Source organism: Physella acuta, unplaced genomic scaffold (assembly GCF_028476545.2).
Source record: "Physella acuta isolate Inbredline_101_S28 unplaced genomic scaffold, ASM2847654v3 ptg000466l, whole genome shotgun sequence".
In the NCBI taxonomy this organism is placed as follows: domain Eukaryota; kingdom Metazoa; phylum Mollusca; class Gastropoda; family Physidae; genus Physella; species Physella acuta.
This window is the reverse complement of record NW_026731985.1, coordinates 1,217,810-1,339,705: the sequence shown is the minus strand read 5'-3', so window position 1 is coordinate 1,339,705 and position 121,896 is coordinate 1,217,810. Positions and strand designations below refer to the sequence as shown.

The 121,896-nt window shown below is 38.4% G+C and overlaps 6 protein-coding genes and 1 pseudogene across 7 annotated transcripts; 4 read left to right on the top strand and 3 right to left on the bottom strand.

The window, feature by feature from the left end:
- Positions 1 to 237: 237 nt before the first annotated feature.
- LOC131943753 (COMM domain-containing protein 10) lies at positions 238 to 10,510 on the top strand. Its single transcript, XM_059304009.1, has 8 exons — positions 238 to 348; positions 3,345 to 3,435; positions 3,818 to 3,928; positions 4,225 to 4,296; positions 5,202 to 5,285; positions 8,051 to 8,161; positions 8,560 to 8,619; positions 10,354 to 10,510. Exons 1-8 carry the CDS (start codon positions 320 to 322, stop codon positions 10,390 to 10,392), a joined length of 597 nt encoding a protein of 198 aa, XP_059159992.1. The 5' UTR covers positions 238 to 319; the 3' UTR covers positions 10,393 to 10,510.
- Positions 10,511 to 12,703: 2,193 nt separating this feature from the next.
- Positions 12,704 to 46,260, bottom strand: LOC131943744 (semaphorin-1A). Its single transcript, XM_059303992.1, has 20 exons — positions 45,809 to 46,260; positions 44,900 to 45,097; positions 36,106 to 36,202; positions 35,796 to 35,841; positions 35,576 to 35,632; positions 28,499 to 28,606; positions 28,116 to 28,239; positions 26,663 to 26,812; positions 26,337 to 26,425; positions 25,708 to 25,852; positions 24,769 to 24,862; positions 24,511 to 24,658; positions 24,259 to 24,383; positions 19,650 to 19,732; positions 18,948 to 19,167; positions 18,670 to 18,744; positions 18,380 to 18,423; positions 17,787 to 17,888; positions 16,525 to 16,593; positions 12,704 to 16,132 (listed from the first exon to the last, which is right to left on the bottom strand). The coding sequence occupies exons 2-20, from the start codon at positions 45,009 to 45,011 to the stop codon at positions 15,777 to 15,779; spliced, it is 2,244 nt and encodes a 747-aa protein (XP_059159975.1). The 5' UTR covers positions 45,012 to 45,097; positions 45,809 to 46,260; the 3' UTR covers positions 12,704 to 15,776.
- Positions 46,261 to 68,856: 22,596 nt separating this feature from the next.
- LOC131943804 (vacuolar protein sorting-associated protein 28 homolog) lies at positions 68,857 to 69,692 on the bottom strand (annotated as a pseudogene).
- A 25,986-nt stretch (positions 69,693 to 95,678) lies between these two features.
- On the top strand, positions 95,679 to 100,880 carry LOC131943747 (basigin). The gene is made up of 7 exons (XM_059303996.1): positions 95,679 to 95,844; positions 98,019 to 98,312; positions 98,633 to 98,815; positions 98,921 to 98,998; positions 99,130 to 99,426; positions 99,609 to 99,738; positions 99,874 to 100,880. The coding sequence occupies exons 1-7, from the start codon at positions 95,778 to 95,780 to the stop codon at positions 99,944 to 99,946; spliced, it is 1,122 nt and encodes a 373-aa protein (XP_059159979.1). The 5' UTR covers positions 95,679 to 95,777; the 3' UTR covers positions 99,947 to 100,880.
- A 161-nt stretch (positions 100,881 to 101,041) lies between these two features.
- Positions 101,042 to 105,194, bottom strand: LOC131943748 (sorting nexin-24). Of its 2 annotated transcripts, none has more exons than XM_059303997.1 (7): positions 105,074 to 105,194; positions 104,887 to 104,958; positions 103,013 to 103,096; positions 102,563 to 102,667; positions 101,816 to 101,892; positions 101,602 to 101,690; positions 101,042 to 101,384 (listed from the first exon to the last, which is right to left on the bottom strand). In XM_059303997.1, exons 2-7 carry the CDS (start codon positions 104,947 to 104,949, stop codon positions 101,311 to 101,313), a joined length of 492 nt encoding a protein of 163 aa, XP_059159980.1. In that variant the 5' UTR covers positions 104,950 to 104,958; positions 105,074 to 105,194; the 3' UTR covers positions 101,042 to 101,310. The 2 variants fall into 2 exon arrangements, with proteins under 2 accessions (XP_059159980.1, XP_059159981.1); XM_059303998.1 differs by having other exon boundaries at positions 105,115 to 105,191.
- Positions 105,195 to 105,432: 238 nt separating this feature from the next.
- On the top strand, positions 105,433 to 114,314 carry LOC131943731 (serine/threonine-protein kinase Nek9). Its single transcript, XM_059303953.1, has 19 exons — positions 105,433 to 105,543; positions 107,858 to 108,035; positions 108,198 to 108,250; positions 108,338 to 108,408; positions 108,503 to 108,608; positions 108,809 to 108,858; positions 109,131 to 109,212; positions 109,462 to 109,566; positions 110,643 to 110,816; positions 111,003 to 111,077; positions 111,170 to 111,232; positions 111,410 to 111,554; positions 111,783 to 111,980; positions 112,428 to 112,474; positions 112,789 to 112,950; positions 113,349 to 113,454; positions 113,636 to 113,797; positions 113,894 to 114,067; positions 114,205 to 114,314. Exons 1-19 carry the CDS (start codon positions 105,433 to 105,435, stop codon positions 114,261 to 114,263), a joined length of 2,121 nt encoding a protein of 706 aa, XP_059159936.1. The 3' UTR covers positions 114,264 to 114,314.
- Positions 114,315 to 116,713: 2,399 nt separating this feature from the next.
- On the top strand, positions 116,714 to 119,408 carry LOC131943788 (serine/threonine-protein kinase Nek9-like). The gene is made up of 5 exons (XM_059304066.1): positions 116,714 to 116,917; positions 117,377 to 117,412; positions 118,445 to 118,588; positions 118,700 to 118,759; positions 119,019 to 119,408. The coding sequence occupies exons 1-5, from the start codon at positions 116,714 to 116,716 to the stop codon at positions 119,079 to 119,081; spliced, it is 507 nt and encodes a 168-aa protein (XP_059160049.1). The 3' UTR covers positions 119,082 to 119,408.
- Positions 119,409 to 121,896: the final 2,488 nt, after the last annotated feature.

The window sequence follows — 121,896 nt, the reverse complement described above, 5'->3', positions numbered from 1 at the left end:
GCGTTATAAAAAGCAATTTGTTTGACATTACTTTACTTTTTGAAGTTTTTCGCCTTAGTTTAAGGCACCCGCAAAGTTATATCACCATATTAACGAATGTAATAAAAACTAAAGTGGAAATGGGAGCATGACACCTTTAGTTGCTATTTTTTAACAAAATAAATAAAAGAACCATATCATAATTGACATAATCATCTAAGAATTTAATTAAAAATTTCCTAATTCTTGGTCTAAGGGCGACCACCACCGTATTAAGGGGCGTGGCAAAACGTCGATCTTTAGTCACTAAAGTTTAGACATAGTTTAAATTGTCAACAAAATGGCTTCAATGTTTACTGCATCAACTAGGTAAATAACAAAATATTAGACCTAGCCCTAATATAAATAATAAATAGTGTTTTAATGTTTTCTTTTCTTTAACAGTTTTTTTTCAATTCAGCAAATCGCTGAAAACACTAATCCCCTTTCACCCACTCTATCTACTATCTAGAATCTAGATTTATAATTTAAAAATTAAAATTCAGTTCAATTCACTGTCGTCAGTGATTCACAACACAAATCACAAATGAATCACTGAATTATATTTAAGTTGTAACTGTTTTTTTGAAAAAGAAACTTCAGATGTAAAATAAGCTTTTAATTGCAAGACAACAGGATTTAATAACATTTCAACCATATAGAACAGGGGTCTCCAAACTTTTCAGCCCGAGGGCTGCATTAACTATCAAATATCAGTTCGGGGGCCAGAGTTTCTTTAACTTTAAGGCATCTCTTCAGGGTCGTGGTGCCCCCCCCCCCCCACAAAGAACGTCTACCGCCCCTCCCCCCCAACAAAAAATAATTTATATAGTAATATATACAAAATTCAAGTGTCCACAGCCCCCCCCCCTCCCCACCCGAGGTCTACGTTTGCTCTCAAATTGTTATTCACGTATTTCATTCTTGAAAATGCTTGTTCACACATGTATATTGTTCGAAAATTTGAAAGGTACTTTGATGCAAACGTTTTAATATTAGAAAAGTCTTCCTTGTGCAAAAACGTATGAAAACCCATCCGCTCTTCTTTGAACATTTCTCTAAGGAAGTCATTTTCTCACAATTGAATGACCTCAAGCTGCAGTTCATCTTTGCAATTGACCACATTAGCTTCAAATGGGCTTTGAAACAGTCTCACTTCTTCTGCCTTTGAATCCATGTCAGAAAACCGCTACTGAAACTGCAGCTGGAGGTCTTTAATGATCTCGTATGCAAATGAGGTGGGGAACTCTGTGGTTGCTTCAGCCGTAAAGACCTTGCCTGCTGAAAGTGTGTCAAGTTGTTAGCCTGTACGTGTTCAAAAACCAGAACAAGTTTTGTATCTAAAGGCCTTTAGGTGGGTGAATAGATCAGACACAAGATTTCACTCTCTTGCCGTTTTTGCAGCGGGCCGTAGTTTGGAGACCCCTGATATAGATAAATAGTACTCTTATTTTAAGGGTTTTTAAGCATCGGTGAATGAGGGGTAGCTCGAAAAAATTTGTAGGATGAGGTATGAAAAAGTCAGCATAATTTCATTATGGAGGCCAAGTTACGAGATATTAATAGAAAGTTTTTTATTAGCTGTTTGTTTTTAAATGGACTATTACAATAAAATGGGCTTAAAATAAATATAGTGTAAATCTAAATTATTAAAATAAAATTGCAAGAATGGAATTAATTGCTGTCTAAATTATCAAATTTTAAATTAGCCAGATTTTTATTAACCTTTTTAATACCAGGTTAACTAGATCAAACATACTAGAATTAATGAATTATAGATAAGATAGGATTTCTGGGCAGATAAATAGATTATAAAGGGATTTTCAAGTAAATAATTTATTGCAAACATTTTTTTTTAAAAATTGAATGGAAATGGAAATGAAAACACTAAAATAATATTGGGTCTAGAGATATGTAAAATAAAAAAAAAACTATCAGTCCTAAATGTAAAAAATGTATAAAGCCCATTTTTATAAGCTGCAGTCTATACAGTTTTAGTTATAGGCAACTATAATGGAAAGAAAAGTTCAACTCAAACTGTAATTAATGTGAAATTTAAGAATTTATCAAAGGATATGTCAACTTCATTAAACATTTTATAAATAAGAATACTGCCAAAAGTCAATCTTTGAGTTTAGCACATCTAAACACTTTGCTTCAGAAACACTACAAGAACCAAAATTTTCTAAGTTAATAATAACATTCTTACCAAGTCATACCACTGACACAAATGCAAAGTTCAGGGCGAATCTTTAAGTATCTCGATCATTTTACTGTATTTTGTAGGCTCTAACTCTATACATTACCTGTACACTATGTGTACTAGCATTCTTATTACTTACATCAGAATCAATATGTAAACTTTAATCATTATTTTTATACTAGCAACAAAGAAGCAGGGGCGTAGCGAGGGGGGGGGGAGGGCGGGGTGCGGACCGCACTGGGTGACACCATTTAGGGGGGGGTGACACCAAGGCAAAAAATAGCAAAATATATAGAGAAAAACTTGAGGGGGGGGGGGGGTGCAAATCAAAAGTTTGAGGGGGGTGGGGTGCAAATCTAAAATTTGAAAGTTTGTCCCCGGGAAGGGTCGCTACGCCTCTGGGGGGGTGACACCATTAAGTGCCGCACCGGGTGACACCCGACCTCGCTACGCCACTGCAAAGAAGTACAATATTGAAATTAGCCTCTAGTTAATCATCATAATCTAACAGTGATGTACCATTGTTCGAGTTCACTATTTATAGTTTTCCTCTACTTATGTTTATTTTACATGCATGTTTGTATTTTATACACTCTCTAGTCCTAAAATATTTAGTTTCATGAAGGTATATGGTATAGCAACCTAGCTGTGCAGTCTGGAAATCATCCTATGGCAGTCACTATTGAACAGTGCCACCACTTTTAGTTTGACTTCATTCTTTCTAGATATCTTTTTTCTATTTTTTATTTTATTTGCAGACTTCTATTGCCTATATCCTTGAGCACAAATCTGCAAAGTTTTATCATTATATCTTTAATAGCAACATTGGTATGCAAGTTTAAAGCCAATCACAACTCTCGAATGCAATTCACAATTAATATAAACATACTAAACATAATCAGTTGAATACATTACTTTGAAAATTCATTTAAAAAAACAACTTGGCCTAGAATGATAATTTTTGTGTATTTATGGGTTATAAATTTCCATAAATCTACGTATATTGTATAATTATATAATAATGAGGGAGATTTTTCATAACATGCCAAGTTATGCTACATTACACACATTTCGGTAGCTTGCTATGTAATAAAAAAGCTGATATAATTTTCATTTCTTTCAGCATAAAAAAAGCTGTACTTCTTATCAATGACCTTGATGTCACTAGGTTCCCCCTTCTCTTGTCAAGGATTATTCAGAAACTTCATTTAAAGGTAAAAATGGGTGTTGGCCGACTGCATTGTTGAAAAATAATATGCTGTTTGTATTTCTGTAGTATAGTAATTCTTGACATTTTGTTTTTTCACTTAACCCATGACATTAATTAAAGTTTTAGTTGTATTTTACTTATAAGTTATATAGTTTCTATTTTGTCATTTTTAATTATGTTACATCTCCTGAAGGAGGAAAAAACACATTTAAACATTTATTTGTTTTAAAATGTCCTCAGTTTTGTCAACTAAATATAAAACTGATTAGTTTAAGTAGCTGAAATCACTCTTAAACTGATTTATCACAGTTTGCCTGGATAAATCACTTTATTTTACTAGAGATTATCACAATTAACTTGTACAAAATTTTTACTCTTCTGTGCAGGAAGAACGTACATTTTCAGATGAGGAGGAAGAAAAATTGCAAGGTGCTTTTGGTATATCTTCAAAAGATTTAGACCTGGTTCTTCAGACTTTAGAATTCATCTTGCAGCAGGTAACTTATGTTTTAAAATTACCTTCCGTTCCATACCTCTTCATTATACATGGTCACAAAAGGCTGGATCTCCACTTAAAAAGACATTACAAAAAATACACTAATATATTCTCATCTGCCCATTAACTGTCATTGTTAAATATTGTAATGTTATTTTAGCAATAACTAAATTTTTATTTTACTTAGGGTTAAGGACACTTAAAGACAAATTTTACCAACATATTGCAATTTTTAAAAGATAATTTGAATTTAAAATTTAGCTTTAAGTATTTGAAGTAAAGCTCTCTTTTCTTTAGGCTGCCTACCACACAGCTAAACCTGCATCACTCTCAGAGCAATTAACCCAGCTACAACTTCATGACGACAAGGTATGTTTTCAACTTCCACCTCACAATTTCTTGGCATAAAGAATCTACCTGCTTAACTTCCAATCATCATTAAAAAAGGGAATCGTTCGGTTACGTTCGGTTACCTCAGATAAAGAAGCTTTTACAACTAATATATTTTTATTTGTAAGGATGTGTTGAAGAACATTTCAATACTATTGAAGTAAGTTTTTAAATAATAGGTGTTAGATATAAATAAATTATTAAATTTAAAAAACTATAAATATCACAACACAAGCCCATGGTATTCACCTTTTTGAAGGTTATTTGACATTTTGTTGTAATTTTTTTGTGTGAACTTTAATGTTAACACACTAAAATCTGACATAAAACTTTAATTATTTTTACATAGTTGAACAAAATCTACAGTTTTTGTGTCACCCATTTTATGGGTTTGATAAGGTTAGGAGCATGCTTACTTGTACCTTCTAAAATTTTTGACAATAATAAAATTGTATAGACTTATATAAAAATACACCCCCATATTGATTAAAGCTTCAACCATCATAAAGTTGTTAGATAGATGTTGCGTACACACCTTAGTTGAATATTGTATACACTTCAGGTAGATATTGTCATGTACACACACCTTATTTAAATGGTGTGTACATGTCAGGTTAGTTTAATTGTCATGTACAGATTCCATTGTTCTATATTGTGTACACTTCAGTTTGGTATCATTGGGATGTACACACATCTTAGATCTATATTGTGTATACTTCAGGTTGGTATAAATGGCATGTACACAAACATATTAGTTCTATTTTGTGTAAACTTCAGGTTCGTATAAATGGCATGTACACAAACATATTAGTTCTATTTTGTGTAAACTTCAGGTTCGTATAAATGTCATGTACACAAACACTTCTATATTGTGTACACTTCAGGTTGGTATTATTGTTGATGCATGGACCAATGGGGCCAGAGACCTGGTCCAAAAGTTGAGAGAGCGGAGTGTACACCCTTGTCAGGTAGGTGGAGATAATTTTGTGCTAGAGTTGACTCTAGTAAGTGGAGATAATCTTGTGCTAGAGTCAACTCTAGGAAGTGGAGATAATCTTGTGCTAGAGTCAACTCTAGGAAGTGGAGAAAAATCTTGTGCTAGAGTTGACTTTAGTAAGTGGAGATAAATCTTGTGCTTGACTCTAGTAGGCTAAGTGGAGATAAATCTTGTGCTAGAGTTGACTCTAGTAAGTGGAGATAAATCTTGTGCTAGAGTTGGCTCTAGTAAGTGGAGATAAATCTTGTGCTAGAGTTGACTCTAGTAAGTGGAGATAAATCTTGTGCTAGAGTTGACCTTAGTAAGTGGAGATAAATCTTGTGCTAGAGTTGACCTTAGTAAGTGGAGATAAATCTTGTGCTAGAGTTGACCTTAGTAAGTGGAGATAAATCTTGTGCTAGAGTTGACCTTAGTAAGTGGAGATAAATCTTGTGCTAGAGTTGACTTTAGTAAGTGGAGATAAATCTTGTGCTAGAGTTGACTCTAGTAAGTAGAGATAAATCTTTAGCGAGCCAAACCTTTAGCTAGAGTTACACTATTTGTGAAAATGATTGCTATGTTAAAGAAAATTTTGTGATGTTTAAGACAGACAGGCTTTATTTGCAGTTACAGTTGTTTTTGGTGGTAATATTAAAATGGGTTAACATCTCATGGGATTTAGCCTACTTCTAATGTCTGAAGGCATCTCCAAAGGCAATAAAAAAAACTTTACCATTGTAAATTTTAAACTTGTGTATACAAGCTTCATGTCTTTATGACAAGAGTTTATTACATAATGTATGATGGTTGGTTGTGTGTAATTGAGAAGGAATGGGCGGGGGGGTGTCTCATGATGATATATTTTAGGGAATTGATTGCTGGTATCATTTGCTCAACGTTATTGTTCTAGTAGACCATTTGATCAGTTGACCTAGAATTGACCACCACCCGCCATGTTTACATCACGTGATTCCCCTGACCCCGAGCTTTCATCTTTCTAAGACGTGTGATAGTTACGTGATCTTAAAGTGTCCTTACGGTTCTAGATTTGAATAGGCAAACATTCTCAGAAGTGCCAGCCGTAGGCCATAAAATTCCGTCGTTTGGAAACTTCAAGGTTTGGTGAAGGACATGTATCGAGTTGCGTTGTATGCCGTGACCCAATTAGCCTTATCGCTGTGTAGGAACAATACACGTTGACAGTGTAGTTTCGAGGATGATTGAACTTTGAAATGTCACGTGCTATAGTCTGTTTCGGCTGAAGCTGGCGTTTAAAGCAATACTGGATGACAATGAGTGCCTGTTTCGTTTTTACATAACTATTTCCCTTTATTTAATCTCCCTTTGTAGCTATATTTAAGTGATGGGAGACAACTCAAATAGTTCGTCTTGAGTTAGAGCTAATCTACTATTCTACTCGAATTAAAAAAAATATTTGCTGGCAACTGAACTATTAATAATGCAACGGCGACTAGATTAGACATAGCATCTATTGATCACACTCTATTGCGTGTGAATATCGAAATAAATTTTGTCACAACCGAATTCTAAATAATAGACACCAAAGTGTAAATACGCCACTAGTCACAATAAATTAGAATTTTTTTAATAAGTACACAATGAATATAGATTGTCGACTTTGTTTAATCTTGAGTTCGAATCCTGGTTCAAAATCAGTGTACTGTCCCTGAGTCCACCCACCTGTGAAGGGTACACTAACCCGTCATATGCCGAGGTCTCTGAAGCAGATGAACTCTATTTCGTCTGCCCCGTGGGTCTTGGGGACGAACGGCACATTACCATCGTTTACACAATTTCATGCATCGAGTAAACCCGAAAGATTTTACAGCTGTACATAATCGAATATTTAAATATTTTTTTTACTTTCTCGTATATACGAAGTATAGAGAAAGTATTGTAATCGTGCACAAAAATCACTTGAAATTTTAACATCTTTCACCGTATTACACCTCAGTCCTTCATCACATCCAAAGTTTAGAGGACTTATTTTAATCGGGCAAAAATTATCAATCCAGATTTATCAAAACTAAGAGGTTTTATGCGTAATCCAGTCTGAAAAACTGGGCTTTGCAATTCTGTCCGTATGTCTGTGTGTCTGTGTGTGTGTGTGTCCGTGTGTAAACACGATAACTTGAGTACCGTTACAGCTAGGTTGATGAAATTTCATATATAAGTATTTTATCAAAATCGTAGATCCGTATCAACTTTTGAGCGATTTCCAATAACCGGAAGTGGTACTTTTTCTACTTTGAATTTTTCAAAAGCCTATAACTTGAGTACTATTTCAGATAGATAAATGAAATTCCACAAGTAAGTATAAGATCTAATTCTCTACCTTATGTTAAATTTTGAGTAGCTTCCGTTGACCGGAAGTAGTAATTTACGCTACTTCCGATTTCTCAAAAAACTAATGTAAATTTATTAAGTACTAATACTATTGCGCACTATTATACACACCTTTATTAGGCGTTCGCTTGGTGCGCAATTGTTTTTTACTGAGATTCTATTCTATTTTTAAAAGTTTAAGTATTTAAAATGGATTAAAAATCATAACTATATCCCCAGTTACCATCCCCTGTTGTTTTATATAAGAATATTCGAGAAAGTTTAGGGGAGATCACTACCGGTTTATTTAATTTTGAAATTCTGGTCACCACAAGATCTGCATTTTCACTGCCACAATGTGAATTGACTGTTTGAATGACTGTATGACACGAGGCAACCACCTTGTTTCAGCTGGACACGGTTGACTGGAGACTGAACCTGCAGCTTGCCCAAGCCTCACAGTCCAAGATGAAACTACCCAATGCACTTTTTCAACTGGGAATCAAAGATGAAAACAAAGGGGTAAGTACAGTGATGCAAATGGTGTCTACAGCCCAAATCTGACAAAGGGGTTCGTACAGTGAAGCAAATGGTGTCTACAGCCCAAATCTGACACATTTCCTATCCGCTGTTCAGCTGCTCACTATGTTTGGTGTGGTAGTGTTATAGGAGATCTCTGAGTCTACTCAGCTGTAATGTGTACCTGACGAGTCTGTAGGACACCTTTGATGCCACCCTGCTCTAATAATGAAAAAGTGTATCTGGTTATGAGATTTTCTTTAGTCTACACAATTTTTTATATGCTGTGGTAACAGCACCATTTGACATGTACATCCACTAATTAGGGTATGTCTTTGGACAAAACTTAAATAATTACAAAATGTGCCTTTTAAAGCTGATTTTGTTTATTTGTCTAGCAGGTCAATGAAAATATTTTGTTAGAGTTCACCCACCAAGAGCTGTATGAATTTTACAATCAAGTAAGTTTTTTTTGTGTTAAGTTTATGGTTAGGGTTAGGAGTTTTGCAATCAAGTGAGTTCTACTGTTTAAGTTTGTGGTTAGGGTTAAGAGTTTGAGAGTCAACTGATTTTTCTTGGTTTTATTTCGTGGATACTGTAAAACAAAAAAATTCTCAAATAAAACGTCAATGGAAATAATCTTAAAATGTCATACCCTTGTAAAAAATTAATAGACCTTATTTTGGTTTTTAATGCACCTAAATAAACTTTTGGCCCGTCATAAAATCCAACGTTTTCTGTAATGAAATTTGAGTGCATTCTTGAAAAAAAAATGTCGACCGTGTCTCTATATTGATGAAATGGGGAAATGTATACCAAGCTAGTCACAACAAGGGAGATAATCCTATATTGCTAATGAACACAACTGTTTATCTCTCTTACATAGTAATTGCTATTATTTCCTCCAGTATCAGTTTCTTCCCCTCACACAGACTAAGCCATCCCCGATGTGAAAAAAAAAAGAGCAAGCAACCCCCTAGAGAACTGATCTATTTTCTGTTTGATGATTAAGTTAGTCGAGCTCATTCCTTCAGCCTCCCAGGAGGGGATATCTTGATGGGCTTAGAGTCCATTATTAATGAAGCCGTGGGTCACGGTATAGCTGCAAGTTAGAGAAATATGTGGGAGGGGGGGGGGGGGTGATTTGGGGGGCCGGGGGCGGACATTTGGGTAAATCACGGCTAGGGCAGGGGTCTCTTCTGTTGTGGGGCATGGTATCACTGCTAGTTAGAGAAATATGGGAAGGTTGGTTTGGGAGGCCGGGGGTGGACATTTGGGTAAATCACCGTAGGGCAGGGGTCTCGACTGAGGCACTGGGGCAGATGGTAGGGCAGAGGTTTAATCTGTGGATGGGGTTTAGTTTGAGGGAGGGGTTTTGTCTGGGGGAGGGGTTTTGTCTGAGGTGTAGGGTTTAGTCGGGGGGGAGGGGTTTAGTCTGAAGTGTAGGGTTTAGTTTCAACGGTGTGGGTTTAATTTTAGCACGGGGTTTAGTCAAAAGGGTAGTGTTTAGTCGGGGGAGGTTGATGCGAGTTTATTCAGAAAGTAGGGTTTAGTTAGAAGGGTAGGGGTCTTTACTGAGGGTCGGAAGAGGTTTAAGGGAGGGGCGGTGGCTTTATCTGATTCGAGGACAGAGAGGCTTAATCTCTGAGGTATAAGTTTAATCTGAACGTTGGAAGTCAGTTCGGTTGCTAATTATGAGCAGATTACGTGAGATCAGGCGGACTGTGTCCATTTGTGCTGGTTTACCTACCAGTGATGCTATGTTGATGACAGGATTCCATAGAAAGCCTATGTACCCCATGTTAAGGACGGGATTCCATAGAAAGCCTATGTACCCCATGTTGATGAAGGGATTCCCCATAAAGCCTATGTACCCCATGTTGATGAAGGGATTCCCCATAAAGCCTATGTACCCTATGTTGATGAAGGGATTCCCCATAAAGCCTATGTACCCCATGTTGATGAAGGGATTCCCCATAAAGCCTATGTACCCCATGTTGATGAAGGGATTCCCCATAAAGCCTATGTACCCCATGTTGATGAAGGGATTCCCCATAAAGCCTATGTACCCCAAGTTGATGAAGGGATTCCCCATAAAGCCTATGTACCCCTTGTTGATGAAGGGATTCCCCATAAAGCCTGTACTCATGTCTGTACCCACTGGTCACATCAATGGTCTCACATTTTCTCCACAGCTAGAGACCATACAGAACCAACTGGACAGCCTGAGCTGAGATGACCATCGGCTTACATGTTGGTGCTGGCTTACACGTGTGATGGAGTGGGGGGCAAGACGTGGGGGAGATGTGTGGATCTCTGTGGGGCAGCGGATAAATGTGGTGGGGGTGGGGGGAGAAAATGAGGTGGGGGGGGAGAAAATGAGGTGAAAATCGAAAGTCCCAGAGGAGGTGGAAGAAATGAGATTTAGTGAGGGAAGACAACTCGTTACACGCTTAGTGTCACAGGCTTTCAGTGACCAGAGGTCAGGGGTCACCACTCCATGATGTATTGCAGAGATTAATAAAATATTTTTTTTAAACAAAACAACAATTTTAATTTTTTTTTGCAATTTAAGTGTTTACGTGGTAAAGTAAATAGTGACTGTGGTTGCGTTGTGGTAGACTGGTCTGGTGTAATTATCAAGAAAACTCTATGATTAAATGTCTAGAAGACAAACGTCAGATGACCTCAGGACCATCCGGCACTGACGTCATCTAATGTTTTCCTACACCTTGACGGTACCACATCGGAGTGTCGCGTCCCTGCACCTAGTGTCCCGTACTGTGGGGTACCTCGGTGTGAGCGTTCGCTAGCTCCAACTGTAAGTTGTACTAGCTATGTAGAGAGCTGTAAGGTGTACCAGCTATGTAGACAGCTGTAAGGTGTACCAGCTATGTAGTGTAAGGTGTAACAGCTATGTAGACAGCTGTAAAGTGTACCAGCTATGTAGTGTAAGGTTTACCAGCTATGTGGTGTAAGGTGTACCAGCTATGTAGACAGCTGTAAGGTGTACCAGCTATGTAGTGTAAAGTGTACCAGCTATGTAGACAGCTGTAAGGTGTACCAGCTATGTAGACAGCTGTAAGGTGTACCAGCTATGTAGACAGCTGTAAGGTGTAACAGCTATGTAGACAGCTGTAAGGTGTACCAGCTATGTAGACAGCTGTAAGGTGTACCAGCTATGTGGTGTAAAGTGTACCAGCTATGTAGACAGCTGTAAGGTGTAACAGCTATGTAGACAGCTGTAAGGTGTACCAGCTATGTAGACAGCTGTAAGGTGTAACAGCTATGTAGACAGCTGTAAGGTGTACCAGCTATGTAGACAGCTGTAAGGTGTACCAGCTATGTGGTGTAAAGTGTACCAGCTATGTAGACAGCTGTAAGGTGTACCAGCTATGTAGACAGCTGTAAGGTGTACCAGCTATGTAGACAGCTGTAAGGTGTACCAGCTATGTAGACAGCTGTAAGGTGTAACAGCTATGTAGACAGCTGTAAAGTGTACCAGCTATGTAGTGTAAGGTTTACCAGCTATGTGGTGTAAGGTGTACCAGCTATGTAGACAGCTGTAAGGTGTACCAGCTATGTAGTGTAAAGTGTACCAGCTATGTAGACAGCTGTAAGGTGTACCAGCTATGTAGACAGCTGTAAGGTGTACCAGCTATGTAGACAGCTGTAAGGTGTACCAGCTATGTAGACAGCTGTAAGGTGTACCAGCTATGTGGTGTAAGGTGTACCAGCTATGTAGACAGCTGTAAGGTGTACCAGCTATGTAGACAGCTGTAAGGTGTACCAGCTATGTAGACAGCTGTAAGGTGTACCAGCTATGTAGACAGCTGTAAGGTGTACCAGCTATGTAGTGTAAAGTGTACCAGCTATGTAGACAGCTGTAAGGTGTACCAGCTATGTAGACAGCTGTAAGGTGTACCAGCTATGTAGACAGCTGTAAGGTGTACCAGCTATGTAGACAGCTGTAAGGTGTACCAGCTATGTGGTGTAAGGTGTACCAGCTATGTAGACAGCTGTAAGGTGTACCAGCTATGTAGACAGCTGTAAGGTGTACCAGCTATGTAGTGTAAGGTGTACCAGCTATGTAGACAGCTGTAAGGTGTACCAGCTATGTAGTGTAAGGTGTACCAGCTATGTAGACAGCTGTAAGGTGTACCAGCTATGTAGTGTAAGGTGTACCAGCTATGTAGACAGCTGTAAGGTGTACCAGCTATGTGGTGTAAGGTGTATCAGCTATGTGGTGTAAGGTGTAATAGCTATGTAAACAGCTGTAAGGTGTACCAGCTATGTAGACAGCTGTAAGGTGTACCAGCTATGTAGGCAGGTTGATCCTAAGTAGAGGGAGATAAAGGATTTTACAACAGTTGCACCTCTCAAACCTGGTATCACCACCCAATCTACAAGTCATTTTAGGCACTAACTTCTAAACCTATGTGACACCAACAAGTGAGCCTCCAGCTGGTAAGGCATTGTGACACAAACCTACATGGCACTAGTGAAGGTTTTTATCTATCAACAAAAGACAACACCAACTCCGTATTTTTGTTATTATGAGTTTAATCGTTAGTTATAGTTAATTATTTCATACAACTACACCATCTGAATAGATCAACACAGTCAAGCAAGCATTCAACCAGTCCACCACAAGACCAAACACACTTCACCACTCGCATCACAAGCAACTACACCACACCTCAACACACAAACAAACCACAACAAAGTGTAATTACATTTTTGGCAAAACCTAACACGTCTTCATCAACATTAGAGCCTACCACTTCAACAATTTGGCAAAACCTCATTAAGTATTGAAAAGAAACATAGACAAATTACTTAAGAACTTTAATTGATTGGTTGAACTAATTAATTATTGATCTGAACTTAAGTGACTCACCAGCTGTAGAAATGTTTTCACTGGCGGGGAAGTGGGCAGATATCTTGGTGTTAAGTTGCCATGGCAACGTAATTGTTTGAACATAAAAATTCATATCACAGTAACTTATACAAGCAAAGAAAAGCAAGAAGGGGTGGCAGTGGACAATAAAAACATGAACCTTAGGTGAGCACACTTGACAAACACGCATGGAAGCCTTTTTTATACACTATAGCTATTACAGCTTATATATATATATATTTATAAACTTTATATAGAAAATGTTTGTGCAAAACTTCAATGAATATCATCCATACTGATTTGGTTTCAGAGCTAACAATGGAAGACCAGTAACATTCAGTAACAGAACAATGGCTGCGGTGGGACACATTCAAACTATGTACAGCAGTAGTTGATGGCGTCAGTATTTAGCTAGAAATTCATTCAAAGGTTGAAATTTTATTTTGATTAGTCACAGCAGTCTAAAAATGTTTAGCTTTTGATTTCTACATTGGCTGACAGAACCAGCTGTTGCACAGCTTGTTAGTCAACATGGTTGAACAGTTTATTCTAACTAAACTACTAGGAAATAAAACATGACTCAAGTATTGATTCGACCTGATACTGACAGCAAGTTGAACAAAAAAAAAATAGTTACAACAAGAACACAAAATTATGCCAGTCTCTTCTACACCTGCCATTATTTGTATACAATAATTAGAACATAAAACAATAAAAACAATGTTGCAGAATTTACTTCTAGAAGAAATAGTCTTTACACCCTAATCAAATCAAAAGGAATCTACAAAAGTTATTTTGTTTATACATTAAAACGACTGACATTTTTAGAAATAATTATGTATAGAATTCCTTACTTATATAGAGAAAAATATTTTGTTTATATGCAGCCATTTATGACAATATAGAACATGTGTTCAATACATCATCTATTTTAACAAAGTGTCAGTTGTTTACAGTAACTTTGGTCTAATAAAATATTTTGTTACACAATTACAGGGAAAATATTAAAGCAGCTTGTCCTCTATGAATACACTATATAAATATATGTATATATAATACATATAAATATATTTATATAAAATACATGTAAATGTGCTTAAAAAATGGGGTCTACAAACCAAGGAATTTGATTATTTATATTTACTTTGGTTATTCATTAAAATACAAAAACACAAAGATGTTTTAATACAGTGCATTTTGCATAGTAGAAATATGAAACAGAAACCAGGACTTATCCTAGTTAGGTGGTAAGTACGTAATTATTAGCTTAATTATTCATTTCATGATTATCACATGATGTCAAAAATAGGTGGAGTATCGTTGGTATAATTATGGTTCCAGCTAGCATAAGTATTGACATTGGTGTATATAGTTTTATAAAACAGGTGGTAAGTGTCCTTTCATAGCAACAATGTGGACCATTTAGAAAATATTCTATGCTTTGTACTAGGCAAATTCAATAATAGCTAGCACATTTTCTAATTACAATTTAAAACTAAATTCACATAGAAAGTTTTATAAAAAAATAAATATTTAAGTAGAAAGTTAGCTGAATTATCAATTTTTCAAACTTATTATTTTACAAATACTATAGTTTTAAGGAATTGTTTTTTAAAGAATATCAACTAAATAAAGCAGCTATAAGCATTTGTTAAACATCACAGTTCTTAAAATAAAAGGTGAAACAAAGCAGTTTGTTCATTCACTCCCAGCAGTCAGTCTCTCACATCACCCCACCTGACCACTACATGGCCAGTCATTTGAAACACATAGAAGCTTTTTGGCTACAGGAAATAAAAAACTCAGAGCGGAAAACTTTCTGGACCTCCAAGTTGTGGAATGTTTTTACAGACTGAAAAAAGTCACAACCATAGAAAATTATGTGCTTAGATGTCTTGACTGCAGAGTTCAGTCATCTGACTGCAAACTTAAGTGTTGGACCATACAGTCATTTGTCTGACAGCACAGAGTTAAGTCATTTGACTGCAGTTAAGTCCTCTGACTGTAGGGTTAAGTCACCTGACAGCACAGAGTTAAGTCATCTAACTGTACAGTTGGTACTATACAGTCAGTTGTTTGACAGCTCAGTACAGTTGCCTGACTGTATAGCCCACTGGAAAATTCAGTGAATTTAGTGTACACATTTTGGAATGATAGTACTGAAAACTTCTGGTTTATAGATATTATAGTTTGAAAGTTGACACTGACAGAACTTCATTCTTATAATTAATATCACTTGGCAAGTTCAAACCGACCAACTGTTACACCATCTTCATGAGGTGCAAACATTCAACAATTTGTCTTTACCCTCAGAATCTGTCCTATTCTCTTCTATGAAACTAAATAAATAGTGAACTAATTCTAAACTTGTAGAAATATTGTTTGAAAATTTCTGGTCTTGCTGCTGTAGAGCAGCCTCCTAGTAAAAGTAAAAGTGCTGACCAGTACAATGGCCATTGTTGAAGCCAAAAAAGTTGCGTGTAGTATTTATAGTATCCACAAGTGAGCCAGGGCAAGCTCAGGTCTAGAGACTGTCATTGACAGGTCACATGACTGACCAGTTGCAGTACATTGTTCAAGACCTGGGTCCACTGGGTTCTAAAATGTTGGCTAACAGCATCTGCTGTTGGTAAAACACAACAGGCGGAACAGGACCACCTGACCACAGCAGAATGTGGGTAGCATCTTGAGTAAGTCTTTAGTTTGTCAGATGAGAAACTATAAATACACTTTGCTGGACTTTGTTACCGGTTTAGATTCAACGCTGGAGTTAACTTTTCCACTTTTGGTCATGTTGACGACATAATTCACCTGTTTAGGTGTGATGTTCTTATGGTCAGTGTGGAAGTAAGGATTGTCCCCGGATGAGAGACGATTTCTCCCTCGCTGGAGAGATGACACTTCGTAGAAAACGTTGTCGTTATCCCGAGATGCTCGGCACGAGTGGAATTTGAATCCGATGAAAAATCCCAAAACAAGTGACACAATGACAGCCACAACAACGATCGCTACTACAACTTCTACAGCTGTTCCTTCTAATGGGAGACTTTTAGCCGCTGCAATCTGACCCTTTTCTGAAACAATAAATTGAGTAACATTTTTATTATGGAAGGCTTTTAGTACAAAATATGAAAAAATTACAATAGGCCTAAACAAAATAGCATATATCTGACAAAATTATTGCTTTTGTTGCCATGTAAAATTATTTATCTGCTAATACCATTCCATGAGCTCTATGCAGGGTACTAGGTCACAGGTCGATAGTAATAGAAATGTTTTGTTTTACATTGGATTAACATGAAACACTTTAATGCTTCACAACATTTAAAACACAAACTACCAAGGCAAAATTTGATGCAGTGAAAAAAAGACAACCAATCATACAAACTTGCTTATAAAAATATAAAACTTCGTAACAGACATACAGCCCCATAGAGGAATAATATGGCCTATGGTAAGAACTTACCATCGACGTCTGTGACTTCATCTTCTTTGTTATCTACAGTATTTTCCCCTGAAAATGGTGGCGAGCCATCTGTTATAATAAAAAGGAACATTCAAAAACACACAGAAAACACAGCAAGAAAAATACATTATCTACCCTACTATTTGAGATGATTTTATGTTTTTTTCAACAAGATGATCGTGCTTATTTCATTTATTTTATGAACACAAACCATTTTCTGTGGTCACTTCAGTTGCTACTGAGTAGCAATATTGTTTTCTTATTTATTTTATTGGCGTTGTTCAGAGTAATTTTAGTACTCTACTACATGATAAACTGAATGTCTACTCAAAAACTAGCTTTTCAAAATTATATTTAAAAATTATACAAAATTAAAAAAAGAAATAAATTTGAAATTCTATTAAAATAGTCCGTCCCCCCAACTTTAGGCTTGATCAAATGATAAATAAAAAGTTAGCTGAGCAAGAAAAAGAGGTTTCTAAACATGTAAAATATATCAGAAAATGCTACACAAAAAGCTATTATCTCAAGCCAGTTCCATCAAAGGATGGGGTAACAACAACAACATTTAGGGGAACAAAAAAAGTGGACAGCAAAACAAGGAACCACCTTGCCCATCTTTCAAAACAATCCCTGCATTGAATAACATCATTTATCACCCAGACAAATTAAATATTTATTTATGGGGAGTCATGGGCTAGACAAAACATGGCAGCTATGTCACATGACCTTGTCAGCCAACAGATAAAATTTGGATTTGTTTTGTCTGGGTGATTAGTGGCCACAATGGCAACAAATGTCAACCTCACTGCAACAGTGGGACAAAGGTTTGAACTAAAGATGGACTCGTCCAAGTTAGGTTTGTGATAAAACTGGATGGACCAAGTTAGGTTTGTGATAAAACTGGATAGACCAAGTTAGGTTTGTGATAAAACTGGATGGACCAAGTTAGGTTTGTGATAAAACTGGATGGTCTAGACATAGTTAGGTTTGTGATAAAACTGGATGGACCAAGTTAGGTTTGTGATAAAACTGGATGGTCTAGACATAGTTAGGTTTGTGATAAAACTGGATGGACCAAGTTAGGTTTGTGATAAAACTGGATGGACCAAATTAGGTTTGCACTAAAATTGGAAATATCCTAGAAAGACATTTTCCATCACTGAGATTCTGACAATGCCTTTCTGACTGATAGTCTATTAAGATTAAATTTCATAAACTACTCTCACTGGGTGTGTCTAAAGTAATAAATCAAAACCAACCATTTTGTTTGTTGCTTTCTAAATCTTGTGTGTGAATTGTGGGACAGCTGCACTTGGTTGGAATGACCATAGGGCTCTCTATGGTGGTGGGAACTTGAGGCTCTGAATGAACAAAATCATACAAAATAACCTGCTACAGCAGTACAACAGCTAACTTCACCATGCTATTCAATCTTCACAAACACATTTTTTAAATAACTGTTTGGATGTTAACAAATTACTGTCTTAAAACTTCAGATTGCAATGCAGTTTCTTAATGAATAAATTAGTTTCTAATGACATTTTATTTATTACATAAAGCAAAAATTGCTCATTAGTTTTGATAATTTGGTTAACTTTATATTTTTAGCCCTGTTTACTATGTACAATTGTAGAAAGATTGGTAAAGTATAATATCAAATGTATTAAAATCATGCAATGGAAGAATATAAAAACATTCACAAGCTACTAATAATAAGTTTAAGAAAAAAAGAACAGTATAATCAATATAATCCAACAGGTTAATAAAAAATATTCAACACCTAAGATAATACTAATTAGTTAACATGTAAAACATTTAATAAGATACTCTAAATTAAGGGGAAGAAACTCACCTTCTTTGCAGCTTTCGTGTTTTCCAGTTGATATACTCTGAATGCTAGAAAAATATATATGTTTTTACTACACAATTCATATTTGAAAATCAATAAGAAGAGTCACTAAATAAGAAGACTGCAAGATAGACCAAATAAGAAGTCAGACCACATAGGAAGAAAAACCAATAAGAAAGATAAACCAATTAGTAAGATAGACCAAATACGAAAAGACCAATCAGAAAGACAGACCCAATAGGAAGACAGCCCAAAAAAGTAAACAAATTAAATGAAAAAAAGTCTAGCCTTACCCAGTCTCAGACTGAATACACTCTGACAACTGCTGGCTCCAAGCACAATAAGGGTCTTGTAGTGCCACACATGAGCTGCGAGAGAATTCAACACTGCATTAGATATCATAGAAGGACTGGCATTTTTGTATGGCTGGCTACAGCTAAACTAGCTTTAGCTCTACTAGCTTTGGCTGGCTACAGTTAAACTAGCTTCGCCTGGCCACAGCTATACTAGCTTAGGCTGGCTATTGCTAGTTCTAATACTAAAACGCGCTGTTTGTCTAGAGAGTACTGACCTGCATGTTGTGGACTGAGCACACCTATGAAGTGGTATGGACACTATCTTGTGCCTGGACACAACAACCAGCTTAGGTTCTGACCTCTGTGACCGGTCACTGATCAGCTTGAGCCCAACAACAGAAGTACCAGGCTCCAGCACCTGGATGTCCTCTATGACAACAGATTCCACTTCTGTGCCTTTACCTTTGTTGATAGCCTTTATCACCCTCCCATCATCTGCAATAACAACAACATATACCTATGGTCTTAACAATACTTCCTCATGAGCTGTAACAATGCATTTATCCAAGGTTATTAATTACTTCAGGTAATCAGAAATATATATATATATATATGTTATATATATACTTAAAACTAAAATACTGTTAATAGGGTTAGAACTTTATTTCTGAAAATTCCAAATTATCACCATTAGTAGGTTTACACAATGGTGTTAGGATTACATTAAATAAGAAGCTGTAATACTTTTTAAAATGTTATAAAGGCTGGGTGTCCTGATGGTCCTTCATTTATCATCTCCATAATTGTAATTACACCACTCCCCCCTCTACCCCACCAAGGACAACACTGTAATTTTTAATACCAACCCTAATGGGGGGGGGGGGGGGGGTAAAGGAGCAATTAATTACAATAAAATATTTGGTGGGATTGTAAGTGCTGGGATGTCTGGTTAACTAAACTCCTGTAACAGAACTCACCTGTACCAACAAACATGACATCATAATATTGTTTGTCTGCTGCCAAAACCTGCCAGTCTATGGCGATCTGTGTGAACCTTGACCTGGAAGTATACATGGGAACTCTGGTTGTAGTTAGGCTATGTAAAGAGTGGGTTACATGGGAACTCTGGTTGTAGTTAGGCTAAAGAGTGGGTTACATGGGAACTCTGGTTGTAGTTAGGCAGAGTGGGTTACATGGGAACTCTGGTTGTAGTTAGGCTATGTAAAGAGTGGGTTACATGGGAACTCTGGTTGTAGTTAGGCAGAGTGGGTTACATAGGAACTCTGGTTGTAGTTAGGCTATGTAAAGAGTGGGTTACATGGGAACTCTGGTTGTAGTTAGGCTATGTAAAGAGTGGGTTACATGGGAACTCTGGTTGTAGTTAGGCTATGTAAAGAGTGGGTTACATGGGAACTCTGGTTGTAGTTAGGCTAAGTAAAGAGTGGGTTACATGGGAACTCTGGTTGTAGTTAGGCTATGTAAAGAGTGGGTTACATGGGAACTCTGGTTGTAGTTAGGCTAAGTAAAGAGTGGGTTACATGGGAACTCTGGTTGTAGTTAGGCTATGTAAAGAGTGGGTTACATGGGAACTCTGGTTGTAGTTAGGCTAAAGAGTGGGTTACATGGGAAGTCTGGTTGTAGTTAGGCTAAAGAGTGGGTTACATGGGAAGTCTGGTTGTAGTTAGGCTAAAGTGTGGGTTACATGGGAACTCTGGTTGTAGTTAGGCTAAAGAGTGGGTTACATGGGAAGTCTGGTTGTAGTTAGGCTAAAGAGTGGGTTACATGGGAACTCTGGTTGTAGTTAGGCAGAGTGGGTTACATGGGAACTCTGGTTGTAGTTAGGCTAAAGTGTGGGTTACATGGGAACTCTGGTTGTAGTTAGGCTAAAGAGTGGGTTACATGGGAAGTCTGGTTGTAGTTAGGCTAAAGAGTGGGTTACATGGGAACTCTGGTTGTAGTTAGGCAGAGTGGGTTACATGGGAACTCTGGTTGTAGTTAGGCTATGTAAAGAGTGGGTTACATGGGAACTCTGGTTGTAGTTAGGCTATGTAAAGAGTGGGTTACATGGGAACTCTGGTTGTAGTTAGGCTATGTAAAGAGTGGGTTACATGGGAACTCTGGTTGTAGTTAGGCTGTGTAAAGAGTGGGTTACATGGGAAATCTAGTTGTAGTTAGGCTATGTAAAGAGTGGGTTACATGGGAAATCTAGTTGTAGTTAGGCTATGTAAAGAGTGGGTTACATGGGAAATCTAGTTGTAGTTAGGCTATGTAAAGAGTGGGTTACATGGGAACTATGGTTGTAGTTAGGCTATGTAAAGAGTGGGTTACATGGGAACTCTGGTTGTAGTTAGGCTAAAGAGTAGGTTACATGGGAACTCTGGTTGTAGTTAGGCTATGTAAAGAGTGGGTTACATGGGAACTCTGTTTGTAGTTAGGCTATGTAAAGAGTGGGTTACTGGACAGGTTTGTTTTACATATCAGAAAAATTGATTTACATAATGTCATCAATCTACAGGAAAATAAATATCCAGGTAATTATGATTGGTATTCAGCTTTTTAAACAGCCCCATACAATCACAACCCAAGATTTCAACAACCCCATACAACCAACCCAAGATTTTAACAACCCAAGATTTCAACAACCCCATACAACCACACCCCAAGATTTCAACAACCCCATACAACCAACCCAAGATTTCAACAACCCCATACAACCACACCCCAAGATTTCAACAACCCCATACAACCACACCCCAAGATTTCAACAACCCCATACAACCACACCCCAAGATTTCAACAACCCCATACAACCAACCCCAAGATTTCAACAACCCCATTCAACCAACCCAAGATTTCAACAACCCCATACAACCAACCCAAGATTTCAACAACCCCATACAACCAACCCAAGATTTCAACAACCCCATACAACCAACCCAAGATTTCAACAACCCCATACAACCAACCCAAGATTTCAACAACCCCATACAACCAACCCAAGATTTCAACAACCCCCTACAACCACAACCCAAGATTTTAACAACCCCATACAACCAACCCAAGATTTCAACAACCCCATACAACCAACCCAAGATTTCAACAACCCCCTACAACCACAACCCAAGATTTTAACAACCCCATACAATCACAACCCCATACAACCACAACCCAAGATTTCAACAACCCCATACAACCAACCCAAGATTTCAACAACCCCATACAACCAACCCAAGATTTCAACAACCCCATACAACCAACCCAAGATTTCAACAATCCCCGACACACGCATGACTTCACAAACCCCAGCCAACCCACCATTAAAGGGACACAAAAAAACCAACCCAGTGTGTAACGGAGACAACCCACGCCAGTATTTTATTATAATGACCAGCAGAAGCCACGTCTCCCCCACCTCCAGACAAAAACCGTTGGTAAAGAAAAATGACTTGGCCTTTAGGAGGTGCAGTTGGTAATAAAATAGATACATTACGTTAAGCTTGTGTCCGCCCTAGCGTCACACACCAGCGCTCTAGTGTGTGTGTGTGCTTCGCCTCATGAATAAATACTGTGTGCGCTAAAGGACCGTACATACCCCCAGCTGTAGCTACACTTTATTTCTATCAACTCGAGCCGACGAGAATTTTTTTTAAAGAAAAAAAAACACCCCCCCCCCAACCCTTTACATCGTGTCGCAGTCACGATTTCTTTAGGGACCTGTTATTTCACATCTATAACGCAGTTATGTTTCCTGGGGCCCGCTAAGCCGGAGTGTCTAACGGGGTTAAATATCCCGAGTATCATTTGTCTAACACCGCGAGAGTTATCTGAGCCTGTTGTTGTCAGCCATCGTGTCAAAGAAGGGATGGTTGACCGTTAAAACATCTACACCAACGCTAAATATCCGGGAACGCACATTTTTTTGCTTACAATGGGATGAGATTCCTGATAATTATTACAATATAAAAATTTCATGCATCGCAGATGTCTGGGAAATATTTAATTTACGACTGAATTTTAAAATGTAAAACCGACAAGCTGAAAAGTTTAATATCTTTATTATGGTAATCACGACATCCACTTTAACTCAACCATATACACGTTCATCTTTCATAAATTAAACTCTCTACTAGTATAACCTCTAAATATGCCAGTTAGGCCTAAATAATCACCCTTAATTAGGCCATCTACATTTTCACCATTCATTAATTACGCCCTCTCGACTAGAATCAACTTTAGTAACACCTTGTATAACTTTGACTAGGCTCTTCTACACTCTCACCTTTAACTTGGCCATCTTCACTCTCACCTTTAACTTGGCCATCTTCACTCTCACCTTTGACTTGGCCATCTACACTCTCACCTTCAACTTGGCCATCTACACTCTCACCTTCAACTTGGCCATCTACACTCTCACCTTCAACTTGGCCATCTACACTCTCACCTTCAACTTGGCCATCTACACTCACACCTTTAACTTGGCCATCTACACTCACACCTTCAACTTGGCCATCTACACTCTCACCTTCAACTTGGCCATCTACACTCTCACCTTCAACTTGGCCATCTACACTCTCACCTTCAACTTGGCCATCTACACTCACACCTTTTACTTGGCCATCTACACTCTCACCTTTAACTTGGCCATCTACACTCACACCTTTAACTTGGCCATCTACACTCTCACCTTCAACTTGGCCATCTACACTCTCACCTTCAACTTGGCCATCTACACTCACACCTTTAACTTGGCCATCTACACTCTCACCTTTAACTTGGCCATCTACACTCTCACCTTTAACTTGGCCATCTACACTCACACCTTCAACTTGGCCATCTACACTCTCACCTTTAACTTGGCCATCTACACTCACACCTTTAACTTGGCCATCTACACTCTCACCTTCAACTTGGCCATCTACACTCTCACCTTTTACTTGGCCATCTACACTCTCACCTTTAACTTGGCCATCTACACTCTCACCTTGAACTTGGCCATCTACACTCTCACCTCTAACTTGGCCATCTACACTCTCACTTTAATTTAAATCATCATTACTCTCTCTATTAATTATAGTATTTTCATAATAGACCTGGTAGAGTGCTCAAGTGCTAACACAAAAGTCACAAGATCAGATCTTATGCTCAAGTAACCAGAGGACATCCCTGAGCCCATCCAGCTCTGATGGGTACCAGACTCAGATTATGGAAAGTAAAGGCAGCTGGGCATAGTACTGACCACACCATCCCTTCATATACCATGGTCTCAACTTACTGCCCTATGGATCTTTTGGGTTGAAAGGGGGAACTTTACATTTTTACTTGTATTACAGAGCCCAGTCAGTCACAACAAATCAAATTGGGTTAAACACTGTTCCTACACAAGTCAAATAAATCACACAAATAAGTTAGCTAAATTTAGTAACCACATCAAAAAAGTATGAAGTCATCCATTTTGACATCCACAAAATTTGTTATGTTTTTATCATCCATTTTCTTTTCTGCACCCAACCACCACCCTATCTTAGTGTACTTGATGAACAGATGTCTGATGATGAAGAGATGCCAGTGAAAATGATTTGAACTTACTTGAGGCTGGTAAAGACAAGCATTGGCATGCCACCTCTAGATGGGACTGCCTCATCCATTAGTGGATGGCCCTTGATAAAGTTCAAACTTTTGTAGGGAATATCTTCACGGCTGTTATTTGTACACTGCGCAGAAGAAAAAAAAACACATTGTCAGTTATGTTTGGGGTTTAACAAATTTTTTAAGTATGGTTGTTGTTATTTGTAAACAGCTTTTTAAAGAGACTTATTAAAATAAGAATGCAACACTGACCTGTTCTGGGTGTATTTTTGGTGTCTCCTCCCAACCCACAGGCAGCCAGTTGTGGGCGAATGTAGCTTGACCTTTGAACCTGCCCTTAAAAACATCAGTGATATCTGAATACCTGTAAGCGCAGACAGCCGATCCTTTGATGCCATTCCTGTAATAATAAAAATAAAAACATTTTAAAAATTTTAAAGCAAGTTTTCATTTAGGATTATTATTATAGACTTGTGGAAAATGTATATTAATAACTAATTGAGCACTTACATTGGGGTAGTGAAAACACCATACACCATTTTGGACCTGTCACCACTGTCTTTGGTAGGTTTGTAGTTCCCTTGTCCAAAGTCTGATGTAGCTTCTGTATAAAATAATCCATAATTTTTTTTTTTAAATTAACCAATCGAATAACTCTAAAACCCAACAGATATTAAGGGGGCAGTATCACCCAGACTAAGGGAGGGAAACAAAAACTATCACCAAAAAAAAACTATTTGACATACACATGTCAAAATTTTACAGCAGTAGTAACGTTTCTTCTGCTATAATACAGTATATAAATTGTAGGGTATATGTATGGCAATATATTTTCAAAAAATTATTTTGTTAATATTTTATCACATTTTGATTTTTTTGTAAACAATTTTTCGAAACCATAAGTAAAGTACTTAAAATTTGGTATAAACATTCCTTGCGTTAATGGCCATGGCCGGAACTAAAATAATAGTATTCTAATGACAGATAAATTTTTTAGAAAATTTCACAGTTCAATTTTTTTGGTCTAACTTTGAAAAATTCTAAAAATTTTTAAATTTGTCACAATGGATATCTCCTAGTTCCGGCCATAGGCTACCCAGTTATGCATTCCCTAGAGTATTTTCAGCAGGATGGGCCTAAATGTTGGTAAACCACAGCCTAAAATTACTTAGTAAACATTTTTTGGTAAAATTATTTATAAAAAGTGTTTGCATCATACGTTAACTTTCTTTTATGTGCTGTTTTATAGCTCCTTGATATTTACTATTATGGTAAAAAATTTATGTGTGTAGGTATAATAGTTTTTTTTTGGCAAATTTTTTTGTCAATTTTCATATGTCTGGGTGATACTGCCCCCTTAATAAAGAAAAATATAGTAGATAAAAAAGTATTTAAATTAAACAAAGTGTTAAGACCCTACATGTTCCACAATGTGGGGAGAAAACTTACGCAATTCATTGAAGTAGAACGGGAACTCTCCAGGGATGGAGCAGTTGAGCCGGGCTTTAAAGAAGGAAGTAAAGGTGTTCTGAAGGGCCCTCACTGGGCCCCCTCTGTCTTGTTTACATACCCGAGCCACACGGGAGAAGACAGCCTGGAGAAACAAATCAGTTTTTTAGCTGATATAAAGGGTGACACTATGGGAAACAAAACAGTTTTTTAGCTCATACAAGGGTTACACTATGGGAAACAAAAAAGTTTTTTAGCTGAAGTAGGGTGACACTATGGGAAACAAAACAGTTTTTTAGCTGAAGTAGGGTGACACTATGGGAAACAAAACAGTTTTTTAGCTGAAGTAGGGTGACACTATGGGAAACAAAACAGTTTTTTAGCTGAAGTAGGGTGACACTATGGGAAACAAAAAAGTTTTTTAGCTGAAGTAGGGTGACACTATGGGAAACAAAACAGTTTTTTAGCTGAAGTAGGGTGACACTATGGGAAACAAAAAAGTTTTTTAGCTGAAGTAGGGTGACACTATGGGAAACAAAACAGTTTTTTAGCTGATATTAGGGTGACACTATGGGAAACAAAAGAATATTTTAGCTGTAAAACATTGTGTTAGTTGGTAGGCTACCTACCTTTCCGCAGTTGATATTCTCAATAGCAATTTCTCGAAAGAAGAAAAATACTTTGTCATCTATGTCAAAAGAACTAACAAAGTTGGGCTCTGTAAAAAGAAAAGAAAAACATTTTTAAAAATGTTCAACTAGGTCCAAAGTGGTCAAAATAAGTGGTCAAAATAGATCAATGTAAGTGATCAAAGTAGGTCCGTGATGTAAGTAATTCCAAATGGTCAAACATTGTCGTATTCATTGAACTATGTAAGTCATTTGACTCTGCCTTAGTTGCCAAACAAAACATCACATAAAAGCCTGAGTATCTGGTTTAAAGCTATTCCACTGACCATTCAAAAACTTTGAATCTCTGGGCTGTGTCCGGACCAAAAAGTCCTCCCCTGTTGTCTGACCAGCCGATGGCTTCTGTGTAAACTTCTGGAGAATCAGAGGATCTCTGGACTCCGAGTCAGCCACAGTGGCTGAGTAAATCTTGCCATCTGGAGGTAAAAATGGTTTTTTTAAACATACAATATACATGTTTCATGGGAGATTACATTGTAAGTGCTTTGATTGCCACAGTGGCTGACTAAATCTTGCCATCTGGAGGTAAAAATGTTTTTTTTAAACATACAACATACATGTTTCATGGGAGACTACATTTTAAAGACTATAGTAAGTACTTTGATTGCCACAGTGGCTGAGTAAATCTTGCCTGTTTTTTTTAACATACAACATACATGTTTCATGGGAGACTTTACAATGTGAAGACAGCTAACAATAAATGTTGTGATTACACACAGATGTTGAGATGTTGGGAAGGTTTTTTTTAAATCTTGTCTTAATTAAATTGTGGTGCAGGTGCTAAATATGCTGCATGTCCCCCTAGCGTCCGAATAAGGGACCAGGTGCTGGCCATGTAAAAACATATTTCCCATCTACACAACAGAGTAAAAATAATTCTAACATTTAAAACAAAATGTCTGGTCTGGAGCGACATAAGAAGGGGTGGGGGTATGCCGAGATAAATGAGGGTAAGAGAAAGTGTGTTTTTCATGTGTCAACCTGACAACTGATGGAAGACTCTTGCTGCAAGACAAAAGGATGCTCTCAACTGACACAAACAGTTTTAATTAGGTAACAGGACACACGAAGCAGGACATGGGGGACCAGGACACAGGTGTTGTGCTGGCTCTCAGACAGAGGGCTACCTGTTTACCTGATACACGGGTCACGCATGATTAATATTTAAGTGGTTTTAGTTTTATCAGGGGAGAACATCACAATACAACAAGTACAGAACAAACAAAAACACTTAGGACCATACACTGTGGGGTCAAGCAATCAGCTCGTAACCACAATACAATATGGGGTCAAGCAAATAGGACACCATCATACAGTATAGGTTCAAGCAAACAGGTCACTACCTTACAGTATAGGGTCAGGCAAACAGGTCACTACCATACAGTATAGGGTCAGACAAACAGGTCACTACCTTACAGTATAGGGTCAGGCAAACAGGTCACTACCATACAGTATAGGGTCAGACAAACAGGTCACTACCTTACAGTATAGGGTCAGGCAAACAGGTCACTACCTTACAGTATAGGGTCAGGCAAACAGGTCACTACCTTACAGTATAGGGTCAGGCAAACAGGTCACTACCTTACAGTATAGGGTCAGGCAAACAGGTCACTACCTTACACTATAGGGTCTAAACAGCTTACTTACCACTATATAAAACAGTTGACTTACCACTATATAAAACAGTTGACTTACCACTATATAAGACAGTTGACTTACCACTATATAAAACAGTTGAGTTGTGTTTGGGATCAAAAGGACAAACACCAGTTCCTCCTTCTTCCCCACCCTTCACTTCACCAGTCACTCTATCCAACTTCTGTGTCATAAAAAACTGGTTGTCCTAGGGAAATAAACAATACAGTCAGTGGAATTAAAACAACACAATGGCTGGCATAAAAACAACACAATGAGTGGAATGAAAACAACACAATGGCTGGAGTGAATAAAACACAATAGTGGATTTAAATTAACACAATGGCTGGAATAAAATCAACAATATCAGAATATCTCAATGGGATTGGCTTTACTGGCTATCCAATTACAAGTGGTCAATGACATCTGACTAATGGTCAGCTGTTTCTGACTAACAGTCCACTCACCCTCATTTCGTAGTATCTGCACTTGGGCTGGTAGGAGTTGGTACCGCATATGTACAGGAGATTCTCTTCTTTCCTCACCAAGACACGAACATGGTTCCCACAGTCCGTCTGGGGAGAGGCGAAATTAAAAATGTGTATCATAAAACGTAATTAGCAATACGATATTCTTGGTGCAACAAAGTAACAACGCTGAATCACGCAAGGCTTAATGGACGTTTGGTGGAGAGGGGGCGGGGGGTAAGGGGGGGGGGGGGGGGGCGGGAGGTTTCTTAAAATGGCTGACATTGAGGCAGGGGATATATTGGTGGAGCTATGGGTGTGTTGGTGTGAGTAATGATACTGATTGTGACCATGGTATTGTGGGGTCACTGTAGCCTCACACGTACATGTTTATCTCGGCAGGTTCAGATTAAGCAGTAAGCTTTTAATAGCATCCACAACTAAATCAATGAGATTAAGAAAACATTTAAACGTTCAAGTTTAGAGTATTTAATTTTAATTTTCTATAATTTCAATTGATATTTAATTTTATTTCTGATTTCTTTAACTCTACGACTAAAAGCTAAATTTGAACCTCTCTAAACTAAATGACTAAATGTAAATTTCCATGAACTGACTAAATGTGAACTTCCGTGAACTAACTATACGTGAACCCCACTCAACCAACTCCCCAGCGGGTCCGCGGTAAATAAGACATGATTGATGTCATGTTTGTCCTGCTATCTGCCGTGTTCCCGTCTGTGGAGGTCCCTCACTTATGTGCCATCTACAACAAAAACATTCTCGCGTTGTCTCGCGGTTTCAGCAGACGACAAAATACTCCAGAAATCTGGCATCAAGTTGACACGGCGCCAAGGTTCACCGATCCAACTCAAACTACTACAAGTGATTTCCTTAGGTTGGGGAGGGAAATCAGATCTGGGAGGTGGGGGGTATAAGTCTAGGGGTGGGAGGGAGCAACAGCTGAGGGGTGAGGGAGCAACAGTTGAGGGGTGGGAGAAAGCCACGTCTAGGAGTGGGGACAACCACATCTAATAGATCGGCCCAGTGTCACGCTTAAAGCGAGTCTCAGCTCTAGATTAGGAGCTCATTTGCCTTTCGAGTGTGGTGGCTGGTGCTGACGCATGAGGGGGACCACTGACTGAGCAAACAGAACGCCACGTTATTGACTTTTGGGGTACGCGAAACCTGTTCGGGGCAAACATGCTCCAAATTACCAATAGAGAAAATCTACTTCGGCTTGCCCACTTTGGATAACGTTTTTTTTTTAGCTTAGGAAATATGCAGACTTTACTGAGTTTGATAATCCATTTACTAAAATAACAAAATCTATAGTGACTAATCTTCGTGACAGTTTGCTTTTAAAATAATCCAAAGCGTCTTTAGATTAAAACAGGGCATGTGATTAACCCTGCGCTAAATGTTTCTGAAAATTCTGGTCTTAAAACGAACCCAATGAGTCAGGGATTACAAAGTAAATATTGCAATACACGCCGGGGTAAAGTTGTAGTCAACATGCCCTTCACAAATTCTACACCCCTAGCGTCAATATCAGAGGCGGATCAATATAAGGTTAGTACTGCTGTAGACTAGGCAGTACGCTAGTACAGGGTGCACGGATAGTAAAGGGAACAAGCAGGGAGAGTACATGGCAGATTACATCACACAGGGAAAGTACATGACAAAAGTAGGAAAAATACAGGGCAGATTACATAACACATTAGGAAGACTACAGGGCAAAAGTAGGGAGTGTACAGGGTACAAGTAGGGAGAGTACAGGACAGATTACATGACACATCCAGGAGAGTACATGATACAAGTATAAATAAGGTACATGGTACAAGTAGGTAGAGAAGATGGCACATATAATAAAGAGCACAAGTAGAGAAATTATGCCTACATTATTATCCTACTTAGCGAGGAAAACAAAGCATATGCTTAGTTAGATCGTAAGAAAAAAAAACATGATATATTTAATTGATGGACCAAGAAACAGCAGAGAGATATAAAAATGGAATGTGCTATGTCAACTATGTGAACATACAACAACAACACACCAAAAACTGTTTTACTGAGGCAACCAGCGACACGTTTCAAAGTAACAGTTGACTGATGCTTAATGTTTTTTTTTTAAAGAAGGAACCCGCGAAGACGTTTATGATTTATGACAGCAGGGGTTAGCTACAGAGAACAGAGAACTAAAGTATGACAACGACTACCCCCCCCCCCCCACCCACCAGCAGGGGTTAGCTACAGAGAACTAAAGTATGACAACGACTAGCTTTACCCCCCCCCTTCCCCACACGGTAAAGGACATGGGTAAATTATTATGTGACATCTGTCACGTCAGACTGCCTGAACTACGCCACAGATACACAATCTTTTTTAAGATAGTGATGGACATTGTTCTTGTTTTAAACTGCTAATTTAGAGACATTTAAGGTCATTTACTAGTTGACCACGTGATGAATCTAACGGTCAGCCGTGTTGCAAACAAATCCATATGTGACGGTCAGTCAAGTTATAGTACAAAGAGTTAAGCAATGGTCATATTTTAAAATCATTACTTAAACAAACATGCCTTAGAAAACAATGCGGCTAATTACACGGCAAACCGCACGTATTCAATGCTGTTGATAACGAAAGATTAGCAAGGGTTGACGTCATACTGGGACCTAAAAACGATAGATTTTTTTTCTGGTGACTAACCAACAAAGGCACTGAACCTAAGATATTTTAGCTCACGTGACTGGCGCCCCAACCCCCGAATCCAAGACACTTTAACTCAAGTGACTAGCTCCCCAACGCCGAACCCAACACCTGAACACAAAAAGCTGTTTTTACCGAGGCAACCAGCGCTTAAACCCAAGAACCCCTTGTGACTGGCGCCCCAACCCCTAAACCCAAGACATTTTAACCCGTGTAGTTAGTTAGACAGCAATGATTGAACGAAAACAAACTAATAATATCATTTTTCTGTTATAAAAACGATCCTCTAATCGATTATCTCCCAATTTCAGAACAGCGGGGCGTAATAATAAACACATATATCATCTGTGTTAAGGATGTTATAATATACACAGATGTGCGAAATATGTTAAATACACATATATCAGCTGTATTAAATCGCCGTTGTAACAAAGATTTGACGTTTATTTTTTTTCTAACAACAATTAAATCTCAGGAGCTTGGTATAGAATATGAATTTAATGTTTTCCGTGTTACAGATGGGAAGTCGACTAGATAATGAGGTAAAGATCAACTAAATCTTATATATACGGACACCTTCTAGACAGTATGCAAGGTGTGATGTCTTTATGATGACATAATATAGCCGGCTTTTGTGAAGGACGAGTAGTAACAGGTAGTAAGTCAGAGCTTGTCAGGACAGGAGAGCCGTCAGGAGTATACGGCCCCTCTTTCTGTGCAAGCAATGAGTCATACGGCAACACAACGTTGTCCCGTCTCAGGCATAGGACCCTTAAAAAACGAGGCCACGCCGCCCCTCTCCCGCTGGGGAATGATTAGAATATAGAACGGTTACATGTCCTCCCTTGTGTGCGCCACGTCCCGTATAGCTAGGTATGCTTGAGGGAAACTTAAACCCGTGGTTTCAGCGGGCCGCGACAAGGTCCCTTGCAGAAATCTAACCTATTCAACCCCGCCGGGACAAGACACTATTCAACCGGTGTCACGTGATGAGGGAGTGGGGTTGGGAAGGTGGCCAGTTAACACCTGCTATTAAAATGGGTCCAAGCTTTCGATCAGGGTGTAGGAAATGTGTACTATTGACATGGCCTGGTCCGGGGAGTCATGAAGAGTAAGGGGGTCGGGGTTTCATGCGAGAAAAATAGATGGAAAACTAAGATGTGTCCGCAGATGTTGACGATGGTCGGTGGAGGGAAGCGGCCCTCGGGCCTAACCATATCCGTGTCTCCCCCTTTCGTCAAAAGAATCACGGACCGTAACTCATGTAAAACGATCCTATTTTAAAAGTCATGCTTGGTTTCTTCTAAACAATAAAATGTAAAAGTAGAATTAAAAGAAGAAGAATTGTTATTAGCAGAATATTTTTTGTTGCCTCCACTTTAGCCCAGTGAAGTACCCGCTGCACACAATCTCATACAGCTCTCGTTGTAAAAAGGGAGATTTAAAATTGTGTAAACAATAAATAAAAAAACTGATAAGCGAAAATTTAGGTCAACGAAAGGTTATCTCCCCGGAGTGTCAACAGCCTCTGACCAACAACTGGGCTTTTTGAGGCCCGTCAAATGTTTGTATTTTACGGGACTGAGAACAGGGACTTTAGTGGTACATCTGTACATTACCAGAAACGATAATCTCAAGACAGAGAATATAGTGATAACCTTTGTACATTACGAGAACCATCTGAAGACATAGAATAAAGTGATAGCATGTGTACATTATGAGAACCATCTGAAGCCACAGAATATAGTGATAACCTTTGTACATTACGAGAACCATCTGAAGCCACAGAATATAGTGATATCGTTTGTACATTACGAGAACCATCTGAAGACATAGAATAAAGTGATAGCATATTTACATTATGAGAACCATCTGAAGACATAGAATAAAATGATATCATTTGTACATTGTGAGAACCATCTGAATAGACAGCCTCTGGTGATACCATGTGTACATTATGAGAACCATCTGAAGACAGAACCTACCATTTGTACATTTTGAGAACCATCTGAAGAGAGAGCCTCTAGAGACACGATGTGTACATTATGAGAACCACCTGAAGACATAGCCTCCGGTAATCTCTTCCCTACATCACGACGAATTAACTTTGTTTTTACAACCAATAAACATTACGTTTACCCCTTTACCCTGGGACGTATGCATGTCCTTGATCTTTTAGCGTGTGATATTCATACAAATTGCTACGTTAAAATATTTCACGGCAACGCAGATAACAAGTATACTTTTGATAAGAGCAGATGTCGGAATATAAATATGTTTTTAAGAATGCAGCTTCCTATTGTCGTCATGCCTAGCTGTGATAATTCCACGGGCCCACCTTTAAATGCTATTGTTTATTCAGCCAAGGTAAACCCAATGCCCATCCCGTGCTGGTAGACTTAGCGCCTAATGTCGCTGTCTGACCCATTAAGCCTAATCAGTTGGGGATACGCTTGCGGGTACGTAGCACTGGTCAAACGGTTTTACCACATTTAATCACTTAAGTACCCCGTGTATGGTCCGCTTGAGCGGTGACGTCACTGGTCAAATAGAATGGACGTCGGGTGTTACGTCATGCTGAGTGGTGTTGGTACGGTGTCAGGATAGGCGGCGTGTGGCCGCGCTTTCAAGTGGACATCAAGACATTTTGTCTTCAAGTGGCTGGCGACATGCTGTAGACAGCCAACCCGAGCCGTCCAACGGCCAACCCCGGGCTGTCCAACGGCCAACCCCGGGCTGTCCATCAGACAACACCAAGCTATCCAACAGCCAACCCTGAACTTCAAACAGCAAACCCCGATCTGTTCAACAGCCACCCCGAGCTGTCCATCAGCCAACCCGAGATGTCCAACGGCCAACCCAGGCTGTCCTACAACTACCCGCTATAAAACAGCCAACCCGGGGCTGTCCAACAGCTACCCGCTATAAACAGCCAACCCCAAGCTGTCTGACAGCCAACCCCAAGCTGTCCAACAGCTACCCGCTATAAACAGCCAACCCCGAGCTGTCCAACATAATTAAACAAAAGCAGACAGGCAAACATGCCTGACAGCCCAGCCATGCACGTACTATGATAACAGGTGGTCAAACATAACAATGCGTGTCAGAATGTCCGGTACTGTCCAAACACGGCTCTAAGGTCAGAGCAGGGGAGATAACACGGCCCTCGGTCAAAAAAAATATAGTCCGAGTCTATAGACCTATAGGTTTTTCTAGGTTGGGATGGCTTTAAGTTGAGTAGTTCTTCGTTGGTAGTGTGTGGCGCCGATATCGGATAACGTAGGTTGTACGTTGGTTTACTGGCTTTTATTTTTATTTCAATCTATTTAAGGTGTATGTATGTGTCTACGCTTCAATTTATTTAAGCTGTATGTGTGTGTCTACGCTTCAATTTATTTAAGGTGTATGTTTGTGTCTACGCTTGACTGAAAACCAATGGTCGCGAGTTAAAAGATATGGCTGTTGTGTTTGGTGTTGTTAAACAATGTCCTCTACAACTACCACGATAAACCACGTGGGTAAATAAAACCACAGACCTAGTACCCTATGGGTAAACCCCGGCTAAACGATACACTAGTACCTTAGGGGTAAACCCCAGCCACAGGATACACTAGTACCCTATGGGTAAATCCCGGCTACATGACGCAGATCTAGTACTCTATAGGTAAACCCCAGCCACACTATACACTAGTACCTTATGGGTAAACCCCAGCCACAGGATACACTAGTACCCTATGGGTAAATCCCGACCACAGAGACCGAGTGCCCTACCCCTGGGGTAAATCAATGCCACACACCCGAGGACGAATGGCGATCCAACCAATTGTTGCCACCAGAATAAGAAATGGCCAGTGGTCAACTCTAGCACACGACATACGTCACTATAAAGAATGGCTAAATGAGATTAATCCAAACAAATTGGCAGAAGGGGGAACCTAATTATCTCCTAATTTATTAAGGAGCGTCCCTTTGGCCACAAGTGGACAAAGTCCAGTCTAAGTGTCTCTCACAAGGTTCACTTGGCATTGAAGCTAAGACCAAGATTGTGTGTGTGTGTGTCTGTCTGTGTGTGTGTGCATGTGTATGCAAGTGTAAAAAAAATCAATACGTATTTCTCTAGGGTTTGGTAGGGCCTCAGCGAGGAGTACTTTTTTAATGAATGTTTTCATTTGTACGGCCTTTCACTCTCCGAGTCATTGAGCCTTCATCAAACCTAGTGGAGCTTGAACTGGGGTTTTTTCTCATCTATTCTATCACTGAACGGGTTTCCTGGCTAGTGTGATATATATATATTATATATATATATATATATATATATATATATATATATATATATATATATATATATATATATATAAAAACACCTACCTTCCCCCTTATGTTGCACGTATTCGCTGCAACACTTTCTGACTCCCACGTTAGGTCCTAGAAGATGAGAAGTAAATATTTATAGAAACTAAAGAGACAACATTAAAATGACATATTTATTAATGAAGGTCGAATCCAATTTAATTTTGCCCATAAATAAGGAATTTAGCGAAAATGCTAGCAAATGTTATTTTCAAGTAGAAAATATTGTGCTACTTACAGAGATTACAGTAAAATTACTTAAAGAAATGTAGTACAGATGATTCCTGAAAAATAAAGAGAACATACATTAAATTTTAGTTTTCACATGAAGGGTCAGTAATAATTGAAAGATTTCAAACGACAGGTTTGGTACACGTTCTTCTCAATTGAAAACAAAAATTTCCGAACTGTAACTGTCCACGTTTTATTTTAAAGTTCAAAATTTAAAAAAAAAAATGTCCAAACTTTAACGGTCCAACTTTTTATTTTACTTTAAAGTTAAAATTTTTTTTTTAAAAATGTCTAATCTTTTACAAAACAACATTTACCTGGCACCAACGAAAGCGGCGTCCCCTTCCACTAACAAAATTTTGAAGTTGTTGTCCTTGCCCTTTTCTCCCAGAAACTCATCCACTGAGTTGATGTCTGAAAACAGATCAAAAAACGTTGACAAATACAGACAACTAATGCTCTTTTAATAGCTATATCATCTACATCTTACTACATAAAAAGGTTTTTTAAATACATTGTCTCGATGCTATGGTAACTACACCTATTGCATCTGCATCATAATGCATGAAAAGTTTCATAAAATGCAATTTTACGAAGCTATATGCTTAGATACGACACGAGAAGACAATATAGCCGAAAATCCCCAGACATAAGATCAAGTTCAATTATTTACCGAAAATGCACACAGAGTAATTAACAGAGTATAATTATTTCCCTTTTACCAGTAATGTAACGTAATTGTTTGCCGTAATACTCCCTCAGGTGTGCCGCGTCATAAAAAATGAAATGTGCTCGGACTTTCCTAATCCCTCGCCATCCCCTCGTGTATTAACAGGGACATAGCTCCCTTTAAAGTTGCCGAGCACTAACATTCCCATGTTGACTTAACTCCGGTGGCTCACTGCATACTAATATGTTTAGCTGAGGCTACAAAAATATATAGATCTATGCGTAACATCGCATTCGTTCACAGAGATCAAGCCAAAAACTGGACCCATTAGAAAGCATGAACCTGATTGTCTATAATCGCCGTGATAATTTGCTACACGAAATCTGTCTCGAATTCTAAATATAACTCCTATAAAACATCTGTTGTGTTGTTAAAAAAATGTGCTGTTGGAAGTGAAGCACCTGATGCGTGTCAAGGATTTGTGTGTAGCAACATGGTCACGCTCTCCTTGACACCAGGCTAACGAGATGTACAACCTGTGGGGAGGGGGGGGGGGTATGTGTGGATGGCCTCACCGCTGACCAGGTGACAGTCTATCAATCAATGTTTTAACTAAGTCCTAATTACCGGTCATGTGGTGCGTTGGTGATGGCGGTTTAAGTCAACGGTTTACTGGTGATGCATCAGTTATGTAACGGCTTGGTGAGGTATTCGTTGTGATGGTGGTACACACGTTGTGTAGCGGTACTCTGATGGTGCACTTCATGCCCATGGTGACACATGTGGTCCACTATCATCAAGTATATTAAAGGAAGGTGGTAATTAATTGTGGTGTGCGTACGAGTGCAACTGTGACGTCAAGAAATACGTAACTATCACGCAAAACGAAACTGATTTCAAGCGATAAGTAGTAGTAGTTGTGACGTCATACGAAGTGAGTGACGTCAAGCAAATAATGACGCCCCACATCCACCACTACAATAGCCAACACACCAGCAGTTCGTTCTCCACCTATTTCGCAAGTTCAAATAGCTTTAAAAAAAAATTCAAAGATGTCCACCGGCCATGCCTTCAAACTACGACAGTACAACAAAGTACAGTAGTAGCTCTCAACCTGTCAAGACCATCTGAAGCAAGATGTCGTCTTATGGTGGAGGAAGTTGAAGAGAATAGAGTGGCTAGTCCAGCAATTAGCACGCACCTGAGCGCTTGGAGCTATTGACGGCTTAGCCTACTATATTTGGGCACTTGTCACTCATAATCAGATTGGGGGGATGGATGGATTGTTTATGGTGGATGGATTGATTGTCACATAGATAAACAGAAGATTAACCCGATAAAGTGGATATGAAACAAAAAGTTTGACAAAAATTTAACTTAGTGAAACATAGTTTATAGAGTACAACATTAATGTAACAAAGTATAGCTTTAAAAACTGGATACAGTATCGCGTTGGTGGGTTCTTTTCTGTGAATATCGTGGTTAAGATGAAGGTTAGGATTATTTTAAAGTTTAGAACCAGAATTAAATGTGTGAAAAGAGGTTTAAAAATAGAATCGAATATGTACTATCACGTTTAAACAGATACGCAAATTGTAGAAATGAATTTTAAAATCAAACAATCATAATGTAGAAGAGAGGACACCATAAAAATGTTGTGAGGGAACTTTAAAAATGTAGCTGAGATAAAACCCATGGTGTAAAAGTACAAAAGAAAAGGGAGAAAACTGTCCTCGACTAACACAGACCTAATAATGAGAGCCAGAAGTGACGGCCAACAGAAGGCAAACTGTTCAAGCAAGGCACCAAGGAAAAGTCAATCAAATTACCCGTGCGACAAGTGTCAATTAAATTACCATCCCCAGCAAGTCTAGTCGGTAGATTGTCACAATCAGCTGCTCGCCCCTGTCTGATTGCCCTGTTACAATAGGCAATTTGCTCCCTTTGTGGCTGACAGAACGCGCTCAAATTTTCTTTAAAATCTTGCCCCACTTCCTTCCACTAACGAAACAAAAAAATGTCTGCCGAGAATTTGACAAGGGGGACAGAGTCGCCCCAATAACTTGTAACAAAGAGAGAAATGCTCTATTAATTTCAGACAGGCTTGTCTGGGATAATGTTGAGCTGTATTATATTAATTATCAATACAAATGGCGAAATTAAAGTTTTAAGTTGCATTCCTTACAGAAGAAAATGTCAAGAAAAAAAAAGCCACACGAAATTGTATGCTAAAGAGCATGAAATTTTACTGATGTCTTGGTTAATGGATGTTTGCATTGTTTTTTTTTTTTCATAGCCGATAACTACGTGTAAAAGTTAAATGTAATGTCCATTTTTTCACTTAATCACACAACATCACTAACATGCTGCTGTCTTTACAAGCTACATCTTTGTTTCATACACTGCAATTGAAAAAAATACTAACCGTCTCTGAAACGACCCCCCCCCCCCTCCCTCCCCTCAATCCCCGTCGAAGCCACGTGTTTTTCCCAAACGTATTCAAATCAAGTTTATATAACTCTTCATAAATAATATCAATTTCTATCTAGCAGAACGAAACTGCAACTGCTGCCAAATTTCAACATATTTACAAGGGTTAGTTAACTGTTTGCCAACCTTTCCGCAGCGCCTGTATCGAAAGCACCTGTGTATCAGGCGGAGACCAAAGCAATGCAGTTTTGTTTTCTTTTCTCTTGATTCAATCCTTGCCCCAGCCATAGAAATGAAACATACCAGGACATAATGAAACATTCCTGACGCTGACGATTTCGAATTTGTTGTAGACCTACACATAAAGGATTATGACATGTATCAATAGGACGGGCTCTTTGGAAGAAGTTGAAACTGTTCCAAGGTGTTACGCTCTGCTGGAAGTCGTTCAAAGGAATGGGACAGTCCTAGTGCTAGCCGTCAGGCTAAACAAATGACACAGCCCTAATACTAGCCCAGAACGACAGACTAAACAAAAAAGGACAGTCCTAATACTAGACACAGAGCCCATGACGTAATTTTTTCAACCCCTTCACTACATATTCGTATCAGCTTTTGTGTGTATCCATGGAGAAATAATGATATCATGAGATAATAAGCCTTTTGCTCAACACACGAAGCGGACTGAAAGAAGGCAGAGACCAACGATGTCCAAACACAACAAACATTAAACGGTATCATGGCTGAGTAATTACTTGGTTCGAAGATGGAACTGTTAGATCCCAAATAAATAATTCAAGCAGAGGTTCACACATCCATTCAGACCAACTGTGGATTCTGGACAAACAAATGTGGGGTGTAAGATTTACACACGCGAGTGTAGGAGTTACGCTGGTCTATGAATTACTCACGCTAATACATATGCTACTGTAGGATTTACACACGCTAGTACACACGCGAGTGTAGGAGTTACACACGCTAAAACACACGCTAGTGTAGGTATTACACACGCTATAACAAACGCTGGTGTAGGTTTTAAAACGACATTGAAGGAGTTGTACACGCCAGTGTTTGAGTTATACGCACAAGTGCAGTTTACAAGACAGGGATATAGTTATGTGACTATATAACACGAGCATCTGTCTGTAGTTGTGTGACTATATAACAGGGGCTGTTTTATGTAGTTGTGTGAATATAACACGAGCTGTTGTCTGTAGTAGTGTGACTATATAACAGGGGCTGTTTTATGTAGTTGTGTGATTATAACACGAGCTGTTGTCTGTTGTTATGTGACTGTTGATTTTTACACGAGCCCGTGCATGCCTAGCCGTGAATTACCGTATTGTCCCCACTGAATGCTCCCTCTATGTTAACCTGAAGCCAGCCTCTGTCAGCCAAGTCATCCCCCTCGGTGTCACGTACTTCCGCCTGTGCCGGCCCATCTCCCCCACACACAAACAGACATGACAACACCAGATTTGACCATCGACCCCACGGGCACGGATGTTTATTCGGAATCGGCCTCTCTCGACCGGTCATATTTGCTGGACTCGGCATACACTTCTGGTACACAATGGCAAATTGTTTTTACTGTAGTGATAGCAGAAAACATTGACCGCAATCATTAATAGCCTCTATCCAATCCAACATTTCCCATGGGACTTGTAACGCGAGAGTTAATTAACCTCCACTTCATCACAACTCCGCTCTGTTCTATTACCTTGCTCGTGTAATGAGATTGTCGCTAAAGTTACCGAGTCTGTTTGATTTTTTTTTTTTGGTAAACATTTTCCGTTAGCCTAGAAAATTTTTAAGTCGTCGTGTGTTTGTCGAGCTAGTGACTTCACGTTGACGTCTGTGTCACGTTCTATAAGGCCGTCTGGTCATGTACAGTGGTAGCGCCACAACAGGACCGACTCGTGCTCGCGACAACGTGACCCTCGGTGTACGGTACAACTTGTTTACTAGAGGACCAATCCGCCAAACGTTTCGTCTTTATTCCTATATTCGAGTACGGTTACGTTCATCAACAGAAGAGATGGTAGATCAACCTGATATTTACGGCACATGTCCGAAAAAGGACTGAGTGGCAAAGGTATACGAGAGAATAGTGTGGTCAGTACATTTTCTATTTCTGACATATAACTACTTAACGTGGACTTATGCGTCTTAGAGATTACAGAACTCTAATACTTTGGGTTTGCTACTGATCATCCAACAAATTGACCACCCAGTCCATTAAACACACAAACAAATAAAACAGCCAGCACTACACGCACAACGGCAGAAGTAAGCGACAACAAGTCGGTACCAACAACAGTGTCGGCTCTACTTAATGAGACAAAAAAGTGAGAACTGGGCCAAGAATTGTTACTGCTAATGAATCGTAACGACCAGCAGACGAATGTAATTAGTACAATGTTTCTAATGATCGCGCGATCATTACCTCTACAGTGATGTCATAAAGATATTTGACGTACTGCCCCAACAAAGACGGACGGGATCGTGCTGAAGTCAAAAGACGGCCACACGCTCCGGCAAGCGTGAAGTATGGCCGTGCACGCATGAAGTGTGGCTATTCAGACGTTCTTTAGCATATTATTATTTCATACTGACAACCGCCTAAACTATTCTACTAAACCGGTTCGACAGTCGCTCGTTATTTTAATGTACAACTATTTTTAACATGAGAACCGAACAAAAAGACCGTAAGAGATTTGTGGCAGTAAACAGGACTGGGACGATTCCACGCCAGAACGCTATTTCACCACTAAGTACATAAAACACGTAGATGTTATAGCTCGCAGAGTGGTATTTAAACATTAAGTAAATGGAAAGCATTTAGCAATGCTAAAAGCTGGTATGAAATTTAAAACTGTCGCCATGAAATGTTTCTAAGTTCGTGTAGGAACAGTTGTATTGGCCTAGAACAGGGGTCTCCAAACTACGGCCCGCGGGCCGGATGCGGCCCGCGAGGTCCTCGCGTCCGGCCCGCGGAGATCTTTTTGTCCACGGAAAAAACGTTTTTCGGTGATGGCTGAGGAACTTTGCTCAGATAAAAGACATGCCTGGAAGAAACTGGCCCCCGAACTAAAATTTGATAGTTAATGCGGCCCTCGGACTGAAAAGTTTGGAGACCCCTGGCCTAGAATATTGTAAAGATCACATGATTCTACAAGAAAAAAAAATCTAGACATCTTATAAAAATAATTAAATAGAAGGTCGATCGGAAGTCTGAAAGTTGTATGGGGAAGACCCGCGTGGGTGGAGGGTGAAAAGAACAATTTCACTAAAACGTTTCCATCTCGCCATTTTTACTGCCCAAATCTCCGGAATCTTGCCGAGAAAGGGGGATAAATCACATTCATAAAAGTGAGGGTTCTCTCCCCTCCCAAAAGCCCCAAGAAACAATAAAGGTTTGTATGACGAATGACCGTAAAAAATAGAGTCCTGTAGGATGAATGAGTGGGTGAATTTATCAGTTCTCATCGATGAGACGTACACACGTTTATTAATAGTGTAAAGTGTTGATAACGTTCTTATATCTTTTAACAGTGGGGTTGAATCTAAGTCCGGATTAGGTATGGTTAGGAGTGGAGTTGAAATATAGAAATTGAGAATGGTAGTTTGGGAATGGGGAAAACCAATGAGTACCAAAGATATCAGTCACTATGTGTGATTACATGGACAGGGATGTGATGGACTAGGGTCCAGGTGATTACAGAAGAGGACGTGATGTCTGACACAACAGCCAGGTAGGGCGAGATGACGCAACTCGGGAAGTTTACACTAAAAATGTTAATGACTTGTGTCTGACAACAGTGACTTAATGTAACGTGTTAAGTCAACAAGGCTAAATAAGGACAGGGTCATGTAGGGTCATGTCAGGCTGTTACACTATGGAAACAAGGCTTACAATGTTGGGCTACATTAGTATGTATATGTGATGCTGTATGTGTCAGACTGTGGAAACACAGCTTACAGTGTTGGGCTACATTAGTATGTATATGTGATGCTGTATGTGTCAGACTGTGGAAACACAGCTTACAATGATGGTCTATATTAGTAATGTGATGCTGTGTGTATTTGTTTTGTATGTGTGTGTTTGTGTGTGTGTGGGAGCATGGTAGAGCTGGGGGAAACATTATGTTGTATTATGGAAAATCCACTTACACTACACTGGTATACATTAGCATGTATATGTTATTCTTGGTGGGGTGAAAACTCAAGAGTAAGATGGATAAGGGATGTAGAACACAGTTACATTATGGAAACAGCATACCAAGTGTGGTCTGTTTTGATAAGAACATCTTGCCCTTTATTGCAGGGGAAGCTGCTTTACATAAGGCTCATGGTTCTGTACGGGGAACATGTGTTACAGGAGAAGCAAACAGGACACCAACTTAGAAAAAACCTTGTTGTTTTCTTACATTAAATTACAGAATATGTAATGGCATCTCCCTGAAGACCACAAGTTAGCCACACTTAAGTATGCAATGGAAATAGGGAAACAATACAAGAACTAGAGTATCATGGATTCAATTTAAGCTACAAACATACCCCGTTACTTTTCTTTTGTGAGACAGGTATAATAGTTAGACTAATAACACTGTTTAATTATTTCAATTACATTCTTAAAAAAATGTTTCCGTAATACTTTTTTTAACAGATATGCAAGGCAACAATAATTTTAAGAAATGGATATGATTAGAAACAAGTTAGAACATTTTTATACATTTTGTCCCAGCCCAACCCACATCAATTGGTTATTTGTACAGCATACAAGGACTTTAATGGCACAACACCAACTGAGTCAATAACTGCATCAGTGTTGAGTCACACACTTCCCTAGTTACTGGCCAACCACACACTTCCCTAGTTACTGGCCAACCACACACTTCCCTAGTTACTGGCCAACCACACACTTCCCTAGTTACTGGCCAACCACACACTTCCCTAGTTACTGGCCAACCACACACTTCCCTAGTTACTGGCCAACCACACACTTCCCTAGTTACTGGCCAACCACACACTTCCCTAGTTACTGGCCAACCACACACTTCCCTAGTTACTGGCCAACCACACACTACGACACACTTCCCTAGTTACTGGCCAACCACACACTTCCCTAGTTACTGGCCAACCACACACTTCCCTAGTTACTGGCCAACCACACACTTCCCTAGTTACTGGCCAACCACACACTTCCCTAGTTACTGGCCAACCACACACTTCCCTAGTTACTGGCCAACCACACACCCCCCCTAGTTACTGGCCCACGATACCAGGTTTAGTTCCCTCACCACACTCTTCCCAACACACACCAGATATAAAAGTAGTTTGTATTGAGTCATTCAAACCATGGAATATTGCAATTTTGAATGGATTCAATTTTAAGTTGTCATAATGACTAGACACTTTTAAGGGAAGTTGGAAAAATTAATTTATAAATACTCATAAAATGAACACAATGTAATCTTAAAATTACATCATCAATTATTCCGAGGCATTATTCAATTAAGACTACACCAATATCACTAGTAATGGGGAAAACTATTTGTAATGCTACTTTAAATAGATCTTTTTATAATTGGATAAAATGATGGGATGGCTGAGTTTCTGGGCCACTTCTACAACAACTCTAACTGGTATTTAAAGTACTCTCTTGAACCTTATGGTCCATGGGGCAGGTGAAGTAGAGTCCAACTGTCCTAAGGACCTTGACCTGAGGCCATATAGAGGATGAATCTCAGATACAAGTAGATCTAGTAACCATATATTCAATGACCCTCACATACAAGTGGATCTGTTGACTCTATGTTGGATGAACCTCACATACAGGTAGATCTAATAACCATATGTTCACCACCCTTAATGATGCTTAATTTTAATTATCTTTGTTGAGGTTTTATAAAACTAATTTCTAATCTTACAAATATGAATGATGACTTAGACTATGAAGTTTACTAAGAACATAGTAAAAGACACAACAGGCTGACCACAATACTCACCAAGATTTGCAATCACAGAATTGGGATTCCACTCTTCTTGCCAACTGGACATCACTGAGTATAGGTCAGCCACTAGCAGTACCAGAACCAAAGAAATCCTTGAGTACTCCATTGTTAGAAATAAGTTAAAACACTTGAATAAATCTTTAGATATCCTTTGTGATAAAATCCAGTCTTATGAAGAATTACTAGAGACACCTAAAATAAGGATTGGATTAAGTGATTAAGTTGTATTTAGAATAAGTAGGCCTATATTAAGTTGGCCTAGATCTATATATTATAAATATAGTCTAGATCTAGATCTATTATGTAGACTCTACACTGATGCATAGACACAAAATGATGAATTACAACACACACAAAAGTGTACAATGTACGCAGTACAGAGGCTTTTAAACCTCTTGACTTATATTGTTTAAAGTATTAAAGTCAAATGATGAACCTACGACTTAGATTCAGATCTAGAGTCTAGATCTAGACTAGATCTAGTCACATTCTTCTAGTGTATAGAATTCTATTCCTACTATAAGACTAAGAGTCTTGTAGGGCACAGAGAATCTATCTAGATCTAGATCTATAAACAATTAGGATCTAGATCTAGATCTAGAATCTAGTCTAGAATCTTGAATCTTTAGAGTTTAGAGTCTAGTCTAGATTTCTTGATTTTAGTCACTAGTTTGGAACTAGACTCCAGGTCTAATAACATCAGTTATCTAGATTCTAAATCTAGATCTAGATCTAGATTCTAGACAGTTTCTAGCATTTCAAATGACACAGACTCACCGCAATGCGCAGATTGGGATGAGCAAAAATAACTTTTTAAAAAAAAAAAACGTTTGCTACAACAAAACAATGAATAAAAAATTACTGAAAAAAAGGAGCGGCGAGCTAGATTTTTATGTGATTTACCTGTGCTTCCCAACACTCGAACTCTGCATCTTGTAATTCAACATTAGCGTAATGAAATAATCCTTCAGGGGAAAACACACTTCTTTCTATCTTACTATTCCTACACACAATAGGCAGCACACAGGGGGGGTCACAGCCGCCCTAACACAAGAAAATAGAACCACAATAACACTGCTGTGTTCAACACACCAGCGATCGGCAGTTATTTCTTCCGATTTCTTGAAGTACCAACGTCCAAATTTAGATCAAACCGAACCAGGTGTGTCGATTACTAAGCGACACACAAACACTGTGCAAAATACAGAGTAAAAAATCAGAAAAACACACTGAATAATGGAAACAAATCCCAGATGGTGAAAACAACTTTGAACTGAACGCAATAATTTTTGGCACACCGACCTTAGGCAGTGTCAAGCATTCTGGTCCGATTGTTGTCAGTTTCGCAGACGCGAGGTAGGCCTAGCGCGCGGCCGCTGTGCGGTGACGCTAACATTGCAGTGCGCCTCTCTGATTGGCCAGTTTCTTTTAGTGAATATTCATGGCATACAAAAACTACAGGTGAAGGAAAGATCCTATAATTTTTTTTTTAAATTACCTGAGTCCATGAAGAGGATCACCCATTGCCCCTGACAAGCAAGGCACGAGGCTCATAAAATAATTCAACGCATTTATATTTTAAACTGTATACATTTGTTTAAAACGTATTAAAATAATAATAATGCATAATAGACCTACATACACACACGCTAGTGTATAAAATAAATGGGTATCGGTAGCAAATAGCAACTTTATTCTCAGATGGTGTGGAAGCCTGTCATGCAATTCGTCTTGCCGTTGCGCCCCCCCCCCCCCCCCAACACACACACACACACACACTTCTACGCAGTGACACATTTCATGAAGAAGAAGAAAAAAATACCTTAGCATTGCCTCTACGGTTAAGTAACATTTACAACTCATGTATTCTTACACATTCGCTAGGCGTAGACTAAGACGTTCATTGTGCATACGCGCTACGCTACAGCAGTAGGCTAAATGATTAAACAAGCGATCCTTTGTCTCTGTTTACTCTATTCCAGTTACATCACTACACCTATTTGCGCCCAGCCTTCGACGTTATATCTTTCGTATAAACACATAACTCTTGATTATCCAAATATATTTTAGCTGGGTAGGCATTTTTGGCTGCAGCAATATTTATCTCACTATGTGGCAAGACATGTCATTATAAAGATTTCTAGCTGTAGCTATAAACAGAGATCTAACTAAAACATCTTAGCAATAAGGAATAGTAGTCTAGGTTTAGCAATAAGCCTATAGCTGTTTCTAGTTATACTAATAACTGTAACCATAGTAATAACTCTGCTAATTGCAACATATCTTGATATAGCAATCTATGAAGCTGTACCAATAACTATAGTTATTGCTGTCTCTTGAAAAGGATGTAAATATAGCATTAACTATATATGTAACAATATGTGTAGCCTGTTCAGTCAGGGAAAGAAAAGCCATGTGTGTAAAGATCCAACCCCCAGCTAAGGTCAAGGGGTCACAGGTCACGCGAGATCAGTTGTAACCATGCAGCGACGGTCGGCAGAGGTATCAGATGCTACACGCTGCACATCTTGTGAAAGTTGCACCATGTGTGCATGCGTGCACGCACCGCGCCACGACATGTACACATGTGTATGTTGATCGCCGTGAAAGCTTGCACCTTGCTGCGAAATGTAGGCACGAGAAAGGACTTTTTTTTTTATCCCTAGGCCCTCAGGGGTTGGATAATAATCAACGTAATGACGTCATGTCAAAGTTAAATTAAATGTTGCATTTAATATTTAATTAGTATCCAGATAAATAATTTAATATTAAATTAAATTAGTTTCATAAAAGTATCTAAATAAAAATAAATACTGCATTCCTCTACTAGATCTAGATCTAGTCTTCAAATTGTCTTATTACAAGTAGTCCAAACCTATGCTCAAGGTAAACGCATAAAAAAAATACATTCGCTCAGCTCGCGGTAAAATAACAGGAAGTGGAGCGGTTGCCATGACACGTCACTCGCGGGCCTCGCCGCCTGGACGTGACGTCACGAAGTGTCATAATCTTGACTGAAGGAAATCAAACAAACCATCATGAAGAGATTGCTATTTTAAGGAAACAATGGGAGGAATTAGGTAGAAGAGTTGGGCCCAATCCATTGTATTAGTCGTCAAAACTGTACTGAAATAGGCACAGGTAATGGGCTGCTTAGGTAGTTGAACCGTAATAGTGGCAATAGTAATTTCGGCATTATATTAATGTTATCAGTGGTGTATGCAAGGGAAGGGGAAAATGGTGCCCCCCACCCCCACCCCCGCTATAAAACTCCTCCAAATTGACCAAATTGACAGCTATTTAAAGTTGAGTAACAGTTATTAGGGATATTGCGCTCCAATTGCGCTAAAACCATCACGGAATTTAAAAAAAAAAACACCTTTATAAAAATGTGCTATGTGACTGAAGGTTATCATTGTAACGCATGTAAACAGCCCCCCCCCCCCACACTAACACACACACACGCTATATGGCATCACACGTCACCCACACAGTGTGGCATCACACACGTCACCCACAAAATTTGGCATCTTTTACACCTCAACCACAATAATCTATCCACGTGTTCTGAGAGTCACATAATTTGGTGTCACAAACACGTCACACACGTGACACGACGTCACACAGGCCAGAACGGTTGACCCCACGTGGCCCAGACTATACACCCCACAGCGTGGCCCATGACAGGCCCCCCACGGCGCACCTACCTGGTACAGGTGCCTGACCTACTCTATTCAAATGTCTGGCTGCAAAAGTTCAAATTTAAACAATAGACTCGTGATTATGCTCTCACGAAGGATGGAGTGGAGACACAATGATTGTCATCACTGGCCATTGGGGAAGTGCCACGTATAGAAGACATAGGATCGTGGTTGGGACTGTTCATTTTGTTGTATTGTGTTGTGTTGTGTGAGACACATTGTCATCACTGGCCATTGGGGAAGTGCCACATATAGCAGACATAGGATCGTGGTAGGGACTGTTCATTTTGTTGTATTGTGTTGTGTTGTGTGAGACACATTGTCATCACTGGCCATTGGGGAAGTGCCACATATAGCAGACATAGGACCGCGGTAGGGACTGTTCATTTTGTTGTATTGTGTTGTGTTGTGTGAGACACATTGTCATCACTGGCCATTGGGGAAGTGCCACATATAGCAGACATAGGACCGCGGTAGGGACTGTTCATTTTGTTGTATTGTGTTGTGTTGTGTGAGACACATTGTCATCACTGGCCATTGGGGAAGTGCCACATATAGCAGACATAGGACCGCGGTAGGGACTGTTCATTTTGTTGTATTGTGTTGTGTTGTGTGAGACACATTGTCATCACTGGCCATTGGGGAAGTGCCACATATAGCAGACATAGGACCGCGGTAGGGACTGTTCATTTTGTTGTATTGTGTTGTGTTGTGTGAGACACATTGTCATCACTGGCCATTGGGGAAGTGCCACATATAGCAGACATAGGACCGCGGTAGGGACTGTTCATTTTGTTGTATTGTGTTGTGTTGTGTGAGACACATTGTCATCACTGGCCATTGGGGAAGTGCCACATATAGCAGACATAGGACCGCGGTAGGGACTGTTCATTTTGTTGTATTGTGTTGTGTTGTGTGAGACACATTGTCATCACTGGCCATTGGGGAAGTGCCACATATAGCAGACATAGGACCGCGGTAGGGACTGTTCATTTTGTTGTATTGTGTTGTGTTGTGTGAGACACATTGTCATCACTGGCCATTGGGGAAGTGCCACATATAGCAGACATAGGACCGCGGTAGGGACTGTTCATTTTGTTGTATTGTGTTGTGTTGTGTGAGACACATTGTCATCACTGGCCATTGGGGAAGTGCCACATATAGCAGACATAGGACCGCGGTAGGGACTGTTCATTTTGTTGTATTGTGTTGTGTTGTGTGAGACACATTGTCATCACTGGCCATTGGGGAAGTGCCACATATAGCAGACATAGGACCGCGGTAGGGACTGTTCATTTTGTTGTATTGTGTTGTGTTGTGTGAGACACATTGTCATCACTGGCCATTGGGGAAGTGCCACGTATAGAAGACATAGGATCGTGGTGGGGACTGTTCATTTTGTTGTATTGTGTTGTGTTGTGTGAGACACATTGTCATCACTGGCCATTGGGGAAGTGCCACGTATAGAAGACATAGGATCGTGGTGGGGACTGTTCATTTTGTTGTATTGTGTTGTGTTGTGTGAGACACATTGTCATCACTGGCCATTGGGGAAGTGCCACGTATAGAAGACATAGGATCGTGGTGGGGACTGTTCATTTTGTTGTATTGTGTTGTGTTGTGTGAGACACATTGTCATCACTGGCCATTGGGGAAGTGCCACATATAGCAGACATAGGACCGTGGTGGGGACTGTTCATTTTGTTGTATTGTGTTGTGTTGTGTGAGACACATTGTCATCACTGGCCATTGGGGAAGTGCCACGTATAGAAGACATAGGACCGCGGTAGGGACTGTTCATTTTGTTGTATTGTGTTGTGTTGTGTGAGACACATTGTCATCACTGGCCATTGGGGAAGTGCCACATATAGCAGACATAGGACCGTGGTGGGGACTGTTCATTTTGTTGTATTGTGTTGTGTTGTGTGAGACACATTGTCATCACTGGCCATTGGGGAAGTGCCACGTATAGAAGACATAGGACCGCGGTAGGGACTGTTCATTTTGTTGTATTGTGTTGTGTTGTGTGAGACACATTGTCATCACTGGCCATTGGGGAAGTGCCACATATAGCAGACATAGGACCGCGGTAGGGACTGTTCATTTTGTTGTATTGTGTTGTGTTGTGTGAGACACATTGTCATCACTGGCCATTGGGGAAGTGCCACATATAGCAGACATAGGACCGCGGTAGGGACTGTTCATTTTGTTGTATTGTGTTGTGTTGTGTGAGACACATTGTCATCACTGGCCATTGGGGAAGTGCCACAAATAGAAGACATAGGATCGTGGTGGGGACTGTTCATTTTGTTGTATTGTGTTGTGTTGTGTGAGACACATTGTCATCACTGGCCATTGGGGAAGTGCCACAAATAGAAGACATAGGATCGTGGTGGGGACTGTTCATTTTGTTGTATTGTGTTGTGTTGTGTGAGACACATTGTCATCACTGGCCATTGGGGAAGTGCCACGTATAGAAGACATAGGACCGCGGTAGGGACTGTTCATTTTGTTGTATTGTGTTGTGTTGTGTGAGACACATTGTCATCACTGGCCATTGGGGAAGTGCCACAAATAGAAGACATAGGATCGTGGTGGGGACTGTTCATTTTGTTGTATTGTGTTGTGTTGTGTGAGACACATTGTCATCACTGGCCATTGGGGAAGTGCCACATATAGCAGACATAGGACCGCGGTAGGGACTGTTCATTTTGTTGTATTGTGTTGTGTTGTGTGAGACACATTGTCATCACTGGCCATTGGGGAAGTGCCACATATAGCAGACATAGGACCGCGGTAGGGACTGTTCATTTTGTTGTATTGTGTTGTGTTGTGTGAGACACATTGTCATCACTGGCCATTGGGGAAGTGCCACATATAGCAGACATAGGACCGCGGTAGGGACTGTTCATTTTGTTGTATTGTGTTGTGTTGTGTGAGACACATTGTCATCACTGGCCATTGGGGAAGTGCCACATATAGCAGACATAGGACCGCGGTAGGGACTGTTCATTTTGTTGTATTGTGTTGTGTTGTGTGAGACACATTGTCATCACTGGCCATTGGGGAAGTGCCACATATAGCAGACATAGGACCGCGGTAGGGACTGTTCATTTTGTTGTATTGTGTTGTGTTGTGTGAGACACATTGTCATCACTGGCCATTGGGGAAGTGCCACATATAGCAGACATAGGACCGCGGTAGGGACTGTTCATTTTGTTGTATTGTGTTGTGTTGTGTGAGACACATTGTCATCACTGGCCATTGGGGAAGTGCCACATATAGCAGACATAGGACCGCGGTAGGGACTGTTCATTTTGTTGTATTGTGTTGTGTTGTGTGAGACACATTGTCATCACTGGCCATTGGGGAAGTGCCACATATAGCAGACATAGGACCGCGGTAGGGACTGTTCATTTTGTTGTATTGTGTTGTGTTGTGTGAGACACATTGTCATCACTGGCCATTGGGGAAGTGCCACATATAGCAGACATAGGACCGCGGTAGGGACTGTTCATTTTGTTGTATTGTGTTGTGTGGGTTACGGTTATATAATTGTGAGCGGTTTTAAGCTACACTGCTATTTGTTTTAGTGTTTCTTTCAGACTATTTTCCCTGGAGGGGAGGGGGCACTTGAAACATCGGGGGACCTGCTAAATGTTTCGGGGGGGGGGGAGGGGGAGGGGGGATCCCGGTAAAATTATAATTTGTTATATAAATTGTATATAAACTCTCTCTCTCTCCTTCCCCCCCCCCCCAAGCGATGCCTTAAACAAACACTGTTTGGTTTTCTTTACTCTCAGATTTTAAAAATGTCTGGTAATTTGAATGTAATGGTGTATGCAAGTTAACATCACTGGCTTACACATTTTAAAAGAAAACTGAATTGTATTGTCTTGTTCTGGGGAGATGCGGCATGCAATGTTCTCTAAAATAATACAATCGTAATTTTTTTTAAATTATTGCATCAAGTTAGGGCGATTTTCCTAGAAATATAAAGAAATGTTATCATTGTATGAAATTACGGCTGTGTAAAAATGTAAATTTATAGTGTTATATAATATGTGCAGGATCCCTGTAAATAGAATGCGTCCCCCCCCCCCCCCGGCTCTTTCTGAGACAACGTGAGAACCAGCAGACAAACCAGCTGTAGCCTCTATCTCTGTCAGCCGTCGCTTGTTGTATACCCGTCTGATTAGGTTGAAATCCCACTGGGATCCAGCCCAGAGATGGTGTGGGACCCCGGACAAAAGGGGTCGAGGAAATCACGTGATCACAATCCCGTTGACACACACTGTCACACAAATCAAGTCATTTTAAAAAGACTTACAAAACCGGGTCGTTTCACATCTGGATCAGCGAGTGTATAACTAGAACACCAAACAGTCTTTTTTTTTCTAGGTCAGTGACGTAGACTTAGGAAGAGCTGCGAGCTAATCTTGTTGGAATTTACCCAGTGTATTGTTAAACCGGATGGGATTAGGATTATGGTACTGGTAATTAATTTACAGGTTGTCACAAGGGATTGGTCCTCAGAAAGAGACAGCAACCCTAGCCAACCCTGAGACAACCGCGGCAATTCTGCCAGTGTTAGTGGTGACGACATGGATACGATGTGAACACAGTCATGCTAAAGCCGAGGACTTAGGGCTGGGTCTTTGGTGGAGCAGGCAGGTGTCTGTGTGTGCTGCTTCTTGTTTCAGCAAGGTGGTGATGGTGTTGGGGTGTGTGATAACCGGATGTGGGGTGATGGTGGAGCATGGAGCTATTAGGTGTCGTGGTGTAGTGGAGCATGATATTGTTAAATGTGGTGATATGCGGAACATGAAACCACATGATGTTGTGGTGTAGCATTAGACCACACGATGTTGTGGTGGAGCATGAGACCACACGATGTTGTGGTGGAGCATTAGACCACACGACTGTGGGTTGGGTGAGCATTAGACCACACGATGTTGTGGTGGAGCATTAGACCACACGATGTTGTAGGGGAGCATTAGACCACACGATGTTGTGGTGGAGCATTAGACCACACGATGTTGTGGTGGAGCATTAGACCACACGATGTTGTAGTGGAGCATTAGACCACACGATGTTGTGGTGGAGCATTAGACCACACGATGTTGTGGTGGAGCATAATAAGACCACACGATGTTGTGGTGGAGCATAAGACCACACGATGTTGTGGTGGAGCATAATAAGACCACACGATGTTGTGGTGGAGCATAAGACATAAGACCACACGATGTTGTGGTGGAGCATAAGACATAAGACCACACGATGTTGTGGTGGAGCATAAGACATAAGACCACACGATGTTGTGGTGGAGCATAAGACATAAGACCACACGATGTTGTGGTGGACCATAAGACCACACGCGTGGTGGAACATAAGAACACCAATTGCGGTGTTATGGTGGAGTATGAGACCACCAAGTGTGGTGTTATGAAGCATGAGACCACCAAATGTGTGGATCATAGGACCACGAAATGTGTGGACCACAAGACCACCAAATGTGTGGACCATGAGACCACCAAATGTGTGGACCATAAGGCCACCAAATGTGTGGACCATGAGACCACCAAATGTGTGGACCATAAGACCACCAAATGTGTGGACCATAAGACCACCAAGTGTGTGGACCATAAGACCACCAGGTGTGAGGGACTGTGGACCACGAGACCACCAGGTGTATTAGTGACGACGATCTAGTGGACTTAACTCCAACCTTTGTCACTGCGCCTCTGTTTGGTTTGTGAAGCGCATTGTTGATTGCCGTGAAGGCTGTTGCCGTAATGTCTAAACCCTCAATCTATTTGTTTAACGTTCGCCTGAAGGCACCATTTCTTCGTGTGGACTGTCTTCCCATAAGCCAATACGTTATCACACCATCAGGGTTGCACAATACGTCCTAGTGTTTGGCCAACCAGTTAGGTGGGGTGGGGTGGAGGAGGGCAGGGGATAGCTTTTACTGGAAAATAAATGCAAGAATCCATCGACTGATATCGGAATAATCGCTAGACAAATTGAGGCAGTTTCACACAAGAAAGTTCAATGCTAATCCTCGCACTTCGCAGGAGTCATGTCTTTTATATTTGTTCTGGGGGGGGGGGGGGGGTGCTAAAAGGGTCGGGGCTGTGGGGTAAAGCTCCAGGCCCCGGGCAACTGCACGCTCGGGCGCTTGCTGCATAGGACAGACTTCTAGGCTCTTTTTGTCAGGCATCTTTCAGACTTTTAGGTGTTTTGTCTGTCATCTGTCAAACTGTTAGGCCTTTTGCCTACCATCTGTCAGACTGTTAGGCTTTTTGTCTGTCATCTGTCAAACTGTTAGGCCTTTTGCCTATCATCTGTCAAACTGTTAGGCCTTTTGCCTACCATCTGTCAAACTGTTAGGCCTTTTGCCTACCATCTGTCAAACTGTTAGGCCTTTTGCCTACCATCTGTCAAACTGTCAGGCCTTTTGCCTACCATCTGTCAAACTGTTAGGCCTTTTTCCTACCATCTGTCAAACTGTTAGGCCTTTTGCCTACCATTTGTAAAACTGTTAGGCCTTTTGCCTGCCATCTGTCAAACTGTCAGGCCTTTTGCCTACCATCTGTCAAACTGTTAGGCCTTTTTCCTACCATCTGTCAAACTGTTAGGCCTTTTGCCTACCATCTGTCAAACTGTCAGGCCTTTTGCCTACCATCTGTCAAACTGTTAGGCCTTTTGCCTACCATCTGTCAAACTGTTAGGCCTTTTGCCTACCATCTGTCAAACTGTTAAGCCTTTTGCCTACCATCTGTCAAACTGTTAGGCCTTTTGCCTACCATCTGTCAAACTGTTAAGCCTTTTGCCTACCATCTGTCAAACTGTTAGGCTTTATGACGTCCTATCCGACTGGCACTCCTCTGAAAGCCGGTACAATCAATAAGTAAATTTAATTTCACAATCGCGAGTTTACAAAAGACTAGAAAAAAAACCCATCTTAAACCTAACCTTAGCTCTAAAAGTTGATTATAAACTACTGAGCAGTTAACTTTATACCACGTGATAGTTAACTTTATATCACGTGACAGCTAACTTTATACCACGTGAGCACATTCGCCGCTCGCGAAACAGGAAATGACGTCACTCCATTCAATACGTCTAAATAAAGTGCTGAACAAATGAAAACTGTCTAGTTATTAGACTTGTGTCCTGCCCAACAGAAGCTTCGCATGTCACGTGATGAGCCAGTTTGAATATAAACGGCAAGAATAAGGCTTCAAAAATCAATAAATGGATGCTCAACAATATCATACAATAAAAAATACGTTTTGATCGAAGACGCTTTGTCAAAAAGGGATTTTTTTTTGTAACAGTTCGTTTTTATTATTGCGTGCTTATGACATGTAATGTTTAATGTAAGCGTCGATACGAGTCTATAGCTCATGACAAGTAATCTTTAATGTAAGCGTCGATACGAGTCTAAGGGCAGCTGAAAGAGTCGAATGGGAGGCAAAATGGGATGTTAACTGTGGGAGTAAAAGGGATGTTAACAATGAGGGTTAAAAAGGATGTTAAAGTATAAGAATAAAGAGGAAGTTAAAATTTAGGGTGAAAGATATGTTAACTTTGGGGGTAAAATGATGTTAACAATTTGGGTAAAATGATGTTAACAATAGGGATAATGATGTTAACAATAGGGGAAAAATGATGTTAACAATGGGGGTAAAATGATGTTAACAATGGGGGTAAAATGATGTTAACAATGGGGGTAAAATAAATGTTAACAATGTGGGAAAATGATGTTAACAATAGGGGTAAAATGATGTTAACAATGGGGGTAAAATGATGTTAACAATGGGGTAAAATGATGTTAACAATGGGGGTGAAAGATATGTTAACTTTGGGGGTAAAATGATGTTAACAATGGGGTAAAATGATGTTAACAATGGGGGTAAAATGATGTTAACAATGGGGGTAAAATGATGTTAACAATGGAGGTAAAACGATGTTAACAATGGGGGTAAAATGATTTTAACAATGGGGATAAAATTATGTTATTAATGGGGGTAAAAGTATGTTAACAATGGGGGTAAAATGATGTTAACAATAAAAGGGTAAAATGATGTTAACAATGGGGGTAAAATGATGTTAACAATGGGGGTAAAATTATGTTAATAATGTGGGTAAACGTTTGTCATACAACCCTTCATACACCAACAACTGGGGTGCAGTGTATAATTCACACACTCGATTTTGGTAAATATCGGAGTCAGCACTATGCTCGGGCGCTTTTAGTTTCCACTACTTGAGTCAGGTACACATATGAGCTGAGTGGACTCAGACGTGCATTACGTCATTAACTGACAAACATGGTGGACTCAGGGCTAGAGTTTCTTTCAGACATCTCTCCCTTCTTTTCTCTCCCCCCCCCCCCAACGTTCCAGAGGAAAAAAGAATTTATATACATAATATACACTTCAACCAATGCCAGCACTACCCCCCCCCCCCCCGGAAAGTTTGAAGTGACACTGTTCAGGGCGCATGCGTATACACAACTTATTAAAAACTCTAACATTATTTTCTGATCATTAAATTATAACTTCTCACCTTTTAATCACACTCAAATGAAAATAAACAAGAAGTCCACCACCTCAGTCAAACTACACAGACGCTTCCTTTCTTTTATACACGCCTGAGAAAGGCCTGAAAGAAACACTCTTTAGATGGACTGATTGGACAGTGACGTGGCTAGGGACGTCCAACTTCTCGTCTTAGCAGAGGCGTAGCGATGGGGGGGGGGGGCAGGGGGTACATATGTCCCCGGGCGCCGACTGTAGCGGGCGCCAAAATGGGTTGTAAAAACAAAGTAAAATGCCATTTTAGCTGCATTTTTGCAGTTTGAGGGGGTGGGGGGGGTACAAATTGAAAATTTGCTCCCGAGCGGGGCCTCTGTGTCTTAGTGTGCGTCAACGACCAAACAATGTGAGTCGTTTGTTCATAGATTCCCATCTCGACATGAACTTCCAAACGTGACAACATTTCCCGCGGATCGGGAAAGCGAAACTGCTATGTAATCACTAAAGGGTGAATTTCCATTGACGGCTGGAAACTTTTGATATTAACAAACGGATTGAGTCACAGCCGGAAGTGTGACGTCTTCATTATACATGGCGAGTGAATGGATGAATGAAGTCACGTGATTAATCAGCGTGGCTCTTCTGTCTATGTAACCAGGGGTGTAACGATTGGTTGTGGTCCAGTTCAAGGGTTTGCCGCCCCATCTAGATAGCTGAGCATTATTAAATGTTACTTATTGGGATACGGATGGACGACACTCCCCTCCTCCAAATCATTGCTACGCCCATGCCCTTTTATATAGATCTAATTGAATTTGTTCTTAACAAACAAAGCGGAAATAAGCTCATTAACAAACAGGCAATTAATCAATGCTTATCGGATATGTGTATCCGAGTCTAATGCGGAAGTAAAACTCTCACCTACCCTTTGCATTTAGACAGGGTTGTTTTTTATATATTTATTTTTTAAGTGTTTTTTTTTAATCCTACAAAAAATTACGAATTGAAACTTTTTCGTAAAAACTGAATCCAGAGACTGGTAATCTAACCTTAATGATCCCAGAGACTGGTAATCTAACCTTAATGATCCCAGAGACTGATAATCTAACCTTAATGATCCCAGAGACTGGTAATCTAACCTTAATGATCCCAGAGACTGGTAATCTAACCTTAATGATCCCAGAGACTGGTAATCTAACCTTAATGATCCCAGAGACTGGTAATCTAACCTTAATGATCCCAGAGACTGGTAATCTAACCTTAATGATCCCAGAGACTGATAATCTAACCTTAATGATCCCAGAGACTGGTAATCTAACCTTAATGATCCCAGACCAGAGACTGGTAATCTAACCTTAATGATCCCAGAGACTGATAATCTAACCTTAATTATACCAGCAGACTACATTTTATAATTTTTAATCCCCCTTATCTTTCTGTAACCTGTTTTTATTACCTGAAATTAGCTCCACAAAAAAATAGGGGTACTCTATGTTTGTTGAGCTCGGCCATTGAGGGGGAAATAATCACCTGTTAAGCGGGATAACTCTATCGGAGTTATAGCCCATTACGACCGAACGGGTATTTACATCGGTGCTGTGTTGGGTGTCAAGTGGAAACGACTTCCGGTTTCTGAGAACCCACAATTACGTCATCAGTTTCATTCATCCCCTCCTTCCCCACCCTGCTATGTTTGTTTTAGGTTAAACTGAGTTTCTCAAGGGTAATCAAAGTTCGTCTGCTAGAATCATTAGCTGAAGATGTGGCTACAGGTACAACTACCAATATATAGAGGGTTTATATAATGTAGTGATTACAGGCCTTACATAAAGGTGTCATTTGGTGTTGGTGAAATGTGTCTGGATTGGTTTTAGGGTGTCTGAATAAAATGTGGGAATAGTGTGGCTTCATGTCATTGAATGGTGTCATTTGGTGACTTGGTGCTCTCTAGATAATGGTGTTATATTGGTGGTGTTTATTTGGGTGGTGTTTAGCAATGGTTAGGCCGTGGACAAAAGAGAATCATCCGCATTTGAAGTAACCTTAGCTTGCAGTTGTTGTTTTAAAAGTCGATTACATTCTTGATTCAGCCATCTTAGGATTCACATTTAGTTGCTCTCTCGGTTATCTTCAGAATGTTTAATTTATATATCAGTAGTCGGAATACAATATTCACATTTCTTCTAATGCAAGCAATTCGAATCAAACATTCACATTTTTGCTTGGATAAAGACAAAAAGTTCCTCCTTAAGGCTGTACAAACTAGACATTTTCCATTTCATTTTTTTTCGGTCTAAAATCTTTGGCCCTGGAGGTACGATAGGCGCCCCGCAGCAGACATATCTAACTAGTTGTATCCCGATGTCAGGCCGGGTAGCAGCCAATGCGGCAGGAAATCAATCGTTGCATAATTCAGTTCCTTCCTTTTTATATGCCAGGTAATAGGGAAGTGCTAGCGGCCAAACATTACAGTCGTAATTAGTTTTCTCTCTCTCGAGAGAGAGAAACAGAAACAATCGTATGAAAGTGGACTTGTCTGAAAAATTAGGGGAAGGTGTTTTTGTATGACTTTTGAAAATTACGAGAGTGTATAGGTTGCTTTACTTAGGAAAATTACAAGGAAATTTTTGGGAGGGTATATGCTGCTTGACTGTCAGAAAATTACGGGGAATTCTGCTCAAACTTCTGCTTAAACTTCTTACAAGACGTTATATTATTGCTTGTGATTTTCTTTACCCATGACTAATTAAGCTACATTTTGCATGTCAATCACGTGACTAATTACGTTTAGTAATAATTGTCTAATTTAACACGGCGACAAACGAATTGACAGAGATAGGAAATTATGACTAATGTTGGAAAAAATGTCTACCAAAATAAAACTATTTCTTGTTAAGGGGTCGTCCATAAACGACGTCACAGTCGTAGAGGGGAGGGGGGTCCATAATTCTGTGACGATGTGTGATGAGGGGAGGGGGGGATGTGTTCAGACAATGTGACGTCACACTTTTGCATTATAAAAAAGCAATGTTAGAAAACGAATTTTAGCCGTTATTTTGCGTTTTAGAAAACTGTTTTAATAATTTGTAATATAAATTGATTAAAAATACTCTATGTTGACACAGTTCAGTCAAGATTTTGGAAAAATATAGTATTTTAAGAAAAATTCAACTGCCATTTTGAAGGGGGTTGTAGGCTGAGGCCTGACGTCATTTTAAGGGAGGGGGGTCTGGCTTTTGTGACGATGTGTGACGGAAGGGAGGGGAGGGGGGTTAAAAACGTCAAAAAAGCGTGACATCATTTATGGATGACCCCTAACCTATTGTTCCATTTATGTCAGTTGTTTTTATTGTAAAGGAATATCATGGAGATATGCCTGAAAGAAACAGTGTACAGGAATATCCTGGGTTTCGGGTTTCGTTGGTTTTTCCCAATTGAAACATGAATTCTTATGATTTGTTGAAACCATTTTGCTCCTTGGTGAAGGGTGGGTGATGCTTGATGCTTCTTGAGGGCGGGTATAATTTGTATTTTACTTTTTTATGATAATAATTAGGCCCAATATTTTTTTTCTAATTTGTCCAAGGAGGGTGGTGGGTGGGGGGCAATGGACACGTCCGATGGCAGTGCTCCCACTCAGAGGAGCTGCCTAATAGAAACATTGGATGAACAAGTTTCTTGAGTACTTTTTCTCCGTGCAGGTCAATGGACAATTTCTCCGTGTATATCAAGGGACAATTTCCTCCGTGTAGGCCAATGGACAATTCGTCATGAATAGTAAACATTGTCATTAGAGCAACGCCGATTAGACCACTTTATCATTGAGATCAGACAATCATACAAGTTTGTCATTAACATCAAATTACGTTGTCGTTTCGAGCAACTCACATCAGACAATCACACACATTTGTCATTAACATCAAATTACTCACACCAGACAAAAACAAGATGTGCGATCTTGATTCCTCTGTACTAGAGCTCCAGATTTGAACGATTGAGAGTCTAGACCCGGGTTTACAAGCCCCCCCCCCCCCCCCCCCCCCCCCCTCCCCGTGATGCCACCGCTATTACAGCGCCAGTCAGGCGACTAACTAGCCGGGGCGCAAGAAATTGAATAAACGGCCAGTAACAATTTTCCCAGGGACCCCTGACCCCGGCGGGCGGATCCCGACCGTCCTACCGCCTGCCGCACAATTTCACAGCTCACTGAACTGCTCACGATTTTATGAACTCATTTTCGTGGGCTGCAAATCAACAAGATGGTATCGATACTTGTACTGGTACACGCGATACTTTTAATTCTGTTATGGAGTACTTAAGCAGTGCTAATAGAGTCCTTTCATATGACGTCACGTCCGTTCGTGATACCTACGCCCGCCGCCACAGTGGTGTACATCAGACGTAAACACGATCAGCTGTTCGCCAGCGCTGGACGTGTTCACCAGCGCTGGACGTGTTCACTGTATGTAAAGAATCGCGCCCGCGGAAAAGGAAAAATACGTTAAAAAACTTGAACTCTTAGGAATTGAAGATCCTTATACTGTTATTGACAGTTTCGTATAAATAAATATGTGGACAAAATTTCTAAATAAAAATACTGTTAGTAATACTGTTTGCGTTTAGAGTTAAAGTAGCCGAATCTGATCAAATGCAGTTCTCGATACTTTGTTTCATGTAAGGACAGTAAAATAATAAACTTCATTTTAATTATAAAAGATAACTATTAATAAAACAAATATGCTCGACCTTCACAAATACTAATAGTAAAAGACAAAGTCAAAAGTAGTAGGCTAATAAGAATAATAAGATCTAATAGTAGGCCTAATACCTGGCTCCGCTGGGTAGACATAGAATCTAGAATCTACTTCTTTACTTAAATTTAATTACTTTAGATCTACATTCGATTCAAAATACACCCATAATAAATCAAAAGTAGTCATAATAGGCCTAATAAAGCATTTAATTGTCTCTAAGATCTAAAATCTCGCTCTATTATCTAATCATTTTTTTAGCAAACGAAATTTTCTGAAATTGAAATAGATTATATGACTAGACTTAGATCTAGAATCTGCTACTTAAATTAAATTGTAAAAACTTTATACAAGCATGTAGTTGATATTATTGTAGTAGAAGGCTTTAATAAATTACTAAGGCCTACCTACTTTGTTGTCTTTTTACAGCAATATGTATCTGATACTGGACTGAGTTTAATTAAATTCAAATTCATATCTAGTAATTGGTCTACTAAGTTTTTGTAGCCTACTAGTACAATCTAGATCATACCAGCCAACAACAAATAACCACATTATTATTATTTGTTTAATGATTAGGCTAAATTTTTTTTTTAATCCACTGTTTATAAAAGAAACAAATCAAGAAACATTTTAAGTGAGATGGTTTAGAATAATAACAATGGACCCAGTCTACAATTGATACAATTGCAGGTCTACATAGGGCCTACAGTCTAGTAGTTTACAGTAGGCACCTAGTGTGTAGCTAGTATACTAGTGTGTAGCTGTCCAGAGTTAAGATTCTTAATGCCTTAATGCTTTCCCCTGATAAGCCGTGTGTGCTATAAATGACATAACATGACACCGAGGTGAGAAGTGTTGAGGGGAGAGCAGTGGGACTTTCCCCTTTGTTCTCCCTGCTGGGCCCTGAGGGTCAAAATTATATAAGAGATACTATTTCTGTGGGGCTGGGTATCACGGAGGTGAGACATTTTCAGGGGAGGGCAGGGCAGACTCCTCTTTGGTTTTATTGTGGGCTAGATACAGGTGGGGGCAGCCATCATCAGGGTTGAACATCAGTATTAATGTGTCTGATCACTTCCCTGCTGGATTATAAGGTCTTAAATTGTATAACATGCTACCCAGATTGGTTATTACCCATGGATTATATTAGCCGTTGTAGTGTGGGTTTTGTAGGAGTTAAGTGGTCTCACGTTTGCTACAGTAGAAAACCTCTAATATATTACTGCATTTGATCAGCTTCGTCTACTTAAACTCTAAACGCAAACGGTATTACTAACAGTATTTTTATTTAGAAATTTTGGCCACATATTTATATTATCCACGAAACTGTCAATAACTGTATAAGGATCTTCAATTCCTAAGAGTTCAAGTTTTTTAACATATTTTTCCTTTTCCGCGGGCGCGATTCTTTACATACGGTGAACACGTCCAGCGTTGGTGAACACGTCCAGCGCTGGCGAACAGCTGATCGTGTTTACGTCTGATGTACACCACTGTGGCGGCGGGCGTAGGTATCACGTGATTTAGGTCACGTGTTTGCAAGGACTCTATAGGTACCTGATTCAAGTTAGAGAAAGTAAAAACGTCTAGGTATAATACTGAACACTGACTACACTTTCCCTCCTTACATTGAGGTCATAGAAACAGGTGAACTCTACTTCATCTACCCTGTGAACCACTAGGTTCGAAATAGTCACTTTATATTATCTTGGCCTTACAAAATTGTAAAGATTTTTACTTTTTTTAAAGTTGAAATTTGTCGGGAAGTTTTCTCCGGTGGCGTGTGAGATGGCGATAATGGCGACCTCCTGAGTTTAAAAAAAATGGAAATTAAATAAGAGGATTTTAAAAATGGTGAGGTTCCTATAAAGCAGGAAGTGAGGGGAGATAATTCCTGATGGAACAACACAAGCTGGAGCAAAACGTTGGGCGGTGGGGGAGGCATCAACAAACTGGGGGGGGGGGGCTTTTCTAATAAAACATGGGACATAACATGCTAGCAACTAGGAGCATACTTAACAAAAACATGGACTTTAGCTTCAAACATTGGGACCTTACATAACTAACATGGTGGCCTTACCTAACAAAAACTTGAACCTTACCTTCGAGATTTTACATGACTAAAACTGTGAACTTACCTGACAAAAATTTGGACTGCATCTAACCTAACAAAAATCGGAACCTAACCTAACAAATGCCGGGGCCGAACCTAACAAAAAACCGGGACCTAACCTAACAAAACCGGGACCTAACCTAGCAAAAAAATCAGTACTATACCTATGAAAATTATTCCGAGTGAGTACCTAGTTCAAATAGATTGTGAGCTTAAAAGTTTGACCTTCACGAGACACAAAGATGCAGAAGTTGACGTGACACTAACCACGCTAAAGTGACACAATGTCCACACAAACTGACATGATAATGTCAAAATCTATTGCAAAGTGACATATGGTACCGAGGTACTTACAAGTCGCGGTGTTACAGTCCATAGCAAATACAATCAGCTTACAGCTACTAGTACTTTTTTGTCCACAGCTAATACAATCAACCTTAAACCTAGTTGTATTATAGCTTACAGCTACCATTACTTTACTGTCGTGGTTGTATTATAGCTTACAGCTACTAGTACTTTACTGTTGTGGTTATATTATAGCTTACAGCTACAAGTACTTTACTGTCGTGGTTGTATTATAGCTTATAGCTTCTAGTACTTTACTGTCGTGGTTGTATTATTGCTTACAGCTACTAGTACTTTACTGTCCTGGTTATATTATAGCTTACAGCTATTATTACTTTACTGTCGTGATTATATTATAGCTTATAGCTACTAGTACTTTACTGTCGTGGTATTATAGCTTACAGCTATTAGTACTTTACTGTCGTGGTTATATTATAGCTTATAGCTACTAGTACTTTACTGTCGTGGTATTATAGCTTTAGCTTAGTGCTGTTTCAGTACTACAGCTAGTGTTTACATTACCTACGAAGTCTCATGAGCATCAGACTTGGAATAAAATGGTCAGTTTGGACCCAAAAAAAAATCGATACCCAATCGATATATCAAGCAAATTGAGTAAAGCATAAAATCTCCTATGGAGGAATTCGAAATATTAAAGGCATCATTTTTTTTCGATCTTCAAGCCAATCTCACTCGACAACAGAGACGAGATGAGAGGGGTGGGGTGGGGGGTCCTTCAGGACATGATATTGCTGAGTAGGAAATAGTTGGGTAGATCAAGCCCGGGGACGGGCGGCTTGATGTTCGCATAAACAACACATTATGTGTTCTGTTGGTGCCGAGAGTGGGCGTGGAGGCTAGCGTGCTGAAATTAGTGGGCGGTAGTAGTGGGCGATGGGGTAATTGTAATTAGTAGTGCTTGTGGAGATGACCAGTGGGGCTTATGGGTAAGATTGGCTGGACAGTGGGTTCATTACATGATGTATTGGATGAAGTGGGTAAAATGTAATCATAGGACAACCTACACATTTGGACAGAATAGAATTAATTATACAACAAATATTATGTAATATTGGAATCCCATAAGTATGGTACAAATAATATTTTTTGCGCATATAACTTGAGGGCCACATGTTACTCAAGGCCGCATGTAACACAAAGGCCACATTAACACACACGCCACATCAACTTGAGGGCCGCATGTAACACAGAGGCCGCATCAACTTGAGGGCCGCATATCAATTGCGGCTGCATGTAATTTGTGGTCCACGTAACATACGTACGACATGTAATGACTGGCCCACATGTAACTTCTGAGCCTTACGTAACATATAGACCGCGTTTAGTAGATGACCCATATGTAATTACTGGGCCATAGGGCCATATGTAACATATAGACCGCGTTTAGTAGATGACCCATATGTAATTACTCGGCCATATGTAACATATAGACCGCGTTTAGTAGATGACCCATATGTAATTACTCGGCCATATGTAACATATAGCCACTTTTTAGTAGATGACCCATATGTAATTACTCGGCCATATGTAACATATAGACCGCGTTTAGTAGATGACCCATATGTAATTACTCGGCCATATGTAACATATAGCCACTTTTTAGTAGATGACCCATATGTAATTACTCGGCCATATGTAACATATAGACCGCGTTTAGTAGATGACCCATATGTAATTACTCGGCCATATGTAACATATAGCCACTTTTTAGTAGATGACCCATATGTAATTACTCGGCCATATGTAACATATAGACAGCTTTTAGTAGATGACCCATATGTAATTACTCGGCCATATGTAACATATAGACAGCTTTTAGTAGATGACCCATATGTAATTACTGGGCCATATGCAACATATAGACCGCGTTTAGTAGATGACACCTATGTAATTACTGGGCCATAGGGCCATATGTAACATATAGACCGCGTGTAACGTGTAGCCCACATGGAACCTGGCCATATGTAACATATAGACCGCGTGTAACGGCTGACCCACATGTAACAGCTGGCCCATATGTAAAACACGGACAGCGTGTCTATTGTGTCCGCTGAAGCCAACAGACCCAGCAACCAACAAACTAACCATGAGCTTCCTAAACCCTCCCAACTAGCCTCAAGCTCTGAGCTTAACTCAGCTCAAACAGCCGTGACAATACAGAGAACAACAGCTCCCCATGAGAGTAACCTTTACCTGTAACTAGCCCAGTACCCGTCACGGGTACAATTCCCAGTAACTTTCACGTCTGTGGGTCGGATATCCTTTTAATGGAGATTCAGCCTCACCCCCGGGCTATGGCTGTTACATTAGAAAACCGGAAGTGGGGGTTTAAGGGAGGTAATTGTCTAACCTTATCACAAACTGTTATCTGAGGTGGGTAATTGTCATCTCAGGTAGGTAACGGTCTGATATGTTAACTGTCATCTCAGGTAGGTAACCAGTGCCGGCGCTTCCTATTAGGCGAACTAGGCGGTCGCCTTGGGCGCCACCCCTAAGGAGGGGGGCCGCAAAAGGTTTAATCGCTATTATCAAAATGTACCTAATAATTAATAACTTTGATTATCATTCATAACTATAGATGGTGATATACAAAGGATTAGCGATCTATTTCGGCACCCAGGACGAACTATCAATTTTGCACCCCCACCCCAAAATTAGGCTTATTTAGGCCTATATTTATTGGCGATGGTGAGGATACAACCCCCACCTTTTTTTATTTGGAAAGTTCGGGGCTCTTTTTACCAGTCACTTTGCTTTTGAGTTTCGTGTCACATAATTGATGTAGAAAACGAATAAATAAGTTCGTAATTTAAATTTCGAATATTTCAAACGGTTATCAAATTTTAATGTTGATTTAGTGATCGCTCCAGCGCATGACGGGCGTTCCAAAACACGTGCAATTTTGTTTTTAATAGGGCTTGTAAGTCTCATTTTCTCTGACTTTGAATTAGAAATCTGTTCTGGTGTATAGAGTTTTGTAATGATGTGTGTTCAAAGTATTGTACTTGTTTGGTAAGTTTTGATGAATCCTTTAGATTTGGGAGTAACGGCGGAAGGCTGTTGCTGATATGGTTTCATAGGTATAAAGTATCGAAGTGATAAAGTGTTGTTAATTTCATTTGGCTGTTGTGTGGTTGAAGGTCTAGTGGAATCTGATTGGTAATAGAGAAATGAGAATGTAGGTGATGAGGTATCGTAGTTCTGGAGTTCAGGACTATCGAGTCTTGTGGTATTAAGGTATCGAATTGTGTTAACTGTTAACGTGTAGTAGTAGGTCCAGTGAAATCGTTGTTGATTGGGAGTATCGTTTGTAGAGCTTGGTGAAGTTAGTTGAGGTGGTGTCTTAGTTCTGTAGCATAGAGTCTAATTATGTTTAGGCATCAAAGTTTGATATGTGTTGTGAATGTAGTAGAGTATATCAAGTAGTCGAGTTTATCGTAAGTTCGATTATTTCAATTAAGAAAGATACACACTAAAAAGAATGGTGGGCGTTCTCTAGCTGAAAAATATCTTATAACTAACCGTAAGCTTCGTTTTTTTTTTCAAATTGTAAGTTGTTTTTTTTATATTTAGATACTTAATTATTATAGCAATGTCTTGTCTTAATCAGTAACCCGTGTTAGATTTTTTGAAAGGCGCCCCTTTATTTAGGGGATCCCACATTTTTTTTTTAATACTTTTATTTGCAATTAAAACAAGTAGATCAACATCAAATTTTTAAACATAATTTTGAACACCAAATGAAAACGAAAGGTTTTGCAAGTGTACATAATGAATATTTACATGATGTCATGTATTTGATTATAAAAAATTGCAAAGGATGACAGTAAAAGGGGTGAAGGTCAAATGAAAGTGTCAGAAGTCTGGGTGGGGAGAGGAAAGAAAATTTTTCAGAGAGGGTCAATGGGACAGTGAAGCATTTTCTATTTAGGGAATCAACTATCCCCAATTTTTTTTTTTTATTTTTTGTGTAAAGACTTCTTTAATATGTACAGCAAGTATAATTTTGGACATTCACAAAATTCAATGTTTATATTTTCTTGGAAAATGAACTATGTACATAGTATGAAAGTTCATACTGTATCCAACTTTGTTACAAATATCATAACTTTTGTTTTCAAAGATCAGAAATTAATAGCATCAGTGACTGCAGTATAGGGAAGATAAAATTCTAAAACGTGACATATTTGCAATGAAATAAAATACAAAAATATTCCAATTATGTTTTTTTTTCAATTATTATGAACAAAACCAGTAAGCACTACACCAACATACTGCAGAAAAAAAATGGTTTTACAATTGTAGAAAAACTGCATCTGAATTTTAAGAAATAAATTTACCCTAATTTAATACGGTCAGATGTGTAACATACCCTATTTAACACTTATTTCCCCAATATGTCCTGATCTGGTATAATAATACTAGGACATTATTGTGTTTACTATAACAGAATTCTTTAAATAGCAGAAAATTAATTATCGTGCAGGCTCCTGTTAAATTCATTGTAAGCAGATTCTAAATGAAAGAGCATCTGTCGGACCTGTGTCTCATCTAATTCCTCTGAAGCCTGCATGTTGCCAAGTGTTTCCAACCAGTGGCGTAGCGAGGTCGGGTGTCACCCGGTGCGGTCCGCACCCCCCGCCCCCCCCCCCCCCTCGCTACGCCCCTGTTTCCAACCATTTACGCACTTTCTGTTTGCCCTCAAAGTCTGGGGGTAAGAGGCTGAGACGTGTCATAGTTTCTACAAGTTCTTGTAGGTCTGGGTGAACTGCATCCATAGCTTTAAATGTCTAGCCTCAGTTGGTCCATAACAGTGATAAAAAGAGAGACTATGTCTGCTATACATTTACTTGTATTTCCTTTGTCATCTTTAATAGTAATAGGCCTGTCTTCTTTGATTCTCTCTAGTGCTGCTGGACAATCCAGCCTATACTTTTTCATGAACTCCTCTATTGTAGAAAAGTCACTGTGTACTTGTTTGAAAGCTGCTTTATACTGAACTAAAAGTTTGGAGCATGTAGCTGTGTACTCTTTAGCAAGGACAGCATCTCTAATGTAAGCTTTCTCCAAACTCTGGAGTGTGTTTATTACAGCATACAAATCAGCCATGTTGTCATATTTTTCTCTTTCTTTTGTTGTTCTGTACAGTTTCACCTCCTCATAGAGGCCTGAATTATTCCCTTGACTGGAGGAGGAACTTGGCTGTACTTGGGCGAACATGGTTATTAACTTATTAATATTTACTCACAAAAACGTTAGTATAGATCTAGATCTACTTCTTTCTCTGCCTTTTATTATTTTGAAGACTAACTTGAAGAATAAGATTAGGTATTTAAGACTATTTTAGTATTTTGTCATTTGATGATTCAGTTGTTCTCGATACTTCCTGTTTACAATAATTTTTTTTTTTTTTTTTTTTCATGTTTCAGTCTGTTTATTGCCTCTCCTACATGAACACATAATCATACCATATAACATTAACTTAAGTGAAAAAACAACTATTTACAATAACAGTAAAGTTATACATGGTTTAAGCTAGAGAAATGCATCAAAATGGTAATGAGAAATGATAAAAATGGTCATAGATACATTGAAAATGTGTAGCATATTTATAAATAAGTCACCATAATAACCATACTAGTTCTGTTCTCTTTTACATCCTAACATTTCTTTAAAAAACGTGGAGGGGGGGGGGTGAATTTTAAAATAGACTATGGGTACTCTATTAAACACCACAGGCAACATTTTTCATTTGAGTCCAAACTAAGGTTATTTATTATTTTTATTTTAAGGGGTTAGTTTATTTATTAAAAAAAATAATTAGGGAATTATTTCAAATTGAAAGCTGTCACTCTAAAACAATAAAAATGTTTTTTTACGGTGTGAATTTCAAATGGACAGGTATTCTTGGAGTCAGAATCTAAAATTTTGTTTTAAAACAACTTTTTTTAAAAATCAGGGGGTGAATTTCAGATTGACAGGTGTGACTCTGTCAAACGCCCTGGGCATGCCAGGGTTAGCCAGATCAGTTTGCGCTATACTGTCCATACTGTCGTCTATGTCAGGGGTCGGCAACCTGCGGCTCGCGAGCCGCATGCGGCTCTTTTGATATCAAGATGCGGCTCTCCAGCTCCTTGAATAAATACTAATAATCTTAATAAAAAAATTAAATATTTGAAATAAAAAAAGTGTTAGTGACTCTTTAAAACCAGGGAAATTTTGAAAATTGTAACTTTTGGCTCTTCCGCTTCAAAAGGTTGCCGACCCCTGGTCTATGTTCATGATGTTTAGTGGTCCAGGCACTTCCTGTCCTCTCTTGGTCTGTATTGTTCTCAACAGGCCCTTAGCTTCCTCCCTAGTCTCAGTCACAATAATGTTGTTTAATAATAGCGATTCCCCATTTTGGCTTAACACATTAAAACTGTATGTCATCAAAATTGACTACAAGTATGTTATAATAAGGCTACCGTGTTTAGACTTTCAAACAAAACCTACAGCTAAGTAATCAATGAGTAAAATATATTCTTTTGAAACGATTACATAGTTGACATAAAAGATTTCTTATAATTATTACCTAATGAAATTTAGAGCGTTTTATTGTGTTTTTCAAGCATGTCTTAGTTACACTTGGTTAATTTAGCTATTCTTGGGAAAGTTGTTTCCCTTGAATAAAAAATTCTGGTATTTGGATTTCCAAATAGGAGATAATTCGTTGCTTAACTTTACATTCATTTCAAATTTATGCACTTTAGGTTAACCGCTTACTTATAAATGCAACAAGTTTAATATTTGCTATTGTAAAAAATTATATAGAGCAGAAGTTCTAAACAAAATAGTTTGGTAGCTCTTTTTAGTATTATCACGTTGAAAAATAAATACATCAATAGCCGTTGTAGATTGCAATACTTAATGTTAGTAGACAAACAGTATGAGATAGTGCAACTAATGCGTCTAAAATACTTAGTCGCAAATGAATCATCTAATTAGTTAAGTGGGTGTTTTTTCATATATTTTTAAAAATTTTCTCGTTGAATAGCAACAATTTCAATAGAATGTGATCAGAGTTTCTTCCAGGCATCTCTTCGGTAGGGGTGGGGGGGGGGGGGGGGGAGCTACCCCGAAGAAAGTCTACCGCCCCCCTCCCCCAAACGAAATTGAATTTATATAGAAAATATATAAACAATGTCCGCCCGCCCCCTTCCGCCCCCCGGAGAAAAATATCTGGAAGAGACACTGAATGTAATTACGCTTGCAAACGGGAGTTGAAGGAATTAGTACAAGCTTTTGCGACGAAGGAGGAAAGTAAAATTTGATTTTGATGTCTACTTATAACGTGTATGCAATTGATAATAAATTAATATGTCACTTTTAATTAATATGTTTTAGTAATTAATTTGTGTGAAAGGTGGCGTTTTAATAAGTTTTGCCTAGGGAGCTAAATAACCTGGCGCCGGCACTGTAGGTAACGGTCTGATATGTTAACTTTGTCATCTCAGGTAGGTTACGGTCTGATATGTTAACTTTGTCATTTCAGGTAGGTAACGGTATGATATGTTAACTTTGTCATTTCAAGTAGGTAACGGTCTGATATGTTAACTTTGTCATCTCAGGTAGGTAACGGTCTGATATGTTAACCTTGTCATTTCAGGTAGGTAATGGTCTGATATGTTAACTGTCATCTCAGGTAGGTAACGGTCTGGTATGTTAACTTTGTCATTTCAGGTAGGTAACGGTCTGATATGTTAACTGTCATCTCAGGTAGGTAACGGTCTGGTATGTTAACTTTGTCATTTCAGGTAGGTAACGGTCTGATATGTTAACTGTCATCTCAGGTAGGTAACGGTCTGATATGTTAACTTTGTCATTTCAGGTAGGTAACGGTCTGATATGTTAACTTTGCCATTTCAGGTAGGTAACGGTCTGAGATGTTAACTTTGTCATCTCAGGTAGGTAATGGTATGATATGTTAACTGTCATCTCAGGTAGGTAACGGTCTGATATGTTAACTTTGTCATCTCAGGTAGGTAATGGTATGATATGTTAACTGTCATCTCAGGTAGGTAACTGTCTGATATGTTAACTGTCATCTCAGGTAGGTTACGGTATGATATGTTAACTTTGTCATTTCATGTAGGTTACGGTATGATATGTTAACTTTGTCATATCAGTTAGGTAACGGAACATACCAGTAGCACCCAACCAATTAGAAGAAACCTACCAGTAGCACCAAACCTTTATCAAGACGCTTGCAAAGATCAAAAACAACATTTTATAAGACTGTATTAGGGAGCACCTAAGTGAATAATATAGATGTGGCTCGACTCCCTCCAACATAATATACATCTGATCTATGGAGAGCCAATGTTGATCATGCTATAGATTTATGTTCAAGGACATAAATGGGCTAACACTTTCCTCGAAATGAGTTTTTAAAGTGTATGTCTTATTATTTATTACTTTATGACAGCGGATTTGGCGTAAATTTAAAATGTCCCCATATAAACATATAAAAAAAAATCTTCCCCTATACTTTTAGTGCGTGTCGTGACTGTGCTTAAAATATAGGTCAAATGTTAAATTAAGTTTGACATTTCTCTAGCATTGCTGCACGGTCTATGGGTAGTAGACATATTTTTTACTGCATTCATTCAGCTGCGTGGAACGCAAGGGGAAAGACGGGACGTCAATAGAGGGCGCTACGTCGTGTTGATAAAGCCTCTTTCTCAACAGCAGGAACGGTAACTAAAGCTTTGTATCTACAACAGAGCGTACGTAGGGGCGGTAACTGCAGATGTGTTCACTATGATCAGATACTGTATTACCCCTTTACAATCTTTTTAGTTTAAAGTAAACGGAATTTGAATAGGGCTATTTTTAGATTTTCAAACGAAATGTGTTTGGAGATTCCGTCGTGGTGTCCACCCATTCTTGGCTTCTAATAGATGAGTCAAAGTCATATCTGACTTAAGACATTTGGCTTGTAATATTAAGTCATGGTAACATGTAATCCAAAGCAGTAGTTGACTTACGGCTAGTCAAAGTCATATCTGACTCAAGACATTTGGCTTGTAATATTAAGTCATAGTAACATGTAATCCAAAGCAGTAGTTGACTTACGGCTAGTCAAAGTAATAGCTGACTCAAGAATCTGGTTTTTAGTATTAAGTCAAAGTCACATTTTGTCCACATCAGTAGTTTTTGACTTACCGCTAGTCAAAGTCATATCTGACTCAAGACATTTGGCCTGTAATATTAAGTCATAGTAACATGTAATCCAAAGCAGTAGTTGACTTACGGCTAGTCAAAGTCATATGTGACTCAAGACATTTGGCTTGTAATATTAAGTCATAGTAACATGTAATCCAAAGCACTAGTTGACTTAACGGCTAGTCAAAGTCATAGCTGACTAAAGAATCTGGTTTTTAGTATTAAGTCAAAGTCACATTTTGTCCACACCAGTAGTTTTTGACTTACCGCTAGTCAAAGTCATGTCTGACTCAAGACATCTGGCCTACGGTACTCTAGTTAGTCAAAACTACATTGAAACCATGACAATAGTTGACCTAAGGGTAGTCAAAGTCATGGATAATTTAGGCCATCTGACTTGTATAAAGTCCAAATCACTGATATGAAGTCATATCTAATCCAAAGCAGTTGAAGGCAGTCACTTTGATTTTGAAGTCATATCTAACCCAAATCAGTTGAAAGCAGTCACTTTGATTTTAAAGTCATATCTAATCCAAAGCAGTTGAAGGCAGTCACTTTGATTTTGAAGTCATATCTAACCCAAATCAGTAGTTGGCAACTAAGTCACATTTAATCCAGTGGAAATGAATCGATGTGAGACAAGTCACATTTAATTTAGGGCACTTGACTTGAGGTTACTCCAAGTCAACACTCATTTAGGGCCCCAATTTTTTTTATACCAACTCTCATTTCGACCTCAATCCCCCCCCCCCCACCTCCCCACCCACCCGGACATCAATACAAGACACCTCCCACCCTCCCCTCGACAAGGATGCTATGATTTATTGCGATGTCGGGCAGGCTGCTTAGACCCCCAAACCTTGCCACTAAGGAAATGGGAAATAACCCAAGCCGACATCTAAGTCACAGCCAGAGTATTTCACAACGAAGCAGGAAATATTTAGCAGTCACGTGCCCAAAATATTTGTCCTCACTGTTTGTTTTCCTTGGTGGCCGGAAAGAACCGCAACGGAAAAAAGCGCAACGGAAAAAAGCGCAAAACAAAAAGCGCAACGGAAAAAAGCGCACACGGAAAAAAGCGCAAAGAGAAAAAAGCGCACACAGAAAAAAGCGCAAAGAGAAAAAAGCGCAAACAGAAAAAAGCGCAAAGAGAAAAAAGCGCACACAGAAAAAAGCGCAAACAGAAAAAAGCGCAAACGGAAAAAAGCGCAAAGAGAAAAAAGCGCAAACGGAAAAAAGCGCAAAGAGAAAAAAGCGCACACAGAAAAAAGCGCAAAGAGAAAAAAGCGCACACAGAAAAAAGCGCAAAGAGAAAAAAGCGCAAACGGAAAAAAGCGCAAAGAGAAAAAAGCGCACACGGAAAAAAGCGCAAACGGAAAAAAGCGCAAACGGAAAAAAGCGCAAAGAGAAAAAAGCGCAAACGGAAAAAAGCGCAAAGGGAAAAAAGCGCACACAGAAAAAAGCGCAAACAGAAAAAAGCGCAAACGGAAAAAAGCGCACACAGAAAAAAGCGCAAACGGAAAAAAACGCAAACTGAAAAAAGCGCAACGACAAAAAGCGCAACGGAAAAAAGCGCAAAAACAGAAAAAAAACGCAAACAGAAAAAAGCACACACAGAAAACTGTGCACACCGAAAAATGCACAAAGAGCCATTTTCGCACAAAGACCTATAAGGACTAGATGACACATTTATACATGATTGTTAGGGCTGCTGTGAGAGTGTTGTGTTTGACCTGACGCGATATACTACCACTTAAAGCATACCACTACCATGTGCATTCACATCACCACGATACAGGCGATAATCGCTTGACACAACGTCTATTTTTTTCTTGTTCACTATTTATTCAACGACTATTCTCGAATAAATAAACATAAAACTATCCTTGATATTGGCTTTACACGGAGTATCTCGTACATGCTCCCTAGTCCCAAGCTTGCATTCTATAACAACCCGTTTCTATCGCAAAACTTCACTCTCTTTCTTCCGAGTCATCAAACATGCATTCGCTATATCTCTCGCACCAACATTCATTCGCACAAAAATACCCAGATAAAACACACATCATAATCATAACATTTTTATAACATTTAAGCTGAGAATGAATATTATTTGTGAATACTAAAAACACTAACTCTGTAGACTACACTAAGTATATAGTAAGAAAAGTAGGTCATGTATGATGTGTATATACTAGGCCTCACCAAAAAGAGAATGGAAAAACAGCCGTGTATTCTAAAAGAATTGTAACACAAACAATGGAATGAAAGCGTTTTCTTCTGTCAGTATGAACACTAAACATGTATTCAAATCTGGCGCGCGGAAAAATAAAAGTATGGGCGACGGTCGTTAGTTTCGTAAACTGCACGAGATATTTTTTTAAATGAAAATTCATTGACATATGTTACATCTTTTGCGACAGCCTTAATTAGTGCGTTGGGCTTGTATGAACACTCACTTCGAACTAAATCAATTACATGCTACTTATTTTAACATGACAAGGTAAGCGTCACCCAACTGTTGTGATGTGAGGTGAGGACAGGGTCAACAATTAACCAACACGAAGTCTGTATACAATTAACGTCTTTATTGTTTGAAAGTACGAACGAGACATAGACTGCCTATTAGAGAATGGACCCCCAAACTTTCCTAACCCCACCTTTTATTCCCTACCTAACCTCTAAGTTTTCTGCGCTTTATGTCACTTCCATACCAATCATTTCTATGCTACATAAGACGTTTGTGCTATTTATTTACATTCTTTAATCTCAATATAACTAAAAAAGACTATAGTTTGAAGGGTAATGAAAACATGTAAACAAATAGGACGCTACTCTAAATCTACGCAAATACTTATATGTAACAATCCTAACACCAATCGAAGCATGTGTTGAACAGCATAATGGACAAAGATGTAGTTTTATTATAACACCAGGCTTTGACTCGGACCTACTTCAATGGTGTCTACATTGTTAAACTGATTAACTATTTGATGTAGTGCTCTATTGGCTCAGTAGGAAATGTGCATAATCTAAAAATATAAATTCCATTTCGTTCGAGGGGAAGGGGGGGGGGGGGGGGGTGGGGGTAGACGGTAGACTCTCTTCGGGCCGAGACCCCCCCCCCCCCCCCCCCCCCCCAACCCCGAACTGATGTCTGGATAAAACTCTCTTCTACGCAAACACCCAACCACCTAATTACCCACACACACATCTTCCCACACACCACCACACTACCTACTTACCTACCCAATATATATATATATATATATATATATATATATATATATATATATATATATATATATATATATATATATATATATATATATATATATACGGGTAGGTAGGTGGGTTAGTTGGTGGGTTCGTGGGTAGGTAGATTTTTTTGGTGGTGTGTGGGAAGATTTGCATACATGTTTAGTGTTCATACTGACAGAAGAAAACGCTTTCATTCCATTGTTTGTGTTACAATTCTTTTAGAATACACGGCTGTTTTTCCATTCTCTTTTTGGTGAGGCCTAGTATATACACATCATACATGACCTACTTTTCTTACTATATACTTAGTGTAGTCTACAGAGTTAGTGTTTTTAGTATTCACAAATAATATTCATTCTCAGCTTAAATGTTATAAAAATGTTATGATTATGATGTGTGTTTTATCTGGGTATTTTTGTGCGAATGAATGTTGGTGCGAGAGATATAGCGAATGCATGTTTGATGACTCGGAAGAAAGAGAGTGAAGTTTTGCGATAGAAACGGGTTGTTATAGAATGCAAGCTTGGGACTAGGGAGCATGTACGAGATACTCCGTGTAAAGCCAATATCAAGGATAGTTTTATGTTTATTTATTCGAGAATAGTCGTTGAATAAATAGTGAACAAGAAAAAAATAGACGTTGTGTCAAGCGATTATCGCCTGTATCGTGGTGATGTGAATGCACATGGTAGTGGTATGCTTTAAGTGGTAGTATATCGCGTCAGGTCAAACACAACACTCTCACAGCAGCCCTAACAATCATGTATAAATGTGTCATCTAGTCCTTATAGGTCTTTGTGCGAAAATGGCTCTTTGTGCATTTTTCGGTGTGCACAGTTTTCTGTGTGTACTTTTTTCTGTTTGCGTTTTTTTTCTGTTTTTGCGCTTTTTTCCGTTGCGCTTTTTGTCGTTGCGCTTTTTTCAGTTTGCGTTTTTTTCCGTTTGCGCTTTTTTCTGTGTGCGCTTTATTCCGTTTGCGCTTTTTTCTGTTTGCGCTTTTTTCTGTGTGCGCTTTTTTCCCTTTGCGCTTTTTTCCGTTTGCGCTTTTTTCTCTTTGCGCTTTTTTCCGTTTGCGCTTTTTTCCGTTTGCGCTTTTTTCCGTGTGCGCTTTTTTCTCTTTGCGCTTTTTTCCGTTTGCGCTTTTTTCTCTTTGCGCTTTTTTCTGTGTGCGCTTTTTTCTCTTTGCGCTTTTTTCTGTGTGCGCTTTTTTCTCTTTGCGCTTTTTTCCGTGTGCGCTTTTTTCTCTTTGCGCTTTTTTCCGTTTGCGCTTTTTTCTGTTTGCGCTTTTTTCTGTGTGCGCTTTTTTCTCTTTGCGCTTTTTTCTGTGTGCGCTTTTTTCTCTTTGCGCTTTTTTCCGTGTGCGCTTTTTTCCGTTGCGCTTTTTGTTTTGCGCTTTTTTCCGTTGCGCTTTTTTCCGTTGCGGTTCTTTCTGGGAACCGTTTTCCTTTGTAGTGACGTGTCGGTGTTGTTGTTTGGGGACTATTTCAGGGGACGCTACTCTAAATATGTTTGACGTCACAGGGAACTCTCCGTTATTCAGATCAGCTACTTAACTCGCAGACGGCTTGTTGAGGCTAGACAATATGGTAAACACAAATGATGCGTGACTGACATAATAAATGAGTTAATGAATCTTTTTGTAAATTAATTGGCCACTTGGTGTATTCATCAAATGTTCAGTAAAGCGTGCAATAATTAACATTCCACTAAATCAAGCAGCTAAAATGTATTGTCTCCGATACACAACAGCAACATTAGCAAGAGAAGTATATCAGTGGTGCTTTAATTTTTTAGCTAAAAGATATAGAAAATTAGAGGTGTAGGTATAACTAGCATGGAATAGAACATTAGCTTGTGTAAATAACAAGACAAGAACATTAGCTTGTATAAATAACAAGACAAAGAACATTAGCTATTGATATTATAGCAAATAGAACATAAGCTAATATCGCTAAGATGAAACACATTGTCAGTGCGTCTAACCACCACCCCTCTCATGTACAAAACTAATTAAAAACCAAATTAAAATTACCCATACGGTCTAAAGTTAGCACGTACATATAATGATACGATTTGATAAGTCCGTCACTGCATGATAGATTGCGTTGTTACATGTCATATACATGTCGCTCAGTCCTACTATTTCATTACTGTTGTGGATCTTTGGCATTTCGTGAGGCGGTCAAATTGACAAGAGGACACCGATAGCGCTCACATTGCTGGAGGTGGGGGGAGAGGTGGGCAGTGTGTACTCACTCTAACCTGCACCGTGGTTAAGTGCAGAAAAGGCAACTCACATAGGTACCTGACTTAGCTACCTGCCATAGTAACTTACTAAAATGTGATGAGGGAACCTACCATAGCAACATATCCTAGCAACCTACCATAGCAACATATCCTAGCAACCTACCATAGCAAAATACCATAATAAACTACCATAGCAACCTACCATACCAACCTACCACAGCAACCTGCATTAGCATGCTACTGAGATTTGATGAGGGAACCTGACATAGCAACCTATCATAGCAACCTACCATAGCAACCTACCATAGGAGCTTACAATAGCAACCTACTAAAATGTGATGAGGGAACTTACCGAAATGGGATGAGGGAACCTACCATAGAAACCTACCATAGCAACCTACAAAATAATGTGACGAAGGAACCTAACATATCTCACAGTCAAGATGAACCTATATTAACACGGAAGTTAACTATAGAGAAGGAACCTTCCATGTATATAAACCTGACAGGGAACATAATATCACACAATATATCATTGAACAGGGAACGACCTACACCACCGAGGGTCTATGTGAACAGGGTACCTATGCCGCGCAGGTTGTCACCAATCTGATTTACAACATCACCTCCTGCCGACCCCTGTATTGGATAGTTCACCCCCTGTGTTTATGGCCGTAGGTCGCACTACTGAACTCGACTGGAGTTTATTGGTGTAGAACTTCTATCATGTAGTAGCCCAGCTTAGTTTAGTATCGGATGGCGCAGTACCACTTTAAATATATGGAGTGGAGGCACGTGGACATGGGGGTGGTACAAGGACCACAATCGCTGGGACCCCAAAAACTCTGGGACGATTGTTAGAACAGGGACCCCAAGCACTGGAACCACAATTAGAACAGAGACCCCAATCCCTGGGACAACCATTAGAACAGGGACCTCAGCTAGTCAATAATCCTAGTATCTAAGACTACTATTGTCAATTTCATGCAGTCAGTAATTTATAATCTGAACAGACTAGAGAAACCTGAAGCTAAGAGTGAGAAAGAGTCTACACTAGTCATATCAGCCCCACTAGACAATGTTTGATTCAACCTGAGGAGATCCAAGATTAATATTACCCATATGTTTCTCGGCTTTTTCTAAAGCAGAATACAACATACAATAGTAGACTATCGGATTGGCCTGACTAAATGCTCCAACTTACAGGTTACACCAACTGACAGACCAACAGACAGACCAACAGACAGACCAACGGACAGACCAACAGACAGACCAACTGACAGACCAACGGACAGACCAACAGACAGACCAACTGACAGACCAACAGACAGACCAACTGACAGACGACTTAAGCTGACAGCTCATTAGTGACATTGAGTGAGCACTAATTCCCTGCTCGCGCCGGTCTGACACTCGACACAATCTGTGGACCGTCACGTGACCAACTTTTCCATTACCGGCCCTGGTCTCTTCACCACACCGACACACTGGCTCACGTACACACAGGCTAATCTTACACAATCAGGCTAATCGTACACAATCAGGCTAATCGTACACACAGGCTATTACACACACGGGTTAATCGAACACAATCAGGCTAATCGTACACACAGTCTAATCGTACACAATCAGGCTAATCGTACACAACCAGGCTAATCGTACACACAGGCTAATATTAAACACACGGGCTAATCGTACACAATCAGGCTAATCTTACACACAAGCTAATCGTACACACACGGGCTAATAGTACACAATCAGGCTAATCGTACACACAGGCTAATCGTACACACAGGCTAATCGTACACACACAGGCTAATCTTACACACAGGCTAATCGTACACACACACAGGCTAATCGTACACACACACAGGCTAATCGTACACACACACACACAGGCTAATCTTACACACAGGCTAATCGTACACACACACAGGCTAATCGTACACATAGGCTAATCGTACACACACAGGCTAATCGTACACACACAGGCTAATCTTACACACAGGCTAATCGTACACATAGGCTAATCGTACACACACAGGCTAATCGTACACACACAGGCTAATCGTACACACACAGGCTAATCTTACACACAGGCTAATCGTACACATAGGCTAATCGTACACACACAGGCTAATCATACACACACACAGGCTAATCGTACACACACACAGGCTAATCGTACACACACAGGCTAATCGTACACACACCAGCTAATCGTACACACAGGCTAATCTTACACACACGGGCTAATCGTTCACAATCAGGCTAATCGTACACACAGGCTAATATTACACTCACAGGCTAACCGTACACATACAGGCTAATCGTACACACATACTAATATTACACACACAGGCTAATCGTACACACAGGCTAATCGTACACACACTGGCTAATCGTACACACAGGCTTATCTTACACACATAGGCTAATCGTACACACAGGCTAATCGTACACACACAAGATAAACGTACACACACAGGATTATCTTTCAAAGACGGATTTTTCTATCGACTTCTTCATATTTTTAATACTCATGTATTGTATTTAAAACTACATTGTGGCATCTCTTAGGGTATTCTCTAAAAATATTATTCACAACCTTAACAACTCGCAGTATCATCACTCCATACACATTTATCACACTAAACTTCAGACATTTTTTAATATAAGAATTCTAACACTAGCATTGTTGAAAACGCATAGGCCCTATTGAATTAAAACGACACATTTAAAAACCACAGGACGAATTCAACACAAAAACGTAACATCATGCAGGTGTAGTCCTGGTGTAGGCCTGCCGTTGGGAACAAAAGATTAAACCTCTGTGTTTCCTGACACCTTAAGATCGTCTACACTTGCCGCTGTTGTTACACGTTCACGGTAGTGTTGTGATTCTAGTGGTGCAGCTTTTGTTGTGAGTCGAGTTATGCTTGGTTTGATTGGATCATGTCACATTTTAGTTTTCTATACATGATTTAATCACCATGTTCCCGCGTGCAATGAAACATGGCTTAAGGTGTATTATAGCATTTTGTATTTATGCTTGGAGACATTTTTCATTCGATTATTTTTATTAATCCTGTGTTTATAGAATGTAAAAAAAAAAAAAACAGCGTGGATAAAACGGATGTGCTGTGTGAAATTTACTATTTCACGTATTTTATTTTGACGTCACTCTAGCCTTTTCTTCACAGCTAAATGGTATCCACCTCTGGTTAACTTTATGTTATCGGCTATCACGAAGTATGACATCATCACAATCGTCATATATGACGTCATCCCTGCCACATGAGTTATGGTGCCATAACAATCGTTAGGTATGACGTTATCCCGGTTAGCTAGGTTTCTGTTTGACGTCATCCCTGCCACATGAGGTATGGTGCCATAACAATCGTCAGATATGACGTTATACCGGTTAGCTAGGTTTCTGTTTGACGTCATCCCTGCCACATGAGGTATGGCGCCATAACAATCGTCAGGTATGACGTTATCCCGGTTAGCTAGGTTTCTGTTTGACGTCAGCACCTTTGAATGGACAACACGAGTATCCACTGATGTACTCAACTACAATCAATTCCACTTCGGTTAGCCATTGTATCATCAGTACGATATGCAGCTACTTTCATGGTGTCATCTTGTACAGTAATGCAGTTACTTGCATGGTGTCATCTTGTACAGTTATGGTTAACTGCATGGTGTCATCTTGTACAGTCTACCTACACCATTACATCATACGTGACACTGCTGGGAAACTGTCGGCCCCTACAGCCTGCAGATTTTATGCTTAGGCCTAAGGTTTATTGTGTCACAAAATACAACTTATTAGTGTTTGTGCTGTGTGTGTGTGCATGGGTATGAGTGTGTGTATGCGCGTGAGATTGTGGTGTGTGTAATGTTGACTTGTAAGTTACCCTTTTGGACCGGACGTTAAAAACAGCAGGTGAAGTATAGTTTATGTGTTAATATGTCCACGGCTTATGAAGGTGTGACAGATCTATGTCCAACAACCTTTGCTTTCCCTAACAGTCCGAGATCAGGAATTAACTTTCAATGAAGTAGTCGAGCGCTCTACCGCCTTGCCATACCGTTCCATATGATGAACAGTGTTTTAATGAAGACCAAAACTAACCCTAAAACAATGTTTTAATCGAACATTTTGTGAAACCAGTATTGCTTTTAAATATTCGAGATTTCATCTTCATTTTAAAAAAAACTTGAGATTATCATCTGCATTATAAAACTTGAAATTTTAATTTGCATAACAAAATCAAAAAGTCAAGACACAACAATGTACAGCATGCACGAACCGTAACTCTCATTATCACGAAGTTGTTTCCCTTTACTAACACCTGTGGCGAGTTGTCCCCGCTAGAGGGTCGGAAATGCCACTCCCATCAAAGTAAACTAGTTCTGAGGTACTTTAGTATTTGCATTGTCTTTTTTACTTAGACATTTAAAATATTGTACTATGCTTGCAATAAAGTTAGAATCTAGATTATTTATGATACAATAGTGAAGACTACGATGTAATCTGATGTTTCTTGTGCCTGGATTTAGATCAGTAAAACTCTACGAATAAAATATTTCAACATCTCAATGCAAGGAGATAGGCCTTCTGGTGACATAGTGAGCGATATTTATTAGATCTCTACTTCTCTACTTGACGTAGTATAACATTTTTATAAACCTTATTAAAACTTATTTATTTACTCTTTTCACACGAGAGAGCTAATTACGCAAAGACTGAGTTCCCTCCCCTCAGAATACTGTCCTATAAATTACCACAAAACTTAAAAGTTTTATTTTAAATTTTATCATTGATTTTTTCCCCATACATTAAATGCAAGTTCTGCATCGTTGCACTGCTATTAAAAAAAAATCATAAAAACCTGCACATTTCTAAATGTGTGATATTTAATGTTAAATTTGACTTCCATATTGACTTAGCAGGATATTTTTTTGCCATTTTTTTTACCACAGGAAGATGACATTAAGTCTGTCAACACAGCGGCAGACTCACCAAAAACAAACAAGGTTAATGGCAAAATATCACACGGATGGATTAAGTAAATAATGTCAATGTCAAGCTAAGCTTTTGTGATGGGCAGCTAGTTACAGGAGAGAAAAAAATGGTTGGGTTGGGCTGGGTGTAGAGGTAATTTAGGTATGTCAGTTGTCATGTTTGATTTGATATTTGACATGCAGCTGCATCAGTACGTGTGTCAACAATCTGTGTCGTATTGCGCATGTCATTTTACACACTGGTTTTAGCTCTGACGACACAGGTAAATATATGCTGACGTCATATGCAGCACACACTTATATCTATTATACAGAGGCGTAGCGACCCTACCTGGCGCCCGGGGAAAATTTTTAATTTTGCGCCCCCTCGGGAGCAAATTTTCCATTTGCGCCCCCCTCAAACTTTCGATTTGCACCCCCTCAACTTTTCGATGTGCACCCCACCCCCTCAAACTGCAAAAATGCAGCTAAAATGACGTTTTAATTTGTTTTTACAACCCATTTTGGCGCCCCCTAAGGTCGGCGCCCGGGGACATATGTCCCCCCCCCCTGCCCCCCCCCCCAATCGCTACGCCTCTGCTATTATAACAAGCACACCACTTGAGGTTATATGTAAAAAAAAAATTCAGTTAGACGTTAGGCCTATTTATAAAAATCAGTTGGACGTCACCACATTTTAATATGTCGTACTAGCATAGAATCTAGTGTCACATACAGCACGCTTTGACGTCATAGAATCAGCCATCACGCGCAACCAGCGCCGCCTACGTGTGTAACAACATCACATCGTGGCTAACACCAGCAACATCAGCCCCGCAGTCCGGCAAGAAATTTGAAAGGTCAATGAACTCGTGTGGAGCTGGTCAGGTCTGGCAGTCACGTGCCCACACAAGGGCGGCTTCCTGTTCAGAAACTCTTGTTTTCCCAGTCTAGCGCGTCATGGCGGGCTCTATCTTAATTATCTCTAATTACCTCATTAATGTTGGCACGTGCTGGTTTATTCTGCTATTATTTCTGGACGGTAAAAATCTTAGTTTTAACAGATCAGTTCATTTGTCCACTCCTTCCTTTATCTTTACACTGGTCATGTTTTTGTAGGTCCGCTAGTAGACCACTATGGTTATCTCTTTAAGTCTTCTTTTACTCCAAATTATACAATGACAAAGGGCAATGATTATCGACTGAAGTTGTTAACATTTTGTTTAAGTTTGTGTCAGTTTTTACTCCTCTAAAAACTTTGATGTTAAAGGATATATATATATATATATATATATATATATATATATATATATATATATATATATATATATATATATATATATATATGCTATATTATTGTGCATAGCTCAATTATAGAAAGCCCTTCCACATACAGAGTTATCTAGGTATGAAAAGCAAATTTGATCGTTTTGTATATATTTATAAAAAAAAGAGTACAAACTTTTAAAAATGATATTCAAATATTTTAAAACAGTTTTATTAAATTCAACATATTTTTAAAAAATATTTTTCCATGAACCAAATTTACTGGAATAGCTTAAAGAAAGCTATCAAATATTTTGTAGGTCATAACTTTTTTTTAAAAATACATTGTCACATGAGGACTTTTTTCCGCTAAGCCCAATAACTATTCTACCGCGAATTTACAATAATTTTCTTCGAAACAGCAACACGGAGCTAATTCGTTTTTTTTTTCTTTCTAGATTGTTTTCCTGTTGGCAAGTGCTGCTGTAGTTTGAGCTATGCTGGATTGTTTAGTAGTAATGTTGGCCATGGTTGGCTAATGCTGTATCAGTGTTGGCCATAGATGGTTAATGCTGTATCAGTGTTGGCCATGGTTGGCTAATGCTGTATCAGTGTTGGCCTTGGTTGGCTAATGCTGTATCAGTGTTGGTTATGGTTGGCTAATGCTGTATCAGTGTTGGCCTTGATTGGCTAATGCTGTATCAGTGTTGGCCTTGGTTGGCTAATGCTGTATCAGTGTTGGCCATGGTTGGCTAATGCTTTATCAGTGTTGGCCATGGTTGGCTAATGCTGTATCTTGGCCATTGTTGGCTAATGCTGTATCAGTGTTGGCCATGGTTGGCTAATGCTGTATCAGTGTTGGCCATGGTTGGCTAATGCTTTATCAGTGTTGGCCATGGTTGGCTAATGCTGTATCTTGGCCTTGGTTGGCTAATGCTGTATCAGTGTTGGCCTTGGTTGGCTAATGCTTTGTCAGTGTTGGCCATGGTTGGCTAATGCTGTATCTTGGCCTTGGTTGGCTAATGCTGTATCAGTGTTGGCCATGGTTGGCTAATGCTGTATCAGTGTTGGCCATGGTTGGCTAATGCTGTGTCTTGGCCATGGTTGGCTTATGCTGTATCAGTGTTTGCCATAGATGGTTAATGCTGTATCAGTGTTGGCCATGGTTGGCTAATGCTGTGTCTTGGCCATGGTTGGCTTATGCTGTATCAGTGTTGGCCATAGATGGCTAATGCTGTATCAGTGTTGGCCATGGTTGGCTAATGCTGTGTCTTGGCCATGGTTGGCTAATGCTGTGTCAGTGTTGGCCTTGGTTGGCTAATGTTGTATCAGTATTGGCCATGGTTGGCTAATGCTTTATCAGTGTTGGCCATGATTGGCTAATGCTGTATCAGTGTTGGCCATGGTTGGCTAATGCTGTATCTTGGCCTTGGTTGGCTAATGCTGTATCAGTATTGGCCATGGTTGGCTAATGCTTTATCAGTGTTGGCCATGGTTGGCTAATGCTATATCAGTGTTGGCCATGGTTGGCTAATGCTGTAGCAGTGTTGGCCATGGTTGGCTAATGTTGTATCAGTGTTGGCCATTGTTGGCCAATGCTGTATTAGTGTTGGCCATGGTTGGCTAATGCTGTATCAGTGTTGGCCATGGTTGGCTAATGCTGTATCAGTGTTGGCCATGGTTGGCTAATGTTGTATCAGTGTTGGTCATTGTTGGCTAATGCTGTATCAGTGTTGGCCTTGGTTGGCTAATGCTGTATCAGTGTTGGCAAACAAGTAGCAGTACGACTAAAATTGAAGTAGAGTGGGTTGTAGATGTAATTGTGTTAGCCAGTTTTGTAGCGCTATATTTATAGTGTTGTAGAGTTGGCCAATGATGTAGCACATTAGGCCAATGTTGTAGTACATTTGGTAAAAAATGTAGTGCATTCGGCCAATAATGTAGTACATTTGGCCAATGCTGTAGTACATTTGGCCTATCCTGTAGAACATGTGGCCAATGATGTAGTATATTCAGCCAATTCTGTAGTAAATTTGACCTATGATGTAGTACATTTGTCCAATGATGTAGAACATTTAGCCTATGATGAAGTACATTTGACCTATGATGTAGTACATTTGGTAAAAAATGTAGTGCATTCGGCCAATAATGTAGTACATTTGACCTATGATGTTGTACATTTGACCTATGGTGTAGTACATTTAGCCTATGATATAGTACATTTGACCTATGATGTAGTACATTTGACCTATGATGTAGTACATTTGGTAAAAAATGTAGTGCATTCGGCCAATAATGTAGTACATTTGGCCAATGCTGTAGTACATTTGGCCTATGATGTAGAACATTTGGCCAATGATGTAGTACATTCAGCCAATTCTGTAGTAAATTTGACCTATGATGTAGTACATTTGGCCAATAATGTAGTACATTTGGCCAATGATGTAGTACATTTAGCCTATGATGTAGTACATTTGACCTATGATGTTGTAGTGTTAGCCACTGTTGTAGCACTGTTGACCAATGTTTTTTTTTTTGCGTCGGTCAGTGTTGTTGTTGACAATGATGCATTAGTGTTTGCTAATTTAGCATCAGTGGTCAGAGCTAAAACAAGATATTAATCAGCTTCCTCAAACGACGACCAACGTTTTTCCTGAAATTCTCGCCTCTCTTATCATGCATCAAACTATCCCACGCCCCGCCCCCTCAACACACTTACATACATCAACACTCTTGCTCTAAACACACATGCTCTGTTCAACTCTACGTTCAAACCCACTTCAATCGTTGTAACTTTTACACGGTTGTTTTTATGTAGATCTAGATCTCTTTATGTTTAAAATAATTCGGGATTTTAAAATATTGAGTTGTCACTCTTTGACACTGAAACGGTGCTGAAGTTCAAAATTAGATCTCTGTAAGACTGTAAGGGAATTAATGGCTAAATACATACATACATGGGTTCTGTTAGGGAATAAATGGTTAAATACATACAAGTGTTCTGTATAGCCAGATTGGGAAGATGATAGGGGGGGGGGGGGAATGACGTAAACATATTTTTAATTTCCTAATGAGTTCTTTCCCACGTGATTCAGGCAGTGCTAGAAATGACACATAAACCAAGGGGAGGTGACTGAGCAGGAAGTCATGAAAAATTAACTCGGACTAAACCCTTCTGTAAATTTAAGTTTCAAATAAATAAATAAAAAATACTTAGAATACACTATACGGGAAACAAATTAAACCGGTAGGGTAAAAGCTAGGTTTACTAGCAGGCCTTTATTTTATTTGATAAAAAAAAAACATAGTGAATTTTTAAAATGTAGGCACAATTATAAGGATTATTTACTACGAGCCGGCCCGCGGCATAACATACGCCGCTATTTAGTTGTTTCTAATTTTCAATAATTCATAATTTGTGAATTCGACAGTACCAACGCTGACACTGAAAATATTTCTTTAAAACACTATAAGTAGCTCGTTAAGGACCATAACCCCCCCCCCCTTCCTTCCCTCCCCCCTCCTCCCCCCCCCACGTTTAAAATCGTTGGCTCTGCTTGTAAACATTTAGAGTGAACACAGCTCACTAAAACCATGTAGGGGTGGGGAGGTAGGGAGAGCGTTTGCAGCTTGTTTTCTAACGGCTCGAAGAAGAGAATTATATATATAGATTACTAACATGTTGTATTCCAACTTATTGCCTAGTAGCATTAGTTTATTACATGTAACATACAAAGTAGCAACTAATAATCGTTAGCTTTAAAAAAAAATTTAAAACTTAACCTATTCAATAATTATTATTAGTTTTCAGGTCATAAGTTGAAATAAAAAGTTAAGTGTTTTGTAAGCTATGCAGTACTATCGTAAATAGAATTTTTATAAAATGTAACTGAATAAAATTAACTGTATATTTGAACATATTAAAAAAATATTTCGTTCAAATCAAAATCATTTTATAATTTTTCCAATGGCGTGACAGAATAACAATAAAGGCATTACATTTTGATTTAATCTTCATCTATTCTTTGGTTTTTTTCCACCAGCACACCATATGCTTTAAAGCATTTATTATAAGTCTAGTTAAGTATGAGGTAGCAGTTTAAAGATTATTCTGTACCTTTGTGTACTTATGGTGTTTAATGAAATAACACAGTGTTTAATGTGGTCTAATGCACGTATAGCCATTAGTTAGCTGTGGACAAGGGAAATAACTAAACAAATTGTGTACAATTCTAACTTTAAGAATTATCTCTCTTCAAAATTCAGATTGTAATTTGTTGATTGGTTTCCCCTTGTGAACAGAGTGTGATCTTTATATTGTACAACAAACTTTTTTCAGGCATCTCTTCGCCCCCCCCCCCCCCCCACGTAGCAAGTCGACATTTCCCCCCGCCCCGAAAGTGTAGTCGCCCCTCCAAGTGATTCAAGTGCACACCCCCTTCCACCCCAGGATAAAAAGGTCAGGAAGAAACACTGTTTATCATTATCATCGGACACTTACCCAGAGGCGTTGCGAGGGGGGGGGGGGCGGGGGGGGGTGCGGACCGCACCGGGTGACACCATTTAAGGGGGTGACACCAAGGCAAAAAATAGCAAAATATATAGAGAAAAACTTGAGGGGGGTGCAAATCGAAAATTTGTCCCCGGGAAGGGTCGCTACGCCTCTGGGGGGTGACACCATTAAGTGCCGCACCGGGTGATACCCGACCTCGCTACGCCACTGCACTTACCTGAGAGTTACATTTTCATCATTTGTGATGACATTCCATTCATTCATTTGCGTGTTTTCATAAAAGTATTTGTAAACTACACGGACATCATATGAAACAAATCTTGCCTGTGAAGGTTTTTATATTTTAGCCGTATGTTAGTTAAGGAAAACGTGGCTCCCGACCCCCTTCCCAAATCAGGTTTCCTCACTCACTCAAGAGATGGTTACACCCTTCATCCATCCTTAGGGTGGGGGGGTAATGGGGAAATCTATATTACAGATACAGTTATCATTATCATCACTGAAAAGTTAAAGTCAACCAAGTCAACTTACCTTTACAGCCGTGTTTCTTTCGTACTTTTTCCCCGGTGGGGGGGGGGGGGGGGGGGGGGGGGGAGGGCTGACTACATTTTCCGACGGGGCGGACACTGGTAAAAGTATATAATAAATTTTCTAATTTTCTATATAAATTCCATTTCGTCAAGGGGACGGGATGAAACTCGTCTTTTCAGTCATCAAGTTAACTTGACAATGTGAGATCAGTCAAATTACAGCCAGGTTTTGTCTTTTCTCTCTCCTTCCTCTTGTTTTTTTTTTACATCTATTTCATGTTCGCGTGACTCGACCTTTCTAGTGAGTGTGTGAGTCGAAATTTAATTATCATAAAACAATTATTTTCTAAAGATAGAAAAATAGGTCCTTCTGCTCGACAAACAATAACTGAATATAATTAATAAGAAGAAATAATAAGAACTTAAATATTTATTTTAACGTTGCTTAAAATAGACCGGCCAACTGGTTGGAATTCTAAAAATTAGGGCATATTTGTTTTATCGTCTATTTTATTTGTTCTTTGAGATTTTTAAAGTGATCTTCACACGTCAGATCTTCACACGTAAGATAGGCCGTGTCATGTGTCATCTCGTTATCTCCAACACTATATGATACTTGTAATTGTGATGAATAGTTTAATGAATAGTGGAATTGACAATCTGAAATATAATACATGGAAGATCGACCACCGTTTTCAATGCTCCTTGTACTTTTAACATTAACACCGAATCATCTTCTTACTCTAGCCATGGGTCCTGATTCCAGAGTTTACTTATACCCTATTCAGATAGAAAATTATAAAGATAGTGTCTAGACAGAGAAGAATGTTAGGGCACCCTAGGAAAATACCATGGAAGAGAGGGGGGGGGACACAAAAAGACAATTTGAAGTTCTACTACTACTATTGCTAAATTATATATGTTATGATTAATAAAATAAATACCTACAAGGTACATAGCTATGCGAATAGTGCGCTAAACATTCTCCACACCTTTTGTGATAGTTTATTGCCTTTTACTTAATTAATTCCTATAACTACATTTAAAAACATTGTTTGTATCTCATGAATGCACGTGAAATGGGATAAAACAAGCAACTGACAACTACAACGTTTAAGACGTTGACGTAAGGCAAATTTATACACGCGAGAACTATTTTTCACTATATCTAGTCATTGTGATTTCCTTGGTGAAATTAAGACAAATGTGATACGCAACCGAACGTTCTTAGCTATAGAGTCCTTGCAAACACGTGACCTAAATCACGTGATACCTACGCCCGCCGCCACAGTGGTGTACATCAGACGTAAACACAGTCAGCTGTTCGCCAGCGCTGGACGTGTTCACCAGCGCTGGACGCGTTCACTGTATGTAAAGAACCGCACCCGCGGAAAAGGAAAAATATGTTAAAAAACTTGAACTCTTAGGAATTGAAGATCCTTATACAGTTATTGACAGTTTCGTGGATAATATAAATATGTGGCCGAAATTTCTAAATAAAAATACTGTTAGTAATACCGTTTGCGTTTAGAGTTTAAGTAGACGAAGCTGATCAAATGCAGTAATATATTAGAGGTTATCTACTGTAGCAAACGTGAGACCACTTAACTCCTACAAAACCCACACTACAACGGCTAATATAATCCATGGGTAATAACCAATCTGGGTAGCATGTTATAAAATTTAAGACCTTTATAATCCAGCAGGGAAGTAATCAGACACATTAATACTGACGTTCAACTCTCATGATGGCTGCCCCCACCTGTATCTAGCCCACAATAAAACCAAAGAGGAGTCTGCCCTGCCCTCCCCTGAAAATGTCTCACCTCCGTGATACCCAGCCCCACAGAGATAGTATTTCTTATATAATTTTGACCCTCAGGGCCCAGCAGGGAGAACAAAGGGGAAAGTCCCACTGCTCTCCCCTCAACATTTCTCACCTCGGTGTCATGTTATGTCATTTATAGCACACATGGCTTATCAGGGGAAAGCATTAAGGCATTAAGAATCTTAACTCTGGACAGCTACACACTAGTATACTAGCTACACACTAGGTGCCTACTGTAAACTACTAGACTGTAGGCCCTATGTAGACCTGCAATTGTATCAATTGTAGACTGGGTCCATTGTTATTATTCTAAACCATCTCACTTATAATGTTTCTAGCTTGATTTGTTTCTTTTATAAACAGTGGATTAAAAAAAAAAATTAGCCTAATCATTAACCAAATAATAATAATGTGGTTATTTGTTGTTGGCTGGTATGATCTAGATTGTACTACTAGGCTACAAAAACTTAGTAGACCAATTACTAGATATGAATTTGAATTTAATTAAACTCAGTCCAGTATCAGATACATATTGCTGTAAAAAGACAACAAAGTAGGTAGGCCTTAGTAATTTATTAAAGCCTTCTACTACAATAATATCAACTACATGCTTGTATAAAGTTTTTACAATTTAATTTAAGTAGCAGATTCTAGATCTAAGTCTAGTCATATAATCTATTTCAATTTCAGAAAATTTCGTTTGCTAAAAAAATGATTAGATAATAGGGCGAGATTTTAGATCTTAGAGACAATTAAATGCTTTATTAGGCCTATTATGACTACTTTTGATTTATTATGGGTGTATTTTGAATCGAATGTAGATCTAAAGTAATTAAATTTAAGTAAAGAAGTAGATTCTAGATTCTATGTCTACCCAGCGGAGCCAGGTATTAGGCTTACTATTAGATCTTATTATTCTTATTAGCCTATTACTTTTGACTTTGTCTTTTACTATTAGTATTTGTGAAGGTCGAGCATATTTGTTTTATTAATAGTTATCTTTTATAATTAAAATGAAGTTTATTATTTTACTGTCCTTACCTGAAACAAAGTATCGAGAACTGCATTTGATCAGATTCGGCTACTTTAACTCTAAACGCAAACAGTATTACTAACAGTATTTTTATTTAGAAATTTTGTCCACATATTTATTTATACGAAACTGTCAATAACAGTATAAGGATCTTCAATTTCTTAGAGTTCAAGTTTTTTAACGTATTTTTCCTTTTCCGCGGGTGCGGTTCTTTACATACAGTGAACGCGTCCAGCGCCGGTGAACACGTCCAGCGCTGGCGAACAGCTGATTGTGTTTACGTCTGATGTACACCACTGTGGCGGCGGGCGTAGGTATCACGAACGGACGTGACGTCATATGAAAGGACTCTATAGGTCAGCTGTTCCTGAACTGGGAGGGGGGGGGTTGGTGGCAGGGGAGGTGTGGGTTGGTGGCAGGGGAGGTGTGGGTTGGTGGCAGGGGAGGTGTGGGTTGGTGGCAGGGGAGGTGTGGGTTGGTGGCAGGGGAGGTGTGGGTTGGTGGCAGGGGAGGTGTGGGCTGGTGGCAGGGGAGGTGTGGGCTGGTGGCAGGGGAGGTGTGGATTGGTGGCAGGGGAGGTGTGGGCTGGTGGCAGGGGAGGTGTGGGTTGGTGGCAGGGGAGGTGGCAGGGGAGGTGTGGGCTGGTGGCAGGGGAGGTGTGGGTTGGTGGCAGGGGAGGTGTGGGCTGGTGGCAGGGGAGGTGTGGGCTGGTGGCAGGGGAGGTGTGGGCTGGTGGCAGGGGAGGTGTGCACTGGTGGGAAGTGTGACTGGTGGTGAGGGAGGAGAGTGGTGGCAGGGGAGGTGTGGGTTGTTGGCAGGGGTGGTGTGGGTTGGTGGCAGGGGAGGTGTGCACTGGTGGGAAGTGTGACTGGTGGCGAGGGCGGAGAGTGGTGGCAGGGGAGGTGTGGATTGGTGGCAGGGGAGGTGTGGGCTTGTGGCAGGGGAGGTGTGGGTTGGTGGCAGGGGAGGTGTGAGCTGTCGGAAGGGGTGGTGTGGAATTATAGAAGAGGAGGTGTGCTCTCAGTGCCGGCGCGAGGCTATTTAGCGCCCTTGGCAAAACTTATTAAAACGCCCCCTTTCACACAAATTAATTACTAAAACATATGTATAAGAAAACAATTAAATTTGACATTAATTTATTATCAATTGCATACACGTTATAATTAGACTGGGTAGACTTGCCTGGAAGAGATGCCTAGAAAAAACTCTGATTCCACTAGACATTCAACTACAAAACAGCCGAATAAAAATTGATACTTTAACACTTCGATACTTTATACCTACGAAACCATATCAGCAACAGCCTTCCGCCGTTACTCTCAAATCTAAACGATTAATCAAAACTTACCAAACAAATATAATACTTAGAATACCCCGTCATTACAAACTCTATTATGTGACACCAAAATAAAAAGGCTGTTAAAAAGCGCCCCGACCTTTCCAAATTAGGGAGGTGAGGTTTCATTTTCACCATCGCGAATAAATATAGGCCTATATAGACCTAATTTTGGGGTGGTGGTGCAAAATTGATAGTTCGTCCTGGGCGCCGATACCGCTACTCCATTATAAAAGTCATTAATTATTAGGTACTTTTGATAATAGCGATTAAACCTTTTACCCCCCCCCCCCCCTAGGGATGGCGCCCTAGGCGACCGCCTAGTTCGCATTATAAGTAGCACCGGCTCTGTGTGCCCTAGTACCATTGGAGGTGTGGGCTGGTGGGAACTGTCGACTGTTGTGGAGGGCTGCAAGAAATTGAAGCATCGCCCTCCCTCTGGGATAAAAAGAAAATATATACTTTGACCATTGTTTACCCATCCACGAACCCCTACAGTTTTATTCCCCCCCCCTCACCCCAGCAAAATGTCTATTAAAAAAACAACCTATGAGTAGTTTATTGACCTCGACACCAAAGGCATGAACGTAGATAATGTGAAGATCTAAATGTTTTGCTACCATTGAAGAAATATATTCTTAACGTAAGGGTAACTTAATGATATGTTATATTACCTAAACTACTATACAGGCCTTCATGATATATAGATCTAGATCTACAGGCGATTGTAAAGAGTTAACAACAAAACGTAAACAAAATAAAACATTGTTTTTGTGAGGTACCCCGTTTTTTTTTTCTTTTAATAAATGCGTAGTAAGTTGAACTTTAAACTTTGTATGAATGACATTTAAGCCTAAATGTTAAATGTAGTGTTTAGTATTTGTTGTTGGTAATTGAAAGAATAATGACGTTCATCGTATTAACAGTTTTAAATTTAGACCTATAGTTTAAAAGATCAATGATAAATACATGTCTGTAAACCACACTACGATTGGAACAGACTATCGGTGTCAAATAATACACTATGAAAAGAGCTATAAATAGGACTAGTCTAATTACCACCAATGCACTGTTCAACATCAAAGTACGCATGCGCGTTAGGTTAGGTAATGATAACTTGGGATAGATCACCCAATTTCTTTCCATATTGACACTCCGAATATGGCGAACGTTTTGGAGTTATTAGCAACTGTGATACTTTTATTTGCGTTACCAACACAGTCTGAAGGTATATGTTCATTTTTATTTTTGTAATGTCAACGATGTTACTTTGATTTTTCACAATTTCAAAGTTAAAGATTGTACTTTAATGTAACAAATCCAGTGCAGTCTCACAAAGATGGCGGACAAGACGATCAGCTGATTTAGATTTTAGAATCACTAGTTCTAGATTCTAGATATAAATCTAGATCTAGATCTAGTCTAGATTTCTCAATCTAAATCTAGAATCTAAACTAGTCTAGATATCTAGTTATTTACTATAGGCCTTCTAACCAATTGAAAGATGTAGGCCTACAGTAACTGTAACAGGCAAAAGCACAGGACAAGGCCCAAGTGTCACAAAAAGAAATTGGCAGTGCCAGTTGAGTAGCCTGTCTGTAGATCTAGATCTAGATTTCTAGATCTAGAATCTAGAGATCTAGATCTAGCTCAAGTAAACTAAGTTGAAGTTCAGGACAGTTTGAGTTAGCTGTTAGAGATCTAGGCCTAAATAATGTCAAATAATGTGTATTATTTGTGTAGCAGTAAAATAATGAATTAGAATAGTAGATCAATCTAGAATAATCAAGTTGCTATATACTTGAAGGCTGCGGCTATTCGTACTTCACTACAAATAGCCCTACTAAGGCTATTCGTAGAACTAATTTTTTTTTTAGATCTAACCTTATCCCTAACTCTAACCCTACCCTAATGCCTAACCATAAACTGCCTATACCCTAATCCCTAAACCTGAAGTAAAAGAAAAAGCAAAAAAAAAAACAAAAAAACAACTCAGAACCAAAAGGAATGGAACCTATGCTACAAAAACTAACCAGCTTTGACCACCTTAACAGTTCCAATAATGTACAAAAGTCGAGTGTCATACGCAAGATAATATACAAATAATTATGCATGCATGCGCAGGACAATAAATTTTAAAATAAATGTAATTGGTCTGCTATAAAAGCTAAAAAAAAAAACATCCCTTATTTTCAATAGTAAAAAGATCTATATTTAATTTCTTCAACAGAGCATAAAAACCAAAAAAAACTGATGTTCGTCATTCAATACCCTTTCAAAAATTACTGGCAAATGTACAACAAAATACCAAAAAGAAGTATAATCCAAAATGAACATGCACGAATCAACAAAAAATTAAATAAAGCAGGAGATATTCTTATATAGCACTTTTGGGGATGGCAACTGGGGAAACAGACATCATTTTTAATTACTTAAACTTACTTAAAAATAGAATAGAATCTAGTAGAAAATTGAAGAGCTGCAACGGCACTTAGTATGTTTACAGACATACACACATCCACCATAGATACACTGACAGAATTGCAAAGCCCAGTTTTTCCACCTCTATAATGTGTAAAATGCCTAAATTTTTATAAAACTGGATTTAGAATTTTCTCCTGGATAAAATAAGTCCCCTGATGAAGTACAGAGATGAAAACTGTTAAAACCTTCATGTGTTTTTTTTGTGCATGCTTAAAACACTTCCTTTATACTCTGTATATGAGAAAGAAAAAAAAATTAATTATCTATATATATAATTCTCTTCTGGGAGCCGTTAGAAAACAAGCTGCAAGCGTCTCCTTGCAGTCCCCTCTCTTTCTCTCTAACACTAACACTATCACTACCACCCCCACCCCACCCCCACATTGTCTGGTGAGCGGTGTTCACTCTAAATGTTTACAAATCGTAGAGCCGGGTTTCTATTAGGGTCAGATAATTTAGTTCGATTTTAAACTTACAGGAGGTAACTAAGAAATAACTTAACTAAGAGGAGGCTGGTTTCATGGGGGGGGGTGTAGGGTCGGGGAAAGGGGGTGGGGGGGGGTTAGTGTTTTAAAGCAAATATTTTCAGTGGCAGCATTGGTACTGTCGAATTCACAAATTATGAATTACTGAAAAGTAGAAAATAAAACAACTACGCTGCGGGTCGGCTGGTAAGAATTATCTTTCATGTGTACTTAATCATATTAAAAGCTATGCTGCCCGTAAAATAAAATCTGCAAACAAGAAAAATAATTTCACATACATCTCTCGTATTGATAATTCAATTTTTTACCTTATAATATTTATCTTAAATAAAAAGTTGAGATTTTTTTCTGTTTAGAAATCTGTCTAAATATGTGCTTAATCTGAGTGCACTTTCAATTAACTTTTCTATTTTTGTTTTTTTCCAATGTTTAGATGTGTTAAAGATTAAACCTGACCTTGGGGAGCTATTGGTAAAGCCCCTGACACAGCAAGTTTTGCAATGTGAAGTAACTACATCTAGGCTGGATGCTAAGTTATCTTGGGAAGCACCATCATCGACCTTGTTCTCACAAGAGTCAAAAAATGTTGTAAATGGTGCATCACATTTGATGTCAACAACCATTACCATTGATAAATTTGAACCAAAATACAATGGAAATTACAGCTGTGTTTTAAAAGATGGAGCATATGAGAAACGTGCCTATATCAATCTAAGAGCTGTGACAGGTACTTGAATTCTTTTTTACTGGGCAAATACAGTTCTCAAATAATTCATCTAAATATACTGCTGGTTTTATTTTCAGGGTAAATGGCTGGTGGGAAGTTTTCATTCCATTTACCTAATTTACCCGGCTCTAATTTTTTTTAACATGTTGTTTTAATACATTTAATTTGAATAATGTTCATTCATCTAAAGCATTTTTTGAAAGACTCTTAAGTTTTTATAATTTTATTTTTGCCACTTCTGAAAGTAGTTACAAGCTGATCAATACTTTATTTATATTTTATGTACATTAAATTGAACTGCACTTTTTTTTTTTAAATAGAGAAAAAGGAAGAACCCATTTTCAATGCTAGCAGTACAACAGCAGCTCTTTCATGCTCGATTGACTTGACAGGAATTGAGGATGTTGTGTGGCTTCAAAATTACACTTTGGTTTCTGAGCTTAAGGATAAGGATCGTTTTGTTTCCACTAAAGAAAACTTTACTCTCACAATAAATAACCCAAGTATGTTTGTTATTATGTCAGTCAGTTGTTTAGCTATAACAGTATGACTTTTGAAAAAAAAATGTATTGTTTCTTAATAACAGTTGAATCAAATTTATTTTTCAGCCATTGATGACGCAAATCTGTACATTGCAAGATTTACCATCAATAACAAAAACTATGATTGTGAGGTTGAATTTAGAGGTAATTTTTGACTGTATTAATTCTCAATAAAGCTTCATGAGTGTCTCTCTTTGAATTCTTTTTTTTTATCATACTTTATTTCTTCACACGAAGGAAAATGTTCAGATGTTTTGTTTTCCTCTTTCATCCAGCTAGTCCTCAAGTTATGGCTTTTGAAAAGTCAAAGAATTTGATTCAAGATGATACACTAGAGCTACAGTGTAAGGTTAAAGGGTACCCTCGTACTGTTGTCACTTGGTATAAAGATGATGAACCCCTGAATGTCACTCTTGATAGCCAGATGGAGCTGACCGGACTGAATGGTCACAAAAATGCTCGTCTTAGAATAACGAAGGTTGACTTTGCCCATGGTGGTGATTACAAATGTGAAGCTTATTCCAAGTACTTCAATGAAACATCTTCTAAAACAATTACTGTTAGAGTCAAAGGTAATCTATAAACTAGTCATTTAAAGTGTGTTATAGTCAAACGTAATTGATTAGCTAAACCAGTAACTATTCCTTGTGGTTTATCATATCTCCACACCAATTATGCTTTCATATTAACACTGATCTATTGAGTCAAGGGTTTATTGTTTTGATCCAGTAATTCATTGGTTTTCATTTGACAGATAAACTAGCTGCACTCTGGCCGTTCTTGGGGATTGTTGGTGAAGTTGTAGTACTGTGTACAATCATATTCATTTATGAGAAGAGACGCAACAAGCAAGCAGAGCAGGAGGAAAACAATGCACAAGAATCGTAGGTTTTGAGTCCCATTTGTGATGGTTCATGTATTGAGATATAACCCTGGTGTGATTCTACTTTTTTGTTATGTTAAAATGCAACTTTCTGTGTTGTTAACATATCAAAATCCAATGTTCAATACTATTTCAGAGATGAAAATGCATCTGAGAAAAAGGATGGACTGAGACATCGCAACACCACATCTAACAATCCTTCAGCTTAGAGCAGGAGACATTCTGCTGTTTTGACTGGAAAAAAGTGGCGTATCTAATTTTTCAATCTGTGGTGTAAGAATTTGAATAGATGAGTAACAATTGTTAAATCTTGCCTTCAAGTTTTGTGTATTATTGCAGGTGTAAAATATTTTTCATAATAGATTTCATTAAGTTATACCTGAATAATGTCTTTAGTGAAAGGCACCCATTGGCTTTCAATAGTGTTTTGACAAGTATTTTTTTTAAAAATTTAATACAATTTATTTTTAACCAAAAAAAAAACACCCCCTTGTGTAAAAAATAAAGTGTATTACATTCCTTTATTACTTAAATAGCTGTCAGTGCTTGTCAAATCTTTACTTTCAATACTGCACTATAGTTTAGTCTTTTCCTAGCATTTTTTGTTCGTATTGTCATATTTGACAACAGTATTCGGTATAAATCCTGTGTTTCAACATTTCTGTACATATCTATACATATATTTTTATCAGATATTGAGCTCTGACTGCCTGAAACTAGGATGAATGTATGTTTAGATGTTGGTATGGAGATCTTGTAAATAGGATTTTCTTTTATTGCTTCAGGGATACAGGAGATTAGTTAACTGCCTTTCTGGCATGGGGGGGAGGGGTGATTCATTAGTCATAATTGTGATGTTAATTAGAAATGTTTCACTTTTCTTAAACTGCAACAGATTTATGTGGCTGACCTACAATATAACTCAAAGGTCCCAGCCTGAGATTTTGCTACAAATGCTTTGAAAATATTTTTACCATGTGGTTTACATTAAACAAAGTATACAAGTTGATTCTCTAGTGAAATATTTGATACACCAGATTTTACTTGTTCTCCTTGTCTGTCTACTCAGATTTTGTACATTTTTTTTTATACTGTCAATGAGTATGATTGTTTTGAAAATAAAGATATAATTATTTCTTCTTACAGCTTGTTTTGAGAATGATTGTTGAGGTGAATGTATATAGGGATCATTTAATCTTGGTAATTAGTCATAACCTTCACAGTGGACAGTAGTAATCAAATTAGTGTCATGGTTCTTTTGGATTTGAGATTAATTTAATAAAGCCAACACAGACGCAATAATTTAGAAGTCATTTATTTTTATTTACAGTTAAAAATTGAATAAATTTTCATTACAATATAAGTTATAACTAGAGTGATAGTGTGACATATAGTCTTTTCCCAGTATTCACACAACAAGCAATTGATGATTATTTACTTCAAACATTTGCAGAGTAATTTATCTAGCAATTAATTGTGGTGGTACAATGTAATGCAAAGTTCTTCCACCACTTTAAAACTTGTGAACTTCTACTCACAAGGATCGCTATAACTGATATTTCTAATGTTTTAATCAGTGACACTGTAGCATTGACGTCGAGTATAGTCCCATTGAGACACCAACACTTACAATATCAGGTAACGAATCTGGAACAAAATGAGAAATATGACATCAGATGTTCAATAATATTCTGTTGATGGTATCTAACATTTCTCAAAATTGAGTAGTGTGTATTTTAAACAGGTCAATTTAAGTTCGTGATCATCATTTTTACATTCCCCCCCCCCCCCCCTCTACAAAATTCAGGTTTTTGTACTTCATTACTATCATAATGCTTGAACTTTTTTTAAACTATGCTCTTACCAAGTTTAGATTCTTGTAAATAGGCACAAGCATCTAATGATATAACAGCTTGATGGCAAGTTTTTTGTTCCTCTTCTACCTTCATCAAACTTTAAGATTTTTGGGGGAAACAGTTTAGTTACATTAATAACATGATTTATTAGTATTTGCAACATATTCAGGTTAATAACATGCAATTATGAATCTGTATTGTTTTATCTAACATAAAACTCACTCCATAGAATGATCCAGCATATCTGTTTCTAAAAATAGAAGTAAGACGTTAGGCATGGGATCTTGTTCTACAACACCCTGCAATAAAAACAGAAGTACATTAGGCACAGGGTCCTGCTCGAATAAGCTACAAAAAAATAAACTGATTCTTACCAACATTGTAAGAGGGTTGAAAATGGCAAAACCATTTTATTTTTAGCCTGTCACACAGCTCTGGCTGCTCAGTAAACTAAAACTTTTAACTAGTTTGTGATGGTTAAGTTTAGCTGTTCACTCACATGTCTAACTAGTTTGTGATGGTTAAGTTTAGCTGTTCACTAACTAAAACATCTATCTTGTGTGTGCTTACACCAATATACAAAACTTCAGTTTATCACCACACTAATACAGCTAAATTGAGGCAAATACAATTTTAGTCAAGCAAAACTATCTAGTCACTGTACCATTACAGGTGACCATAGTTTGCTATTGAATTTGACACTGGCAAAAACCTAGAAGTTTTGCAGTATTTTACTAAACATGAATACCACAGTAAAAGGCTAAGATGTTTGATCCATACAATCTGAATGCTTGGCTTATAATGCTGAGATCTAGTCTTTAAAACCTAGTTTGTTGGAGTTCTTGGTTTTAGCATTATTTTTAAAAAGTGACGTTGCCTAGGTTTGTAAGAGTTACTCTAAATGTAAACACATGAATGAAACAAAAAGTTGTAGTTCAAACGGCAACTAAAAAAAATTGTTTATTCTACCTGAAAGTAAGAATCTAGCGCCAATCTCCGCTGTTCCAAGACCTTTGTGTTCCACTTTAAAACTTTTTTTGGGGGAAATTCTGGTGTTTTTATTATCTTTTTAAGCTGTTGAAAGATGCCAAGAAAATGACATGTAAGTATAAAGAATTTGGTTATCAAAGTCTATACTATACCCTAAACTCCAAGACTAATATTCACTGGGTCAACACACATTTAAACATAATCCTGATATGTGCATCAATGTGCATTCTATGAACTGTATAACATATGGTTTTGGACAAGGCAAAGCAGGCACACTTGTAATTGCTTGTTTTGATATCAATTACTAAGTTTGAGAGAAGTCTGCTATTTACTAAGATATAATACCAGTGTGTGTTCTGATGTTTATTAAAATATAATACCAGTGCATCAAGTATAAAACTTTTAGAGTATTGTTTTAACAAATTTCACCTGCTTATGCAGCTCTTCAAATTCAGAGTATCTTTTCTCTATAACATGATGCCTGCCAGAAACCCAGACATCTACAGAAAAAACCTGAAAGTACAAAATAGAAGGAGCAAATTTCCACAAATTTGTTTCTCATGTCAATATGTAGTAGGAAAAACAAAGAATTTATATGAATTACCCATTAATTGCATTAAAATATTAATATGTAGCTTAACAAATGTAATACAATACTGAAAAGTGCAATGAATTAAACCATAGTCATAAAAATGTCAAATGTCACAAATCAAAATATTTATTTAACCCTTTTGCTGCAGTATTTATGATGCTGTTACTGAGTTGGTCATGACATTTTTTTTAATGTTTCAAAACAACAACAAAATTACAATATAAACACACACAATTGAAAAATAAAATTAAATAAAATCATGGTTGTTCATTGTTTACTTCCATGTGTCATGTTCTAAATCAAGTTGTTTCTAACTAAGATTGTCATTGGGGAATCACTGATACACTTAAAATCTTTGTTGCTTTATTTCCAGACATCTCTCCTTCATAACTTCTTCCATACCACATGATCACCACAGTTACTCTCAGCTTTTCTTCCAGACCTATTTCTCCAGGGGGGGGGGGGGCGCACTTGAAATTTTTTTTTTTGGGGGGGGGGGGGGGAGAGACAGGGACACTGGTTAAAGTATCTGTTTTCTATATAAATTCTATTTGCCTGGAAGAAACTCTGATTACTCTGCAGTCATACAGTACATACCCTTGACATCTTTACCAACACCGTCATTGTTAAGTTCATTCACTTTATTAACTTTCCTTATTTATAAAAATATATGTACTGACATTTTAAAAATAATCAATGTTTCCTTCATAAAGTACTGCAACATTAAATGCACATTGTTTGATTTCACTTAGTGCGCAATTAATTAAGTATTATAAAATGAATAAAAAACATTTCTATAGCCCTAATGCACTTGAACTGACACCCCTCTTACTGTTAAATTAGAATATAAGAGTAAGTTTAAGGAAATTACTCCTACTTTACTTTTTTACTTTTTCAAGTTCAACCTTTCATGTTTTATTTTACCTTATTCATTAAGTTATTCACTACTCAGGATTATTCTCATTCTGTACTCACTGCTGTTCATACGTCATTCATAGAGCTAGGTATAAGACTAACCCAAGAGTAAGAGGCTAAGACCTAAGGCTAAGCCTGGTCTTAGAACTATAGTAGGAGATCGAGAATAGATCTCCTCGAAAAATGTATATCTCGTACTACTAGTCTACTTGTAGTTCTTATAGGCATAATTATTTTTTCATAATCATATCCATTATCTATATATATATATAATTTATATAATGCACTTCATGGACGGACCATGTGGGACACCACCATGGCATAAGCTCAACAGACCATATCGCTACCACCCCCACCCTACCAGTCTGGTGAGCTGTTTACAATCGTAGTGCCGGGTCAAATAAGTGACGACTATTAGGGGCAGATAATTTAGTTTTTAAACGATTTGAAACTAAGGGGAGGTAATCACAAGTTCTGCTTGATCTTTTCATTGTCGTCTGTAAACTGTCGTCACAGACTGCTGCTTTCACGGGGGAGGGAGAGAAGTGGAAAGTGAGGGTGAGGATAATCGTCCTTCACTTAGCTACTGATAGTGCTTTAAAGCAAAATATTTTCAGTCGCAGCATTGTCAGTGTCAAATTCACAAACTATAAATTACTGAAAAATAGGAATTGAAACAACTAAACTAAATACTACTAGATCTAAATAGTAAATAGATGCGTATGCTACGTCGCTGGTCAGCTGGTTAATATTACTAATCATAATTTTTAACATTTCTTGATTTTGTTCTACTCACTGTGTACGTCTCGTCGCCTTCTTTAACTTTCCTGAAGCTGGGAATATTTACTCGAATAACCATTTCAGATTTCTTAAAATGACAAATAAATAGTTACAAGTAATAAGGCTACTTTATAATTAGTTGGACTTCTTCGTCTATTAAATATGCCTAAAACCTCCTAGACTCTAAATCGAAATAGAATTACTTGTTAAAGCCAGACTAGACCTAGAATCTAGTAATAATTACTTGGCTTGGTTTAAGTAAGACTGAAAGATAAACGAAACGGAAGATGAGGTCCACAGTTTAGGAGAATAATATTTTTGTTTACATCTAGGCTTCCTAATGTTGGATTAGATTAAAATGTATAAAAATTTAATTAATTTACATATTTTAATATTTTTTTGTACATCTATATGTTTTTTTAATTTCTTAATTTAATTTATGTGTATATTTTGTAATAGAAATTACCATTTATGTTTAAGAAATTATGAACAGTTTTGAATATTGGAAGTTCTCTAATATTCAAAATACATCCTATCCCATCGAAACGTAAATGTTTACAAGATGGCTTCGGAAAATTCTGATTTTGATGGACCAGCCTCGGCATCATATATATTTGTGAGAGTTCTCGGAAGTGGAGCCTTTGGAGAAGCTGTGCTTTACCAGAAAACTGAAGTATGATGTGAACTAGATAGATCTAGAAAATGTAGATCAATATGTAATTTAAAAAAACTCACACGAAATGCTTTTAACATTTATCCTTTTCTTTTAGAAATGTGGGTAGCCTTAGAATTTAGATTATTAGATAGGTTTAATTATGGATTTTTAAAAATAAAATATTCTGTTATTTCAAATACACTATTAAGTTCCTTACCCCTTAAGAGAACATTTGACACCACATTTAAATATCTAGCTTGCTCAGTGGCCGAGAAAAGAGAGAATTTTAAAATAAACCTAGAATGGAAAATGAATGACAAAATGACATCTTTGCCCCCCTGCCCGCATGACATGACGTCGTGGACTTGTGTGCACAAATTTTTTTAAGGGGTGTGTCAACTCAGGTTATTTACTCACCGGAAAATAACAAAAAGCAACTGGTTGATAATTAAACTAGATCTAGTTGTTTTATTATTTATTAAGTTCTACTCTACATGTTATTCATACCATTTTATGAAGCAATGAACACCTGCATAAATCAAATGACCATAATAAATATTTTTATTTCAAATTCTAATTTTAAATAATAAATATGCTTAAAATAATATGATAGTAATAGTATGATAGTTTATAAATACAAATACATTTTACACTCAATTCACATTATATTGAGTCAACAGTGTGGCAGCTGAGGTTCATACATGGTATTAGTGTCTTTTTTTTTTACATTACATTTTTTTTTCATCTTGAAAACATGACGTATGTGATTTTTTTAAAAAAATAAAATCTCCAAACATCGTCACTCGCGTGATTGCTTGCTTACGTTTACTATCCTGTGGATGAAAAATCCCACCACGGTCGCAGGATCACCGTGAGCTCGGCAGGCCTACAGTACACGTCATAGAATGAACACGCGTACGCAAAATGGTCGGTGTCTTCACTTCTCTCTCTCTCTCTTCCCCCCCCCCTTCTTCTAGCCAATTGAAAAACAGACCTACTTCCCTACTTCTGGTCTTTTTTTTTTATAGTTCGGTCATTTTTTTTAAAGTTCACATATCAGGCATACAAGACAGCCAGCTGTATAAAAAAAAAATTAACTAGATCTAGATCTACGTCTAGCTTAAAAAAATAAAATAAATAAAAGCTTAAAATGCCCGTAAACAGATTATTTAGCGCCAAAAAAAGGACGCTGAACCGGCATTTTTTAAAATACGCAGCAATGAAAAAGGCTAACGGCCGATCAAATAAGTCTAAAAATCGCCCGTAATTAGGCCTAGCTCCGAAAAAGGCCACTGAACGAGCATCACTAATTATATAAACGAATAGGCCACGCAGCGTTGACGAGGTTAACCACCGGTCATGAATTAAATTCAATGCAGCTACTGTCGGCCCACAGTGAAGAAAAAAAATCAATATACTAATATTTTAATAAAATTACTAATACAATAATAATTTCCACAATTTTACTTTTTCTGCACACGCTACAGTTGAATTATAATTAAAATACTAGACTCAAAGGTTCATTTCGCAAAAAACAAAAACTAGTTGTTTCTGTGAGGTAACTAGCGTAACAATGACGTCACGATAGTAAACAAAGCGGACAGAAATGTCTGCATGGGTACCTCATCCTCAAATTCGATTTTAAAAAAATGTATCAACAGATCTGTAACTAATCATTATAAATATCTCAATTAAATATTTCTGCATTTGTACCAGGGGGTTTCGACCATGTACTGGGCCGTTTGAGGCGGCAGTTCAGTTTTTCCCAAGAGTACTCGACAAGAATAGCGTGTATTAATTAAAACCACATATCTCGTGAATATTTCGGCCATTTTAAAGCATGGCGTCCATTTAGTTAGCATCTCACATTAAAATAATGATGAGATTTTGCGATATTAGCAGTTTTTTCATGTGTCGTGTATAGGACCCCTAAAAAAAACGAAAAAACCGCAAAAAACGACGAGTGACGTTTCAGGGTCAGAGGTCATCCCGCCATGTCAGCAATGACCCAGTCTATTATTAGAAAGTTAGACTTAGACAGTTAATTTAGTTAAATTTAGGCATACTATTTATTAGTTTTAATTAGTTAAAGTACTAAAGTAGGTCTATGCCAGTCTATGCTATATATTTTTTTTTTTAAATTTGGGATTGCATATTATAATTATATATTGACATTGTAGCTTTTAGAAATATTTTGAGACTTAGTCAAGGGATACTGATTCAGTGATAATGTAGCATTTTATAATTAATTAAATTATCATCTGACATAATCATATTGTAAAATTAGGCCTAATGCTTCATTTGTAATGTGATACAATGACCAATCAATTAGGATAGCAGTCTTGTGGTTTGGAAGGAAGTTAATCTAGCAAGACTAAATGAAAAGCAACGAAGGGACTCACAAGGAGAAATTGAAATTTTAGCACTGCTTAATCATGCTAATATCATCAGCTACTATAATCATTTTGTTGATGAGGACATGTTATTTATTGAAATGGAATATGCCAATGGTAAGTTTTTAAAACACTGCCATTTGTCTTAAATAGTAAGTCTGCATCATCCATCCACATGAAATATTTTTGTCATACTTAAGTAATTTGATATAAAAATACATTTTAATTGCATTTCATATCAAATCTGTGGGCATGAAAAGCAATCATTTTATGTCTTAGGTGGCACTTTGTATGATAAAATTGTGCGGAGTAGCAAGTTATGGCTGGAAAAGGTATGTGGTTTTTCACATTCTTTTTACTTTTCATCACAGTTGAACCAGTAACTTATGTAACATAATTTTTTTCACATTTGTTTTCAGGATGTTTTGTGGTATTTATATCAAATGACATCAGCATTATCTTATATTCATCAGTATGGAATAATTCATAGGTAAAGGGTTTGTTAATCGAAACATTTATTTATTTTTTATTTTTTTATTTTTTATTCCATAAATATTATAATTTTTCTATTAAATTTTTTTCAGAGATATTAAATCCTTAAACATTTTCCTCACAAAAGTTGGTCTTGTAAAATTAGGAGACTTTGGTATATCAAGGTTTTTAGAATCAACCAGTGAAATGGCAGAAACTGTAAGTTCTAAGTTTTCATATCATGCAGCTTTGGGGATTTTGTGTTTTCAGCACAATTAAAAAAATAAACACTTGGGTTACTTATTGTTTAGTACTTATATATTTAGATGTCAGTTAACAGTTAAGATTTTAACTTTTTACTTTAATCTTATCTCTGCTTTTTAAAAAATTCTTGATATAAATAGTAATTTTTATTTCAGCTTGTCGGAACACCCTATTACATGTCGCCAGAAATTATGATGGGTGAAAAGTAAAGCTCTATTTAATGAAATTTTAGTTTATTTTAACTCTTATTCCACTACATGACATGGAGAACTCTGAAATAAAAATGTTGTAGAGATTATATAAACAGTTATAAAAGAAAATTTAAAAACTACATTGAATTGTTGCATAGGTTACATATTTTTACTTTCATTCTCAATAATCACTCAACTTAAAATAATAATAATAAAAAAAAACAGCTGGTAATAAGAGAAACATTGCATGTAAAGTGAATTTAACCAAATCATTTTGTTATTTTAGATATAATTACAAGAGTGATATCTGGGCCCTGGGCTGTGTTCTCTATGAGATGTTGACATTGTCTAGAACCTTTCAAGCCTCAGTAAGTCTAGTTTTAATATTTTTTAGCATGATTTCCTTCTGCTTAACAAAACGCATCAAATGAGTATTTATAAATGGCATCCAATCTTTTAAAAAGTTTGGACTACTATCTTGCTAATGAAAGTCTGATAATGTGTTTGAAAATCATGCTTGAAATAAAAAATTGTGATTTTCATTTAACTTAATTCTCTGAAAAAAAAAACAAAATAGAGATTATTTCTTCAACATGGTAACAACACTTTTCCTGCAGAATCCATTAAAGTTAGCTTTAGAGATAGTCAATGGAGATCATGAGAAAATCAACAAAGCTTTCAGTGAGGAAGTTCATGTTCTTCTAGATTTAATGCTAAAGAAGGTAGGCAAGTTTGAGCTTTATCTGTTCATGTTTTTCTAGTTTTAAAATAAATTTATTGAGTAAAAGTTTTTGGTTTAAAATATAAAAATGAATGTATGTTTCTGGGATAAAAAATTTAATTTTGGAGGGGTGGCGCCACAGCAGTATGTTGCAGTTTGGTTCCCCAGCCACTATCTCGGCACCTGGGATTCATTGATTAAGCCTCCTGCACAGGGTTTAGAGGTAGAACTCCATTCAATGGTCTAACTGCACTAGGTGCATATGCAGTTGGGTGACTTGGAGCACCCTGAGCTTCCCTGTGAGTACGTTGGTGCCTACTTTGTTTTAAAGAGCACCCTACAATAGGGACACAGTGGGGAACAAGATTTGAAGACTAAATCAAACCACAGGCTGTACCCCGCGCCCCTGCAGTGGTGTTGCTGATGGCTCCCTGCAACACTCCTGACACCTGGGCGGTAGTTGAGGGGTGTTTTACCTCACTATTATAGAGGGCAACTAATGTACACTCAAGGCTTTTATATAGCAAACCCTGAGACATCTGCGCAGTAGTGTAAGATGACTAACATGCAATATAGTACTGGCATTGTTTACACTTACATAACTCAGTTTTAGAAAACAAGGTCACACATATAAAAATACATGATTGGTAAAGTGTTGATGAAACCCTTATAAAATGTTTTGTCACTCAAGTATGTTGGACCAGATTGCAGTGGTGTGCGATGGGTTCACTATGATTATAAAACACGCTGCTAATCATAAAAAAAAATAAGTAGTTCCCTTTTGAACCTGATGATATGTGAGGCAAGTGAAGTAGAGTTTATCTGTTTCTAAGACCTTGGCATATGAAGGGATAGTGTGGTCATGATTTTGCCCAGTTGCATTTACTTTCCTTAACAAGGATCAAGTACCCCAAGTGGATTCAGGGATGTTCTAAAGACATGAATCAGGATTCAAACTCGATAAGTTTTGTCAGAAGTGGGATTTGACTGATGCTGATTATTATATATTAGATGTCTTATCAAATATTTCATTTTTTATTTAGTTGTGATTTGAAAAAAATTCTGCCATCTGTTTAGAAACCTGAAGAAAGGCCATCAGCAGAAGATATTTTAGCCATGCCATTGATGGCTTCTTCTTCTGTCAGCATGGAGCAAAAAGTGTATGAACTAAACTCCACAACTAGAAGAGCTAAACTCTCAGCTTCCTCCACATCCCACATTGTCTCTGTTGTCACATCAAAAATGTGTGAGGTTTGTTCATTTTTATTTTGAAACACAGCTAGTTATTATCTGCATTGCTTATTTGATCTTGGAACATGATAACTATTTTCTTGTTCTTTAAGTTTGGCAATTCTTTAGAGGTGTTTAAATTAATTTTTTATAAGACTCTTCATTTTAATTGCTGTTAGCTAATTTTAAACACAAATCTCTGTACAGATGTACCAGTGGGGTGGTGGAAAGATAACTCCACAAAAACTGGAAATATTTACAAGGGAGAAAAGCCCCATGCAGGTGATTTTTAACACAATCATAATTTTTTGTTTTATTACAATCAATATTCAAAGGTTGATGTTTTTAATAACCACACCATGTTTTTATAACAGGTTGCAGCAGGCCACTCCCACTTTGCAGCCATCACTTTTGAAAAAGAGGTTTATACTTGGGCAGTAAGTAAACTGTATTTTTTTGGAGAAGTAGATTTTTGGCAGTAAGCACACTTTTTTAATTGGGAGGAGAAGTGGGTAATAAATTTATGAACATTTGTTTTGTTGATGGGTGGGTAAGGTTTTTATAAACTGATGGGTTTCTCCAAAGTGATATCTTTTTATTTTAAATGTTTTTAGAATCCCCAAGGTGGGATATCAATGGTAGGTCAGCTAGGTCATGGTGACACAGCATCATACAAGGCCCCCAGAAGAGTTGATGCTTTACTGGGGATTCCAATCTTACAAGTAGCCTGTGGGGAGGATTTCACCCTCTGTGTTACAGGCAAGTCTCACACTTCAGCCACACCTATTCACCATTCTCACAACTCCACTTGTCTTATCCAAACACAGATTGTTTTCTTGGCACATAAATCAATATAATGATATAATTAAACTGGTTAGCGCTATCAAGATTCCTAACTAATGGGATATATTGTAGCCAACTGTATTACATTAAAAAATTGAATAACTATTGTTATAGTTATAAATTTAAAAATAATCTTCTTTTAAGATGATGGTGCGCTGTATGCCTTTGGATCAGATTATTACGGATGTTTGGGGTTTGAGGCGGATGAAGAGGAGACCTTATCCCCTGTCCTGGTGGATTACTTTACTGACCATCCGGTGCTGGAGGTGGCGTGTGGGGATGTTCATGTCATAGCACTGACCAGATATGGAGATGTCTACACATGGGGGTCTGGAGAGTTTGGTAGGGAGAGACATTCGCTTTACTTGGATACTTAATTCTTTCTTGCATTTGAAACAATTCCAGCTTTTTATAATTTACAATCAAAACAAATTTGTTATATATCATATGTCTAATTTGTGGAATAACTGGGTGGGACATATGGTCTTGAGTTCAAAATGTCGAGAAAAAAATTGTTTTTGAAAAGATACATTTGTTCAATCTAATTTAAATATGCTAAGTTAAAGAGTTAACATCTTCTTACTATTGCTTTCGTTATTCTTCTTTGTCAAACGTTAGATGATAAATATTTATTGTAGAACAAATAATCAAATAATCTATGTAATTAGCTCAAAACAAATATTATAATCATAAATATTAAGTGATTTGTAATGATTCTGTAATCTTACCACTCTTTCCTTTAGAGAAACTCAAATGTCCATTGATTTTTTAAAAATATTTTTATTACAGGAAAACTGGGCTTAGGCTCTGAAGACGACTTTAATACACCTCAAAAAGTTAGTTTATATGAAGTTACTAGAATAATGTAAATTTTGACAAACTAATGTATACAATAAAAACAATGGAGACAAATTTAACCCAAATAATATTTTAGCCAAATGGTGATTCACTATTAGTTTGAAAATAAACAGATTTTTACCTTGTTTGATTAGATACACAGCAGTTTTTGGGAAGGGGAGACAAATTAGAAATAAAAAAGAAATTTATATTAAAACATTGTGTAAGTTTAATGAAATAATTATTTAATCATTCAGAATATATTTAAAATTTTAAGTTTGAATGAAGTACTTACTCTGGCCACCTCTTTTAGGTTGAGGTTCCTGGGAAACAAGGAATCAAACATGTTTGTGCTGGGGGTGACAGCTCCTTCCTTGTCTGTGCCAGTGGTCGTCTGCTGGCCTGTGGCAGCAACCAGTACAACAAGCTGGGCTTCAATTCTGAGACTTCTGGTCTCAGGAAACGGAAAGCAAAAGTTGGTTCAGTTTTTTTAAGATTGATATGGATCTTAATATTTACATAAATTTATGAACATAAAGCTACACTTGAGTAAAGTTTATTTGTCTTCCCAACTGTGTTTAAAGTTAAAAACATTAACTCTTTATGACTGTAACGATGCTTGCAGCAAAAGAAAATAAAATAAGGAAAACAGACTCTGGTGAAATATGAAAATAAGTCCAGTGTTAAAGAGTCAATATGTACAGAAACATAATAAACATACTTTAAAATATTTTTTTAAATTTATATTTTCTTTTTCCTTTCTATAATTCTAGGGAACGTGAAAATAATTTAAAGAAAAAATATTTCTCTAGAAACATTAAAAATGTACTTTAAATTAATTTATTTTCATATAATCTTTTGCCTTTCTTGCAGACTTTTGACATTCCCTGTCGTAACACATTTAGCACAGTGAAGCCACTCAACCGTTACAGCATAGTTCAAGTAGCAGCTGGCAAAACACACTCAGGGGTCATTGATAGTGAGTAGTGTGTGCTGAACTTTGACCTAGGAAGAGTAATTTAACTGAATTAAAAAATATGAAAATAAATTTTTATTAAACTTTAAAAAACCATTATGTTATTTTGATTTAGTTTTAAAATTTTTGTCTCTGTACTTATAAATATGTTTGATAACTATAAGCCTGTATTTAACCTTTCCAGACTTTGGTCATCTGTTTATGTTTGGCTCTAACAAATATGGCCAGTTGGGCATGGGTGACTTTAAGCCCCGGCCAGGTATTTGTCGAGTTAGTGGAGTCTTAACTGGCCAGCGAGTGGACAAACTGGCATGTGGAGATGGCTTTACTGTTGTGGCTACAAATGGTGAGGTGACCTTTAACCTTTAAGTACCCTAACATGATCATGATCTTTATTCAGCATTCCATCAATTCATTGATTTTATTTCCGTATCAATGTCAGAAAACCAGATTTATTCCTGGGGAAATGGAGAGAGTGGCAGACTAGGTGGAACTTTTACAGACCAGGGCATTGGCCCAAATGGAATGTGCACAGCCTTACCTAGACCCATCTTTGGTTCCTTGCATGTGGTGTCCTGTGTCTCATGCCGGCATTGGAACTCTCTTATCATTGCAGGTAAAAGCAAGTCAATAGTTCTGCATTTGATTATAAAAAATACTTCAATTTAATTCCAGTTAGTCTATAATTATTACATTAAAATATTTCTTGTCAAGTAACTCTAAATGTCTGTATATTTATGTTTCAAAATTTAGAAAAAGTCCTCAACCAAAAAACTCTGAAGTCAAGGCTCTCATCTCCCAAACGTATGTAGATTTAATATTATTACATTTTATTATTACATTTTAAACTGTAAATTTACGACCTGCAGTTTTACATTATACACTGACCATAAATTTCTAGGCTACAATAAAATAATGTTACCTCTTCAAACCTGGCAGTACGCGGGTTAGGTGAAGTAGAGCTCACTAGTATCTTTGACCTCAGCATTTGAAGAGATAATGTGTAATTACCTCTGTATGTAATTCAATATTATTAGATTTAATATAGTCAGCAAACATGATAAACAGATGGAATTATTAATATCGACTTTCCAAAATTTGACCTTCACTAGAAAAACCAAACTCTACTTAAAACACACTTAAAAACATTGATATGGATCCTCATTTCACCTAGAAACTTCATACTAGTCTTTTATGTATTTTAAATTTTACTGTTGGTCAAAATACTTTACTTCCATTAGAATATAACTCTGTGAGGTGTCTGATGGAATGTGTAGAGTTGAGATAGTTGCATTGTGATGTACTTACACATGTAGAAACAATAAGTTCCATATAATTTTAATTCAGTTATTATTTTAATTCAGTTATAATTTTAATTCAGTTATTGTTTTAATTCAGTTATAATTTTAATCCAGTTATAATTTTAATCCAGTTAAAATTTTCATTCAGTTAAAATTTTAATTCCCAGAACTGAGTAAAACAAAGGAGAAAAGAGGCAGGCTTTACATAGATTGTTTTGTAAATATTTCTCATGCTTTGGTGTAAACAAATGATAGTCAAACCTCTAGTAATCACTTGTAAATCTGCTTCTAGTGTTGATTTACAGCATTGGAAATTTTTGCTGTGCAGTTATTCAGGTTTTAATAACAAATCATATTTTGAATAACTCACATAATTTAACTGTACGTAAAATACATGCTATAATATTTCCACATTACTTGATATATTATATATAACACATAGTTTTTCCAAGTGGTTATTCTATAAATATGATAATAATCAATCTAGTTTTAAATGAGCTAAAATTATATTTTTTTGCCGTGTTTGATATAGCTAATTTTTTTTTTGTCAATGACATGTGCATTTGGTCTATTAAAAGAAATTTTTTAAAATGAAGGTGATGAAGAGAAATATCTCCTTAGGTTTATTGTTAAAAGTTTTCTTCTAGAAATAGTTCTTTTGTCAAACAGATTATTAACAATGTACTTATTATAGTATACATTGATTTTAGAAAGTAAATTGAGCTAAATCAAGGGGCAGCATACAAATATGTAATTTGGGAATCACTAAAGCATACATTCACTCACTGTTTATGTAATGTCACTGATCACATCATTCACATTGTTGAGCATCACTGAACAAAAGGATCAAAAGTTACTAAAAGAATAAAATCACCAATTACTAAAAGAATATAATCAATCATTTCTGAAATAAAATAAATAATTTTCATTGAATGAATAACACTTGGTACCTAATCTAATTTATGTTTTAATAATTAAACACTAACTATTCTTTATGATTAATAGTAATAAAAACAATATTTTAAAAAAGAATTTAGAAATAATCTTATCTTTAGAATTAAGTCTTATTGTTATAATCATGAGAATAAAGAATTAGAGCCTATGTAGAAATATTAAAAGTTAACTAATCTAGAAATTTTTAAAGTTTTGAATTCTGAATACTGCAAAATTTAAAAATATTTCTTATCTGGAATTGAACTGGCTTATGTTTATATTGACAAATATTTTAAACACTTGAAACAGTGGCCAGCATGTTTGATTCCATCCCTGAGTCTTCCAATCTTATGTTTGTATTGACAAATATTTTAAACAATTGAAACAGTGGCCAGCATGTTTGATTCCATCCCTGAGTCTTCCAATCTTATGTTTATATTGACAAATATTTTAAACACTTGAAACAGTGGCCAGCATGTTTGATTCCATCCCTGAGTCTTCCAATCTTATGTTTGTATTGACAAATACTTTAAACAATTGAAACAGTGGCCAGCATGTTTGATTCCATCCCTGAGTCTTCCAATCTTATGTTTGTATTGACAAATATTTTAAACAATTGAAACAGTGGCCAGCATGTTTGATTCCATCCCTGAGTCTTCCAATCTTATGTTTGTATTGACAAATATTTTAAACAATTGAAACAGTGGCCAGCATGTTTGATTCCATCCCTGAGTCTTCCAATCTTATGTTTATATTGACAAATATTTTAAACACTTGAAACAGTGGCCAGCATGTTTGATTCCATCCCTGAGTCTTCCAATCTTATGTTTGTATTGACAAATACTTTAAACAATTGAAACAGTGGCCAGCATGTTTGATTCCATCCCTGAGTCTTCCAATCTTATGTTTGTATTGACAAATATTTTAAACAATTGAAACAGTGGCCAGCATGTTTGATTCCATCCCTGAGTCTTCCAATCTTATGTTTGTATTGACAAATATTTTAAACAATTGAAACAGTGGCCAGCATGTTTGATTCCATCCCTGAGTCTTCCAATCTGATGCCGCACAGAGCCGCCATCTCTGAGGCACCCAGTGACCCAGTTTTCTTAGACGATCTGGGAGACCTGGGGCAGCAGGACTTCTCTCCTGATGTCATGACCCCACCACGGTCCAACCCCAGTTCAAGTGACGTTTCTTTAGAGAGCAGGTGTCCTACGTGGCTACAGCAGGTAAATCTAAGGTGTCTTACCTGGCTACAGCAGGTAAATCTAAGGTGTCCTACCTGGCTACAGCAGGTAAATCTAAGGTGTCTTACCTGGCTACAGCAGGTAAATCTAAGGTGTCTTGCCTGGCTACAGCAGGTAAATCTAAGGTGTCTTACCTGGCTACAGCAGGTAAATCTAAGGTGTCTTACCTGGCTACAGCAGGTAAATCTAAGGTGTCTTACCTGGCTACAGCAGGTAAATCTAAGGTGTCTTACCTGGCTACAGCAGGTAAACCTAAGGTATCTTACCTGGCTACAGCAGGTAAATCTAAGGTGTCTTACCTGGCTACAGCAGGTAAATCTAAGGTGTCCTACGTGGCTACAGCAGGTAAATCTAAGGTGTCTTACCTGGCTACAGCAGGTAAATCTAAGGTGTCCTACGTGGCTACAGCAGGTAAATCTAAGGTGTCTTACCTGGCTACAGCAGGTAAATCTAAGGTGTCCTACGTGGCTACAGCAGGTAAACTTAAGGTGTCTTACCTGGCTACAGCAGGTAAATCTAAGGTGTCTTACCTGGCTACAGCAGGTAAATCTAAGGTGTCCTACCTGGCTACAGCAGGTAAATCTAAGGTGTCTTGCCTGGCTACAGCAGGTAAATCTAAGGTGTCTTACCTGGCTACAGCAGGTAAATCTAAGGTGTCTTACCTGGCTACAGCAGGTAAATCTAAGGTGTCTTACCTGGCTACAGCAGGTAAATCTAAGGTGTCCTACCTGGCTACAGCAGGTAAATCTAAGGTGTCTTGCCTGGCTACAGCAGGTAAATCTAAGGTGTCTTACCTGGCTACAGCAGGTAAATCTAAGGTGTCTTACCTGGCTACAGCAGGTAAATCTAAGGTGTCTTACCTGGCTACAGCAGGTAAATCTAAGGTGTATTACCTGGCTACAGCAGGTAAATCTAAGGTGTCTTACCTGGCTACAGCAGGTAAATCTAAGGTGTCTTACCTGGCTACAGCAGGTAAACCTAAGGTGTCTTACCTGGCTACAGCAGGTAAATCTAAGGTGTCTTACCTGGCTACAGCAGGTAAATCTAAGGTGTCTTACCTGGCTACAGCAGGTAAATCTAAGGTGTCTTACCTGGCTACAGCAGGTAAATCTAAGGTGTCTTACCTGGCTACAGCAGGTAAATCTAAGGTGTCTTACCTGGCTACAGCAGGTAAATCTAAGGTGTCTTACCTGGCTACAGCAGGCAAATCTAAGGTGTCTTACCTGGCTACAGCAGGTAAATCTAAGGTGTCTTACCTGGCTACAGCAGGTAAATCTAAGGTGTCTTACCTGGCTACAGCAGGTAAATCTAAGGTGTCTTACCTGGCTACAGCAGGTAAATCTAAGGTGTCTTACCTGGCTATAGCAGGTAAATCTACAGCAGGATAATTGCAATGAAAAACTGTATGCTATATATTTTAAATTAAACAAAAAAAACTGTTAATATATGAGCTCAATTCAAGAAAAATGTAACCCCATTAATAAATTTAACCCTTTGTATGCTACACAGGAGCTGGAAGAAGCTGATTTCATCCCCATTCCCACCCCTCCATCTCAAGTGTGTGACCCTGTAACTTCACCAAGTGGAGAGTCCATTCAGGACTTAAATCCATCCAAACCAGCTGACCTAAAATTGTACATTCCAAATACCGAGGTGATGTACTAAATTTACATTTTAAAATAATTTCTATAGAAATTTTGATTTCACTTTTGTTTTTTAACTAGAAAATATGCTAAAAGAATTTTTTCTTCTTTGAATAAACAGACAGAAACTGTAAAGATGTTATTGGAACGTATAGCAAAACTGGAACTAGAAAACACAGAAGTAAGTAATCATAGGTTAGCTCCCCTGCAACAATTAAAAAAAAAAATAAACCTTGCAAATACTTTATAAGTGTAAATTTTGTAATAATTTCTGATATACCTATAAGGTATTTTAACAACTTTCTTTTTAATGTTATGCTTACATATTTTTTTTCTGTGGTTTTCAGTATAATAATACTCAATATTAAGTTTAGTAACTTTACAAATTAAGTAATTTTTTCATCACTCAAACAAGTTTAACAAATATTTTTTTTTCACAGCTTAAAAAAGTTGTAAGGGAGCAAGAAGCAATTATTAAAAAGTTGGGTGGTCAGAATTCATGATGTCGCATGGTAGTTGCATCTGCTGCTGACCGACTGAACAAGTTGTGATAGAAGCAATTATTCAAGAGTTGGGTGGTCAGAATTCATGATGCCGCATGGTGTGTGCATCTCTTGCTGAGAGACTGAACAAGTTGTGATGTGGTCTGCCAAGTTAATGGGACACACCTTTTCAGATATTGGCTGTCTTTAAAGATGTAAGAACATAAGTTGAGAGGTACTTAAGAACTGGTGGTCTCTGGGTAGAATCTGTTGGTGGAATCTGGGTAGAATCTGCTGGTGGAATCTGGGTAGAATCTTTTGGTGGAATCTGGTAGTGGTCTCTGGGTAGAATCTGCTGGTGGCCTCTGGGTAGAATCTGCTAGTGGTCTCTGGGTAGAATCTGCTGGTGGCCTCTGGGTAGAATCTGCTAGTGGTCTCTGGGTAGAATCTGGTAGTGGTCTCTGGGTAGAATCTGCTGGTGGCCTCTGGGTAGAATCTGCTAGTGGTCTCTGGGTAGAATCTGCTGGTGGCCTCTGGGTAGAATCTGCTAGTGGTCTCTGGGTAGAATCTGCTAGTGGTCTCTGGGTAGAATCTGCTCGTGGTCTCTGGGTAGAATCTGCTAGTGGTCTCTGGGTAGAATCTGCTAGTGGTCTCTGGGTAGAATCTGCTAGTGGTCTTTGGGTAGAATCTGCTGGTGGAATTTGCTAGAGCTCTCTGGGTAGAATCTGCTGATAGCCTCTGGGTAGAATCTGCTAGTAGTCTCTGGGTAGAATCTGCTAGTGGTCTCTGGGTAGAATCTGGTAGTGGTCTCTGGGTAGAATCTGCTGGTGGAAATTGCTAGCGCTCTCTGTGTAGAATCTGCTGATGGTCTCTGGGTAGAATCTGCTGTTGATCTCTGGGTAGAATCTGCTAGTGGTCTCTGGGTAGAATCTGCTGGTGGAAATTGCTGGGTAGAATCTGCTGATGGTCTCTGGGTAGAATCTGTTAGTGGTCTCTGGGTAGAATCTGTTAGTGGTCTCTGGGTAGAATCTGCTAGTGGTCTCTGGGTAGAATCTGCTGGTGGAAATTGCTGGGTAGAATCTGCTGATGGTCTCTGGGTAGAATCTGTTAGTGGTCTCTGGGTAGAATCTGTTAGTGGTCTCTGGGTAGAATCTGCTAGTGGTCTCTGGGTAGAATCTGCTAGTGGTCTCTGGGTAGAATCTGCTAGTGGTCTCTGGGTAGAATCTGCTAGTGGTCTCTGGGTAGAATCTGCTAGTGGTCTTTGGGTAGAATCTGCTGGTGGAATTTGCTAGAGCTCTCTGGGTAGAATCTGCTGATAGCCTCTGGGTAGAATCTGCTAGTAGTCTCTGGGTAGAATCTGCTAGTGGTCTCTGGGTAGAATCTGGTAGTGGTCTCTGGGTAGAATCTGCTGGTGGAAATTGCTAGCGCTCTCTGTGTAGAATCTGCTGATGGTCTCTGGGTAGAATCTGCTGTTGATCTCTGGGTAGAATCTGCTAGTGGTCTCTGGGTAGAATCTGCTGGTGGTCTCTGGGTAGAATCTGCTGATGGTCTCTGGGTAGAATCTGTTAGTGGTCTCTGGGTAGAATCTGCTAGTGGTCTCTGGGTAGAATCTGCTAGTGGTCTCTGGGTAGAATCTGCTAGTGGTCTCTGGGTAGAATCTGCTAGTGGTCTCTGGGTAGAATCTGCTAGTGGTCTCTGGGTAGAATCTGCTGATGGTCTCTGGGTAGAATCTGTTAGTGGTCTCTGGGTAGAATCTGCTAGTGGTCTCTGGGTAGAATCTGCTAGTGGTCTCTGGGTAGAATCTGCTAGTGGTCTCTGGGTAGAATCTGCTAGTGGTCTCTGGGTAGAATCTGCTAGTGGTCTCTGGGTAGAATCTGCTAGTGGTCTCTGGGTAGAATCTGCTAGTGGTCTTTGGGTAGAATCTGCTGGTGGAATTTGCTAGAGCTCTCTGGGTAGAATCTGCTGATATAATTTGGGTAGAATCTGTTAGTGGTCTCTGGGTATAATCTGCTAGTGGCCTCTGGGTAGAATCTGCTGGTGATCTCTGGGTAGAATCTGCTAGTGGTCTCTGGGTAGAATCTGCTAGTGGTCTCTGGGTAGAATCTGCTAGTGGCCTCTGGGTAGAATCTGCTAGTGATCTCTGGGTAGAATCTGCTAGTGATCTCTGGGTAGAATCTGCTAGTGAACTCTGGGTAGAATCTGCAGCATTTTACCATGCCTTATGAAGAATGTGTACAAGATTATTCTGAATGATTGACACTACCTATTACGTGGCGAAGGACCTAAGATGTATTGTGGCAGCTGGTCTAGCCCAACTTACTCCAGTAAAAATTTCAATGACCTACACTGTTCCATGATCACTAGCCCATGACTAACTTATCATGAACTTACTCCAGTAACAATTTCAGTAACCTACACTGTTCCATGATCACTAGCCCATGACTAACTTATCATGAACTTACTCCAGTAACAATTTCAGTGACCTATACTGTTCCATGATCACTAGCCCATGACTAACTTATCATGAACTTACTCCAGTAACAATTTCAGTAACCTACACCGTTCCATGATCACTAGCCCATGACTAACTTATTATGAACTTACTCCAGTAACAATTTCAGTGACCTATACTGTTTCATGATCACTAGCCCATGACTAACTTATCATGAACTTACTCCAGTAACAATTTCAGTAACCTACACTATTCCATGATCACTAGCCCATGACTAACTTACCATGTGATGTAAACAACATAAAAATATAAAAACTGAGGACAGTTGACCAATAAAACCGATTTATTTGTATATGTAGGTGTTCTAGTCTCAAGATTTTATGT

Excerpts from the sequence above, each read along its gene's own strand:
- LOC131943753 (XM_059304009.1), top strand. The coding sequence starts at position 320 with ATGGCTTCAATGTTTACTGCATCAACTAG. Across the intron at positions 349-3,344 it reads ATGTTTACTGCATCAACTAG|CATAAAAAAAGCTGTACTTC; the intron begins GTAAATAACAAA and ends CATTTCTTTCAG. Across the intron at positions 3,436-3,817 it reads TTCAGAAACTTCATTTAAAG|GAAGAACGTACATTTTCAGA; the intron begins GTAAAAATGGGT and ends TCTTCTGTGCAG.
- LOC131943744 (XM_059303992.1), bottom strand. The coding sequence starts at position 45,011 with ATGGAGTACTCAAGGATTTCTTTGGTTCTGGTACTGCTAGTGGCTGAC. Across the intron at positions 24,659-24,768 it reads GGTGTTTTCACTACCCCAAT|GAATGGCATCAAAGGATCGG; the intron begins GTAAGTGCTCAA and ends TTATTATTACAG. Across the intron at positions 19,733-24,258 it reads CTTGTCTTTACCAGCCTCAA|GTCAAGGTTCACACAGATCG; the intron begins GTAAGTTCAAAT and ends GTATACTTCCAG.
- LOC131943747 (XM_059303996.1), top strand. The coding sequence starts at position 95,778 with ATGGCGAACGTTTTGGAGTTATTAGCAACTGTGATACTTTTATTTGCG. Across the intron at positions 98,313-98,632 it reads CAATCTAAGAGCTGTGACAG|AGAAAAAGGAAGAACCCATT; the intron begins GTACTTGAATTC and ends TTTTTTAAATAG. Across the intron at positions 99,427-99,608 it reads AATTACTGTTAGAGTCAAAG|ATAAACTAGCTGCACTCTGG; the intron begins GTAATCTATAAA and ends TTCATTTGACAG.
- LOC131943748 (XM_059303997.1), bottom strand. The coding sequence starts at position 104,949 with ATGGTTATTCGAGTAAATATTCCCAGCTTCAGGAAAGTTAAAGAAGGC. Across the intron at positions 103,097-104,886 it reads AAGGCGACGAGACGTACACA|GTTTTTTCTGTAGATGTCTG; the intron begins GTGAGTAGAACA and ends TTGTACTTTCAG. Across the intron at positions 101,691-101,815 it reads ATGCTGGATCATTCTATGGA|TTTGATGAAGGTAGAAGAGG; the intron begins GTGAGTTTTATG and ends AAAATCTTAAAG.
- LOC131943731 (XM_059303953.1), top strand. The coding sequence starts at position 105,433 with ATGGCTTCGGAAAATTCTGATTTTGATGGACCAGCCTCGGCATCATAT. Across the intron at positions 108,036-108,197 it reads TGAAATGGAATATGCCAATG|GTGGCACTTTGTATGATAAA; the intron begins GTAAGTTTTTAA and ends TTTATGTCTTAG. Across the intron at positions 108,251-108,337 it reads GCAAGTTATGGCTGGAAAAG|GATGTTTTGTGGTATTTATA; the intron begins GTATGTGGTTTT and ends ATTTGTTTTCAG.
- LOC131943788 (XM_059304066.1), top strand. The coding sequence starts at position 116,714 with ATGTTTGATTCCATCCCTGAGTCTTCCAATCTGATGCCGCACAGAGCC. Across the intron at positions 116,918-117,376 it reads GTCCTACGTGGCTACAGCAG|CAGGTAAATCTAAGGTGTCC; the intron begins GTAAATCTAAGG and ends ACCTGGCTACAG. Across the intron at positions 118,760-119,018 it reads TGGAACTAGAAAACACAGAA|CTTAAAAAAGTTGTAAGGGA; the intron begins GTAAGTAATCAT and ends TTTTTTTCACAG.